The sequence below is a fragment of the Ascidiella aspersa genome, chromosome 2 (genome assembly GCF_963924565.1).
Source record: "Ascidiella aspersa chromosome 2, kaAscAspe10.2, whole genome shotgun sequence".
NCBI classification, from domain to species: domain Eukaryota; kingdom Metazoa; phylum Chordata; class Ascidiacea; order Phlebobranchia; family Ascidiidae; genus Ascidiella; species Ascidiella aspersa.
Genome location: NC_139448.1, coordinates 8,909,519 through 9,042,933, shown reverse-complemented (window position 1 = coordinate 9,042,933; position 133,415 = coordinate 8,909,519). Strand labels below are relative to the sequence as shown.

Below are 133,415 nucleotides of genomic sequence, written 5' to 3'. Positions count from 1 at the left end.
AGTGCAACAAATTATTTGGAAAACGCAAAACAATTAGGTCCGCTGCGCCCTTTAAAAATAACTATGATGTTGGCACTATGTTATGGCCAAACAAGAAATGCTACAAAAGCAGAAATCTTATACTTGGACCTAAAAAACAAACACGCCATGGTTAAGAGTGACTTGGATGCTTTGCAAGCAACAACCTTCGTACATTTGTGCCGCTGTCTTGGTAAACAGGATGAGGAACTTTGTTACGTTAAAATGTGTTTGAAAAAAAGCAAGCAAAGGGCTTTCAATGAAAATACTGACGACGAAGTTGCTGCCAGTTTGTTTTACTGCGCAAATTCAATGTATAATTTAGAGAACTATCGGGAAGCCGAAAGGATAGTAATCGAAATTTTGAATATGCAACACAAATCTACAAATACTAACCCAGAAAGTTTGGCACATTGTCATTACTTGCTGGGATTAATTACGTACGACCTGAACAGGTATAACGAGTCAATAGAGCATAACATGAAAGCAATTCGCAGTCTTCGAGAAAGTAACATAAAAAAGATATCACACGAACTTTTATGGAACAAAATTTATTGCGCAAAAGGAATTTTGCTCGCGTCAAGCAATCAATACAACGCAGCTTTGCATTGCTTCAATCAGGCTTTGTCATGGCTGGAAAAGTCATCCGATAAAACTATTCAAAATAATAAATCTCAACTGCACTTTTTTATGGGGAATGTTCTTCAAAAGCTTAACCGATTTGACGAAGCAAAACAACACTTCGTATTGAGTAGAGATTTTTTTCCCAACCTACCTAGCTCTAAAGCACACGATACTGCGATACGTTTTACTTGTTTTTGCATTGCTTGCTGCAATGTTCGCCTATGCAAGTACAGCGAGGTTATTTCTGATTATCATTTGTTCAAGCCTTACCACAAGGGTGCTACTCGATCGGAATTGAAAATGTTAACGGAAATATGTTTTCGGTCATTCTCGATGCTTGGTTGGATGAGTGGAGAGTATTTCAATTTAAACAAGGAAATGCTAAGCGGTTAATTCGTTGATGCTCTTGATTTTATCGCAATTTAGGCCTATTGGGTTTACTATACTGCACCAATTTCGAGTTGTATTAGTCAAAACATGTTTTACAATGTTTTTGAAAATTCAGAAATGAAAAATCTAAACACCGCGGATAAATCGTCCTGTGGCTTTTAAAACATCATATGCGATTTAGGCAAACGTACCAAAACTATTTCAGTCGTATTTCTTCTGGTATTATGAAAAAAAATTTTAAACAAAAAACGCAGATCTTATAGGCACAAATATCATACAACATTATTGTGTACAGTTGTGAATATACAGTTATATCGTTTTTACAGGTGTGTTTGTATTCTGTGGTGGGAGTGAACTAAACTTAAATAAATTGTATACCATTGCTTTAAACAATATTAAGTTTTACAGGTTGGTTTCACCAGTAAAAACAATTTCAGCGTCGGAAGGAAAAAAAGGTCTAGTGGTTAATAAATGATGGCAGTTGTGACCAAAATGCGACAAGTGAAAGATGCTTTAGATAGTTTGCCAAAACTCGAAATAAAAGTAAACCAACACTTAAAAATGGTGTTTTTTATTGAATCGACTATTTGACGTAGAATAGTTGCAAACGCCACAAAAATGCATGGATTCTTAAATATTCCGACAAGCGCCCTTCTAGCTCCTTGGTCAGTTGGATACAAGTCTTTTTTTCACAACTTAAAAGTCAAATGTCCATCAAAAAATAGTTTAAATTCAAGTAAAGGCGGTTTATTGGCAAACTTTAAACCGCAATTAACTGTTTCTTAGGGATGTCAACAAACATTTGAAAGATAAACATTCAATTATGGAATAAGTTACCAGGTTACCTAAATAAAACTAAACTAAATGCAAGTCAGTGAGGCTCATGAAGCGCCGCGAGAAAAAGTGTTTGGATAGTAAACAAAATATATGGAAAAGTTTAAAGTACACTTGGAAATCAACATCGAGGAAAGGCAATAAAGGGCTCATGTGATGTCCAAGTCTACTAGACAAAGTTATACTACACAAGTACGATAAACTGTCCCAAAACGAATTGAAATAGATTGCAAAGAGGGTTCAAATAAGTTATAAGATTTATGCGTGAAGTGCGTTTTAACCTCCCTTTCGCAACTAATTTAATTGTTCTGTACATTACCATAGACACATTCAACCTATACGCATTGCAACTTTATACTCATGACCTTTTAGCAATGCTCATTGATGCAACTAAGTTAATTCCTTTTTCTCCTGCGACTTAAATTTATATCGAACAAAAGATTAATATTAACCGACAAAAGGGGTATGGTCTCACCTTTATCGAGGTGGTTCAACAGAAGACGAACTTTAAAAGCCTGTATTTCGCTAATTTATGCAACTAAATTAATGTGAGTTTGAGCTTTTGGGCCATCTTAAAAACAACAAAAATTATAATTTTTCAGGTTAAGTGATTACTATACAACCTAAATAAATTTGATTAAAAGCTTAAATCAATAACGAGACCCCGCAGCCCTACTTTTAATGTTTATTGCGTCGATTTACCTTATTTTTTGTGGGATATGCTTTGACATTATTGTGGTATGATTTGTACTGCTTTACTTAACGTTAGTTGCCGTAGAAAGATTTTTTTTAATTTTCTTAAAGCTGGCGATGACAAAAAAGCGAAAAACATTTACCGATCTGGTTTGTTCCGTTCGTAAGAGTTTGAACACATCATGATGTTTTTATGATTACCCTTTAAAAGAATTGTTGTAAACATGTTGCAATTACAGGCGTGCGATATCCTAGACTGAAACGTTATGACGTGGTGCTATGACCAATGAGTTACCTATTAAAACTAAGTGTCAGGCAGGTTAAAGCTAACATTATGTTTTAAATGCTTTGAACAGTAAATACAGCTAGTTTTATGTACGATTTTTTAAATAGAGCTATACAAGCAGGCTTATCTTTATAATTCATTTGGGTTTAGGAAAACTGGTTTCGCTATAAGTTGTCGCTGTTTCTCTCATTAAATAATGGTTCTTTGTCTCGTTTTACCAGCTGATTAAACATTGACAAGTTACCTAAGTTTAGCCTTAAACAACATTCACTAAGATTGATCGGTGATGAAATTATTCAGCCAACGGACAAATGCTTTGACTATTACATTAAATTTATCCAAGCATATGAATAAATATAGCCGTATATGGCCTACCAATAAATTTATAAAATCTCTGAAGACTGTTTTGCAAAGTCGCAGGTTTTGTATGTTTCATTATGAACTTTGCACTGAACGTTGATATACCTGTTGAGAGTAAAACAGTTGACATTGGGCGTAATCATGTAAATTTGGTGAGGTTATCGAAGTAACATTATAACAAATTCGCAATTTTAGCATTGTAGTTAAAAGAATATCACGAAATAAACACATGACTGCTGGTATAATTAACGGCTTATAAACTGCAAAATGTCAAAGAGACTAAACTCCGATGGCATTTCTCAACTTCACCTTTCGAAAACATCAAAGTTGGCGGCTGATTTAAAATCGCTGTGTTACTTGAACGGTAAAGAAAAGGAACCAAAGAAGTCGGCAGAGGTAATGCACAAACTCGGGCAAGCTTATAAAGAGATAGCCGATTCGACAAACGGGCGAGACAAGAAAATAGCTCTCATTCGCAGCGCAGTTTTGTTTAACGCGGCACTTGTGAGAAAGCCCGACAACTTTAGCCAAGTCGAAAAAGGCCTGGATGACCTTTGCTCGCACGTTCTTCGCATCGCTGGTTGCTGTGTCCAACTGGTAGATTTAAAACACATCGTCGCTAGCACAAAGGGGAGAATTAAAGAAACTAGAGGCTGGGTTTCAAAGTCTTTAAAAGAACTGTCCCCTTCAACAAGCAGGCCGGAAAGGATCAGGAAATTGGAACAAATCCAGCGACGCATTGCGGACGAGTACAAATCAATGATGGTAAGCGTCATGAAGTTTTGCGAACGTGCGAAAGGCGGGGCTCCTTGTAAATTCGCTTTGGTTGGAATGGGCTCGCTCGCCAGGAACGAAATCACCCCTTACTCCGATTTTGAGCACATCTATTTGTTGGAAGATGGAATACGGTCCCGCGAAGACTACGAAGACGTGGTGGAGTTCTTCAGATGGCTGGCTGTCCTGTTCCAGGTGATCGTTGTCAACTGTGGCGAAACCATAATACCCAGCGTGTGCTTACCATTTATAAACGATCCGGGAAGCGACGAAGACTGGTTCTACGACGCTTACACGCCGCGCGGTGTGTCCTTTGATGGGATGATGCCACACGCTTCCAAGTTCCCACTCGGTAGATCAGCCACAGAGAAGAAATGCTGGGACACTGAGCTGATCAGACCCGTGTCGGAAATGCTGAGGTATTTGGAAGGCGACGTGGACTTGCAGAACGGCTATCACCTGGCGGACATACTGACAAAGGTCTGTTTGGTTTGCGGAGATAACGATATTTAAAAAAAAATGCAACGAAGAATAAGTAAGGTTTTGATGGAAGAAACAAGCACAGAACGACTAAAGGAACAGATTGCTGACGATATGAAGGAATTTTCGTGCCACAGCATTCTCCCTGGCCTTAATTTCTATAATCGTGTCAATATTAAACGCGTCGTGTTTCGAACCACCACGTTATTTATTGAGGCTCTAGGAAAATGGTACACCGTTAACGCGACGTCATCATTTAAAGTAATAAGGGTATTATTTCACAAGCAGATGTTGGACCACCTAGAAATGAAAGACTTTTTGTTTGCCCTGGCCATTGCATGTGAAGTTCGATTGAGAAATTATTCTAACAGTTCTGGTCAAGTTGACTGGATTGACAAAAAGAGTGATAAAATGTCATTTAAAAACCTCATGCTTGAATCGTTAGGGGAACAGAATGCAGTTGATTATTTCTTTATTACAGAAAATTTGCAATCTTGGGTGCAAGATCTTGTCACAAACAATGCTGAGATTTATGTTTTTTATATTTGCGATATATTGAATGCTTTAGGATTATATGAGAGGACAATTGAAAGTTGCAACAAGTTAAAATACGATTATAGAAAATCTACGATATATAATAAAATATGCACTACTGCTGATGTATACGAAGTTGTTTGCTTGATTAAATTAGGGAAATATTTGGAAGCCATTCAGTTAATAAACCAAATACCGTATGATACGCTTGACCATGAAGGACACGTGAAAATGCTTGTAAATTTAGGAGAATGCTACATGCAGTTGGGCGACGATGAAAGTGCAATAAAGTATTTGGAAAAAGCAAAACAAATAGGTGATTTTCACCCTTCCAACATAAATCACACGTTGGCACAATGTTATGCACGAACAAAAAATGCTGAAAAAGCAAAAAAATTGTACTGCCATCTGAAAAACGAAAGCGTCATGTCGAACATGGATATTATGCAAGCAGTAACATTTGTTCATTTGTGCCGCTGTCTTGGTAAACAAGAAGAGGCACTATGTTACGCAAAAATCGGTTTGATAAAATGCAAGCAAAGGGCTTTCAATAAAAATTCTGACGAAGTTGCTGCTGGTTTGCATTGCTACGCCGCGGTAATGTATGATTCAAAGCACTATCTGGAGGCCGAAATGACATCAATTCAAATTTTGAATATGCCACACGATTCCCCCAATACAGCGAACAATTTGGCACATTGCCATCAAAAGCTGGGAATGATTACTCACAATCTGGAAAGGTATAACGAATCAATAGAGCATAACATGAAAGCAATTTGCATTCTTCGGGAAAGTAACATAAAAACATTATCACAGGAACTTTTGTGGTACAAAATTTATTGCGCAAAGGCCATGTTATTCGTATCAAATGACCAATATAACGCTGCTTTCCATTGTTTCTACCTGGCTATGTCATCGCTGGAAAAGTCATCCCATAAAGATACTGATCAGTGTAAAAATGCCTTGCACTTCGACATGGGATATGTTCTTCAAATACTGAACCGATTTGACGAAGCAAAACAACACTTTTTAACGGCCCGAGATATTTATCTTAACCAAACTCGCTCTTCGAGGGCGTGATATGTGGATATTCTCAGCTTGGTATAACATTGCCTTCTGTGATTATTGCCTATTTAATTACGGCAAGGTTATTTATAATTATCAATCGTCCAAGCCTTACCTCAGGGGTGCTACTGAATCGGAATTGAAAATATTTACGAAAATATGTTTTCACTCATTCGTGATACTAGGTTGGATGAGTAGAGAGTATGTCAATTTAAACAAGGAAATGCTAAGTGGTTAATTCATAGATGTTCTTGATTGTATCGCTATTTATTGGGTTTACTGTTGTATAAAATTTGAATTATATTAGATGTTTCCCTGATGTTTTGCAATTCTGTCTTTGTAATGTGGCCATTGTATGGTTCTTAGCACGTATCCATCTTTTAAAATAAAGTTAATGAATGCCATTTTGCGCTTCGGGCGAACTTTTTATATCATAAAACACCGTTGTGTATAGTTGGAAATTACAGTTATATCGTTTTCGCAGATGGATGAGCATTTGTGGTAGGGATAAACCAAACTGAAATCTATTATCACAATTTTGCCGTCGAAAAGCAAAATAAGGCTCGGGAGTCAATAAATATTGTGTTCGTTTGTCAGCAAATTTCGAAGTAAAAAATGTTTTGGGGAAAGTTTGCGGGAAATCGAAATAAAAGTAAACAAACACTTAAAAAACAAGTTTTTCAATTTAATCGACTATATATTTGACGTAGTATAGTTGCAAACCATTGATCCTGATATGTTTCGACAAACCCCCTATAGCCCTTTATCAGTTTGCACAAAAAATGTTTTAATATAGGAGAGCTTTTAAACAATGAAAACTTTAAAGACCCTTTGAAGGCAAAGCAAATATTTTCAAAGCAAACGCGCGCATAACTTGTTTGCCATGGGTAAACTGTTTGCGAACAAATCAGTCAACAGCGCTAAATACCATAACAATATTACACTTAATATAATATATATTTTAGGCCGAGATATCCTTGGCCTTAGATGACGAAGTTTTTTTTAATGTGCTAGAAACGTATAAGAGGTGGTAAAAGTTTATAGAAGTTTACTTTTAAATTACCATTTTTTAGGTGGCATTTTTTATTTTGGGCGATCGTCGGCCAACGGATTTCAAGCTTGCACGTTTACAGGGGTGGTGAGTATCTAGAACACTGTGTCGTCCAGAGACAGACTGCGACAATGCCCTAAACATGAATCGGATCTTGTTTCTGCAAAGGACAACTTTTTTGAGATTTTATAAAAAAAAATTATCTTGTTAATAAAATTTAGAAACATGAATGATTAACGTTATGCGTGACACGAATTATTTTTACTGCATGAAAGTATTTGGGTGGACAACAGTCTGCAGCAATTATTTAAACCATCACTAACCAAATGCGGTTTATCATAAGTGGAAGAATCATCTGCCACTTCAAAAAAAGATAGGCATCTTCTACGTCATTTAACTTCACCCAACCTTCATATTGAGATATAGAATCAAATCAAACCCATACGGCCAACGTATATATTGCTAACTCTAGACACGTAAACTAACGTGCTGCAAATACATGACTAACAACTACCAGGGAGTGATTTTTTAAGTTCCATATACACGATATACAAACTGTTGCTAGCAGGCATAGTAAAATAATTAAAAAAAAAAACAGCTCCTCTGGTAATTGTAATCCAATTGATTTACATAAAGTATATTTTTAACGCAAGTGATCAAGATTTGTTTTGGTACAGATTAAACATAAAAGGAGGTCGATAAATACAATAGTTTAAATTCAAATAAAGGCGGTATATTGGCAAACTATAAACCGCCATTAACTATTTCTTATAGGGATTCCAGCAAACATTTATAAGAAAAATATTCAAGTATAAAATATGTTCCTTAAAACCACCGCTAAAAGTAAGTCAGTGAGGCTTATGACGCGCCGTGCAGAAAGTGTTTGTAAGGCAAACAAAATATATGGAAAAGTACAAAGTGCACTTTGAAATCAACATCGATGCAAAAACTATATCATCAAACAAAGTGAAATAGATTACGAAGAAGGTTTAAACTTTAAAGGATCTATGAAGGTTATGCGTCAAGGGTGGTTTAATTTAACTTTCTCGCCTTATTTAACTGACCGTATAAAGCAAAATACGTAAGCTGCATGACGCGGTTTTCTTTGAAAAAACAAAAAAAATTGTCTTTTGGAATAGGTTATTACTTTGTCGAACCTAAATAAATTTGATTTGAAATTTTAAACCAATAACGTGGCCTGATGTTAAAAAATGGAATATATTATTATTATATGGACATTGATGTCAAAAGTTGACATACAATTGGTTCAAATAAATCCTTTAGAAAAAATCTTGCCGGTTTCACACACATCCTGATGTTTCTATTATCGCACTTTAAAAGCGTTGTTTTAAACATGTTGTAATTACAACCGTGTGATATTCCAGACAACAAAACGTCATGATGTGGTGTCATGACCAATGAGTTACCTATTAAAACTAAGTGTTAGCAAGGTGAAGCTAACATAAGCTAACATTGTGTTTCAAATGCTTTGAGCAGCAAAGACAGCTAGTTTTATGTACGATATTGTAAATTATTATGCTACACAGGCAGGCTTATCTTTATAATTAATTTGGGTTTAGGAAAAGTGGTTTCGCGATAAGTTTTTCCTGTTTCTCTCATTCAAATAATGGTTCTTTGTCTCGTTTTACCAGCTGATTAAACATTGGCAAGTCAGTACCTAATTTATGCCTTAAACAGCAGTCACTTAGTTTGATCGGTGATGAAATTATTTAGCCAAGAATCAATGCTTTGACTATTACATTAAATTTATCCAAGCATATGAATGTATTTTCAAAGAAATTTACAAAATATCAGACTCTATTGGACAAAGTCGCAGGTTTTGTGTATTTTATTATCTGCTTTTCACCGAATGTTAATATGCCTTTGTGGAGTACAATAGCTGCTAACATAAAGTACTATGATGTAATTTGATGAGTTATGTATATCGAAGTAACATTCACAAATTCCCATTTTAGCATTGTAGTTGAAAAAATAATATTATAAAATAAACACATATAGTGCTGAAATAATTAAAGACAAAGTTCGCAAAATGTCAAAGAAAATAAACTCCGATGATATTTCTCAACTTCACCTTTCGAAAACATCAAAGTTGGCGGCTGAATTAAAATCGCTGTGTTACCTAAATGGTAAAGAAAGGGAACAAAAAAAGTCGGCAGAGGTAATGTACAAACTCGGGCAAGCTTATAAAGAGATAGCCGATTCGATAAACGGGCGAGAAAAGAAAATAGCTCTCATTCGTAGCGCAGTTTTGTTTAACGCGGCACTTGTGAGAAAGCCCGACAACTTTAGCCAAGTCGAAAAAGGCCTGGATGACCTTTGCTCGCACGTTCTTCGTATCGCTGGCTGCTGTGTCCAACTGGTAGATTTAAAACACATCGTCGCTAGCACAAAGGGGAGAATTAAAGAAACTAGAGGATGGGTTTCGGAGTCTTTGCAAGAACTGTCCCCTTCAACAAGCAGACCGGAAAGGATCAGGAAAGTGGAAGAAATCCAGCGACGCATTGCGGACGAGTACAAATTAATGATGGCAAGCGTCATGGCATTTTGCGAACGTGCAAAAGGCGGGGCTCCTTGTAAATTCGCCTTGGTCGGAATGGGCTCGCTCGCCAGGAACGAAATCACCCCGTATTCCGACTTTGAGCACATTTATTTGCTGGAAGATGGAATACAGTCCCGTGCAGACTACGAAGACGTGATGGAATTCTTCAGATGGCTGGCTGTCTTGTTCCAAGTAATAGTTGTCAACTGTGGTGAAACCATAATACCCAGCGTGTGTTTACCATTCATAAACGACCAGGGAAGCGACGAAGACTGGTTCTACGACGCTTACACGCCGCGCGGTGTATCCTTTGATGGGATGATGCCACACGCTTCCAAGTTCCCACTCGGTAGATCAGCCACAGAGAAGAAATGCTGGGACACTGAGCTGATCAGACCCGTGTCGGAAATGCTGAGGTATTTGGAAGGCGACGTGGACTTGCAGAACGGCTATCACCTGGCGGACATACTGACAAAGGTCTGTTTGGTTTGCGGAGATAACGATATTTTTAAAAAAAATGCAACGAAGAATAAGTAAGGTTTTGATGGAAGAAACAAGCACAGAACGACTAAAGGAACAGATTGCTGACGATATGAAGGAATTTTCGTGCCACAGCATTCTCCCTGGCCTTAACTTCTATAATCGCGTCAATATTAAACGAGTCGTGTTTCGAACCACCACGTTATTTATTGAGGCTCTAGGAAAATGGTACACCGTTAACGCGACGTCATCATTTAAAGTAATAAGGGTATTGTTTCACAAGCAGATGTTGGACCACCTAGAAATGAAAGACTTTTTGTTTGCCCTGGCCATTGCATGTGAAGTTCGATTGAGAAATTATTCTAACAGTTCTGGTCAAGTTGACTGGATTGACAAAAAGAGTGATAAAATGTCATTTAAAAACCTCATGCTTGAATCGTTAGGGGAACAGAATGCAGTTGATTATTTCTTTATAACAGAAAATTTGCAATCTTGGGTGCAAGATCTTGTCACAAACAATGCTGAGATTTATGTTTTTTATATTTGCGATATATTGAATGCTTTAGGATTATATGAGAGGACAATTGAAAGTTGCAACAAGTTAAAATACGATTATAGAAAATCTACGATATATAATAAAATATGCACTACTGCTGATGTATACGAAGTTGTTTGCTTGATTAAATTAGGGAAATATTTGGAAGCCATTCAGTTAATAAACCAAATACCGTATGATACGCTTGACCATGAAGGACACGTGAAAATGCTTGTAAATTTAGGAGAATGCTACATGCAGTTGGGCGACGATGAAAGTGCAATAAAGTATTTGGAAAAAGCAAAACAAATAGGTGATTTTCACCCTTCCAACATAAATCACACGTTGGCACAATGTTATGCACGAACAAAAAATCCTGCAAAAGCAAAAAAATTGTACTGCCATCTGAAAAACGAAAGCGTCATGTCGAACATGGATATTATGCAAGCAGTAACATTTGTTCATTTGTGCCGCTGTCTTGGTAAACAAGAAGAGGCACTATGTTACGCAAAAATCGGTTTGATAAAATGCAAGCAAAGGGCTTTCAATAAAAATTCTGACGAAGTTGCTGCTGGTTTGCATTGCTACGCCGCGGTAATGTATGATTCAAAGCACTATCTGGAGGCCGAAATGACATCAATTCAAATTTTGAATATGCCACACGATTCCCCCAATACAGCGAACATTTTAGCACATTGCCATCAAAAGCTGGGAATGATTACTCACAATCTGGAAAGGTATAACGAATCAATAGAGCATAACATGAAAGCAATTTGCATTCTTCGGGAAAGTAACATAAAAACATTATCACAGGAACTTTTGTGGTACAAAATTTATTGCGCAAAGGCCATGTTATTCGTATCAAATGACCAATATAACAGTGCTTTCCATTGTTTCTACCTGGCTATGTCATCGCTGGAAAAGTCATCCCATAAAGATACTGATCAGTGTAAAAATGCCTTGCACTTCGACATGGGATATGTTCTTCAAATACTGAACCGATTTGACGAAGCAAAACAACACTTTTTAACGGCCCGAGATATTTATCTTAACCAAACTCGCTCTTCGAGGGCGTGATATGTGGATATTCTCAGCTTGGTATAACATTGCCTTCTGTGATTATTGCCTATTTAATTACGGCAAGGTTATTTATAATTATCAATCGTCCAAGCCTTACCTCAGGGGTGCTACTGAATCGGAATTGAAAATATTTACGAAAATATGTTTTCACTCATTCGTGATACTAGGTTGGATGAGTAGAGAGTATGTCAATTTAAACAAGGAAATGCTAAGTGGTTAATTCATAGATGTTCTTGATTGTATCGCTATTTATTGGGTTTACTGTTGTATAAAATTTGAATTATATTAGATGTTTCCGTGATGTTTTGCTATTCTGTCTTTGTAATGTGGCCATTGTATGGTTCTTAGCACGTATCCATCTGTTAAAATAAAGTTAATGAATGCCATTTTGCGCTTCGGGCGAACTTTTTATATCATAAAACACCGTTGTGTATAGTTGGAATTTACAGTTATATCGTTTTCGCAGATGGATGAGCATTTGTGGTAGGGATAAACCAAACTGAAATCTATTATCACAATTTTGCCGTCGAAAAGCAAAATAAGGCTCGGGAGTCAATAAATATTGTGTTCGTTTGTCAGCAAATTTCGAAGTAAAAAATGTTTTGGGGAAAGTTTGCGGGAAATCGAAATAAAAGTAAACAAACACTTAAAATAGAAGTTTTTCAATTTAATCGACTATATATTTGACGTAGTATAGTTGCAAACCCTTCAAAAATCAGCATTAATCCTGATATGTTTCGACAAACCCCCTATAGCCCTTTATCAGTTTGCACAAAAAATGTTTTAATATAGCAGAGCTTTTAAACAATGAAAACTTTAAAGACCCTTTGAAGGCAAAGCAAATATTTTCAAAGCAAACGCGCGCATAACTTGTTTGCCATGGATAAACTGTTTGCGAACAAATCAGTCAACAGCGCTAAATACCATAACAATATTACACTTAATATAATATATATTTTATGCCGAGATATCCTTGGCCTTAGATGACGAAGTTTTTTTTAATGTGCTAGAAACGTATAAGAGGTGGTAAAAGTTTATAGAAGTTTACTTTCAAATTACCGTTTTTTAGCTGGCATTTTTATTTTGGGGGATCGTCGGCCAACGGATTTCAAACTTGCACGTTTACAGGGGTGGTGAGTATCTAGAACACTGTGTCGTCCAGAGACAGACTGCGACAATGCCCTAAACATGAATCAGATCTTGTTTCTGCAAAGGACAACTTTTTTGAGATTTTATAAAAAAAAATTATCTTGTTAATAAAATTTAGAAACATGAATGATTAACGTTATGCGTGACACGAATTATTTTTACTGCATGAAAGTATTTGGGTGGACAACCGTCTGCAGCAATTATTTAAACCAGCACTAACCAAATGCGGTCTATCATAAGTGGAAGAATCATCTGCCACTTCAAAAAAAGATAGGCATCTTCTACGTCATTTAACTTCACCCAACCTTCATATTGAGATATAGAATCAAATCAAACGCATACGGCCAACGTATATTGCCAACTCTAGACACGTAAACTAACGTGCTGCAAATACATGACTAACAGCTACCATGGAGTGATTTTTTAAGTTCCATATACACGATATACAAACTGTTGCTAGCAGGCATAGTAAAATAATTAAAAAAAAAACAGCTCCTCTGGTAATTGTAATCCAATTGATTTATATAAAGTATATTTTTAACGCAAGTGATCAAGATTTGTTTTGGTACAGATTAAACATAAAAGGAGGTCGATAAATACAATAGTTTAAATTCAAATAAAGGCGGTATATTGGCAAACTATAAACCGCCATTAAATATTTCTTATAGGGATTCCAGCAAACATTTATAAGAAAAATATTCAAGTATAAAATATGTTACCAGGTTACGTAAATAAAACGTACGCTAAAAGTAAGTCAGTGAGGCTTATGACGCGCCGTGCAGAAAGTGTTTGTAAGGCAAACAAAATATATGGAAAAGTACAAAGTGCACTTTGAAATTAACATCGATGAAAAGCAATATAGGGATTATGTGTGAACGAGCAAAAACTATATCATAAAACAAAGTGAAATAGATTACGAAGAAGGTTTAAACTTTAAAGGATTTATGAAGGTTATGCGTCAAGTGTGGTTTAATTTAACTTTCTCGCCTTATTTAACTGACCGTATAAAGCAAAACTCTACCTCTACATTAGAACTGTAAAATTGCGGCCAAACTAAAATACGTAAGCTGCATGACGCGGTTTTCCTTAAAAAAACAAAAAAACATTGTCTTTTAGAATAGGTTATTACTTTGTGCAACCTAAATAAATTTGATTTGAAATTTTAAACCAATAACGTGGCCTGATGTTAAAAAATGGAATATATTATTATTATATGGACATTGATGTCAAAAGTTGATATACAATTGGTTCAAATAAATCCTTTAGAAAAAATCTTGGCGGTTTCACACACATTCTGATGTTTCTATTATCGCACTTTAAAAGCGTTGTTTTAAACATGTTGTAATTACAACCGTGTGATATTCCAGACAACAAAACGTCATGATGTGGTGTCATGACCAATGAGTTACCTATTAAAACTAAGTGTTAGCAAGGTGAAGCTAACATAAGCTAACATTGTGTTTCAAATGCTTTGAGCAGCAAAGACAGCTAGTTTTATGTACGATATTGTAAATTATTATGCTACACAGGCAGGCTTATCTTTATAATTAATTTGGGTTTAGGAAAAGTGGTTTCGCGATAAGTTTTTCCTGTTTCTCTCATTCAAATAATGGTTCTTTGTCTCGTTTTACCAGCTGATTAAACATTGGCAAGTCAGTACCTAATTTATGCCTTAAACAGCAGTCACTTAGTTTGATCGGTGATGAAATTATTTAGCCAAGAATCAATGCTTTGCCTATTACATTAAATTTATCCAAGCATATGAATGTATTTTCAAAGAAATTTACAAAATATCAGACTCTATTGGACAAAGTCGCAGGTTTTGTGTATTTTATTATCTGCTTTTCACCGAATGTTAATATGCCTGTGTGGAGTACAATAGCTGCTAACATAAAGTACTATGATGTAATTTGATGAGTTATGTATATCGAAGTAACATTCACAAATTCCCATTTTAGCATTGTAGTTGAAAAAATAATATTATAAAATAAACACATATAGTGCTTGTATAAATAAAAATATAGATTGCAAAATGTCAGAGAAACTAAACTCCGACGACATTTTAAAACTTCACCTTTCGAAAACATCCAAGTTGGCGACTGAATTAAAATCGCTGTGTTACCTAAATGGCAAAGAAAGGGAACCAAAGAAGTCGGCAGAGGTAATGCACAAACTCGGGCAAGCTTATAAAGAGATAGCCGATTCGACAAACGGGCGAGACAAGAAAATAGCTCTCATTCGCAGCGCAGTCTTGTTTAACGCGGCACTTGTGAGAAAGCCCGACAACTTTAGCCAAGTCGAAAAAGGCCTGGATGACCTTTGCTCGCACGTTCTTCGCATCGCTGGCTGCTGTGTCCAACTGGTAGATTTAAAACACATCGTCGCTAGCACAAAGGGGAGAATTAAAGAAACTAGAGGCTGGGTTTCAAAGTCTTTGCAAGAACTGTCCCCTTCAACAAGCAGACCGGAAAGGATCAGGAAAGTGGAAGAAATCCAGCTACGCATTGCGGACGAATACAAATCAATGATGGCAAGCGTCATGAAGTTTTGCGAACGTGCGAAAGGCGGGGCTCCTTGTAAATTCGCTTTGGTTGGAATGGGCTCGCTCGCCAGGAACGAAATCACCCCGTACTCCGATTTTGAGCACATCTATTTGCTGGAAGATGGAATACAGTCCCGTAAAGACTACGAAGACGTGATGGAGTTTTTCAGATGGCTGGCTGTCCTGTTTCAGGTGATTGTTGTCAACTGTGGTGAAACCATAATACCCAGCGTGTGCTTACCATTGATAAACGATCCGGGAAGCGACGAAGACTGGTTCTACGACGCTTACACGCCGCGCGGTGTATCCTTTGATGGGATGATGCCACACGCTTCCAAGTTCCCACTCGGTAGATCAGCCACAGAGAAGAAATGCTGGGACACTGAGCTGATCAGACCCGTGTCGGAAATGCTGAGGTATTTGGAAGGCGACGTGGACTTGAAGAACGGCTATCACCTAGCGGACATACTGACAAAGGTCTGTTTGGTTTGCGGAGATAACGATATTTTTAAAAAAATGCAACGAGGGATAAGCGAGGTTTTGATGGAAGACACAAGCACAGAACGACTAAAGGAACAGATTGCTGACGATATGAAGGAATTTTCGTGCCACAACATTCTCCCCGATATTCACTTGCACATTCGCGTCAATATTAAACGCGTCGTGTTTCGAACCACCACGTTATTTATTGCGGCTCTAGGAAGATGGCACGCCGTTAACGCGACGTCGTCATTTGACGTAATAAGGGGATTATTTCACAAGCAGAAGTTGGACCACCTAGTAATGAAAGACTTTTTGTTTGCCCTGGCCATTGCATGTGAAGTTCGATTGAGAAATTATTCTAACAGTTCTGGTCAAGTTGACTGGATTGACAAAAGGAGTGATCAAATGTCATTTAAAAACCTCATGCTTGAATCGTTAGGAGAACAGAATGCAGTTGATTATTTCTTTATAACAGAAAATTTGCAATCTTCGGTGCAATATCTTGTCACAAACAATGCTGAGGAATATGTTTTTTATATTTGCAATATATTGAATGCTTTAGGATTATATGAGAGGACAATTGAAAGTTGCAAAAAGATAAAAGAAGATTATAGAAAATCTACGATTATTAATAAAATATGTACTACTGCTGATTTATACGAAGCTTTTTGCTTAGCTCAGTTGGGAAAATATTCGGAAGCCATTCAGTTAATAAACCAAACACCTTATGATACGCTTGACCACGAGACACACGAAGGCGTTCTCCAAAATTTAGCAGAATGCTACTTTCAGTTGGGCAACTATGAAAATGCAACCAATTATTTGGAAAAGGCAAAACAATTAGGTCCGCTGCGCCCTTCAAAAATAACTCTGATGTTGGCTCAATGTTATGGCCAAACAAGAAATGCTACAAAAGCAGAAATCTTATACTTGGATCTAAAAAACAAACATGCCATGGTTAAGAGTGACTTGGGTGCTTTGCAGGCAATAACGTTTGTACATTTGTGCGGCTGTCTTGGTAAACAGAATGAGGGTTTACATTATGCTAAAATGTGTTTGAAAAAATGCAAGCAAATGGCTTTCGATGAAACTACTGACGACGAAGTTGCTGCCAGTTTGTTTTACTGCGCAAATGTAATGTACAATTTAAATTACTATCGGGAGGCCGAATCGATAGTAATCCAAATTTTGAAAATGAAACAGAATTCCACAAATAACGCGGACATTCTGGCACATTGTCATAACTTGCTGGGATTAATTACGTGCCACCTGAAAAAGTATAACGAGTCAATAGAGCATAACATGAAAACAATTCGTATTCTTCGGGAAAGTAACATAAAAAATCTTTCACAGGAGCTTTTGTGGTACAAAATTTATTATGCAAAGGGCATGTTACTTGCGGTAAGTGACCAAAACAACGCAGCTTTGCATTGTTTCAATCTGGCTTTTTCGTCTCTCGATAAGTCATCCGATAAAACTATGCAAGCGAGTAAATGTGATTTGCACTTTCTCATGGGATATGTTCTTCAAGAGCTTAAACGATTTGACGATGCAAAACACCAGTTTTATCGGCCCGAGATATTTATCTTAACCTACCTAGCTCTCAAGCACACGATAGGTGTATATGTTCATCTTGTTATCGCATTGCTAGTTGCGATTTTCGCCTATGCAAGTACGGCGAGGTTATTTATGGTTATTATCAATTATTAACCAAGCCTTTTTACAACGCCGGTATTCAATCGGAATTAAAAATGTTTAAGCAAATATGTTTTCAGTCATTCGAAAAGCTTGGCTGGATAAGTTGGAAATATTACAATTCAAACAAGGAAATACTTATGAATGAATGACTAATGATTGGCGCTTTTAACTGTTGTGCTATTTATCGGTTTACTAGTTTACAGATTGTAAGGAATGTTAATCAAAAACGTTTTTGCAAATCAAGTAAACAGAAATATACACAATGAGACCAATACTGTATTGCGATATTTATTTAAAACAACTTATGTGATTTAAGCAAACGTATACCTAAAAATTATTCTAAACGATTACATACAAGGATGAAAATTCACTGGAGGACGTTTTTATGATTTCTCGATATTTATTAAAAATATTTAAAAAAAACGTTGAGGAAACTAAAATAAAGGGCAATTTTTGTACGGGTCAATTTTAAAACTTACAATGTTGACGTTGACCACTTTAACTTTTACCCAAAACATTTTAAGTGTCGTCATTACTTCATTACTATTTATATACCGTATATGTTTTGACAATTTGAACAACCGCAATGGGCACCTTTTGTTTTGCCCCACTTGCAAAGGTGAAGTCGGATAATGAGTAAAACGACATAAATTAGAAGTAAAACATACTGAGGTGATCACCACTTAGGCGTAAGTCAAACATCTGTTTAGGTACAAACCATTCAATATACCAATTGTACACATATCCTTGAATTGCGCTGCAAAGCAGGTAGATTTTTTCATCACAAAATGCTCCACACGATTGAAGGTAATATACAAATAGGCTCGAAAAATTATAAGTTGTGCCAAAATTTGTGAAAACAAAAAGTGGTTAAAATAAATGAGAAATGAGAGACATTATAATTGATATGTTGTAATTTATTTAAATGATTTTAAAACAGGATATTGTCTAAAATACAAGGTTTATATTAGAAAAACCGCCCTATTAAAGTTTAGCACTACGCTGCAATTGCAAAGATAAAAAATGTCGCACAAAGCGCAGATAATTAGTTCATTCAGTTCGGGATAGCAAATTATTAACCTTGGCTAGGCCCTCACAACACTATGGATACACTGATGTAAACTGATCAAGGTAAACTGATCAATCATGGCGTTTGAGTTTTTATAGATATATCTACCACAACATCTACCCACCACTAGTGGCAGGCGAGATCCTTCGATTTGGAAGGCAGCACAATTCTGGATTTATTAATAATTTAGTCAAATAGGTGACTCGGACAAAAGTTAAAATCTCCGGTTTTAACATAAGGTGATAAAAACTTTAAAACAGCGTCCCAAAAACAGTGACTGAAATATTCTTTATAGTATATTCTCTGGAAATAACGACTCAAATATACTTGACAACACGGCCCAATTCGTCATGAGTATGTATATATCATAAGAAATTTATTCTTATAGATCAGGGGTGGGCAAATGTATCCATTAGAAGAGCCATTTGCAGAAAATACAAGTGCCAGAGAGCCTTAAAATTATTTCAATACAAAACCGGTAAATACCGCAAGTTCAGCTTAATAACAGAATTATAATATAACAAAACAGAAATAATAAAGATAATAATAATAACGGTAATGACAAAAAAACACGGACAATATTTATCAATATCAGTCTTTTGTTAACTAACTCTTCGGATTCTATGTCTAGTGTTACCGTCAAAACAAAATGCTGGCTTAAATAAAGAAAAGAAAAAGAGACAAACGTTCATAAACGGTATCTTGGTAGCCTTGAATATTTGGGGGAATTTTACGATTCAACTAGAAGAGCCACAAAAAACATGCCGGCGAGCCGCAGTTTGCCCTGTTATAGATAATTAATTCCAATAAAGTAGACCGAGAATCTTAAACTCATTGTGCAAGCCGATTAGGTTAGTTTATTACAATATGGCAAAACGAGGCATCCGATTTGACAAAAAAAAAATTCGTTATGTTGTTAAAGACGTATGAAGTTCTTTATCCAAACTTGTTTTGCTATAACTCTAAGTCTAAACAATTGCTGTCGGTGGAGATTTTACTGTCAATCGAAAATTAGGAGGTTATTTAAATCCGGTATTAAACCTTAAATACGACTTACGCATCGGATCGGTAGGCCGTAATTATTCGGACGAGTTATGATAATATACAGCTTGCAATGATTTTTGTAAGATTTAGCTAATAACTCTGACGTTATGTTCGCTGCGATCGATATTAACCTGATTAACTTGGGTGAGCTGATGTTAACAGAAAACCGGGAAATTTGAATTGGTGAAGATTAACAATGTTATGCACAGAATGCACAAAATGTACGGCATAAACTTGGGGGAAAATTGAAATCAGGATATTTCAATATAAACTGATTATTTTTTACAAAATTTATTCTTGTAGACCAACTATGGAAAAGTAATGAATGATGAAAGCCATTCATTTAGGAATGTAAAATTTATTGCATAGCATTTCAGAACAGAAATTAAAAAAGTTTTAACTTAAACCTGAAATACAAGATTATCAAAAAAGTACCACCACGATAACAAACTTCAGCCTGCTGACAATACTTCAACAGTATTGGTGACCACAAAGAATTTTTTTGGAGCCGCAACTTTTTAATTTTAACTTTGATTCTCTGCCGTGTTACAGCAATAGGCTTAATTCTGAGAGAACGCTTGAGAAATTAGAGAGACAATTTCGGTCTCCTTAAAACACTTTACAACACACTGCGACTTAGTAGTGGTCTTCGAAAGCATCCATATATTTTTAGGCTTTGTAAATGGCCGTAATTGTCTAATTCTAACTAGGGGGAATCAGGTGGCACTATATAACGACATATTGTATTGAATTCTCGACAAGCTTTCGCACAACCGTGCTTCATCAGGTCAAAGTATAAATGAATATTTTTTTAGGAATTCCTTTACAGAAGTGACGAAGCCGCAAAATCGCGCCGCCTTTTTTGCAAGTCGTAAAAATTCGACGGTCGTGCGCGCGCGTCATCACCAGGGCCGTGCCGCGCAAACGTCACAATCGAGTGACGCAGACAAAAAAACGCGCGGCAACGCGTCGAAGCCGGAACGCCGATCATTTGGCAAGTCTAGGCGTCCGGTTAGCAACATCAAAAAATCAAGAAAAGGTTACTTTGAAAATCGCGTTTTTTCGCAACCTATGCATTTTAGAACATGACAAGAGAATTGCAGAAGGTTTTTTTTTTTTTTATGTTGAGAAGCAGGCTTTTGCAATTGCGAGGTAACTAAAATAAAAGAAACGTGAGCCGCTAAACGGGCGTTGGCGGTTGGCGCCCCGGGCAAAAACTGCAGCCCTTCGACAAAACGCCAGGAAATCACGGTAACTCAATTAAGCCGCACTTTCGCTTAAATATCAAATTAAATGAGTAAAAGCGTTTTGTTTTCGCTCGCGCCAAACGGCATGTAGGGTCGCAAAATAATGCGTATTTGGGCATGGCCAGAAAACGTTGTTGACATGCGTTCTAGCTTAGATGCAATAATACTTTTGTAGACCGCAAAAGCACATGTTTGGCAATTGGAGAACTTTAAAAGGCGGTCATTACCATTCACTGGAGCGATTGAGATTGAATTTGGATTATTCAATTTCAACGGTGTTCGTTATACAGATACAGGAAATACTAGAGATTTAACAAGCGGTGTACAGATCGATGGAGTGTATTTAAGTAAAAAAGTGAGATAATGGTCTTGTTTGAAAGCGTTGCAAATAATGCTATAAAATTACAGACCTGTTTAGGTTTAATTTTCAAACACTGAAGAAGGTGCCATTTACTAATACAATGCCGGCCCCTATTTATGCTTTATGTATTAAAAAAAATGATTAAGGTAGCTTTTAGTTTTACAGCTTGGTAGCCTATGAAGACGAAAAAACTTTAAATATTACAGCTTGTTTAAAATACATCAGAATCCTTTTTTTAATATTTTACCTATCGTGATCAATCAGACGAACCTTAACGCGTGTTTTTTAGGAGTTTATTGAGTATGTAAAAACGCGGCAAAATAAACTACTAGTGTGGCTTTAATTTAGCAAGAGTTCGTTTAGAAATTGCTAATACATAACTTGAATGCGAATTGAGTCACAGCAAGTGCAGACTGAGTCAGTAAATCGCCAAATAAAAACAAACAACACTTCGCCACGTGCTCTTTCTCCCTTATTATGCAGATTCCTTGAACTCATACTATAATCTCTGTCGTGTAGCTGCCGGTGTGTTATATTGGGGTATCTATATTGTGACTTGGGCACCCCATAGTAAAAATAAAGCGGATTCAGATTATATGTGTTTCCGATGTGATTGGCAATTTTCTATCAAAAAATATTCCTTCGACTGTTATTTCACGGCATTTTGCTTTAAATAAACAAAATTTGTGCAGCACTGGGCCGTTGAGCTCAACAATGTGTAAACGATCAACGTTGTCTTTTACTTTCACGTCAAATGATAGAGTGATGTTTTGGTGAAAAACAAAAGATGCTCCTTTTCGGTGTTAAGTTTTTAGGGTATAAAATGCTTATCCCTTATGGTATGTAATTGTATGAATACTGTCGTTATTTTTTGTTCTGTTGGCGCTATACGTCATACTCTTTAATTGGAACTTGACAATTATTCGAAAAGAAAAGGCCATTTCACAACATGTTGTCTATTTTAGATTTAACCGTAATACACCGCAATATGAAGCGAACTACGCTTTCCGCTGGCATTGCAGCGCTTTTGTTGAGTGCCGTTTTGAGTGAAGTTCGTGCCGTGAGCGACCAGGGGTGCGGAAGCACGAAAACCTGCGTGCGTTTTCCCGTCGGATGCTCGCCTACCCAGGCCACCTGCCACTTCTTCTCCTACAGTTGGGTGCGTATAACGTCTCTCTGAACTTGATTCGCTTTGTTTCGCTCGGGTCTTCTACTTTCAAAAACTTTCGCGATACATTATTAATGGTGCCACTATTTCTACTGCCTATACGCAATTTTTGGTGCCATCTGAGTGTGGGTAAAATTAGACTAAAGCTAAGAACCTATAGTTGTTTTTCTAGCCTGGCCTGGCTTGTACAATCCTGGTTGAGCCAACCGCATGATTTCGGTAATAACCGTTCCGAAGGTACCCGGTAAAAATCCTGCATGTGCGTATTGAGTGCTGTACTGCCTTTTGAAAGCCAAAAATCGCACAGGAGTACAACCTATAACTAATCGAAACAAAAACACTTGAAAACCGTTTGAAAAAAATCAAACTGCTCCAAAATGTAACAAATCACGCCCGAAATAAACAAAATACCGACTTTAATTGTATTTCAGAACAGTCTGAAGCGTATAAGCTTTTATTCGGATTTATTGTCATCAATTCATTTCAAGGGCGAGGCGATTTCTAACAAACATCTAATAATAAGAAAGTTGGACAATGGTGGGACTGCGGCATATTTCATGATGATGTTTTTTATAGAAGATGCTAAACCTCCCCCAAAATAAAATGGCTTTCTTTTGAACCATTGCTTCAAAAGAACATTACTACACTGCTGAAGTATTGGCACTCATAAACTTTATACAGAAAACAAATCACAATAATAACGTAAAATAAATAAAATGGGTTTTTTTTCGCGGAATTGACAACCGAAAGAATTACCAACTTGTATCTGCTTCATGGCAAATGGGTTGCAGTTTGATGAATGTAAGCGCTCATACAAATGCCCGAACTTTAATTATTTCAATATTGCATTTGCGGGCTTTGCGCAAAGCCAGTCGCGACGCCGGGCAAACTAATGGTTTGGCTTGCCGCTTAACGGGCGTGGCGAGCAGAAAATGACAACATTCGAGCGGTGATCGAAGTGGAAACGCCGCAAAGCAAATCGGGGCGGTAATTATCACGTCTGGACCAAAACGTGTAGCGATATCCTGCGTTGCGTTGGCGACAGCGCCAGTAGAACCGGTAGTTCGAAGGCCTGGCGCCAATTTAAGACGCGACTTCTGCTAGTCATGGTGAGTGTTTCCGTTTCGCTATTTGGGAGGTGCCACGTCCCTGGATCAAGAAAATAATTCGCAATGCTACTACCATAACGCTAAGGGACGTAACGCAGAACGCTACAAAGTTCTACTGTCATAAAGCTAAAGTCGTCCAAGATTTCCAGTGTCTTCGGCCATTCTTAACAAGGCTATGAATTTCAGTGCAGTTTTATGTTCAAGCCATACAAATTTAACGTAGACCAGGGTGGTCCACTGGTCCAAGTTGATCAGTCTCTGGGGGCGTAACATCCTTTTTCGCGGATTGATCGCAATGGGATTCTCTCTTGATGGAATGTCCGACACTTTTTTATCCGACATCAAATAGCGGAAAAATATCGCGATGCGATCTGATACCAATGGCGTGATAACTATGCTCAAGCAACGTAATTAGAGATCGACCGATATAACTTTTTTGGACCGATAACGATAACCGATTTTTTACAATTTTGTCAACCGATACCGACTTTTTATATACCTAAGAATTTTTCCAAACTTGAATTAATTAAAAATAAAATCCAAAAAACGTTTTGCTTATATACCTATAATAATTATTAAACTACTATTTTGTATATTGCCTTGACATGATGCTAAAACTTAATTTTTTTATTCAAAAAATGGGTAAGTTATTTGTTGTACAGGAAAAATTATATCATATTTTCGTACTAAAATATCGGCAAAAGTATCGGCCTACATTTACCGATACCGATATATCGGTAGAAGCCAAATATCGGCCGATATTATCGGCACACCGATATATCGGTCTATCTCTAAACGTAATAGTTGAAATTAAAACGTTCAAGGATAATTTTTCTCAGGTTATTAGGTCAAAATGTTCTGTAGTTTTAATAAATGTAATTACTATCAGCTGTTAACCCACTATTTTTTTTTTGTTGCTGCATTGGGTGACAAATCAAGCCTAAACACCTATATTAATTTAGTATCGGATCGGCACCGATACCACTCTAGCATTGGACGAGTACCCATCTACCACTTGACATCGAAGATCGGCTGCGATCCGATATTATCGGACATACCTATCTTCGTGATTTTTTTTATACTAGTTTAGTCATTTTAAAAATTTTCAGATTTTCCGAAATAGGTGCACAGAATGGTAGGCTACTTCGATAACAAAAAAATCGTCTTTGTTGAAGTAAATAATGCTTGGAATACTTTGACCTATAGGTAATCGCTTTGTGTGGGTTTGTACTAAATTCGATTTGTTCTGGACCTGACGAACACACTGAGGTAACTTAGTGTCGTAGCGAGTGGTTTACAAAGGACTTTTTGCCTTACATGTCGCAAATTACGCTTTGTGTCAAATTCGATTCAATTTAATCAATGATGGAAACGGCAAAGTCAACGAGTTTATTTCTCGTCACACGACTTTTAACTCAAAAATATTTTTATTGTCGACGTCACTTTACTTCTTCCACAATCGGATGTCCTCTGGCCTTCTATAGACATAATTTGCATTCAGTCTGGCGGCATCGTAAAAGCATTTGCGCATAACGAGTAAAACGTGAAATTGCGAGTTTTTTTGTCACTCGCGGGAAAGTTTTTGTTCTGCGCACGATAGTAAATATTACAGTGACTGCGTAATACGCAGTGGGCCAGTGGTGGAATGACTCATTTTGACGAATAACACCAATTGGTAAAACTTCCAAAATCGCCCGAAAAACAATATCTCATTGTGAAGTGAAATGGTATAAGTGCCCAAATATCGTCACAAATTAAATTTTTTAAGCATAACAAACAATTATAACATATTTAAAATGCTCGCCAAGCTTACGAACCTAAACAAACTTTCTTTAAATCTTTAACCTTTAGCAATGTGCCTATATTAAATATTGATGTTTCCTTCATTTGCCACCTGAGAACGCACTCAATATACCGGCCAGATAAGTGCTTCTCTTTAAACTAAAGCAAGTGTTTAAACATTTATGTGGGCCGCTCGTTTGGGGTTAAATCTTCATTATTTTAGTTAGATTTGTTTCGTCAATTAGACAATTTAGTCCGTTTTTTGTTCACTACAATAGTATTTTCCACGTTAGTCGATTTCAGTGGTATTGCTTTAATAAAAGGGTTCTCAATTGACTCCGGAAACAAGGCCGAAATTAGAATGAAATCATCGTCGAAATTAAACAACTAAAATGAAATCATCGTCGGAAAACAGTTCAAATTAAAACCAAAATAGGACTAATACTTGATAGTCGGAGTAATATCTAAATCAGAAGAATACCTAAACTGACAGATTTAGATCTGAACAACCTTTTATCTATACCCTAACTTCAGGTTGCCATTTTTTAACAGGCAAAATTCCGGACACATTTATTATATTTAGGATAAACAAAGTTTGTAGCGGTACCAACATCGTACTATGGAACTAAGTTTTGCTTTAATTTATTTTAACCAAGCAACTCTTTTCTTTTTTTCTAATAAACTGTATTGGTCAAGGTTAAAATTCTCTCACGGACATCAAGGGTAGCCACTAAAAAATTCTATGTTGTCCAGAAAATCCAAACGTATGGCAAGCCTATCCTAACTCTACCCCTGATTTCATCACTTAAACACGACAATAATTCCAATCCTAACCCAAATTCTTGCAGCTGTAAATTAAGAATCTGTTGTACTTGTACATTGAAAATCAATAAAGAGATATTGGAATGGTTCGAAATGATATACCTACCTCTATATGGGTTTTGATATTCTTACTGCGTAAACAACCAATATGCTAAAAAAAAATAAAGTTTCTATCCTTTTAGAATTTGCTATCTTAAGATTTGCAAAAATGTTATGTTTGCGACCCAGTGAGCAACTTTTATATTCAATTTAAAGAAGCGGAACTATAAGCGGATCAGCAATCAAGTTCTGGGATCATATCGTTCAAATAAAACTTTAAACAGACAAACCAAAAAAATCTTTAAAAAAAAAAAAATCTATACGCAGGATGAAAGCAGCTCCTCTTTCACGATGGAGCTAAGTGGTGGAACCGGTTCAGGGTCCACCTACATGGCGGTTGGGTTCGCCCCAAACCCCACAATGGAGAAGACCGACATGTATTACTGCACCGGGACGTCCCTCAAAACTGGGGTGATTCAGGGACTCAGACAAATGCCCATCACCGATTCAGTTCTAGCGGTATGTATTATTTTGAGCGTGTATAGGCTTGGCATTGGTATCCACTATGACATTATTAGTAACTATAGTTAATTTTATATATAAGTAACTAGTTACTAGTAGTAAGTAACTAGTTACTGTGAGTAACTAGTAAATGTTCCAAACACTTGTAAAATGCTGTGAGTGTTTGTATAAAATGCTGTTTATGTTTACGCGGGTATACGCGGGTCGCACACTTCATTAATAAGTCTTTAAGTATAGGTCATAATCTTGGAAATGAGAAACTAAGTCAGCTTATTAAAGGCCTACATGACGTGGAAAATCAGATCCCGATCAAGGCTATGCTGGTATTTTCAGTATTAACAAAACAAGCATTTATTAAAATCGTAAACCCATAACAACTCGTCTGTATCAAATGTTGCAGCTGTCCGAATTTGCCAAATTTAGGACACATACAATCATACAATGCCTACAGTTAGTGCACTGCCACTTTAAAATGAAACATTAGACGTTTCTTACGGAAAAGTATTATACTGTTTCATTTGCTAATTGATTAAACCATAATATGCTACCTAAAATTCCAACCTTCTTTGGTTTATTTTAAACGGAGTTGTTTGGAATTGCGTAACAAAACGCCACAAGATCCACTGTAATCTAACTGGAATTTCCACAATCTCGACAACGCCCACAAGTCCGGAAGCAAATCATGACAAACATCAACATTACACAGCGTTTAAGTTATTGTCCTAAAATTAACGCCATAACAGTATCATGCACTTTCATCAGCCAAAAGACGAAACAGCAACACAGCTAGTTTTGGATGAAACTTTCTACGCTTTTAAATGTACCGGCATGTCTAATGTCACGTCTTGAACCTGCGTAGGTCTTTTTGTTCCTGTAGTTAATCCTACACTCAAGTTAATCAGTAGAACGCACAACGTTACTTTGTTAGTTTAAAGTACAAACTGCATGCCTTTAAATATTATAAAAAAACTGATGGAGACATACAGCTTTTATACCTTTTTAGTAAAATCGTCTCTTGATAGTATATTATTAGCCCAAATTTGACATATTTAGGGGAATAAGAGTAGTTATGGCCATTTAAATCTTACTTTCCGATTGACATTTTAATTAAATCAAAATCATGCGCAGCCTTATCAATATTGCTTATATATAGGTCATTATTTCCTACTTTTGGAAACGGGTATATTTAAAAATCCAGGGGCAACGAACTGGCTTCTCAGTTGTAGTTTAGAAACGCAGCATTTTCGAAATTATAAAATCGCTTTTGAAAATCGATGTTAACAAGACTTTCCAACATTTAAGAAAGAAAATTATAGTTGTTATCAAAAAAACAATCTTGCAAGTTTATTTTCGATTCTAATTGACACAGTATCGCCTATTCGGGCCGCTGTGTTTTTTGCCAAAACATTAGGTAACACTGTCTGAATAAAGGTATCCGTTTCCCAGTTCAAAGACAGTTTTTTCGTAACTCAGGCCTCGGTATCAGAGCAACAAGCAAGCACCAACAGCGGAGTTGCCGAGTGCACCTTCACCAGACAAGCCAACTTCAGTCGAGTTGTGAGCGCGGCTGGCGAAAGAATCAACTTCGACCTTTCAACAGAGAGCTTCCACGTTCTCCTGGCGTCCGGAAGTGTCTCAGGTATGTAAGGGTGTTAGGACTACATCACCTGTGCGCAACTGCGCAGCATTACCAGACCAATCGCGCGGAATAATTTAAAATCCGCCGATTTGGCATCCTATCAAGATTCACCAGTTAACCAAGGGACAACTTGATGTCTTCGAGAAGGATTACCGAAATCAGTAGTGCACGCAATGTCAGAATAGAAAAACAACGAGTCTGTTGTGAGGTTCGAACTCACGCGCTCCGGCGAAACCGGGACGTCGCTTAACTTACTGGGCTTGATCTTAAGGAAAGCACAAAAAGGACAAGCTAGCCTACTAATGTGTGGTTGATGTTCTGGTAATTTTCCACTCATTTACAAAAATTTGATTTTTCTTAAGACGATGATAATTCAGCCCTTGGGGTAAACTTCAAATATTAACAAAAACAGGTTTTAGGAGCAGAAATAATTTATTCAAAATAGAAAATGTATTTTAAGAAAATCTTATCGGACGAATCAGGAAACTGATGATGCGTTTGTTGGTAGGGCGAAAAATTATTTTTATAAGTGAGAAACTCCTACACCATTTCCGAGACTTTTTCGGTGGTCTGCGGTAAATTCTATGAACAAGTACTATCATTTCATTATCTGCGCTATCTCGGTGCATCATGCTACAAACACTCAACACTGGCTTACTGTTGCCGCTATATTGGAACAACTTGTTTTGTAAGTGAGCAACGAAATCCTTGTGTGACGTCACAAAGGTAATCGCGCGCCGCCTGCAAGATTCCTGTTTCGTGCGATGTGGTAAACCGATATTAAAATGGCCCAAAATAAGAGGGCAATATCTAGGGAGAAATAGCAGTGGAAAGACATGCCACTGACGTAACGCTAGATGTTTCGATTTAATGAAAATAGTCGTGAGAGTTGTAGTCGAATCAACAGGTTGCTATCCTTTGAGAAAAGCGTCATGTTCCACCGTAATTTTGGTGACATCATAAATCAATATAAAACCGACGTATTTGCCAAATAAGAGTAGTCTAAAAAGTTAAAAAATAAATCCCCTTACGGGGGGACTTTTGGGCGACAAATTGAAGTTTACTTTTGGTGGATGAGTAATGGAAAAATAACGCAGGAGACTGACGTGTATCGTCCGACAAAAACAAGCAATCTTGTTTGTTAGAGATTCTTAACAACATGCTATCTTCCAAGAAGCTGACTTGAAGTGGCTTGACTTAAGTCTTTTCAAACAAATTACTGTTTTGGACTTAATTAAATTAATTTTGGTCAATTTGTTTCTAGTAAAATAGTTTGGTCGCTAAATGTTACGGTAGTTTGTTAATTAAAATATCGCTCAGGATCGGACGATGGCCAATCTTAGTAATGTGACATTTTAGTTTGATGTAAATGACCTGACTTGATATAACAATGGATTAGAATGGGACTCGACTTGCTTTTTCGCAATAAATTAACTTGGGCTTAAGTTATTTTGCAAGCGACTTGACTGGGAGTCGTTTCAAAATACATTGTTTGCAACATTTCGAAAACCTCATACGCTTGTTGGTGTTTTAACTTGTCGCTACTCCTTTACTATTCGTATAGCGGTGGGCCGATCAATATTTTTTGGTTTTCTTCAGGTGGACAAATGCAGTACCACGGCGGGAGCAGATGGGCAAGTTCGGCGGCCTATCAGTTCACATCGCCTCCAGCCAACGCTACGTAAGTGCACAACAACATAAACAACGGCAGTAGCGTGTAATTACCGGCACCTCCAACCTATAATGCGCCGTGTCCACGCCCGATTTAAAATTTGTACTTGACCCAGTTTATTTTAAAGCCACCGCGCGAATGAAATGTTAAAATTCGCCTTCGGTTTTGTTTGAAATTCAATTTAAATTCAATTTTTTATTAGATTTTTAAACTTTGCCAGGCTGCTGTGTTTCAAATAGAAGCAGCATAATAATGCGTTAGTGTTCGGCCAACTTAAACAACGAAAGAGTCAACTTGCAAAACAATACAAACACAACCAGAGGGCAAATCAAAACTAGTGAGAAACAAGTGAACATTAATATTAGTATTTAGCCACTCGAGCCACAGAAAATATATGTCGTCAAACCACAGTTAGCCCACATCTGAAATACGCTAAAAATAGGCGATTGCGACATGTTCAGAGAAAAATATCGTGCACTGCAAAGTGGCAGTATATCACTTTGTACACCGTCCCAAAATAAGGACATTATACCTAGAAGCAGTTATATGCACCAGGACATAATAGGCTTTATACTATATTTACTGTACTCCATCACAAGGGTCACAACTGTAAGGAGTGGCGGTCGAGGGCCGGACAACTGTAAGAAATAAAGCTCGGGTAGGATGTAAAATTCATGTTGAACTTAATTGACTTGATTAAACAAATGAAGCACAAAAAATATTCAACAAAATACATAGTAATCTTTAAACAATTATGGTCCAGCCTAAATTTTTATTAATACTAGTTTTAGCATACAAAAAACATTTCCTGAATATACTGTTGCTGCCAGGCATTGTATAAATTACAAAATTGTCCTTACGGCTAAAGGCAAATTTTGCCAGAAAGTACGATTATAATTGGAACAAACATTTATTTTAATAAACGTTTGAGAAAACATGCTGCGGTCCGGAGAAATTATTCCCTGGTTTAGAAATGGCAGCCAAAGGTTTTAACATTATTTAAAAACTGTCGCTACAACTAGTGTCGTTATCAAATGGAATCAAATGAACGCAAAAGATTGGCACCTTTCATAATGCTGAAGCTACGTTTTTTAATGCAAGTGTTTACATCTTGCAGGAGCGGAATATTAAGCGGGTGTAACGTGACGAAGAAGTGCTACACAAGTCAAGCGGGATGCACGCCCGGAACTGCTGACTGCGTTTTCGTGTCTTGGAAATACGTTAGTACAATTAATGTTTTATGCTTGTCCGAATTGTTTAGTCCTATGGTAGCAAGACATAATCAGGGGTCTTTTCACGGCCTTTTCAATCATTGATGATTCGAGCTTTTTTCCACTCTGTTTCCGTGTCATTTGACATGTGGGTGAGGGACAAAAAACAACATTGTTGATTTGGTCGCGCCCATGCGATACTGCCTGACTAGGATTGTCTTTAAAGCGTTAGTTGTTTTCTTCTTTATGAATTAAAATAGCCTACGTTTTTTATTTATTTTTTTTTGCACAGCCTAATCACATTAACGAAAATATGATACTTGAAAGGATAAATAATAAGAAAAAATGTGCGCAAACAATGGAGTTTTACCAGAATTAAATTTCGAAAAATTAGCATCCACAATTGCATCCGCTGCATATTATTTTACTAACGACTTATTTTTTTCAAAATTTTCTGTGTTTGTATAATGCGGAGTACTGCATTTCACAATTCATAATTACCTTTTTTGTGCAAACAAACGACCGTATTTACAGTGTTTAATGACAGCGTTTTATTTTACTAAAACGATAAAAAAGTTAAAATATAAAAAATGCGACTAGATTTTTTTGTTCACTGTAGCGCGTACACGGTTTCCAGGTTATTTCCCTCACAAGTGCCACACCTAACTTTCTGCTTCCGTTCCGCACTCAATTTCCCGGGCTGGCCAATATTGGTCGGTCGACAGTTTGTTTTTCTAACCTTTCGGCGCATTTGTTTCGACAGAAAGCCGCCTCGCGAACCTTTGACATCGAGATGAGCGCTGTGACGTCAGGCTACGTGGCCCTGGCCTTTGCGACCCTTCCCAGCATGGCCAACGCCGACCTGTACTACTGCACGAGCGGCGGGCTGAAAACGGGCGTAATTGGCCAATTGTACAGTCAGCCGGAGGTGGAAGCCACTTTAACGGTCAGTGCTTCCCTGTGTCGGAATTTCGAGCTGCCAGGAAGTCGTGGGTAAAGCTCCCGGGCGTATGAAAATTTGATAGCTCGCTCGTTTGCGGCGACCAGGGCGCGATTATGCGCCTTTCGCGCGCCGCTCTCGTAAATCTCGTGGTGTGTTTGCATCGCGTCGCGGTCTTATCTTTGCGAGTGTTTCTGCGGTCTGGAAGTAAAGTGTTGGTGGGAACCGAATCTCGCGACTTTGAATAAAACATTAGTCCCGACGAGCCAGCGGTCGGGGCAAAGTCGCACGGCTTGGATCTCTATTTGTTTGTTTGTATTACATAGGTTAATCGTCTAGTTGCGCTTAATGCATACTATACAAGAGCTGCCACATTGGACGGTGGCTTCTACAGTAAAACGCTAGCTCCTAACTAGCGTTTCAAAACATTTTTTCAAATAAAATAAATATTTTTTTTCAAAGGTTATAAAATAAATAAAGTTGAACGGGTGCAAACTTGTGTAGTTGTTGTAAAATCTTAAGTGATTTATATGCGCTATAAATTGCCGTAACTTTTACAGCGGGCATACTGTATATTAAATTGGCCCGTTGTGATAAAACGCAACAGTAAATAAAATTGTTCTTTAAAATTAAAGATGAAAAACTTTTACGAGTACACGTATCCGTGTTTTATTGTTAAATTGGCAATTGTTTTACGACAACATGTAATTCAAAGTCATTTTTGTTGTAGGTTACAAATTCGTTATAACCGTAGCAGAATTAAAAAAAATAGGAATTTAAATCCCATCTGTAAGAGGGTATCCGATTTGCCATTGCTTCTTGAAAAGCAGCTGTCCATCTTTTTATGCTTAAATTTTAAGAAAACAAAGGAGGAATGTAAACGCGGATTCATGACACTCTGCCCTGGAACTAACTTTGCGTTTGTTTTGTGACGTCAGAACGGAGTCCAAAGCCGCAAAGTGACGTCAGCGGGAGGCCTGGTCACGTGCTCATTCACGCGACCCGCCACCGTCACAAGAGAACCGAACGGTATTTCGACAACTTTCGATTTGGTGACCAACAACTTCCACATTTTAACTTCAACGGGAGATGTTTTAGGTACGAATTGCTTGAAAGGCTTGTATTACCAAGTTACAAAAATGCTTTATTCTAATTACATTAAAAAAATTATTGTTTTATGAAAACAATGTCGTTAAGGGTGCATGTTGCATTATTTTATTAAATTATTTCTTTTTTATTGTTTCATGAAAAAAAAAATCGTTAAAATTCTATTGCCTTCTTTTAGTTTAATTAAAAATTTCATTGTTTTATAAAAAATGTCGTTTAAAAGGTGTTAAGATGCTTTGCACAAATATATATTTTGTAAACGTCACCGCGAAAAACGTCCTCAAAATTATGGTATACATGCCTCCCTTTATGGCATTGCTTAGCCCACTATATTTAGCTATTGTTTTCTATACAAATTTGTTAGTTCGCTGGTAATTTTAGACAACTTGCCGGCTGTTGTATTTCACCCTAGAGCGAAAAAGTGGGTGAAACATCACTCAAAAAAATATGTTGACACAGAATATTGCAATGCAAGTTTGGCGTATTTCTGTGAGTGCCTTTTTGAAGGGCATCAAAAAAATCATGATACTATAAATGTTAATATTTTGTACTCATTACTTTCTTTTTGATTACTAGACTTCTTTAATGGCTTAATTGAATTCGTTTTACCACAAATTTGTGATTCCGTTTTCATTTCAGGAGGAACTATTCTGTACCACGGCCTCAAACGTTGGGCTTCCACGCAGTCGTTAAACTACACCGAAGGATTCGGGGACTCAACAACGTAAGTGTGTATTAAGGCAATCGCAATACACAGGAAATATCTAAATATATCAATATACGTATACCACAAAAAACGAAAGTTGAACCAACGTCGTTTTAGCAACACACTAAACCAGTGGCTCTCACAAGGGGTGCCGCGGTGCCTTGGTGCGCCATTCCCAATGCTCAAGAGCAGTGATTCCCAAACTTTTTTGACTCGCGGCACACTAAAAAAATCTTAATTTTTCGCGGCACACTTTTACCAGAACAACAATAGAATAATTTCACTATCGCCCTTAAGACACGACAACCTATATGTAAATGTCTTAAAATTATTAATTTGCAATGAATAGCGTATTGAGGTCTAAAATGCTCGCGTGTATGCCTATTGGTAATACAAATAACTTATTTTACAAACTAACAAAAAGTTTCGCGGCACACTGGACAATTTCTCGAAGCGCACTAGTGTGCCGCGGCACACAGTTTGGGAATCACTGCTCAAGAGTGTCGATAGGTATTTGAGAATTTTTAGAAATCCGATCTTGTTAACTTCCTAATGCAACTATTTGTGCATGATAAGAGACCATTATAGCAAATGACTTTTACCTTGTCATGTGCTATAAGGGTCTCTAATCATGCACAAATAGTTGTATGTTTAAGTTGATTGTGTTGTTCCAGTTCCATTTATAATGACATTTAATTAAAATACTCAACGAAAATTCCAGTCGGTGTGCCAAAAATCTATTGAATATTTTGAGGGGTGCCGTAAGCCATACAAGGTTGAGAATCAGTGCAATAAACCTTGCGTGAAAACAAAGGGCGAAGGAGTTTTCAACTTTCGGGCGTGCCTTGATAATGAATACGGTGTATGTAAATGCGATGGTCACTTGGTTAACTCGCGGAAGTTTTATCACACGTTGGGATATTTTCGTTTCAATACCGTGTATTCTTCTTCTTTGGATATTTAAGCCAACTCCGGCCGAATTATTTATACCGGGTGTCCTTACATTGCCTCGTGTGTCATTGGGGTCATGCGACCGTTTCTTGTGTCCATAAAAGCTTTATACCCTTAGAAGTGTTTATCAAACTGCCCGCACAGGAGACGCGGTATATTTTTCATTTCATATCTTTGGTTTAAATGGGCGTGTAGACAAGCATAATAGACCTGAATTTCATTGAACATCCGATAATTATATTATGGTATTCATATAATGCCTTGATTGAGACCTACCGCAATAAAATTTGCCGAACAAATTGTTTAAAGCAACCTTGCGCCGCAATTTGTTTTTCGTTTTTGTAACTGTACAACAAGCTCAAAAATATTGGACAACAACCGGCTTCTTTAAATCAAGCGTCCTGGTAAAAAAGGCACCTTAAACAAACGACGGGATACCTTTGCTTTGCAATATCACGAAGCCGTGCGCTGGCTCGGCGTATGGATTATGCATAGGGGCGCTGAAAAAATCATGAAATGCCAGCGGTGCGCGTAAACACGCTATCGGATGCAAAACACCGCGCGCGACCACCAAGGACTTGCCAAGTTAATCGGACGGCTTCAATAATGCAAACGGAAAAATACTCGGCGTGTCAGCACGGGCGCGGGAAAAAAACTGCTCGGCAAGGTGCGGTTTTTTTTACAAATAGCCTATATCACTCATTTATTCAGGTAAGTTGTCATTTAATCATGGCGTATCTCATCAATGTGGTACAGCTAGAAATCATGTGATTTTCGTCAAATGGTCCAGTGCAAGTCAAGTTATTACAAAAATATTTTCTCATGTCAAAAATGACCCCTTTTGGTGGAAATAGTTACAATTTAAAAATACTGCTCTAGGGAGAAGGGCTCCGTGTCATTTACCCTTTAAGTCAGGGGTTCCCAACCTTTTTTACACTGTGGCCCTCTTTAAAAATTTTGAGAAACCAATGACCCCCCATTTTTTCAACCTTTTGAAAAAATGAAGAAACGTCATTTTAATTAAAAATGGCCCCCAAGTTGGGAACCCCTGCTTCAAGTAAAGCCGCATTACTTTAAATTACTATAGGTTTAAATTCGGACACTTTGTTGTCCCATTTTGCTGTTACGAATCCGCTGTGCGAATAAAAGGTCGTCTGTGTACAATGTAGAAACACGTTCGGTGGCGCGGCACGCCGGCGCCTGGGAATGTAAGGTACCCGGGAGCCTCGTGATGCATTAATTATAAGGTAAGCCGCAATAGCGATTCGACAAATGACCCTTTAAGACCGCGTCAACTGCGTCCGATTGGCCGAGTACCGTTTCAATCACTTTTGCCGAGTTTTGTGAAAAAAGTTCTGTTTAAATGCTTTCAGGACGGACGGAACGCCGACAGCCGACGCATTCGCCTTTAAACTGCAAAACACGCCAAACTGCACGCCGGGCACGGCCAATTGCATCACCCTGTCGTGGAATTACGTAAGTGGGAAGTAAAGACGACCGCTGCAAAGATTAAAAAGAGAATAGTTTCGTGCTGTACTTTAATGAAGGAACATTTTGTAGACTCGCTGTTTTTTTGTTAAATAATAATTTATGAGTTATCCCCTATAAAGTAATCAAAACTAAATAGTCACATAATTAAATCGTTCAACGGCAACTTGTATCTGTAGAAATGCAAAAACAAAATAGTGCAAATATCTTCAGCTTTATTGAAATTATTAATATATTTAGTTTCATTAACATTCTGGCATGTTTTGGGTTCCACACGAAAATAACTTTACCACATTTACAACATAAACCGAAATATATACCCAAAAAATATATACAGCCAAAGAATCAATATAACTTTTCATGTATTACTATAATTATATTTGCAAATGTTGTACTTTAATGCTCCAAAAAACATATTTATTGTGAACGGGGTGCGGACATTAATGCGATGCATACCTCACACCACGCCAAGAAATAAACATTTTCAAAACGCAGAAAGCTGCATTTCACTTGATATCAAGGCTCAGCCTTTCGTCAAAAAAACGCCCTAAACGGCCAAATCGCTGCATTACAGGACGCCTCGAGCGAAAGCTTTCAAATGCAATTGAGTGGCAAGCCTTCGTCAGTTCCAGCCTATGTGGCCGTGGCATTCGCCTCAACCAACCTAATGCAGGACGCCGACCTCTATTATTGCAGCGGCGATGCGTTCGGCTCCGGGGCACTGAGGGAACAATACACCGACCCGGTGTTCGGCGCCTCGCTTACGGTAGGTTAATTGGCGCTGGTTTGTGCTATAGCCATGTCAGAATCTTCGCATTTTATTCGCCATAATGCTAGTTTTGGCAGAAGTACGGCGTCAGCCCCGATTCCAATTTTTTACATTATGACGGTCAAGTATGCAAATTTGGCTATTGTTATAATATTTTCCGGGTTTTTAGTTGCTATTTTTAACGTCGGGAGCTTATCTTTTTTCCTATTCGAAAATCTTCTGTTGTCCGACAAATTCATTGTTCTGTGTGCCAAACTCCTCGTTTGGTTGGCAAACTAAGGTTGTCGACTAATCAAACTCTCCTCGTGGTATCAGACGGGTTTACATGACCCCACTTGGCTTCGGATTTGACTCTGATCGCTAATTTTGGATATCCTTATTTGCGCTCGCACGTCGCAGGCGAATCTTTTTAAGGGCATTTGTATTTTTGTAAACAACTCTTGTTGCAAGGGCAGGACAGTTGCTCAAGATTAATGTGTTTTTGCGGCCAGCTTGTACCAGTACGGTGCGGGTTTACTGTGATTTGTGTGTCATTCCATCGATTCACATAACCGTTGCTATAACTTGTCGTAAAATTTAAGGTTTTCTATGTTTTTGAATCAACTTTTTTCATGCCTGAATGGGCATGCTAATATTCTTTAAAATATAGAAATTATTAGGCTATGCCGGTTTGGAACACCTTTACTGCAAATTAAATTGCTCCAATTGTAACAAATCGCTATTGGTCTTCCCTTAAAGTTTACGGTCTAAATGAGGCCTCAGCATCGCTGTTATATGCAATCTATGAAAAAATAGCCACCACAATGTGTGAAATCATTTTAAAGCGGTAAAACAATCTAACCAATGGGCTTGCTAAACGTTTGACTGAAGTCCGCGAATCCTATATTCAATCAAAAATTTTCCGAGACCTTTCACGTTTGGCAGTGCAAGGAAAAAACATTCTTCGTGTTTACTTCGACACGTTTGTTGTGTCTGCTTGATCAAGCTTTAGGCATTGTGCCACTTAGGAGGTCGCGACCTAAATTGAAGCCTTAGCTTAAAACCGTCTAAACCGAACGTAGTTCTAAAGACACTTGTCTAACATGCACCAACGTCCAATAAACCAAAATGTTAATGATTTCTCGAATTAACCAACCCGGCATAAATACACGAAGCGGGCCAACTGCTTACCGAGATTCGTATGACTGCAACCTGATTGTCGTTAAATCAATAATAAATAAAAAAGATTCTCCGCTAACCCATTCGAATCCAACTATATAGCAGGGTGTGACTGCCGACAAGCGATCTGCAACAAACGGAGTTTACACTTGTGACTTTACGCGGGCGGCCAGCTTAGTGAAGACGGTGGGTAGAGGAGAGAACAAGACCTTCGACCTTGCCACCAACAGCTACTACGTGCTCTTCGCCACTGGACAGTATTTCAGTAAGTCGAAATCGGAGCAACCCTGCCTGTTTTCTACACACTGCTAAACGTACCCCGGAAGCCCACGGAAAGGCTTACCGAAATCAGTTAGCAAGGCAAGGATAGAAAAAATAACTAGCTTATACAGTGAGGTTCGAACTCACGACCTCCGGCCATACCGGGACCGCCGCTTTGCCAACTGAGAAACAACCACAGCACCGTTGCCTACTATATGCTACATCCTGTTCGTAAATACAACATCAACTGACGGGGATTAACAGCTCGTATTCAGCAATATGAACGTTTCAGATATCCGTTAAGTGTATTGCAATTTAAATCGCTGGCGGTTAATATTTTAGGGTAACGAATACTACCAATATCACAGTTTGCATAAAAACGAACCTAATAACGCGTCTTAGCATTAAAATTCATATACGCACATTTGTGTTTAAAGCATGGGTTCTGGAACTTTTTCAACGCTGACCGCTACAAATATTTTGGGTTCGCGTGGACCATGGTGGGCATGAAATTATAGTTTGACGTCAATAAAAAAAAAATTGACGTAATAAAACTAGTAAACTTACGAAACTTGGTGTTTTGGTCCAAAAAATGTAAAATTGATTTTTTGCTTTTAAATTAACATTTTTTCTTTTGCTCATTCAATTTTTAACAAACCCCAGTTTAACAACCCCTTGTGAGTGATTGGTTGCTTAATCAAAAGGTCAACACTACTAAAAACTTCAATACAGGAGTAATGACAAGGCCCCGACTACTTTTGTAATGTAAAGAAAACAAAGCCGCAACCCTTTTGCTACGTAACCCCTAAACTGTTTTCCTTTTCAAAAGACTTAAATGACGATTGAATTTTTTTTTCAGGCGACAATCTGATCTACCACTTCGAAACCAGGTGGGTCTCATCGCAAGCAATCAACTTCGTAACCGGATCTGCAGCTGGGTAAGTACGATAAACTGCCTCCTACAAACAATATTAAAGTGTGGGAACACAACGAACTTACTTGGGTTAAGACCAACTAAGAAATAGGATTGTCCGATATATCGGATCGGAGCCCGTACCCGATATCGGTACTCGTCTTTTACTCGGGTGTTATCGGTCATGCGATACCAATTTGTTACCGAAATTTCAGCAAGATTTGCGATTGAACTCAGCTATACTAGCTTAAAAGGTAAATATTTCAAAATATAGTATTTTAACAACTGAATGTAACTAAACTTTGTCACGCTAAAGCAAATTTGGGCCTTACAATATGGCAAAAAAATAAGTTAGAACGTTTCGATAGTATCTATACTAAGTATGCGGTATTAACGCATGTTGCATATACGCAACAGTCTTTAAATGTTTTTATCTGCTCTATTTTGGCGTGTATAAGAGCGCCGGTAGTTAATTTTGTTGTCGCAGAATTACGACAATAAATCGCAACTGACGATGTTTCAATCAGATTTTAATTTTTTGGTGTAAATTCAGGGGTATTACGACGACAACGAGCCCAGCGATCCTACCACCAACGGTTGGTGGTATTACCTCTGAATGTGGACTTACTGCTGAATGCGCTAGAAGCTCTCCAAGCTGTAAACCAGAAAGCGACTCATCTTGTATCGTTCTCTCCTGGACATACGTGAGTAACGTGTAACAAAAAGGACACGACCATCCCGAATATCTTCCCAATATAAATAAGCTAACCATGGAATAAAATATATAAAAACTCGTTATGTTCAAGTTCTAAGAAACAAAGATACTTGTGATATGTTTGTACGATTTAAATAACTTCTTAAAAGAAATATGTGAGTAACTATAACTACAGCCGTGCGACTACCCAAAAAAGTTTCTTACATAGATAAGGTGCAGATTCTGATATAGGTAAGCTAAATGATCATTATACGCAAATGTACACTATTCTCCACATGAAGAAATCAGCTAATTTATACAAAATATATCATGGATCGGGGTAACGCCATATCATGAAAAGCAGAGAAACATGATTAAAAAACAACGAGGTTATAAATTGGATGTTAATTAATATGAGACACGTTTTCGTATTGCTTGCGCAATTTGCTCAAATTTTGGAGAAATCATTTAGAAACAATCCTAAAAATAAATCTAACCACATAAAACTACTGCAGTAGATGACCCAACCAAACGGCGACCCATTATTTGGTCGCATCCCACGGTTGAGAAAACCTGCTTTAACGAATCCCATACTATAGGCTCTTTCACATGACACCTTTGGTTTATCTCCGACCTCCGTCCACCTCTTCGTTTACGCTTTTAATTCTATATCATTTTGCAGCTTGCCGCAAGCGGTAGCTTCGATATGACGGTGAGCGGCAAGGCATCGTCATCCCAGTATATCGCAGTTGGTTTTGCTTCTAGCAACCTAATGCAGGACGTTGACGTGTACATCTGTACCGAGAGCTCCCTTTTATCAGGAGCCATTGGAAGCCGGTATAGCAACCCGGTCGTAGCTACCTTATCGTCGGTAAGTTTGTGACTATTATTTTAGATGAATTCTTTTTATTCTTTTCAGATAACTTTTTTGACTTGGTCGCTCTTTAGATCAAGCTTGCAACCACCCGTGTAATTCTCGAAATAATATGTTTTTTTGCTTATTTTTGTTTTTTTGCCTGTTCCAACACCATATTACTGTTGCGCCAAGCCTATCATCATCAGTTCTCTCAAATAACTGTAAAAAACATAGAAGGTTACAACAAATGCTTTTCCGGACAGTGTAGTTTCAGGAAAAATAATGCAAATCTGTTGTTTTTTGTCTTTCTTGGACATTGCAAACTAGTATCGTCCAGGAAAGTGCGCAGTTCATGAAAACGATTCATTCGTGTTGCGATTGTTATTCGCCCTCAAAGTTCATCTGATATCAAGACCCCTCGGCCAACAAAATAAATCATTTCGATAGCTTAAAAGATAGCATCGTAAATGGCGCTCACCTTTAATCCTCGGGCGATATAAAAGGCCACTTTAAAAGCGCAAAGACAGTCACAAAAAAATCAGCTGATCTTCGCCACTTTTCCCACGTAACAGTCCCTGGCCTAAAAGTCGCATGAAAACAATTTCAAACAGCTAACAAAAAACAATTTTCAAACAGTACATTTAAGTGGTGTTTTACCCCTTCGGTGTGATAACGTCAGTTGTGCTTGACAAAAAGTCGGGGTTGGATTTAGTGTTGTTAACAAGTCATTTTGAAATTACTTAAGACCCAGTCAAGTCATTCGTAAATTAACTTGAGTCCAAGTCAAGTCTTTTCGAATAAATAACAAGTCCCAATCCAAGTCATCAGTTGTCCAAGTCAAGTCATAATTAGAGCAAATCAACTTCAAGTCAAGTCAAGTCATTTGCAAACAGTGACATATAGGTGCACTTAAGTCAGGTCATTGACTTAAGTCATTACAACACTGGTATCTAAAAGGAATCGCAAGCCAAGTCGTGTACAACCAATATTCTGCGCATTGTTAAGTCCGCTAACCAATAGTCAAAGCGACATCAAACGTTTGTTAAAACTCATTATGCAAAAATATTACATTTTTAAAAAATAGTCCAAAAATGCGATAAAATCTCTCCTTCTTGTAAGAATACAAACAGATTCGTGTAAGTCTCAATAAGTCTTACAAACTTAGAAGAAGGCCTCATATTTAAGGAGTCCAACACTTCTGATCGAGTACAACCGAATATTGGCCAAGTGCGCTGGCGGGTAACGATAAGAGATCAATACTAAAAATGTGGATCCAAATGCTTGCCCCAGGCTGGAATCACGAGCGACTCAGCAAGCTTGGAAGACGGGATGTTGACTTGCTCGTTTACGAGGCCAGCCAACGTAACGAGGGCCGTGAGTTCAGGATCAAAGGACTTCGATTTGACCACGACAAGTTTCAATGTACTTTTCGCCAAAGGGTCGACTTTCGGTAAGTGACCAGCACGCGATTCATTGCGCTTTACAATTATGCATTTGTAATGAGTAGGGCGACTATATTTTGACTTGTTAAAAAAATATAAAATTTTGTCCGAACTTACACGTTGGGACAAAATTTGTCAAAATTATGTCAAGTCAAAATCGCGCAAAAATATACATAAATCGTTTACAAAATCAAAATAACTAACTTCAACTTTTTAAAATTGTCGTTCAGTTGAAGTTTTATTCAAAAAAATTAGTTTTGAGTTATATTCAACGACATTTTAACTGCATTATATATTTTTGTCTAAAAATATCAGCGTCTTGTTTTTCTTTGGCATTTTTATAGTGGATTGTCTCTTTGAAATATCATCTAACCATTTATGTTGGTTTTGCATAAACCTGAAAAAATAACTGATTTGTGTTCGACGGGTAGTCAGTAAAACATTATAAGCGTGATTGACGACGCCAGACACTAATGCAGCACTTCAAACAACAATATGTTGTTTAAAACAATGTATTTCTAATAGGCCAAAATTTTGTCAAAAAATTATATTTTCAGCAAAATTTCAATTTTTTAGGTCAAAATTTCTCCATTTTAGGTCAAAAAATAATCGCCCTAGTAATGAGCAATTCGTTTCTAGGTGGGGCGATATACTACCACGACACACGATCGGCCACCGCGTCACAGGTCAACTTTCTCTCTGGGTTCTCAACCCCTGCGACTCCACTGTAAGTCGATATTTCACGTTTATTAACCATTGGTGGTGGACTGATAATATGCTTTGCAAAGGCTGTAGTATATCGTCAAAAAACGTCGAAATAATTGTGTGGAGTGGTTGTTTATGAACGTTGCCAGAAATAATGTGCGTGACAAAGAGACTAGTAGCAGTAAATGCCAACTTTCTGACCATTGGCGTACAGTAAATACACCAGCAAAATTGGCACCTCATGCCACTCTAGGTTTTACCTTAATGTACTACAAACTGTATACGAAAAAAATACTGACCACTGTTTATACATGCACGTTCCTTTATATCGTAAATCGTTCAAAGTTGGTTTTGTGAACAACCATACATTCGTAATGGTCAATGTTTACAGTCATTTTTAAACTGCGTACACCAATATGCCTTGAGTTTTCGTAGTTTTGAGAAATGAAATAGACATGCAGACAAGCATAAAAAAAGAAGCCGCTAGCTAAACAAGAACCTATGGTTAAAAGGTTGGTCAAGTTTAGATATCTATAAAACCGCTTGTATAAGCCTATTTAAAAAAACAGACGACTTTCAAAGAAGATTTAGACAACTTGCAAGTATTTTCAACAGTACATCGACAAGCTTGGCGGGCCCTAGTCCGGCCGCCACTCTCCCAGTTTGCGGAGGAGCGACAAGATGTGTGACCAACACTGCCGACTGCACGCCTGGCACAGCAACCTGTCTTCAGCTGGCGTGGACATACGTAAGAGTTAATATTATTGGCCTGTGCAAGAAATGGAACCCGCATGCAATATATATAGGACGGTGGTTTAAACTGTGGGTAATTACGAATTAAACTTTGAAAGGTAAGTTTATCGTTTTTTTTTAATGATAAGATGATACGTTTTCACTGCTTGTATGAGCATTTAGAAAAACAAGCATATCAAATTGCAGAAATTGAACTGGTATTTTATTATTAATATAGTCGGTCGTCTGATTTTGGTGGTCAAAATGAGGCCACTTGATTACCAGTAACAATTTGTTACTTTTCGGTAAAAAAGTAATGAACTGTAAGTTGTTACCATAATAATAGTTCTTTAAAGGTTCGGGTAAAAAATATTCAAGGCCACGGACTGATTAAGTTTTCCATCTTGAGCTATTTGAGCACAGGATAAGATTCAGACTTCGCGTGAGGTTCGGGTGTGGCAAACAGGCGTAAGATGTGATGTCATGCGACCCAACTTGCTAAATATGCGGCCAAAATCTCGCCGTTACCCGAAAACACACAGCTTGGCTATAAGCGGCCACAAGTTTCCGGTAAAATTAACCAAGCGTCCGAACCAAAATACCACCATCAGGCAAAGGTCAACTAGCAGACAGGCGTAATTAACAGTTGCACGATTTGTTGTGTAACACATCGTGTTTGTGACGCAGGACCGGGCAGCGGGGAGTTTCGACATGGTGCTGACGGGTGCCGATGCCGGTGGCAATAGCTACGCGGCAGTGGCGTTTGCCAGCAGTGGCTCAATGCAGGACGCAGACCTATACTACTGCACCACTTCGGGATTAGGAACGGGCTCTCTGACTGAGCAATATACACCGCCTGTCGTGGACGCCATTAGGCCGGTAATTATGTATTTTATTTGGAGCATAATGGTTGGAGGTTGTAGTAAGACCTAGTAAGAACATCAAAGCCCATGCAGAAGTAGTTTTAATTTTGTACTTTCTTTAATAAGTCTTTATTCATTTTCAACACCTGTTTTTCTTTTGAATCGCACTTGAGCTGTTTTACGACTCCTGACGTCAATGGATTGAGTGGACTTTCTATAAATTAAAGCTTTGTTTTTGAAACGTCCGATATTTGGCATTTTATTTATATACCGATGGTGTATGTTTTTATATAATAAGTCGTTTGGTATGTTTCTCGATAGAATCGCTAGAGCCGATTTGGTATTTCAGAGAATTGTATTCTTTTTTTTAAGGACACAGAAAAATATATAGTAGCAAATATGCCACATAACGTGTTTAGTATACTGTTTTAAACAATTCTACAAAAATCAACGTAAAAGTTACATTTTATTGCCGAAACATCAATCAGCACTTTGCTGACAGTCCGTATAGCAATTTGTTGACGTTACATATTATCCCGAGAACTAACGGCAAAGCTAAAACTTGAAAAAAAAAATTGTTACGCAACGACAAAATGCACAGTTGGCACTCCTCACGCTGTTTTATCGACTTCCAGTTGCAGGTCACGTATTCGGCGATCGACGGCGTGATGCAATGCCGGTTCACAAGAGGGTCTATTGTTTCGAGGACGGTCGGCGGCAACGTGACAAAGAACTTCGATCTTGTCAACGAAAACTACTTCATTCTGATGGCGAGCAGCTACTACTTCAGTACGGGCTTATCAAATAAACGACACGCCTTTTTGTAACTTTGTTTGCGTGTCTATACGTCTTATCGGTATAGGCGTTGTTAAACTATATTCAAGCCTCCATTGCTGACAAATTCTATTACTTAAGTACGAACATTCAAAATCACAGATTTTTGTAAAAAAATGCGGCGAAAATCAGAATCGTAGTCACCCTTAAAAGCCAGCATTTTCTATTTTTTAGTCTTACCGAACTTCAGTGGAAAAACGTCTTGACTTTGTGTAAACTATCTATTAGTTACGGCTTGATACACCTTAAAACCATACCCGACTGCTTTTCCACTATAGTCACTGGTATCCGAAACAGATAAAATACTTTTGGTAGAAAACATGCAGCCCTATTTTTTAACCGTTAGTTGTAGTATTTTGATAAACGGCAAAGTCTGTGGAGCCTGCATATAGTACAAAGAACGTCGTAGAAGCAAAATATATTTTTTAGGTGAAATTATCTACCACGAGTCGAATCGTTGGGTTGTGCCAAAAACGAACTTTACAAGTGCTGAATCTCCGGCAACTACAAGGTAGGTTTCACGACAGGGTATTCAGTTGTGCTTCCTGTTGTTTTCTTGCAAATCTCATTCAATTTACCCAATGGATACAAATTTAAAAGTAATGTTGGGGCTAATTTTGACAGTAAAATAAATATGGCCGTTCAACAGCAAAAGAGTGTTATCAGCTTTGCGATGTTAACATTTTTTAATACAATTGCAATTTACTATTACTTTTCGGGTAGGCATTTAAGTCGAATACAAAACATCGTAAATATCATGGTCAACAACATAACAAATAGTTCAAAATTATTTATTTACAATAGCACTTTCTAAACACCTAAACTTTGTAATAGGTAAATCAATTAAAATATACAAAGGCTTTTACTGATCGGTACCCTGACAACGCTTTTAATTGAATTGCAGTCAACCTTCGACAACCACAGTTTCGACGGTCTCTAGCAGCACTGCGCCGCCCAGTACTCCAGAAACCAGCAGTAGCACTACTACACAAGCACCAACATCTACTCCATCGACAGCGGGACCAACGCCAAGCCAACCAGCTCCTTCAGTTTTGGTTGCAGTAACTCAACCAGCAAGCACGACTCACCAGTCGTTGCCTGTGACCAGCAGTCCAGCGGCCCCAGTCGCCAGCTTTTTTGGGTGCGGATCCACCAAGAACTGCTCCTATTATGTCACCAACTGCAAGTCGTCGTCGGTGGACAGCTGCGACTACGTAGCCTGGTCTTACGTAAGCTCAACTTGTTGATGTTTATTGTGCCATACGCACAAGCCCCACCCTAACCAGCATGTTTAGGTTTATAATAATTAATGCTGTCCGGTGAAGGGTATATATTGAAATAAAAAAACACTGAGAATAATGAACGTTAAAGTGCTCGGCTAAATCACGCGTAAAATCAATTGAAAGATGTAATAATTCATTGCCAAACCTGGGTTTTAACCATTGTTTCGCAAACTTCCAGTTTTACAGGTTCTGTTGAATTAAGCAAAACTTTGATACAAGCTTACAACCACATTTTTTTATGGATTGTGAGACACTGTGTCTTGAAGAAAATGAGTTAATTTAAAGTAAAGTCAGTCAAAACAATATCAAGTTGTATAGGAAACGCAGAGCATATGGTATTTCAAACACTTTTTAAATGGTCTTCTTTCAATAATATTGGATTTATAGTGAAAGCTTTTTTTCCTGGGAGAACTTTTGTGAATTATGGTTGTCACTAAGTTTTAGGACACATATCCTAAAGTTGCTTTGCTGTGATGACTAGGGCGATTATTTTTTTGAATTGTCAAAAAAATTCAAAATTTTGTCAAAATTTACACGTTAGGTCAAAATTTTTCAAAAATTTGTAAAGTCAAAATCGAATAAAAATGCACATAAATCGTTTACAAAATTAAAAAAATATATAGTCAGCTTTTTGAAATTCGTCGTTCAGTTGTTTTGAAATTTATCGTTCAATTTTATCAAAAAAATTTAGTTTTGATTTGTGTTCAAAGTCATTTTAACCGTATTATATCTTTATTAGAGCAATATACGGTATAAAAAACGCGTGATTAATGTCGCCTAGCTCACTTAAAATCAATGTATTTCTAACAGGTCAAAATTTTGTAAAAATAAATTATATTTAGGTTAAAATTTGTCAAAATTTTAATTTTTTAGGTCAAAATTTCCTATTTTTAGGTCAAAAAATAATCGCCTTAGTGATGACACATAAACCACGTTAAGGTAAACATCTGCTGTTTTTGCTGTGTCATTTTTAGGTTTGCCATCACAGAGAAGTAACTTTAGGATATCTCTCCTAAAAGTTTGTGACAAAGGTGAAGGTGCGCAATTGGCTTTTACTAATCGGATAAGAGCAAAAAGCATCTCACATCCTTATATACCATGTCGTGATTCGAATCCACAGAACGCTGCCACAAACTCGTTCGAGTTCGAGATGAGCGGCGAAGGACCGCAAGGATCTTACGTAGCAATGGCGCTCACAGCTACAGGAAAGATGGAGCGGGCCGAGATGTATTACTGCACAAGCAGCGAACTCAAATCCGGGGTCATACGTGCCTTGCAATCCCAACCAGTAGTCGACTCAACTTTGGCGGTAAGGTTACTACGTAGAGATTACGATGCTTAGTATTTCTATTTTTACACTGTTGCACGAGGTTTAAGGCATAAATAGGGCCGTTCTTTTCAATGGTATAATGACGCAAATGAGATGGACAATAGGCAAGCTTGATTAAATTGAAATGTATGGTAAATTATTGTTTCCCAGGTAATAAAGCAACAAGTTCTATTTCAGGTTAATAACCTTATAGAAACCTTCGATCGGGAGTTTACCATTTTACCTAAAAAAGCTGCGCTTGATCACAAACCACGGTTGAAATACACAAATTAATTTAGGATTGGTACCTATACCATCCTAATATCGGACAGCTTTCGATACTTCGTTAAACTACCACATTATACTCAACATCGGCTCAGATCCTATAATATCGTGCACCCCATATAATCAATGGCCGTCCAATGCTGAATAAACCGAAAGTATAACCTTGCACAAGCACTAGTACACAGTAAAATGACTTAAATACATCTGCTTTTATCACTTCTCTGCATTCTTCGATCGCAATGTTCTGGGTTTATAGTAATGGCACCACACATACCCTTGTTATAAACATGTAGCTATGAATATTTCAAGTAAATTCACTTTGAGGTACAAAAGTCGGTTGTTAGACCGCCATGATCTGTCAAAACAAACAAAACAGCGCCTGCTCGTTTTACCAGAGGTGGTAGCGGCCATCAGCTAACAAAAAACTTCTTTATTTAAGGCTGGTATAACGAACGTGCGGGTGCAATACGTCGACGGGTTGATCCAGTGCACATTTACGCGGGCCGCAAGTGTTCGGAGGCAGTTAACGGCCAGGACAAAACGACAAGCCGCGGATGGTCCGACTGCATTTGACCTTAAAACTACCAACTACTACACGCTGATGGCCAAAGGAGGATCCTCAGGTAAAGAATACGGAACTCTATAAGTAAACCTTTGGATCTTTTTAAATAAGGCTCTCATAATTATCATACACAGGTCTTGTTCTATTAGAAAACTCTTTCAATGTTATATTTGTCTGGCCCATCGACAAATGTCTCGTAATACGACGGCAATCAGCAATGCACTCATATTTCAACTTCGCAACCAATTAACTTGAAGAGCTTTCGTTGTCTGTACACCTAACTTTGTTGAAATTTTACAACAAAGTACGGTTAGGGATCTAAATACTTCACAACACTTATTAACTAAAATGTTCATCAATAAGCCAACTATACTTTTGGTGCTAACAAAGCGGGTATCTGGAACTATAGTGCTATGTGCCTAGGTGTTTGCAGACTTGGACAACTAGATAATTCTAGTTTTCTAATTCATTGAATTAGAGCAAAATGCGGCTAGTTCTAATTCTAATCTAATTTTTGAATTCCGTGAATGCTCTAATTCTAATTTAATTTAGATTTTACCAAAAATGCTACTTTGTCCAACGGCATTTTTAGTCTCTCAGTTCAAACACAGAATTTCAATTACGATTTTCTGGTTGGAACGACTTGTATATAATTTTTATAGGCTAAAAAGCATAAAAAGGCATACAAATTAGCACACACGTATTTACCATTCACGCTCTTATAAGAATAAATTGTGATTAAATTAAATTGGTTGTAAAAACTAAATGTGATTCTAGTTCAAATTCTAGTTGAAATTTGATTTTTTAGGAATTCGGTAATTCTAATTCTAATCTAATTTGAGAAAACTCAAAACGATCTAATTCTAATTCTAATCTAATTTGGAAAAACTAAAATGCTCTAATTTTAATTCTAATCTAATTTTAAAAAGCTAAAATAAATCTAGTTGTCCAAGTCTGTGTGTTTGCAGTAGAATCCCTAAATAACCAAAACTCATGATTACTCTAAAATATTTGAAACGTTAAATCACATATCTGTAATAGATTATTAGTTTATTTTTGACGTTTATTCTCGTTTGGCGGCTGGTGCAGTCCGAAATAGTGAGTACGTTCACCACATTCACTACTGTGGGTAGAGCTTTAGCCTGATTGATTTATCTGTCAAGCGGTCGCTTTTATCAATCATCATACCGTTTTCACCAAAGGTGGAAATATCCAGTACCATTTCGCCAACCGTAATGCATCGAACTCTCCCCTCAGCTTCATGCCACCATCTGTTCCCACCACAAATACGACAGGGGACAACGCAGACAGCAGGTATATAATATACAACTCACAAGTTTCGTTTCAAGTAAACCAATATGCAGAAGTGCGTTCATAGCCCCCACTTTTTTATGCACGTCGACATGCCGTGGGTTTTACGCTTGATACACGTCAGTTTTCTCAGCTATTCTGTGGATCGCCAGGTTTCTGTTTTCAACCAGCATACTCTTCTACTTTTTTATTGCTTGGCTATAATTTACATGTTGTTTTCAACATATTGGCCAGTACCCCTTGTTTAACTGTCGCTTTGTGCATATTTTGGCTACTATTTCGACCTTTGTGATAACAAAAAGTTCGGTATTTTCACCTTTCTTGATTGCAATTCCAAATCAGGTCAGAACTATCGACGTGAACTTGAACATTGGCATAGGGCAGGGGTTCTTGAACTTTTGTTACCACCGACCCCTAAAATTTTTTTGGAGCTCGCGCGGACCACGCTAGGCCAAAAAAATTAAAAAATGACGTCATAAATTTACGTCACAATACAAATAGAATTAAATCTGCTGATTTCGGTCCAAAAATGTGAAAGTGAAATGGAGTCTTATTACAGTCAGTGTAAAACCGTTCTTTTTTTAATTAAATTGTTCTCTTTGATAAATTGATTTACTTCTAAAATATACACTAATATTTCAATTAGGCGTTGATGGACTCCCTAAAACTAGTTCACGGACCCCAAAGGGGTGCATGGACCCCAGTTTAAGAACCCCTGGCACAGAGAAAGCTGCTTAGTTGACACGTATTCAACTTAGTTGGCGATTCAGGCCACCGAGGAAAAAGTAAAACAAAAGGTCTATCGCATTGCTTTAGTTGCACAGTATGCCAAAAAACACGCGCTTTCACATGATGCTAATCCAACTTTAATAATTAAATAGGGTCAAGGTTCACAGTAGCGGTAAGTCGTAATTAAAATTGAACCGTCAGCTTTAATTAAAACAGAGCGGACTCGACTGTAAACAATGTGGTATTTTAAACCGCCTCGGCTGTTGCTTTGGCAGCCGTTAAATATAGTCGTTAAGTTGTTGTTTTATTGGATGTCTGCCTTCTCCTTTCAATACACATTGTAATTATTTGATTCATGTCTGTTAATATTAACTCGATGTTATATGTGGATCTCCAAGCAGACGTGGAACAAGTATATACACGAGAGCCCCATCTAAATAGCTTCTTTGCAACAAAGGGATTACTTCATACAAAAAAAAAACAGTTATGAAGCCCTGGTCTAGATGTAATTGCATTTTACTCAGGCTCCTAATATGTCTTACGATTTAACAACCTGTTTCACATTTAACTAACGTCATGTCTGATTTTATTAAGTGTTATCAACGCTATATCCACAACGCCAGCAAGCAGTTTGGCGCCAACCAGCACCCCTTCGTTGAACGGCAGTGGTTCGGGGTGCGGAGAAACAAAGAGTTGTTTCCAATTTCCTCCTGGCTGTCTGCAGGGAACGGCCGATTGTATTTTCGTCACCTGGCAGTTTGTAAGTCCCATGTTTTATTGACTATTGTTAGTTTCGATTGTCAATAATGCACTTGATCATATGGCATCCTTTTGGGAATGCGTAAGACAGACTTATTTTGACAACTTTGGCAATAACAAGAAATGCTACCTTTAACCATTGGAAAAACAGAATTGCATTTTTTTCGGTTTCAATTGACATTTAAATGCTGGACATAACGCCAACGTAATCTGTCTTTTTACAAAGAGTAAAATGCAGAAGACAGGTTTGGCTACATTTTGACAATTTTGGCAATAACAATAAATGTTACGTTTAGGCATTTAAAAAAATGTTAATGTTGCATTTTCCACGTTTTCGATTGATGCTTAAATGCTGGTTTTAATACTATTAACTATTATGTTTTAATTTTAACTAATTTCAAGTCGTAACTTATTATTTGAAAAATAATTCATTGATTTTTACAATAACAACGCCGCAAACGATATTAAACATTTAGGAACCGTCGAACTCTCTAACCGTTCGTTAAATGTTGTTTTAAAAAGATGATAAATAAATCCCTATCTCCAACAGGACCCGGAAAGCAAAACGGTTCAGTTTGATATCTCTGGTGCCTCAAGCGGCCAGTACTCGGCATTTGCGCTGTCGCCAGAGGGTGTCATGGAGAACTCTGATCTCTATTATTGCACCGGTAGCAGTCTGAAGTCCGGAGAGTTGCGCGGTCGGCACCAACCGCCAGTTACCAATCCAGAGGTAATAAAAACTATATATCAGCATTTTTTTGTAAGAACATTTTCCAATTATCGCGTGCACCATTGCCAAGCATAAAGCATATAAAGTATTCAGCCTATAAAAATTAATACCAGGTCAGCCTGTGAATAGCAATAGCCAACATAAAATTAAAACCGTTCTATTAACGTATAGTGGCGTATCAGGACAACAACATTTTTTGTGATCTATTTTCGAACAACTTTTGATTCGTTGTTTCTCTCGTCCGATATTTTTAGTATAATTAGCTGCTAACCGAGCATATACTTATTTACAAGCCAACGATAACAGCTCTTCGACTTTATCAGGTAAGTTATGCGTCAAATATGTGGTAAAACCTAAAGTCCAAAAGCACGTGTGTATAGCTTGATCACCCCTATAAAATATGGACAAAATATATCGCTAACTTATACAGTTTATTACTGAATACGTTGTACCACTGCTTTTTAAACTGTGGGTATAATTTGATGTCCTAGGGTTTATTGTCCAATGTTTGACTTCTCACTAGCAAATGGGGTACAAACTTTCTCATGATTATGGAAATTCGAACGCACTGATCAATTTATGTTGTTAACTGATTGTATAGGTCACAAGTATTCTAACCCTAAACTAACCTTTTTCTCTCCAGCCATTGCCCGTTTCCAACGCAGTGGCGGAAGTGAAGGACGGCGTGCTTCAGTGCTCCTTTTCTCGGCCAATCAGCGTCACGAAGCAGGTCAAGGGCGGGAAGTTTGACTTTGACGTCGCCAAGCAAGAGTTCTACATGCTGGTGGCTGGCGGATCTCTAGTACAAGGTATTATCGGTTTAACGCAATACAGATACAAAAATATCATGTTTAAAACGAATTCTGTACGATGGCGTCTTAAAAGGTTTTGTTATAGTAACGTTCAGCAAAAGTCGAAATAGATACAGAGTTGTGGTTTTAGGATGTCGTCTGCAAAAAAATGGAACAATGCAAAGATAAAAAACTTACATACACGTATTTGAGATGTTTATCTGGGGCTGTAATGCTTTATCACATGGTGCTGGCAAGCATCAGCATTACTTTGAAATGTAGAATTTGCTTACTCTTTCCTTAAATAACTTATTAAAACAAATACTTATTTAGCAAGATTTGCTACGTTTTTACGCCTTTGCAGGAATCGCAGCGCAAACCAGTGTCCAAAATAACAGAATCGTAGTAAAAGCTATTTACCGCAAAACTCCAGTTGTAGTGATCGAAAAATTGCTAAATTAAATGTTTTACCCCGTTGAAACGTAAACCATAGGTTATTACCCAAACATGCCTGAAAAAAACAGAATTGTATATGAGAACGTTTTCTAGCTGTTTTTCTCTAATCCGCGGCCATATTTGCAGGAGAAACCCCGGTGAATCACGGCGGAAGAAAGGCGGTCTCTGGCCTGAAAATCAACTTCACGGCGGTCAGCAACGTCAAGAGCGCCCCGACTCCAAGCTACAAACAAGTGCTCGTGAAGTTCCATGCGTGAGTATTCGTCGTAATGTCTTGAGTTAAAATTTGACATAAGTACACTTAAATCACTGTTTTAAAATGGCGTGACTTGACTTAAGTCTTTGGGACACTTTTTTCACATAAACTATTAATTTGCTATGTGTTGCATTTTTGTTAATTTTTAGTTGAGTTATAGCTCATTATCGGACGAGTTTGCCGTTTTCAATAGTTCAGCGTTTTAGTTTATTTGGAGTTGACTTGCTCTAATTATCACTTGACTGAGACGCGTTATTTATTTAAAAAGACTTGACTTGTACTTAAGGTATCATGACTTGACTGGAATTCGTCGTTTTTAAATGACTTGCTTACAACACTGGTATTTGAAACCAATGCATTTCAGGTTGACAGGCGGTTCAAACGTTAAACTCGCGAATAGTTGACTTTTGTTCAAATACAAAAAATAAGTTTTTGTCGGAAGATTTTGAAACTTGCTTTTCTGGTTATATACGTCAAGGGTTCTAAATTTTGGCTACTTGTTAGATTGCGCCGTTGGTAAGAATTGTCCCATCTCCTGCTGAAAAATGTTTACCCGGTGTTATTTAAAACTAAATAAATTTTAACAGCCAGAACAGACCACATATACCTATTACAACTTTCCGATATTCCGCCTTTAGTTATAGCCACGACATAATCAAAGTTAATTCCCTGTCAACTTTAATTGAAGGGACTATTGTTTAATTATCCTAGACCACACATTTATTTATACTAAATGCGATTTAGTTGGAATCAGTTAACCAGGAATATCACCGTTTGGTCGTTTACCGCACCCATCGTCTTTTTACAGTTAAAAAATCAAAAGATGAACTAACCAGCCCTTTGTTTCAGGGCGCTTATGATTATGGCATGGTTGACGTGCGCAAGCATCGGCGTGCTGATTGCTCGTCACTTTAAGCCGCTCTGGCACGACACCACGTGCTTCGGGGGAAAAGTCTGGTTTCAGGTAATACAGCCCCTACTAGCAGGCTTGGACAACTTAAGACCATTCTAGTTATCTTATTAAATAAACTAGGGCAAATATGAATTATTACCATTCAAATTCTTATGAGAATAAATTGCGTTTTTAACTTGATTGATTGTGAATAATTAAATTGAATTCTACTTAAATTCTTGTTTATATTCTGGTTTTCAGGAATTCGGTAATTCTTGTCTAATTTGGAAAAACTAAAATGCTCTAATTTCAATTTTAATCTAATTTTAAGCGAAAATAAATCTAGTCAGCCCAAAATGTTCAATCAATCGACAAAAGTTTAATCAATCGAAAACAAGCCTTGGGTGCACTTTTAGGTATATTTAAGTCAAAGCATGAACTACGTTACTCCAATTCTGGTATACCAACATGCAGTATGGCAGAATGCTGGCGACTTGGCGACAATGTCGGCCGAAGAATCAGCCAGAAAACCGAAGGAATTGGTGCAAAAAAATTTTAATTTGTTTTGAAAATTTTTTTCAACATCCAATTTACAAAATACCTTGTGAATACATCTATTTAAAACTGAAAACTGCAATCTATGTAGCAGTTTTAAAGCAAGAAAAGCAGACATGTATGTACACCCCCAGGCCCCAGGTTGTATCTTCACATGTCCCTTATGTATTTCTTAATGACTTGATGTCACAAAAAATTTTGCGCCTTCGGCCATTGTCTAAATAACTTATTAATATCCCTGTTTAGCGCAAAAACATGGTAGTGTTCATACATTCCTTAGGCGAACACGTCATTTAAATTTAAGGGCGCGACCAAAAACGGAAGAATTTTTCTAAAAATGCTTGTCACCAGAAGGCTGGCAAGATTCTGCCAGCCTGCCAACATGTATCCATTGGCATATCGCAAGGAGGAAAAAACGAGGGAATTATCATATCAGAAAAAGCCTTAATTATTGAATAGTTGAACGATTTTTAGCAACCGGTTCATGATAAATGAGTTTCAAAGGTCCTTTTAACACCTTGTCTTAATTGGTCAACAGGTGCATCGCAGTTTTATGATGATTGCTGTACTGGCGACCATCGTTGCCTTCATACTGATCTTCGTCAGCGTTGGAGGTTACAGCAGCGTAAGTAGCCTACATGGTTATCTAAACTAAAGTAAACTAATGTGTATATAGATATTTATTCATCGAAGTATGTGACAGTTTGTCGTTCGTATAATCGCCATAAATATTAACAAGTCGTCCTTAAACAGAAGTTCTGTTCCAAATGTTACGGCTGAGAAATATGCGAACCTCATCATGCAGTGTATTACATTCCTATTAGGTGATTCTAGAAGCAATAAATATTGTACCAATATAACAGTTCTACGCGCATACTGCCTTATGTTTTAAGGAAAAATGTAACCCTTTAGGAATGTTGGATTTGGTGAAAATAACTAAAAATGTTCTTAGTAGTACACCACACAATTTTATGAAACTTCCCGATAATCAATTAAAGAAAATAGGTTCATTATTTCTGCAATCTTCTAGTAAAACATTAAGTTTTTTGTTATTATCACGTTCAGGGGCCATATCACAAAAAGACACATATGTATGAAGAGTTTAGTTGACTTTTAGCAGCTTTGTAATTCCCAACCAATCTCCCCGCACCTACATTCACTCGCTTTTTGTTCTGTACAGAGCGCGGGAGCTCATCCGATCATTGGTATTGTGGTAACGGCGCTGGCGATCATTAACCCGGTCATGGCAATCTTCAGGCCCCACCCCGATGCCCCCAAACGCCCCGTGTTCAACTGGGGCCACTGGTTTGTTGGTCTGTGCGCCCACACTCTGTCGGTGGTGGCCATTTTCCTTGGTAATTAAGCTTTTATGTATTTTGTTCAGAACGCTGTCACTTTTATTGGTTTTGATTACTAATTAATTTTTAAAGTTTCAAAAAAAAAGACAAGGTCACAGTAAGAACATTAAAGCCGATAAAGAAGTAGGCTACTTCTGTATGGAATTTTATATTCTTACTACGTCTTGCTACAACTTTAAACCGTTAGGCTCCAAACGACATTCGCTTCCTCTTTATAATGAAATGCTTGACTTTGTAAAGTCATTTCTGTTGACCAATAAATGTCATCAAGCATTCAATTTATTGTAAACTTTACGTTGTTTATTTAGGAATCGATCTTCCAAGATTGGACTTGGACAGGTGGCTTACATGGCTTATGATTGCATTCGTGGTATTCCACATTGCCACTGAGGTTATAATGGAAATTTTGTCGGCAAAGTACGGTCATATTGCCGGTAGGTTTTCATTTCAGTTAATGTTCATTTCGCTTAGTGCTATATTTAAAAGGGTACCATAGTTGGTCAATTTTCCAGTCAAAATCCTTGATCAAATTAGCTTGCCATATTGCATTGTAGAGGTGAAGAGTGAAGACCTATATATGCTATCGACAGTTGTATTAAAAAACTAATATGCAAAAACATCGAGTTTGAATCGCATGAAAATCCAAGACAAATAATCGGTGCTAAACACTTGTCCTAACCCTTTGTAAAGAGGGATATTAAAAATATATAGGCGAAATTTATAAAAAAGTGTATCTTGTTTAACTTAACAATGTTTTAGTTATTAAGGAAATTTCATCGCGACAAAACAGTAATGTTTTTCATTGTACCTCGCTTTAAATTAGTTTACCTTATGATGTAACATTACAATGTTGCTGCTTCAAAAATAAGCACAACGAGGTTTGGCTGTTACAATAGTTGATAACCTACAAAAACGCGTTTAAATACTTTTTACAGCCTACAAGAAAAATAACAAAACCAACGCATTGAAGTTGGAGGACAGAAATGGCGACAATGATGACACACCGCCCAAGCAAACGGCTCCTAAGGTAATTAATTTATGAACTCGGTTCTGTGAACTATTGTGGCTATACCTCAGATGCGACGAACTGTATAAGATCATGCTTACGAGTATAACTGTTTTTGCAAACTTTAGATTGCTGGTTGTAAAGCGATAGCCAATCTAAACGTACCGGTATGTGAATTAAAATTCACTGCAGATTGTTAAATTTGTAAAGGAAAAATATTGTAAAAACGTAGAATCCATATACACACTCGACACTTAATTTCAAATCAGTGACAAAACACGCTATACGAATAAACGGAGTACTCGGCCACCTACTAGGTGATTCCGAATATCAGACAAGTAATAGAGCAATACCGAGCGCTACATATATCTGTGTGATTCCATGATATGGACAAGTAACTATGTAAGATTCTAATCACCCAACACACAACTGTAAGATTCCGTATTTTACGAGTAACTGTGCGATTACTGAGTTACTAATAGGTAACTGTGTGACTCCGAGTGCCTATAATGGCTTCTTGCGCCACATAAAGCGGCGACTATGCGTGCTTTTTTTCTCGACCTTCATACAACTCCATACGCTAATAACACATATCCTTTCAGGGAGCCGGAATCAAGTTTGCCGTGCTGGGAATCTACTCGCTGGTAAACTTCGCATTCTTCCTCATTTTTATCGTGGTCATAGCACGGCATGCGTGAAGAGTAGGAGTGACAGTAAATACGATTCCGAAAAAAGGAGCCAAGGCCGTATATATAACTGGATACTTCTCGGGAAAAGTGGTACAAAACGGCCTTTGTTGAAGCATCTGTCATTGTCGCCCAAGAAAACGACAAAACCAAGCACCGAACAACGGAATGGTTTTCACCTTATCTCGCATATGTTATCAGTGAATAATATATCTGCATGTATGTAGATAATAATGTAAATATAGAGGAACAATCGTCATTTCATTTACTCTGCATTTAAGATTTATAGACTGATTGCCAACGACTCATCTAAAACCGAGTACAACGTACTTTTCAAATAAAATATATAAATAAAAATAATGCTGGTATTTATTACTGAAATGCATGTTGTATTACCAAGGTAATTAAGCGCAGACAGGATTGTGATATACTAAGTATCCTTTTTAATGTTGCAGGTTAAATCTTCCTTTTAGCTTTTCATTTCTTATAGTTACGACGTTAATATGTTACTTTCCTAAAACTATAAAAAAGTTTCGGTCGGACAGACAAGTCACATAATATCAGGCGACTGTTTAAGGTTTATTTACCTGTTAGCAGTAGTGCATTTTACTCTAAAAAATTCAACAGGTATCGTGCTACAATATACACAAGAGGTTAATTACACGCTGCTTCAGAAGTTTAGAAACATAATAAAAACGAATAACTCTTCGTTTGTTGTATAACTGAAGGAAACTATAGGCGGTAGGAATTTTTAATGCTCTGTATATCATTCCGAAATCGCTAACCTATGAATGTACGATACTTTTTTATTTCGATACCGATAAAAAATTACGCGATCTGATATTAAATTACCCTATTACTTTCCCAAACAAATAAAATATAATATGTTAAAACAAAGGCAATAGTTTTCAAGTAAATTTTCCCAGTTAAAAAAATCTGCATAGTATATCTTATTATGACGCAAGTGTGCACAAAAATAAGTATCTGATCGCATAAGCAGGGCAGCGAAATCTGTTCAAAAATACCGAGAGTGTGCCTATGCGGTTAAAATATTGAACACGAGTCCGACTTCCGAGTAACTAGTGGGATTTAGGCGAGTCACAACTCAGACTACGCAGCCCAGGCCAAAGGTACCACCCTAGTACGAGAGAGCGTCAATTAATCGACCTGTTCGAACTGATCCTGGTGCCTTTTATACGATTAAAAATCAGACTCCAACAATAAAACCGAAATCAGAATAACGTCATAGTCGAACTAACGGACAGTAAATATAAGAGCTAAACAAGCTTACACATAACACATATCAACATAGCCTAAGTAAAATATGGTCAAACAGTTCGGTGCCAAAACAGCTCCAGAAAGACTGCGTATTTTGTTTTTCTATGCCCTATGTCAGGGGTCGGCAACCTTTTTTGAACTGCGGACCGGTTTAAAACTAAAGTTTTGTCGCGGACCGACCTTAAAAAACAAATGTTTAGGAAAGGGAATTTAATGCAAACTTTATGCTTGTTTAGCCGCAAAGAGGTTCTCCCATCTAGGAATTATTGAACTTACTGAAACCCGCGGGCGGTATCCAGCCAGCCAAACAATTTATTTTAACCCAGCCCGCGGCATAGAATAATGTCTAATCCCATTTTTGACACATCCTTACACGACACTTTTAATAGTTAGCCTACGCAATATAAAAACGAAAAAATAAAGGCAATATGAAAAAGTACGAACCACAAACCGACACCTGAAAATATTGGATAGACATCCGTACAAGGCTTGCCCAAATTGCTTTTTTGACAACAAAAATAATTTTTTAACGTGGTTGATTTCACAAAATCCATAAGGCTATTTTTTTGTCATTTGTATAGATTCTAAAACTATAGAGTCTAAGCTAGATAATATACATACGTTTTTTCAAAACCTTCACTGCCTATAATGGGACATTTCATTAACATTGTTTGCATGAAATTTTATTGCACTTTAAGGTGAGCACACTTAATATTAAAACCCAAGATATTTTGGCCCATTTTTCGATATATTGTAGGTACTAGAAGTTAGATTTTGTAATAAAATATGCATTATGAATGTTGTGAACGTGCTATGTAACTCATATGGCCACAATACACTAGTTGCTTTGAACCTCACGAGAGTTTGATACTATTTGTGATTTTTTTTATCATACCAATCAACCATGGAGTAGTAGGTTATATTAAAACGAAGGTAAATGTGTTTTAAATATAAAAATACATTTAAATATTTTTGACTTTTTACCAGGTTTTTACGTAAAGTTCGTGATTAAACAAAATTTTTAATCTGACAACCCTACTACGGACCGGTACAGGTCCGCGGACTGGCGTTTGCCGACCACTGCCCTATGTCCTCTGTGATTATTGTGGCTTTATATTTTTCTATTGTGTGTTCCCGAAAAACTAGTTGCAATCATTGTCCGCAAGCTCTGTCGTGTGACGCAAACCCATTGGGGTGTGCCACAGTGTTTCAAAGGTGACGTTCTTATAAATCAGTAGAATGTACACATGACACGCATTTTGACCGTAGACGCAATAATCAAGGAATTACTTTATGAACTTTTACATATACTTTTGAAAACCTAGCTTTGTTGATCCGCTTAACGTGGTAACTTTGTAAATGCCATATTTCTAAATAAAACCCCAATGCCCCTAGAAAAAACAACGCATGTGTTTCCAGCGTTAACGGAAAACATCCCTGCTTCTAACCGAAAGCGTCAAAGTTGAAGTATTTCGACTTTGACGCAACCGAAAGCGCTTTTTAAAAACGTTTTAGGTTGACGCTAGACGCGTCTAGTGTGAACCAGCCATAAGAAGTAACCCTGATAAGCAGGGCTGGGGAGCCGGAGCCGGAGCTGGAGCCCGGAGCCCGGAGCTAAGCATTTTCTCTGGAGCCAGAGCCGGAGCCGGAGCCATTGTTATTATTTTTGCGGAGCTGGAGCCGGAGCCGGAGCCATTTTTATTATTTTTGTGGAGCTGGAGCCCGAGCCGGAGCCATTTTTATTATTTTCTGTGGAGCCGGAGCCCTTTTTATTATTTTTTGTGGACTGGGACCATTTTTCAATTTGTGGTGCTAAAGCTAAGAAAATATATTTTGTTCCATCTCCAACGTTAGTTAGCCAAAAGCAATTTTTAAAACTTTTTTAAAAAGCCATTGAATAAGTGACTGGTGGCACTGGAGCTGGAGCCGGAGTCATTGGGTGTGTGTTTGATGGCTCCGGAGCTGGAGCCGGAGCCAAAGGATATGAGTTTTACTACTCCGGAGCTGGAGCCGGAGCCAAAGGATTTAGTTTTACGACTCCGGAGCTGGAGCCAGAGCCATTTAATAATTGCCTGATGGCTCCGGAGCTGGAGCCGGAGCTAATGCTATTTTACGGTGGCTCCCCAGCCCTGCTGATAAGTACCATGGCTTTAACATAGGAGGACTGTAAATCGACAGAACTAGACATTAGAACAGGGGTTCCCAACCTGTGGTACGCGTACCACTAGTGGTACGCGAAGGTTTTTCAGGTGGTACGCGAGTAGCTTCCTTTTTTTTGAAAACCTCGATTCACAACGTTATATTTTGCTTATCTGGTTTTCTTTACAAAAAATATTGGTTCGTAACTATTCCTGTTATTTCGTTCATTACGATCTTCAAGGTACATGTCAAGTCCAATTGTCAATAAGGAGCACTGTTGTTTTGAAAAGCTGTACAACGCTGTGGAACAGTGGGCGTAAATTATGTCAAATGATTGCTCTTTAATTGATAGATATCATCTACCGTTTAATAGCTTAAGCCGAAAATACCGTTTAACAATGCTATAGTTGTAAGCCAAATATAGATAAAAATGCGATTTCATCAAAGTAGTTGTTCTGCAAGAGTGGTAGTGGCAGTACAAAGCGTCCAAGTGGTACGAGATCGCAAAAAGGTTGGGAACCCCTGCATTAGAGGATGTCAAACGTAAAATCCCATAACGCGTTCAAATAGGGTTAGGGTGCTGGTTAGCGTTTGGGTGCAGGTGGGTCAAGTAATATTATTTAATAATATTGCTTAACCCACCCAAACCCAAATAATGTGCGTTGTGGTAGGATTTTAGACCAGCAGTCCAGCACCCAAAGTTTTTTTATTTAAACACTTTCGAGACTATTTTTACCTAATTAAGTCAAATAGGCGTATTTTTAATACCGCATAAACATAGTATGTGACAAATGGTGTCTGCCGAAAAATATACATTAATCAACGTTCCCTCACCCGATGAATAACTTGAAATATTCCCGCTGCTTTTGTTACGGTTTCTTCACAAACTTGTTCTGTGTAATCTCATCTTACTTCCAATGAAATGTAAACTGTAAACGCCGCGTTGCAACCACTCGATTAAATCAAATACGCCCGAAGCCCAAACAAAATGGCCTTACACCGTCTTGTTATTTTGCCGCTAACGGGAAGTGCAAATCTTTCGTAGATTTCAGTCCAGCATTGTCATGGTATCACGTGACTTTTTTTCTGGAACTATTGCACAATTTCGTCATAAACGACTGTTTTCTTTACGGTACTTAATAAACGCAAGGCGAAAGAAATTGGAAGACGAAATATCGACGTTTGTGTTTTAAGTTCTTGTTTGCTAATATTATTGAAACATTGTCTGCTGTTTGAATTTGAAATTTTTTACGAATTGCTATGTATACGGTCCGTATATATACATGTGCTAAACCAAAATTTATGCATGAATGTGAAAAATTGTAAAAACACGATGGGGTTAAGGTGTAGTTCCAGTTTAAAAAAGTTGTAAGCAACAAAAGTAAATCCGTATTACAAGCGAAGGTTCTTATTACTTTTCAACTAATGTTTTTCAAAAATAAGTTTTTTTTTAGTTTTTACTGTGTTAAATTGTAGCCAGTAGGCCTATCTTGTCTTTCGTTTGAAGGTTTCCTAAATCGGCCCTGGTCCAGAATCCTACCACAATTTAATAACTGTTTGAACGCTGTATATTGTAGACTAGTGCCCGGAAATTCCTTAAGAACGCTGTACGTTTTTAATATGAGTTCTTTACTATTTTCTTAGGCCTGTAGGCTAGTCACTATCTGTCTGTTGTCCCGTCGTCGCTGCATATCGCCGTATAGCTGTTAAACAGCTGATTATTTATACCACAAATATAAACATTAAAATGCAGGTGGTAATTAAGACCCTCCAACAGGACAAGTTTGAAGTGGAAGTGGATGCAACCGAAACGGTAAGTTTAAGAAACGTATAAATCATGTTCAAAACCATCCAAACAATAGTCACCCTGGAATTCTGGACTAAATAGTTGACCTGTGGAAGTGGATTTTGTGTTCATTCATCACAGTATTAAACTTAGTTCTAGTTTTTCTTCTAAAAAAACAGTTGATTCATCTACCTCTTTTTACATCAATTTATCCTGGTACCAGTATTTGTTTAACCATCAACTTTGTTACCTAAAAGTTTAGTGAATATCGAAAAAAACATCCCTTCCTGACATTGTCTTTCATGTGACATTTTCTTTTCATATGACAGTGTCGACATTGTCTTTTCATAAAACAGCTCCTCTGAACATTTATGCTACAAGCATTTGGTGTCATTCAATAGTTTTTAACCTAATGTGAAATAAATTATATGTATATATATATATCATATAAACATATTTGTGTGTGTGTGTTATATTTATTTTAAGATCAGTAATATTGGTATACGATAGAATATTCCAATAAAAATGCGAAATTGTATTTCAGGTATTAAATTTAAAGGAGAAAATTGAAACTAAGAAAGGAAAAGCAACATTTCCAGTTGGTGGACAAAAGCTTATTTATGCAGGTAAGAAATGCAACTTGAGTTAGCAACTGTTAAATACTTAGCTTTGCCGGTTTTAAAGTTAGAACTTCATTTTTAGCCACACAATTTCAAGCTGCTAAAGCAGCTCCCATGCAATATTCAAATTTTCTAATCTGGACCCTTGACTGCCATCAATATTAATGCTGTTCCCACTAGCGAACCCGGAAAGTAATATCTAACGCATTTATTTGCCACTGAATCAGGCTTGGCAAATGTGAAAAATTTTCTTTACTGTATCCACTAAGATATATTTAAATGTGTTTTAGGTATTTCTTAATAAAATTCTTATCCTTTCTTGGTTGCATAAACAAATTCTATGTAGACAGTTACGATAAGGTAAACCAACTTAAATCAATAGGTATTCTCTTGTTTAAAGGGAAAATTCTTGATGATGCAAAATGCTTGTCAGAATACAGCATCGAAGAAGGCAAATTTATTGTTGCAATGGTTGCAAAGGTATGAAACATCAAGAGGAATTTTAACAGTTTGCATTTTTACATTTTAGCAAGCACAAATTGTTGCACTTGTACTGGTAGTGTCAGGAGTAGGCCTACATTAATTTTAGACAAATGCTCACATCTACTTGTGTTGCACTTTTTTTTTAACTTTGACTTGCAAATGTTAACTTATGAAAACCCATCTGGGTTGAGATTATTTCAAAGAATGTTACAGTCAGACAACCCAAAATGTTGTGTTTATCATTGTAAACAGAAAAGGCCTTAGTTTTTTTAATCATTGAAATGTGTTGCAGATTGCAAATTTAAGTAAGTCCTGCTGTACACTGTTTTATTTTTTCAGCAAACCAAAACCCCCGCAGCTGAAACGCCGGCCCCCAGTGAACCGAGTCCTGCAGTTCCTGCTGCGACAACCCCAGCTACCACAGCGGAACCAATGCAACAAGAAGCGCCAGCGTATGTTCAAATATCTTTCATACTTTTTTTAATTGCACCCAAACCAGGATAATAAGGTCTTCAATCTTCGTGTCAAGTAACTGTAAAATATTTTGAGATTATTACCCTCCTACAAGGCTACAAGTTATTTTAAAGTTCTTTGCACGATAATGCACTTGTTTTAAGTGCATATCTTTGACACCATTTGTGTCGTATTAGAATGTAAATCTAAATCATGTGGAATATAGTGTACTGATCAGCAAAAGTTTGTTCACCAAGCATGTGTATACCATCAATAAGTCACATATGCCAGGTGTACAAAGTAACAACCCTAATAACCAATTGGAAGAGGAATTTTAATGTATTATTATTTATTTATATCCAGTCCAGCTACCACTACAACAACTGAAGCTACACCAGCTGTGCAAGCGTCCCCTGCAATCCCAACCCTTGCTGCATCTGAATCAGCCTTGGGTGAGTCACCGATTATTATTAATTCATGAAATTCCCTCCAACATTATTACCATCAAAGTTAACTTTTTGGCAAGTCGGTTTCACTATGACCTAATTTCAGCATGGCAAAAAGCAGTGCAGATTGTATGTTTGTAGTAGATTATTCATTCTCATAGTAAATATTTTACCTTATTTCTATACAAAGTTATTTGCTCTTATTAATGTTTTTTTAGTAAAATAAGTTTCACAACTAATTCGACCTTTGCCACAAAGTGTTAAATGTGTGATTTGGTATAAAACACAGTACACTTAAATCATGCATGCTAAAGCAACAAATTAGAGAACACAACTTGGAAAAATATATCTATAAAAAGCATGCTTCACCCATTTTCCCAATGAAACCCTTTTTTTGAGCCAACCCCTGTCGAAATACTGCAAACCTTGCTATCTTGCATGTGAAAATATATTGCAATATAAGCTGACGACTGGGAAAGATTCCAACGGCAGCTAACTGACGCCATGGAAGGAATCGGTGATGGCCAGGTTGAATTTCCTGATTTTCCTATGCCAGAGTTGCCCAGCTTTGAAGGCACCTTGCCCTGGTTAGCTGGCAGCAGTGGTGCCGATCCGGCTGGGCGATTTCCAGCCATGCTGAATTCCAATGAGCTTGAGGCGCTGCGGCAAAAGATTAATAATGCAGGTGGTCTCGATGAGTTTTTAAAAACCTCGCTGTTGCGCCTCGATGCGGACCCAAGAGAGTCCGCTGCCGCTCACGCAATAAGTGAGACCGCAAAGCAAATGAACGCAAGTGTAGATGCCGTAATCGATATGATTAAGGACTCCCAAAATTTTCCCAACATTGACGGTCCCCTTGCATTGAATGATGGCAGTGGTATAGAAGCTGCAACAGTTGAAAGTGCTCCCGATGAGGCTACAGCGACAGATGGTAAAATGTAGTCGACACTTGCCTATTTAGAAGTGGATGTGATAGTGGTAAAAGGAACTGAATATAGAGTGAGAGGATTGTTTTTTGTAGAAGCTGGTAGTGCATGACTTATTTAAAGTTGGTAAGTAGCAGGTGATGAGGAATGAGGTGACTTTTCCTTGGAGATTTAATGAAACTGTAGAGAAAGGAGAATAATTTTTTGCCACTACATCTCCACATTATTTTTACTTTGTTTTTAACCCTACAAGGCAGCTTTTTTTAAATGTTGTTTTTGTTTTTCGAAGATGACAAACAAGTTTCCACACCTAGTAAAAGACAATGATTTTAGGTGTTTATTAAGACTCTATTCATTTACTGTCAATGCTTTCACCAGAGGACAACTCATTGAACTATTTATTTACCTTTTTTTATTTCCACATCCACCTGTTTTTTATATATAGTGAAAGTCTGATATTTAACTGTTTTTTTATTTATCAATGCTCCCAAGAGAGTGAAATTTTGTTATTCATATCTAATCCGGTTGATTTTTTTACGTAATCTAACCGTTCATAAACTGTGGTCCTTAAAGGGATCATCAGTCGCTTTCTTTCAATTCAAGCTATCCATCTCTGGAAAAAGTTTGGGTAACACTTGTTCAGATTCCTCCAAGCCAGGGGTGGATGTACCATGTACCAGTTGGAAACCAAGAACCACATTCCTTATAACTTACTGTGTTCCGGCAATAACCACAAAGAGTCACACAATAGACTTACACATGTACATACATGAATATCTTCCCCAGCATTCCCTCTCTCATACACCCAACTTTGCTAACCTAATATTATTGTCAGAATTCATCAGGAACAAAAACGCGACGCGGTAAGCGTTACGACATCAGCCCTAAATCCATTATTTTTTATTATCTGCAGTGACGGGCACCGACTACGAGCAGTTGGTGACCAACATTATGGCCATGGGATATGAACGCAATAGAGTCCAGGACGCCCTAAGTGCCAGCTTCAACAACCCTGACCGAGCAGTGGAATACTTAATGACTGGAATTCCAGAGGGTCTGGTGGCACCCCCGCCTGCATCTGGCAATGTCCCTGCTCCTGTAGCTACAGAAGGTTGTTGAACAGGCTATCTTTTGATTTGAATTAGAGTAAATTGTAGTTTTTTGGGGGGTAAATCATATAATAAAGTCAATGATTCATTCTACATTATTTTACTGTATCCCAGGCAATTTTGTGTTGCAATCTTTTGATTTGAATTAAAGTAAAATGTACATTTTTTGGTAACTCATAATATAGTTATGAATTCTTTCTATATTATTTTACTGTATCCCAGGCAAATTTGTGTTGTTATCTTTCGATTTGAATTGAATTGAAGTTTAGTTTTTGGGGTTAAATCATACAATATTGTTATGGATTCTTTCTACATTATTTTACTGTATCCCAGGCAATTTTGTGTAATGTTTTCGTGATCATACCAATCAATTTTCTTCAAAGTTCCAATCATGAATTAAAACATGAAATTTTCGAGTAGACACCAATGCATATGGTTAAAGAACAAAATTATTTTGTTGAAAAGCATTTTTTTTAACCCGCGGTACCCACATATGACATTGGTGGCCCTTCCCTTCTACGATTTAATGCGTTTAAACGTGACTTTCTTGTTGTAGGCCAAGCTGCCCCAGCTGCTGCACAGATTCAGCCACCAAGTGAGGGAGATTCCCCAGGTGAGATTCAACTGTGTAGAAGTTATACTAAGTTTAAGAGTGATGCTAATACACGTTCTTTAAGAAAGTGTTGAAAATCGCCTTGTTCTGATGATAATGTGTTCATGTCATTTATTTCAGCCAATGTGTTCGAAACAATCCGCAACAACCAGGCACTGACCGCTATGGCCAGGGCAGTGCGAGCGGACCCTACCCAACTTGTGGCCTACATGCAACAAATCGGACAGCAGAACCCGCAGCTGCTTGATGTAAGTTTTCCGCAAAATTAGAACTAATATTCCTATCAGTGGTGCGCTTGTGTGTACCATTATATACATTACTTATCACTCTGGCGTCCTTTTACACATAGCCTGCTTACAAATTTTTATAGTTTTAATAATTGACTCCTCCCATGCTCCCAATAAGGGATGTCCGACAATGTCGGTTGGGATTTTACCAAGGTTATTGAGTTTTTTAACGCTAAGGCAAATTTAGGCTTAACAACTTGAATCAAACAACGTTTGCATGTTTTAATTTAATATTGCTTTTTCCACCACAGTATTAACTTTATTTGCTATAGGATTGCACGGCCGTACTTTGTTTACCAAAATATCGGATTACCTTAGATATCCCAATTCGAGTCAAAACACTCGGACTTGAAGGAGCCCCTGTTTGCACAGAAAATATTATAGTAAAAAAATATTAATGTGTCAAAAAACAAAGCAAAAACTTTTTTTGGAGTAACTTTTCGGTCAGTAAGAAAGCTTCACACGCTGGTTTGACTCTCGCTCAAAGTTTCTTCAAACAAATCTTTATGTTGAGCACTCAGTTAATACATATATTGTCAGTCATTTTATCAGATGTAAATATAAAAACAATGCTTCTCCAATAACGCATCGTCGAAATCCTAAAGTGTCCGTTCTTCTTCAGTACATCCGCAGCCACCAGCGCGAATTCATCACCTTCATAAACTCGCTCCCGGACAGCCAGCCGGGCGAAGGGGGAAACCCCCCACCTGGAACCGCCTACATACGCGTCACAGAACAGGAACAGCAGGACATTGAACGGGTGAGCGGTTTACTCTACGTTGCCCGAAAGATTGTGGAAAGTGAATTTCTAGTTTACCTTGATTTAGATAGGGATTTCTCAAACATTCTTTTGTCAATTTTAAACCCGGTTTATCCCAAAAAAAATTGTTTATTATTCTTATCGTATTATATACACATTCTAAATTTATGTAGTTACCTATAACATCCGAATAAAAGCAACTGAAACGTACATTATACACACTGCGTATTCTGTGATCAAGCCCTTCTGAAGTCGTACTGGCCTCCGGTATAGGCGCCCATTATATAGTACACAAAATATTTTCCGAAAGGCTTGCAAAAGTCGGTTAGCCTGATCAGGATTGTACTAAAAAAAAAGGCCAGGCTAGAAAACGACTATCCTGCAGTGAGATTCAAACTCACGACCTCCGGTAATGCCGGAACCACCGCTCTATTCTATACCATCTGAGCTACAGGCTCAGAAAGGAATACGTCAAAAACAGCCATAGCACCATTGTCTGTTGCATTTTGTTTGTTCTGTAAAAACAGGGGACAGGCTATGGTCCCATGGTTGTTTCTCGACCTGATCCTTTCTGATCCTGTGTAGCTCAGTTGGTTGAGCGACGATCCCGGTATGATCGGAGGTCGTGAGTTTGAACCTCACCACAGGCTAGTTGTGTTTTTAGCCTGACCTTTGCTTGCACTACAATCCTGATCAGGATGACAGATTTTGGTTAGGTGTACATCCAACACACAATAAACCTTGAGTATTAATTTACAAACGTCATGTGATTTCTCGACCTCGATGGATTAGGTTAATCTGAACTTAAAAAAACAAAACTGGCAGTCTAGTTTACCCAGCGCGAATACTCTTACAAGACTTTTCGAACCCACTGTAAAACTATTCTATACTCGACAGCTAAAGGAGATTGGCTTCAGCGAGGCTGAAAGCGTCCAGGCTTACATGGCCTGCGACAAGAACGTCGACCAAGCCGCCGAGTTTCTCATCACCAACCAGTTCAACGACGACTAGACCGCCCAACTGCCTGTCCCGGTCCCGACGTACTACCGTACAATACAACAACAATAACAGCAAGCTTACGACCCCGGATTGACGCGAACTTGCGCGAAAAAGCGCGAACTTGCGCTAAAGCCTCTTTTTCCTTTTCGCGGCATTTGTAAAACTACTCTTCTCTTGCTTTTTGCTGTGTGTGCGCGTGTGTTGAAATTGACCGACCTGTTCCCCCGCAGACAATCGTTTGCCGTGTGTGCACGAGAAAAAAAGACGCATTTTTCGATTGTGCGCAAAAATTTATATTAAAGACTATCCAAAAAATTTGTTTTCGTAGACCACCGAAAAATGTCCGCAAAGCTATTTTAAGAGCCTTCGAGAGAAAAGGCAATGTAGATTTGGTGAGTTTGAACGGTGGCGCCTATACGTAAACCTGCTGATCTGATCGTACATGACGCTTATAAATTGCTTTCCTGTTTATTGGAGCGCTTGCAAATTGACAGTTGCCGTTATTCGGTACACCGTTGTCTCCAATTCACAGCATACCCATAATAAAACGTAATGTTCCTCGCCTTACCGGCAATTCGGTTAATTTATTTGTGTTATTGTCCCAGTTTTAACTCGTCATTGCGGCCTAAAAGCAAACCCAATATCGCTTACGACCAGTGCTTGTGTAATATATACATTTATGCTACCAAAGGCCAACCATACTTGGTCGTGGTTTCTTTTCGTGTTAAAAATTCAAACTTTCAGGTGCTTATCGGTCCAGCTGCGCTCCTGATCGGCCGCGCTCTCGTGTAATTGTAAATATCGCCATTATACACATTGGGATTTTTGGTCGACTCGCGATGTCTTCGTTCCGCATTTGTTGTAGAGGCAGAAAGGAAGGTGATTTCACTTGAATACTTTTCCTTAAAAGTTTGCCATGATTCGTTTAGTTTGAGGGTTGCCAGGAGTTAGCGTGCAAAAGTGTTGTTTACGACCTTCGTATATCACCACATTAGCACAGTAATAGTACACTGCTTACCGACTTTAAGTCCTACGAAATTAGGCGTCCTAGTAAGAACTGTCTTTGAATCAAGGCGGTCCTAAAAACAGGGTGAGGTTGGAACTCACGACCTCAATTAGACCAGATTATTTGCTCTACCGAACATTTAATTACAATTGTAACATTAAAATAAAATTTTCGGCCCATATAATAACGACGCCAAAATCCGTAAATCATTTTCTGTGATTTCAAGTCCAAAAAAATATTTTTTGGCGAAGCATATTTGTTCTGAAATGCGTTAAACCGCCTACTCTGTTTTTACATTATGCTATACCTAAAATGGCACATGAACACGAAACAAACTTTTCCAAGAACCAAAGTACCTGTAGTCATTCCAGTGAGCAAATGAAAAACCTTCAATACTCCGACAGTGTAACAAAAAATACTACACAGATAAAAATAGAAATATAGCAGCAGTCACATTTTTTCAATTTAGTCAACCGACGATTCGCCATTAGTCAAACGTCGGTTATTTGTTTCAAAAGCTCGGCCACTTGTTTGGCTTTAGCCTCCAAGATATCCCGTTCAGTGGCTAGGACCCGCTTTTCTGTTTCCAAGCTATCCTGTACAAATGCAAATCAGAATATTATTTCGTTCAGTCATTCTTTTTAGGCATGTCTGATTTCGCATTTTCTTCCTAAACGCAGTGTATGAGGACATTACTATACGGTAGTCAAATAAGCAATATTAAAGAAATAGAACGTTCAAAGTCCTATGATAACAGTTTCTAGGTATTGGGGCTAAAATATGCTTTCGATTCAAGAGTTCGGGTATCTTACCAAGAGGCGTTTTTTATGTAGTTGTTTCATTCCAAAAAACTAAATTTAACGTAGAAAAACTGCATAGATAGCAAATCACGGCATAATTTCTTTGACAGTTAGTTATCGGCTTGGCACCGTCTTACTATCGGACGAAGGCCTTTACTATCAGTTGGCGTCGTATACCGGTTCCGACCTAAAACTATTGGACATCCTAAAGTAAAAGTGATTCATTCGAATTAAGGAACTGACGATGTCAGCATAGGCGAAATATATATTGCTTTAAAAAAAATGTCTGATCCTGATTTTACTCTGGTTTTTAAACTTTGAGTTTTATTGTTTATATACGCGTCAGCGGAACAATGATCGACAAGCAGAAGCCTGCTGCTAATGGTTTTGGATCCCATAAAGATACGCCCTTCTATAGTAAAAGTGTTTACAAACCCATGCGAGCCGCTGTTTTTGTCTCTCGCGGTCGTTTTCCCGCAACCTCTCGTTCCACCAAGACTCATTCTGCTTTCGATGCAACTCTATCAGGGAGCGGACCTCGTCTCTCTCTTTATCCAAGAGCCTGAAAAAGTAACGGGAAAAATTTTGAGTTTTTATCAAGTTAACAGTGAAGTCGAATCGGACGATTGGGTAATTCAGTTTTGGAACTTGGCCAATTAAAAAAAATGGCGATAATTCTATTTTTTATTGTTTTATAGTTTATGTGTTTTTTCTAATTTGCTACGCGGTATTTCAAAACTGCCTTTGACGCAAAGATATGCAAATATTCTGCGACTATTACGCACTAAACGCGTGATTATAGTATATCATTTTTACTTAACGTATATACGCATTTGACCTTAGTTGGCAATTCCGACGATTTACCTCTAGTCTAAGTAAAAGCTCGCAATTCGAGTATAGACTAAACACCATTTGTTTGTATATTCTAAATAGGTATGTCCGATACTTGATATTTTTTCATATCCTGATACCCAAAGTTTGGGACAGAAAGTATGGCGACCCGGTTCGATAGCAAATGGCGTCATTACTCTGCTCAAACAAGCAATATAGGCAAATTTGAAATGTTCAAATTCCCCTTTTCAAGGCTACGAGGCCAAAATTTGTTTTAACGTGAGGATGTTTAATTACCTTCAATTGTATACCTACTATTTTTAATAAATTTATCTTTCAAAAATTATTGCTGAAATCTCTATGTTAATTTGGTATCGGTACCGGTTTCAACTCTAGGATCCGATAATATCAGACGCCCCTAATCCGAATCATAGAGGAACGTTATTTCATTGGTCACCTCGTCAGTTCGGAGCGCTCGTTTTCGAAAGCTTGTCGGGCGGCGGCGAATTCTGCCTGGTAAGCTCGCAGTAAACTCAGCTGAAGGTCGGACGACTCGACGTCCTGGAGGTGCAAGCCTTTAGAAGCGCTGCTGAGAGGGAGGTGTCTCTGTAGAAAAATCACTTACGATTGGATGTTGAAAAAGAAATTAAACGTTCAAAATGTTACCTGCTTCTATATGAGCTTTTATATTGCTACTATGTTGGTATTGAATTGTCTTTTTGCCTAAAAATGTGTATTTTTACATACAGACAAGTGAAAAAGCAAAACACCGATGTACCTAAGAAGTGTGCAGATAGAGAGAACGATTATTTTTGCCAGCAAGTCAACTCCAAGTCAAATAACCGATTTAAGAATAAAACGATAAACTACTGTATTAATCTAGTGAGCTATTTATCTTAAATTAGAGTGAAATGCTGAATAAAAGCACTTAATTTCAACCCTATTCATTTGGCTCAATGAATTAAGTCCAAGTCAAGTCATTTGTCCAAAGTAGGAACCCTTATGTCAAGTCTTTTTCCGAAACGAATTAAGTCAAGTAATTTAAAATCAGCCACTTAAGTGCACTCAAGTGCACTTAAGTCAAATCATTGACTTAAGTCATAACAACACTGATTTTTACCTCAGTAAAGTTAATCAAATCCATCATTTTCGCATCGGTTTTTCTCACATCGGCTTTGATATTGTAGGACACGATCGGTTTCGTGGTCGGTGACCAACACGACGGCGAATAGCTCTGGGTTTCAAAAGGAAAAATAAACACTACTGGTCAGGTTTACCCAATAATATCGGATCCGACCCGAAACGTGATACATAAAGTGATAGCATCGGTTCTCACCGAAAGCCGAAGTGGCATCGGTGCCGACCCGATACTGAATTAAGTTGAGTATTTTAGCAATGTTTTGCGATCAAACTTTTCCACTTTAAAAGGCCTTTTGGAAATACCATATTAACAATAAATATAACTCAGTTTCCTTTTACTAAATCAATTGTTACAGCTGTTTATGCGTTTTAATTTGATTAAAAACTTACTGAACTATATTAATTGCCATTTGGCATCCGATCGAATCGGGCCGGCCGTACTTTTTGCTTAAAATATTGGTCAATGGTATTGGAATACAATACGGAGTATTGGAAATCCTACTTCTTAAAAAAATGTACGTTACAATAACCTTTTAGAACTCAGTGAAACAAAACAAAAACAATGGAAATATCAGTTGAAATAATTCTTAAACTGGCCAACACCGCAGAGAAATACGTTCCAGTTTTTCGGAATATAATAAACAGGTTCGGAAATCCTACTTCTTACAGAAAATATATGTTGAAATAACATTTAAAACTCGATGGAAAACAAAAAATGGACATATCAGCTAAAAGAACACTTAAACTGGCTAACACATCAAAGAAATACGTTCAAGTTTTTCGGAAACACGTTACAACAACCTTTTAAAACTCATTAAAAACAAAACAGAATGGACACATCAGCTGAAAGAACATTTAAACTGGCTAACACATTAGAGTATTTCGGAATAAAATTCAAAGTATCGAAAATCCTACCTGAGTGCAAAACTCGCCCAGCAGATGTTCCAAGACCGGTTTCCTTTCGGATGGGTTGATCAGCTTGAGCACCCTGGCGGTGCCGAGGCCCTCCGTTCCCTCCGGTCCCAAACCCCCGAGCACGTAGAGGGTGCTGTGCACTACGAAGGCGGCGTGTCCGTGTAAACCGCACGGTGGCGCACCTGTACCCGCCGCCACTGGCCTCTTCCATTTTCGACTGCCTGTTACAAACGAAGCATTACACTCGTTTGGAAAAACTGACTCCGACTAATGTGTTTTCTGTCGAAATGCTCCTGAAACTCGCATATATTTTATAATTGTTGTCCTATTGAAAGCTATTGGGAAGAAATTACATCTTGAATACTTCGAAACTTTTAATTTTTTTACAAAACGACCCTGTAACTCTCCTGTTTGGAACTGGTGTCGACATAGATTTGTTGAATTGGTACTGTTATGTGTGCGCATCGTTATATACAGTATAGGTGCTGTATTTTTTATTCTCGTTCGTCTTTTTATTTTGTTGTTTCAGCGTAAATAATAATGTAAGTTTGATATTAGTTACGATTCAATAGCTTTTTATTACAGGCAGTTTATCCGTTGCAGTCGAATCAACGCTGTGATTAATGCCCAGGATATCGATTTGTCAGAAAATAACAGGAATTCACTAAAAAACAACGATTTTTGTCAAAGTAATGATGCGGCAGATATCGCTATATTTATTATACGCATTTTATGCAAGTGGATTTTCTACAAAGTAGAATATATTTTTTTTAATGCGCAAAATTATATTAGAACCCTAGTATCCTAAAAAACAAATATTGGGCAACCACAGTACATTGTAGTAAAATATGAAACTTCAATAAAAACAAGATAACCCACTCAAGCTGTACTTGTAGGTTCCCGTCATGCAAACCGAAGCCTTCTCGCTGGAATCGTTGTAGCCACCAACCAGGTAGATGTCCTTATCACGGTGAGCCACAAACTTGTGTCCGGATCTCGCGAACGGAAGTAAGCCACGGACTGTCGGTTTGGTCCACGTACAAGTGGCTGTATAAAACATTTGAATACAACCTGTGCAAGGGTGTGAAAGCAGAAATTTTTCTTACCGGAACTATATAATTTTTTTAACCGGAAGAATAAAATATATTAGAGATGACGTCACAAAGTTCCGCCATAACGGGAAAAAAACAAACAAAGTTAATTTAAATCAAAGCGTGACGTCATGAAACAAATATTGGCAAGAAACTTGCACGTGTAACTGCGATTGAGTTAAATATGGCAACAAAGCGGTCACGCGAACAAATATCCGAATATTTGGGTTAAATTGACAAATTGTCTACTTTTTTAAAATGTACACAAACACGTTTTTCTAAAACAAGTAAGCTTGAAAACCTGAATTTCAAGTGCGATGTTATGCAGAAATATGCAACTGAAATATTAGTTTAAATACGTTGAATCCGCCTTACTTTCATCTCTAAATCTGCCATAACCAGCTTACACAGTAGGTAAAAATTAGTTTTAGAAACAAAAAAAGGTTGTTAAACCTATATGGAAATAGATGGTAAAGCGTTTTAATGGGGCTTGTATCAGAACTGATAATGCCGACCTGAGCGTTACTTTATAGTAATTTTTTTCACATAAAGTTGTTTTATGACTTAACAATACATTTGTTGTTGTTTTTGGATTCTGGAAAAACGGATAACGTTTCGAACGTATCCATTTATAACTATGTAGTTTACCCGAAACGCTTAACTAAAACGCGAACATCAGTAAAAGGGATTTAATATACGCTTATCAACATTCTACTACAGCCTCAAACAATATATTTTCTAAAGAATTTGGCTATAATACTTTATTCAGGTTAAAACCATAAATACTAAAACCATAAATGTATTGGTAAAAATAATGTACAGAACCTTAAAGGGGCGAACCAACCCACAATAGAAGTAAATACATTAAAATTTGAATTAGTAATGGTGATGAACACGACCGTTTATTTCCTATTTCTGCGTAAAAAAGTCTTCGCAAAACACGATTTTGGTGTCTTTGCTGCGTATAATTTGGGTTCCACAAGCTGTATAGAAAGCCGTAAATGTTAGGCTTTTTTCAGTGCAAAATCACGCTTACGTATGTCAAAGCAGCGCAGGTCGTCGTAGAAAAGGCTCTCCCCGCCGCAGCCGCCGTACACGAACAACTGGTCACCAACCACCGCACACCCGTGGTCGCAGCGCGGTTCGGGGACTTCCCCCTTCGGCTGTAAGCGATCCCAGATGTGGAAATCTTGGCGGAACGAGATGAAGCACAATTATTCTTGTGGTGTAGGTATATCACCGCCAGGCGCCGATCCAGGATATTTGTTTATGGCTTTTGATTTTTTTTTGTTTATGGCGTTTGATTCGACACGACGTCACAAAGTTATGTCATAATGTGACGTAGCAAAAAAAAATTAGATGTTGTCGATTCGCGTAAAAACGCCTTAATTTGGTTAGATTGCCAAAACTTTTATTTATGAGGGTAAGATAAGACGCAGGACGTCTAAAACTGTGCTGAGACTACTTAAACCATAATTCAGATTCGGAATGTTTTGTATTTACGTTTCTAATAGGCAGAAAAACAGTTTGGGGCAGGACATGGCCACGTGTTTTCACCGTGTGTTACGTATATTACATTAAAAAATATTCAAGTTTATCTTTAAATCCTCGATTATCGTCTCCAATTTTGCACAAAAACAACTGTTTAGAAATTCCACTTGGTTTCCGAGTAATGTAACACTAAAAATTTCAATTAGTTGGCCTATAACTTAGACGGGGTTGGTTCAAACCAGGCCTGGTAGTGGCAACATCTTGTATAATATTATGTGGCCTATCAAACATGGTTAAATTTATTTATTCTCTTTTAGGGTTATGTTAAACGAAACAGCTAACGGATAGATGACTAATAAACAGCAAATGTGTTTAAATCGTTCGGTTTTGAATAAAGTTCTGTATATTGTGTTAAGTGTAAAGCAAACCATTTAGCTTTTAAAGTGTGGCCGGCGAACGTTACGCATAATGATACGGTCCAAGATGCTGGCGTTCTTGGACCATTCTGACCTAAATATTTAGTATTCTAGCACCCTACTGAGGCTAGCAACCGCATAATTGCATCCGTTTTTTACAATTGCGAACTAAACATCGAACATTGGTTGTTTGGTGTATTAAGCACATTTGCAACATTTGGATAAGTAAAACGAGGTTCTGACTAAGAACAGCCAGACGTTACCTAGATTGAAGGAAAACATCTCGTTCGTTGCAACACCGTCTCGTATTCCTCCAAAAACGAAGAGCCTTCTTTTGTGTGAAGAAGCTGTGAAGCCTACCGCGGAAGGTTCATGGCCACTTGTCGTTGTTTCCTCCCAAACGAGGGTTTCTGCAACGATAGGTAAGGAAATGACAGGAATGGATTAACCATTTAGCAATATAAGCAGCAAGTGTTTAGGGCATCTAGGGAAAGGGGCCACCATGAAACAATTATTGACCGATTTACATTGTATTTCTTCTACCCTAATCATGTTTAATATAACAGATTTAAGGCAAATTAAGCGCAAATTCGTATATTTACAAATATTTTTTGAGGATATTATTTCATAATTCTTAAACAGTTTTGTTTCTTCTTTGCATTTAATCATTTTTACTATTATTCAATTTATATATATTGGGTCTTGCACATATATTGGGTGTGCCTCAATCTTGTAAGTTCTTAGGGCACCTAATATAGGGTCAATGGGCCTCGTCTTGCTTCATTATCATTACCATTAAAACGCTTCGGATTAGCCTATTTTTTTTACCTTATTTTAGTGTGGGCTTGACGAATTCATTCTGAGTTGGGTAAATATGCGTAGGCTGTTTACGTGCTTTTAGATAGTAAAGTTGTTTGAACATAGTATCCAGGACCATTTTAATTTTAATTTACTATGTTCATGCTTATATTTATTCTCTTTGAGTTGGTATTCACTGATATTTTATACGAAAAAGACGAGGATCTGACAGAAAAATTAAAAAAACAAACGACCTCATGCGCAGAAACAGGAAAAGGGGGAATTTAATTAAAAAACACACAATTTACAACTTTGGCGCAAATACATAGGCCTATAAATGTAAAGTAAATACGCACCTAGAGAAACTCGAAACACGCCCGACAAGCAGAATTCGCTGATGAGCCGATTTTTTCCGCCCAAAACGTAGAGGTGTTTGTCTGCGAAGCTACAGAGCACACGTTAATCGAACAATTCGTTGTAAGTCAAAATCAGGTTTTGGAGTTTGTATAACTCGGTTGGAGTTTAAATTAGATTTCGAAGGTCGTTGGCAAATATTTAAGGTTCGTTGTAAACCGTTTACACCTGGTGCCCTGCACAATACATATGCAGCGTCAGTAAAATTCATTGACAAAATTGCTGCCAACGCAGCAAACATTATCAAGGTCAAACAGAGTAGGCCTACATTTGCTTGAAAACCTGCAAAGTGCTGATTTTCGCCAGGAAAAGCCTTGGACATAATTTTGCTGGCCTCTAGCAAAGCAAACCCGCCTCATAAAACCCCTTCGCGAACACTTCTTTGGCTTCTTAATAGTGTGGCTTAACTTAATCAACGTGTTCGTCGAATTAGTAGCCTATACATATTTTTGCATTAGGTTACACATTAAGCACATGCAATCCTTGAAGTTTGTAGTTTGTAATTACTTGATTACAAACAAAGTTTGCAATTTGTAATTACTTGATTATGATTACAAGACTCTCGATGAACCACGAAAGTAATAGCTAAGTTGTAGGCTATAGGCCTACTGGGGTGTCGTGAAACAGTTAATCCCAATAAATACGAACATGGCACTTACCAAAGTGCATGACTGTCCCGGGGCGTTGGTAGTGTCCCGCTGCTTTCGAGTTTTTCCCAAATCAAGCAGCAGTCGTTTACTGAACGAAAGAAAGTTTGTTTAATTTGTCGCCGTGCCCTGTAGGCATAAAACGCTCAAATCTCACATGACAATTTGTAGAGGTCGTTGTAGAATTCCGCAGACTTCTAAAAGCATTTAAGATTAACAAGCGAAACTAATTTGATTTCTCCAACAACATGCCCTTACCTCCCCGATCGGGCTGCAGCCTCCAAACAAGTAAACACACCCGGAGGTTTGCTGAACGCAGAATCCAACCCTGCGGGTATAAACAAGGAATAGCGGCTTGGAAAATAAAACAAAACCCTGGCTTACCTCGGCACTGGAGCTTTTCCAGAGGTTGTGACTTTTTTCCAAACGCAGCTAACCACCGCCATTTCTGAACTCGACTAATTGCAAGCTTCCAAAAACTCATCTCGCCTTAGCTTGGGGACTTTAAGAGCTGTCAAGTGGCCTTTTGAACTACTCGGCTTTTGCTTCTTAAGATTCCACTGAGCTACAGTGCGCATCTCGCATGGCATACAAGGCCAGTTATACACAATGTAAAACTCCACTAACAAAGCTATAACAATTCTGCTTTAAGTGCTGATTTAGTAATATTGCGGAATGGACTTGTGCTGTTACCTGTCGCTGTGTGTGTCCGTATTATTTGTGGTTGTTTTTGCAGGTGTACACTGTTTGTATTTTTTCTAGGTGCGTCGTGTTTGCAAATAACACGGGATACATGGGATTTCAAGATGTTGAGGGCATACGCCTGATAGGCACGCTGTAAGGGATGTAGCCCCGCTTTATCAACTCGCATGCCCTGTCGCCATACACTGAATAATTTTATTACAGGAGTTGACCACATATATTGCAAAAGAATTTAGCTTTTCACACGAAGGCACTTTAAACCAGTTAATGGGTAGTAGCAACTAACTACTGTACAACGGAAGTCATTAGTCGAGTCAAAACAATACTTGTATTTTACCGACCAATCAAGTTGATAAATAAGACAACGCGATATATATATATTTATATATAAACGGAACGTGGTATATTCATTTAGCGGTAAAATGGTACACAGTATTGTACTTTTAGATTTTTTGGATCTCAACAACTAGCACATCGAAATTATGTACCTTATCACACTGAAATGAACATCCTGCGCTGAAAATCTTTAACAGCGATGCATTTGGTTCAATTCCCTTTTCAAAATCCAATCCGAGTGAATTGTCAAATATAGTTTTTAATGTTCACCAACCGAGAAAAATTGATAAATGTAAAAAGAATCGTACATAATGGAAAATTTAAAGTACTTTTGGAACAAAAATGCACATAGGTTTGGTTTCGACCAGCTTTAAAATCGATATGTTCATTTTGAAAGGGATTTAAATAAACCGTGGTGTTTAAGTGGGGCTTTTTACGATTGGAAGTCCTTAATGGTTTGAAGTATCCAAGATAAGAACGATTGCTATACAGACAACAACGACACTATTGCACACACGAAAAAATAACAAAACAAAAACTCTGTGTTTGCCTCTGCGAAGTTTTCGCGAAGCAAGTCCGCTTTGGGCGGATTTGAAAATCTTCACGTAATGGGTATTTGGACTGAAATTGAGCCTGGTTGAAAAGAACAAATATTGACTAAAAACGGTGAACGACTTTCAATGAGAAGTCGCTCGGTTATTGTTCGTGCGATCTGACAAACGGGTGGAATGGACATTGGCGGCTTCGGCGTTACACGTTCACGCTAACCATGTGCGCTTTCGATGAAATGATGATCGCCACGATAATGCCGAACAGACCGATGGCGCTGCCGAAAATTTCCACAATCAAAACCTAAAAAAAGGAAAGGTTTCGTCGTTCAGTTTTAGTCAACTTAAAATAAGCTAACCTAAGTTGTAACTTTCTCACGAGAGAGAATAAAAAAAAACACACTTTTAATAATCTGATTATTTGCCAAAAAAAAAACAACAACAGACAATACATGTTTATTTTAACATAACGAATATGATCCATCAAAATTGAGATTGATTTCGCTAAATTTAGTTTCTTGGGCTTAAAATTTATTGTTAATAGTTTGTTTTACGAAATAGTCCTAAACAGTAAGTACCTTTACAAACAGAGTCTGGTTGGCGGCATCAGCCAAAGCTGCACCGCTGCCTACAATTCCAACACAGAGACCACAAGCCAAGTTGGAGAATCCGGTTACAAGTCCAGCTCCGAAGATAGAGAAACCTGCATGACACATTGTTGAACACAGTGCAACATTTCCCCCTAACAAGTCAGGTCATTTAAAAAAGAAGTTGTGCACAAGTCAAGTCATTGGCTGAAATTTTTTTATGAAGTTAAAGATGGAAACTTTATGCGCATTTCAACGCAAGGCAACCATTTTTAAAACAACAAAATTTTGATCTTGCAATAGGGGAATAGATCTCACCTACCCGAAATATACAGCATTTTGCACAGCAGTGATGATTTCATTATACCATGATATCATAATCCTGTAGCACAACCAATACATAAATTTAGAAATGCAATGTTTCTTTAAAACAGTCCTTACCAGCAAAGTAATTCTTGGCCATGGAAGCTTCATCAAGAGTTGCCTGATTAAAGTTGGCAAGGGAGTTTGACATTACTATGGCCAGAATGATTCCATAAATAGCTACAGCTTCACAGAAAATAATACTGACCTGATGAAGCAAAGCTTGTTAATAACAAACAGCTTTCGCATTAAAAAACGTTCATTAAAAACATACCAAGTTCTTGGAGTAAATTCTTGGTGTGATAACACCAGCTCCCATGATGGATGATCCGGTTGTAAAAATACCCCTATTGAAAAGAGTGAATAATAGAACACACCAACACTAATAAAACGAAATATAAGTACAATTGTTTAATATAAAAAAGGGTTAATTATTGAAAAAAGTGAATAATAGAACACACCAACACTAATAAAACTAAATATAAGTACACTTGTTTAATATAAAAAAGGGTTAACTGCTCTTTTAAAACAAGAAAATGGTTCCACTTACAAGATTTAGAGTGCTGAAGCCTATGTATGAGGTATGACAATGTGACAGATGCATCCAATGCAAACATCATAAATTGAGATTTTGAATGTCAAAACCTGATTTAGTATTCAACTAGTTTTGTCAGCTAACCTAGCATACCGGACGGCACGTGGTCTACATATTTTCTCCCTACCTTAATTGTTTTTCTCTCAGGCTTTAACCTGGAATTGGCTTGTTTAATTCCTATTCGGATACGTTTAGTTGTGCAATAAATGGTTCTCTGGCGTTTCATATAACGCATATCAATAAACAATAACTTATTTTTTGCTGAAGGGCACTTGCAAGTCTGGTGAGTTGTTGCCAAATCAGCACTCTCCCAAATGAAATTCTCATTGGAAAGTGGTTGAGTGCAAAATCCTGGCCTGTACACATTACAAAGACTGCTTACCATGCTGCGCCTACTACAGAAAAACCCATAGCCAGGCCAATTCCAACACAAGCGAATGCAAACGGTGATATCGATGTTAGAAGCCAGCCAACATCAAGCCTGAATGCTTGGCCAGTTAGTAGAAGATAGAGAACTGCACAAAATAAATGTTTTTGTAGAACTTGACAACACAATTGTTTTAAAGTATTTGTTGAGCATCTTACTGATAAGGTATAAAAAAGCAACCAAAAAGTTTTTATAGTAATTTTAGTTCTCATACCCTCAATATTTTGTCAAGTTTATATTCGGCAACACCCTAGCTTTAAAAACTAAATGCATAGCAATATATGTATATATATCAATTAATTAATTAAGGTGATATATATCAAAAACAAAATACTTACTTAAAGCAACTGACACGAAGAGGAAAATGGAGTACACAGCACCATAAACTGCATTCTTGTACATTGACATTTTAATCTTTTTATCAAGACAGCTTAGTCAATACAAGTTACAAATACAGCAAACCTACACAATAAAAAACATTAAAGATTTTGGTAAGTTAAAGTTTGCACATTCACTATATGACATTTGATAATACATTTAACGTTTTGCAATGAAGCCAAATGCACTTAATACAGTGAAATATATATTGCAATATTATAGCAACAACTGGCAGGACTAGACATGAGAACATCTATTTGGGAGAATTCAAAGCTTTGCTAAAAAGAAAATATTTACTTTTATTTCGACTGGTGTTGGTTTAAAAAACTAATTAGGACTGTTTTAAAGGTAAACACATTAATTGAGGCAGCAATTACTTAAAGCAGTAAAACGGAAATGAATTTGTTATAAAAGATTGTTTGAGCAATATACATAATATTTTGAAATAGCAAACATTTCAAATTAAATATTATTACAAAGTAGTTAATTCACAAAGGTAGTAAATAGTAATAGTTACTAACAGTACCCTTCGTAATTTAAATATGATAAAAGTTAGGCAAGGTAGCCTAATTAAATGAATTTAAAGAATGTTACACTAATTTACCAAGCAAAATTATAAAGAAAAAAGAAATATACATGAAATATATTTATATATGTAAGGCACACTGGATTTCATCACAATGCACAATTGATAATATCCAAAATTATTGGTGTAAAGGTGTAAATTAGAATAAATTAAAGAACTTTTACAAGGAAAGCAAGTAACAGAACTAAAATTAAAATTGTCTAAAAATGCAGTTACAGAAATACGGCCAAGTCGGCAGTTAAAAGTAGCACACATATGTTTCAATGTATGAGGCAGGGTAAATATACAAAAAAATCGTCTTTCAAAAACATGTGGAATTACGGTACCCAACATATCAAAAAAACAACAGCAAATTACGAGTAAAAGGTCAATACACTGGTTTGATTGCCGCGAAGCAGCACAATAGGCGGCAGGTCTCTAGTGAGTTCATCAAGCCATGCCATGTAAAGCGGAGCAGAGCAGGTTCCCTTGCGTGCCATTGGCAGCGTCATCATAATGAGAGCTGCGTCTTTAGAGTGCTCTTGGAGCAGTTCCTGAAGGCGAATTTGACGGTTGGTCTTGTCCTTGAGCTTTCCCAACTCATCGTCGGTAATCTTCCAATCAGCTCCTGGCTGTTTTTCGTCTGGCTGCATATCGGCTTTACTTCCTTCATCGAACAGACGCAGGTTGTGAATTTTTTCGTCGAAAGTCTGCTGTGACGCTTTGCTCGGCTTCTTGTTAATGTCCGGCATGACGATAACATCTTCAAAGCTGATTCTAAATTTGGTCAGAAGCTGGGCCATGGTCCTCTTGTCCTGATCTATCCTTTCCTTTTTGCCTCCGGTGAACACACGCAATCTGCAACCTGCCCATTGTTTTCTTGTGGAGAGCAGATAAGGCAACAGAATTGTAAGCCCACCGTCGTCAAAGAGCCACCAGACATCAATGGTTTTGCCTTTTTGCTGGGTGGTTTGAAACTGCGACGAAGACTTCAATTTGGCAGCATTTACATCTCCACCGTCTTGCCCTGCGGTGGCCAGATGAACCAGTTTGTTACTGCTCCCCAAATGAGAGCCCTTTCTTTGGTAGATGTCCTCACTTGGATTGACCTGGTCTCCCGCTTCTGACATGAAAGATTCATCGCGCTTCATGCTACTGGATGACACCTTGTTGTCAATTACTTTTGCTTCTGTGTCTTGATCTGTTAGATATTGCGAAACATCAAGACCTTCTTTCATCCTCAGAATGCAAACTCCATACTTTAGGTCGAAAGCATTGTGAATAATATTTACATAGTTGGTCATGCTGGCCCCAGTTTCAATATCATCCATCCAGTCAGACTTGAAACCCATGATGATTGTGTTTGTTTTTAGTTTACCGAGTCCAGAAAGTTGCATAAGAGTTAATGCACCAGATGAGAAAGAATCAGAGACAATGGAAGAATAGAAGGCTTTGAGATGTTGCTTTTTCAGCCAGGTCTGATGTTGATCGTTTTCATTCAAGTTTGATCGATGAGCATTTCTCCGTTTTTGCACATTCACATTACCGCAGACCATGAGGGAGATGTTTTTAGTGAACTGGGATGCCAAATGAACTAATGCAGGACGATGGTTGGGCGGACCACATAACACCAAAAGTTGGGGACGAAAGTTTTTAACGTGATCATCTACAGAGGTAAGTTTCAAGGTGTGATTCAGTGCTTGGGTATAGATGTAGGCCTGGGTGGACGAACCCCAGTTTACATCCGGCTTCTTGTAGTCAACATACTTATACAGTGCAACAATAATGACAATCGTCAGCAAAGCAGCCCACCATTGCACAACGAACATGATAGCGCAACAAACAAAAGCACCAATGAGTGACAACCACATGTTGTAATATTTAAAGGCCGGTCGCCAACCTGGTGACTTTGCTAAAGAAGCAGAAAAACATGAGTAGTTGATTAAGGTGTAAGAGGCCAGAAAAAAGTTTGATATGATGGGTGCAATTGCATTCAGGTCTCCTATGAGAATAAAACCTAATGCAATTACAAAGGCCAGCAGGTATCCCCTGCGAGGTTCATCGCTACCTGGTGCACCTTTTCCGAAGAAGCCAATTAAAGGAAAAATGCGATCCCGGCAAACCGCTTGGAAAATCTTCGGGGCACTGACAAGACTAGCAAGTGCAGAAGACAAAGTGGCAGCGACAATACCAGCAACAATAATTGGCCCAAACAAACTGATTTTTTGCATAGCTTGATAGTCGTTTAAAAGACCATAGGAAAAACATTTGTCCTGGGCATCTGCGGAGTCTACACAGTTGGCCGGCACAATCGTGTTATAAGAGCAGCCCAGTTGGCATGCAGCAGTGGTACAGACTTCAGCGGTTGCATTTACACAATCTGCAACCAAACCTGTTGCAGATCTTACTTCGACAAAACCTAGAATAACAGAAACAGCAGCGTATGTTACACTGGTAATGAGGATGGCTAATAAGGTGCCTTTAGGGATAGCTGACTGGGCGTCTTTCAAGTCCCCTGAGATATTGCATCCGGCCAGAATACCAGTAGTGGCAGGGAAGAAAATGGAAAAGAGCGAAAAAAAAGTTTGCCCATTACGGAAACTAGGTGGAAAATTTTCAGCAGCTATTTCGGTTCGATAATTAAAAAATCCAGTGGCCTTCTTGGCATTATTAGCTGGAATAAACGTTCCAATTAGGAAGTTTAAAATAGAAACAAGCAAAATGAACAGCAACACCAACTGCATCTTGGATTCCCATGCCATTCCTAGTTGAGTAATGCCAAGCAACACCAAAACAGTGATGGCGCCAATAATTCGCACATCGTTCATTTTGTCTGCAGTCATGTTGGCGTTGTTTTCAAACAAGAGGTCCACTATTGTCTCTGCAAATCCAACAACGTACATTGCCACAGCAATTGCATTGGCCAATGAAAATATAAGACCAATAGCACCACCAAACTCTGGACCAAGGCTTCTTGAAATAAGGTAGTAGGCTCCACCACCTCTCACCTGGCCGTTTGTACAAATAGCAGACATGGACAGGGTTGTAATGACTGTGACTACAGATGAAAGGGCAATAATTAACAAGCTGAAGCCAATACCACCTTGTCCAACCACCCAGGACAATCTTAAAAAGAGCATGACACCCCAGATGTTAAGCATACATCTCACAAGAACTCCCTTTATCCAGCCAAACTTGATTGGCGCTGGAAATGTGGATGGGTTCTTGTCACTGCTCGGTTCTTCAGAAGGAATAACTTGAGGCCTGGACTCAACATCATTGTGGGCATCGTGCAACTGTCCTAAACTTGGTCTTTCTGCTTTCACCATGGAGGTTGTGTTTCGGTAATATGCAACCATGGGTATGGCTTCCTGTGTGTTGTGTCCGAATGTTCTTTGATAGTAGGTTTTGGAATGGGTGTCGTGCGAATCGCTCTGTAAAGTTTCGTGAGTTGGTGAAGCCGGGCCGGACTGGTTTTCCGGCAAGTTGACAAATTCAACATGAAAACGAGATTCGACTTTTTCACCATCGTGGCTATGCTCCTTGGAAATGGCCGGTTTAAGGGTAGGCTCAGTTTGGTTTGATTCACGCGATGGACTGCTGTCTGCATTTATAACTATAAATTCCGCATTGGTAGGCTGGTTGTTTGGTACAAGGCCCGATGTTTCGTCCGTTAAACTGGCACATGATCCTTTCCGAGATGAATTGTCCGAAACAAGGGGGACCTCATTGTCACCTGCAACCCGCTCCACTTCAAACCGTGAAGACGACATTACGATCTGTCACTACCCTGGTGAAACATGAAGAAAAATTCTGTTATATGGGCCAAACGTACAATACTGTTTAAAGTAAATATTTAGAGATGTAAAGAAATCATGATGGTAAGCTGACAGTGAGAATATTACAATTTTACCCATTACATAATTATTGGACAATATATTTGAGTCTATATAATAAAAATAATGAAAAAAATAATAATATCGATTTGCAAGTGTTGTTTTTAAATTTATAATACTGATTTTATATTTGTGAAAAGTATACTAGTGACAAAGTAAATCGGCTGGCTGTACAAACTTCTAGAGTATATTTACACTGTTGTCCTAATATTTCTACCCCTTAAGTAGATCATACTAATAAAATATAAATTTTTCCATTGTTTTATAATTCTTGGCATAAACATAAAACAAAATATTACTATTTTTTTCAATTATTGTGAAACAAAAATTATATTTAATTAAGATAAGTTTTTAAGACTCAATTTTAATTTTTACGGGCCAAGTTTCGTCCCATTTAGACACTTCAATCATTTATTTAGTCCATTTTTGCCAAGTAACCCATTTTTATGTTCGTGCTTATTCTATTTCTAACCAAGCTCTATCTCAGTCTTTCAGACCTTTACAAATGCAATAAGTCACGACAAAGGCTATTATAGCTAACTGCTCTTGACTCACAACCTTGTGTTCTTATATAGACTGGAACCTCCACAACCGCAATATTTGTTGAACATATAAATGTTATAAAAGCAATCCTCTAACACAATAAACTTTACAAAAGACACGAAAATTGGCTTTTTCTATGAACTTTTCCGTCAAGCTTTCTAAAACAACACACCAGTCGTTGTGCGCGTAACTGTCACCTCTCATCACATGATAAATTTGCCAGCAGATGTCGCTAGTAGTTTTTCATGAAAAAACAAATAGTTTTAAAAGTTTTAAACAACCGGTAAACAAGAACTAACTTTTAAAAAACATAAAGTTTAAGAAAAATACGTCAAGATTAAACAAAGACATTGCTCAGTAGAATTTGCTCAGTAAAAATGTTTTCTCGATGGCTATGAAAATTATTAATCTAGTTGTATTGATCTATATTATTAAAATATATATACGGAATTTGTTATTAAAACGTTGAAATTCATCTAAAATATAGCTACATTTGTATAATAACGGCCGTGAAATGTAATTCTTTTCATAATTGATAGAGTCCCAATTGGTAGTAGATTTCTATGAAAAAAACGACCCGGGTGGTTCGGATCAGTTGAATCTTTCCTTTAGGAGTGCGATCCAAAAGACGTGGTTGGAAACCTTGAGGTAATTTTAATTTTGCTTTTTGTTGTTGATCTAGTTTCTTCAATTGACATTACCAAATATACCAAAAATTCGTTTTCCAATTTTTGAATTACACACCCAAGCTTTGTACACCATTAATTTGCATCACATTTGCATTTTGAGATAATTTTGTTTTTACAACCTGTCTACCAATTAATACTGAACAAATGAATACCAGGGGTTTGGCGATTTGTTTCTATTACACTGTAAAGTTAGAATTACATAAAAAGTTAACTATATTGTCGGCATAAGATCGATGATGACCTGCTTTTATAAATTCTTATTAGAGTAGTTTAGTTAAAGGTATAATTAAAAAATTAATAATATTTTATGGCCTGATTTTCGGTGCAGGTAAACCTATTCTACTAGTTTATCAGATTGATCTATTGTTGAAGGCCCCAAGCAAATAAAACTAACATTTGCAGTAAAGTTAAAAAAAACAAATAAAATTTTGTCAAATTTTTTTTTAAATTGTTTCCTATGTAATGTTTTTCAGTTTTTAAAACTCGCTTCATTATTTTCAGATCAGCAGCATGCCAAAACAAATTCGTGAAATCAAAGATTTCTTGCTGACTGCAAGGCGAACAGACGCAAAATCTGTCAAGATCAAGAAAAACAAGGATAACACCAAGTTCAAGGTATGCAAATTTATTTATAACTGAAAGTTATAGGTAATGGAATGTTATTTTACTACCTCCGGTTGTTTTACATTTTGATGCTGTTTTTGAAATAGATCACAATCGAAAAACGTTTTCAAAAATATTGCACTGAAATTTTTTAACCATTTTTTTGTGAAAATGTAATAAAAACTATCAAGAAATTAAAAAAAATGCCGTTATACCAAACAAATCGCACTCGCTTCACTCGCTAGGTGTGCCTGAACTAAAATGGTTAACAAACACTCAACTGGATTAACTATTTAAGTTATCGGGTTTCTTCAAAGTACTTTTATTGTACTTTTTATTAGTAATATGGACTATGGATAACGACATTTGAACTCGAATTTTTAACCAAGCAAATGCTTTTTTTCATGCTTGGTGTTTTTAAAGTGCAAAAAATCAGAGGCCCGCCATTACAGTCGCCATTACAAATTACAGTTGTTTTAAAATTGTAATATAACAAAATCTCAGTTAACATATGTTGTGTGGCCCGCAGAGACCTTTCTGACTTTTGGTTTGGCCCGCGACCAGAAAAAGGTTGCGGACCCCTGGTTTACAAATTGTTTTTTAATACTTTTATTTAAGCTTTATTTTAAGCACAACCTATCAATCATTGGTCACCTGTAGTTGTCCTAAATTTTCCCCAATTTGTCATGGCGAATGAGCTGAATGTATTTATTTAAAGACTTTTCTGTTTGCAGTGTGCTAAAATGACCCTAACACTGCTCATAGTAATAGAGAAATAATGGTATTTGGGTTAATCTGGCAAAAGTAGCACTCACAAAACAGTAAATCTGTACTACATTTAAAGTTGATGTTCTTATGAGTGTACCCTTTCTAAATAGTGGCCGACCCGGTTATTGCAAAACAGCATAACAGTAACAATCGCTCTAAAATTTCAATCAGTACTCACAAAACTTAAGCCAATAATTTTCAAAACTGTGTGCCTTGGTAGATTGTCAACTCAAGTTATAAAATCATTGTTTTTATAAAGTGTGCCGACAAATTTTTTTTTTTTTTTACTATGCCGCAAGTTAAAAAAATTAAGAACCACCGCCTTTAGCTGTAAAATATTGCGTTATTGAGCGACTGCTTTGCCTCAAAATGTGTTTTCACAGAAACCATTTCACTAATATTGCCGTGTTGTTACAGATACTTTTATTTTCCTAAACCTGTTGATTTTGTTGCAGGTGCGATGCAGCCGTTACCTTTACACCCTGGTAATCCAAGATAAGGATAAGGCAGAAAAGTTGCGCCAGTCGCTCCCGCCCGGTCTCAGCGTGAAAGAACTCAGGTGAACGTCGCTTCGAGTTCGAAGACAATAAAACACAAAATGCGCTGAAATCTCGTTGTGCTTTGTTTTAGGAAAACCGCGCGAGTTTAAAAAGCAGGAGCCGGGGCCTGATTTAGGACTTTTACGAAGTCGGTTTATTTTGCTTTTTTAGTCCCGAAACGATTAAGTTCGCAAGCTATTAATCGTAAAATTGGAATGGTATAGGCTGGATTATTTTATACATACTTATTGTAGGTTTTCGCAGCGTTTCTCAACCCATGGTTTGCGACCGAAAATTGTGTCGCAGTTTAATTTGGTTGGGTCGCCGACTGCAGCAGTTCACATGGTTTGTCCAATGCTTGAGAAAATTGCGAAAGCAATACGAAAACCTAGCTGATATTTATCAAATTCAAACTTGCTAATGTTTATGACTTGTGTTTTCTTTGCTTAGAGAACATCCAGTGATGAGAATTAGGTCGTTAATGTTAATGTTTTTGCTGTGCGTAGCATAATACTTGGTCGCCACGATAAAATATTGAGGAAAACTGGTTTAGTGAATAATTTGACACCTCCCCTATAAGTGGATTGCTGTATGTCACCACATGCTAGCTACCTGGACCGGTGTAAACGCAGAGCATTCAAGTTGGACACGACTAAGGCTACCTTATTTTCAGTACTCAAAAAGAGGACATATTTTGCCTGTAAAACGAATGTCAAATTGTTTCGTTTGAGAAAAACGTGCCATATCCACAAGTAATGCATTTAGCTTGGAAATTAATAAGTCCTTTTCTGAAACAAGGATACTTCTGGCGTAGCTCATAAAGTAAACAGAGTTTTCCTCTTCGGCATTAAGTTCATGGTTGTTTAAGTTTAAAGAATAATAAAGAAAAATGAAAGCATCTGCTGAGAACCACCTGTATATGGCATAGACCAGTGGTTCTTAACCTTTTCTCAGCCGCGCCCCTTTGGTAATTTTCAAAAAGTTTGTTGTCGGTCGCGCGAAACGCGAAAAAAATTTAGTTTAATTGGGTGAATTGGCGCTAAACTGTAAACTCAGGAGGCTTTTCGTATTTGGGCACACAACAAATTGCTCGTGCTCGACACAAGCTGATTTTGACAAACGTGTTATGAGGGCATTTCCTCCCCAATTGTAAAGCTGTGATGTCGAGCGCAAATAAAAATGTCAAGCGCTAAAATTGAACATTGCGTTATCATGTTTCAAAAGATGTAACGACAATACAACGGCAATATTGCAAAATCATTATAGATTCGCGTAAAAAAGTTTGAGTCCCTCTGTTGCTAGCCTGTTATCATATATAAATATGGATAAAAAATACAGTTCGAACGGTGGATGACTTTTATCGTTTATCTATAAGTTAGCAAAATGTAATTAAATAGGGCCGTTATACGTTCGATGATATGAAAACATGCAATGGCACTCAAAGAGACTTTGTGCTAAAAAAGTTAAGAAAAGTAGAAAACACAAGACTCGCACGGAGCGCGAAATTTTTTTCCAGTTTTAATGTTAAAAATACCAAATACAGAGTTTGTACAGCGCTGTAGAAGTGGTGTACAACCTAAACCAAACCATTAGAATCAGGGAGTCGAACCGTTTGACTTTTCCGGTTCAGGTTCGGTTCGGGTTCAAGGATTTTTTCGGAATCCGGTTCAGTTCCGGTTTCGGTTCGGAGGAATTTAAAAGTTCCGGTTCAGCTCCGGTTCAACCATCGTTATTTTAAAACCGGTTCATAAAGTTCCGGTTCAGATACGATATAATTTGCGTTAAATTTCAAAATGTGGGTCGATAAATGTAGAGAATAATCTTTGGATTGTAAGTAATTTAATCTAAGTTCCGTGACTTATTAAAAAAAACAGCAACTCAATATTGAAATATCTAAAATATAAAAATGAAAGATTTTTTTATTCAATATTCATATTTTTTTCATAAAATTTCGAACATCGCGTAACTTGACCATGTAAAATAGAAGTTGTGACGTCATGCTGGAGGGAACCGCTTTTATTTACAGGTTCGGGTTCGGTTAAGGTTCATGTTCTTTCAAATTATTCGGTTCAGTTTCGGTTCGGTTCCTTAAAATCTTATAAAAACCGGTTCAGGTTCGGTTACAGTTCGAAAAAATTGACCCAAAACCGGTTCATAAAGTTCCGGTTCGGTTCCGGTTCGACTCCCTGATTAGAATCATTGCAAAAAAATTAAAAAATATTAACTTAGAGCTCACGCCACCCCTAATAATTTATTGGCGCCCTCCCGGTTAAGAACCGCTGTTATAGACTAACTATAGACAAGCTTCTGTAAAAAATTAGAACATACCATACAGTAACACTGATAGTAGGCTAAGCCTACATACTCATACCTTTGCTTTTTTTAATGGGCCATTTTAGATGTGAGGTTCTGTTACCATTTTTCTGGCGCAATGTTTGGAATAACAATAAAGAAGATAGGGCTAGTAAGGCAATTTGTTGGAAAACCTGCTTAAAACCAGCAATTCAGCATGTTTCATGGCTACACTATTTTTTGGAAATAAATACAACTTCTCGTCTAAAAGTCTTGTTAAAAGTAAAAGCAACTAACTCGAAATGCGATAAAAGAGGATATTTGGACATTTTTGAGCGTCCTCGGAGGACCATTCAGTTTTCTTGAGAAAAAAGCGGAGTCGGTTTGTTTTGCTGGAGTCAGACTCTGGACTCGAGTAAGACCACGTAAAACAACCCGAGTCCGACGTGCGCAGTGCCAAATTTTATAACTAATATGGCCGCCAACTGGGAATTGTAAGGGTGGAATATAGCATATGGTGGAATAGTTTGCAACCATATATTGCAAGTGAATGAATTACACCGCACCCTTATAAGTGGACTGCCTAATATCCACGTTATTTGGGTTAAGTAAATTGGCGGAATATAGGCTGTGGAGTTAGGACCGGACTCGGGTTATTTTAACCAACCCGCAGCCCTGGTTTTGATCGTGCGAGACTGCCCCGCGCTCCCGTTGCTTATATTATTTTTCGGTTGACCGCTATTTTAAAAAGTATAGCTATGCAACATAATCGTCCGTAAGAAACCAGCTAAAACAATACAATAGACTAAGCAAGACAACGGAGCAAGCCTTTAATGTGCTGCACTTACAAGGAGTGTAAGTCTATATATTGGGTTATAGGTTCTCTGAAAATTTTTATAGGAAATTTAGACATCTTAAAACAAATAGTAATTTAAATATTTTTTGTATATTAAGCTTAGGGCAAAATACCACAATTAGGGCATCTTTCCTAGTATAGGCAGCCAATTTCACATAAAAAATTGCTAAATTTTATAGATTATTGTTTTAAAGTAATGTAGCATTAAAGCTTTCTGTAAACTTTCCTCCTGCGGATACAAACAGTCAAACACGAATTTGTTTTGCTAAATGCCTAACACAAAACTTCGACTCACTCAGTTATGCGCAAAGAAGTATAAGGATACAACGCTGCAAGTTGTGTCTTGCAAGATGGCTTGAATTTAAATGGTGAACTGGAGTGCTATTAACTACTCGGGGCGTTACTGTGTTCAATAGACTTCCCAAAAAGGAGCTTACCAAAAAAGAATGTTAACTTTGCGCGAAGCGCGAATAAAAATTGGTGAAAAACACAATATTTAAATTAAACCAAAAAAAATAAAAATAATTATAATGGCTGACCAGCGGTTAAGAACCATTATTACCATACGAACTAACACTAACGGAAACCAAAATCAGAGTTGCAGAGTCGGTTAAAAACAACTCGATTTCGACTTCAAATGTGCGATTTCGTTTCCCGAGTTAGACCCCGAATCTATACTCCCGAGTCAGGCAACCAATTTACAGCTTTTATTTCACCTATTTAAGTAACTAAATCAAGGTAAATATTCAACAATCCACTTTTTATTTTCGGCCTTTTTAAATTCGAAATTGGGTAATGCGTATGCGCACGCCTGACTCCGGACTCAGGTAATCTTATGTGGTTTTACTCGAGTCCCGGGACCCGCTTCCGACTCCAGGAAAACAAACCGACTCCGTCGAGTTTGTGATTTGGATGAAACATTACATTAAATAAAACAAAACACGCAAAGTAAAACAAAAATGAAAAATAAAATGTAATAGAAAACGCGCAGACCTATTCCGAGTAGCATTATATTACGAGCTTCTTGTTAGTTTATTTTTGGTCTTATTTTATATTAGGATTTTATTCCCATTTAATGTTATTTTAATGTTAGTCTAGTTGGTAGAGATGTCTACCGCGCAGCGTTTGCGACCACTTGCGCGGTTTAGCCAAGTAACCGCACAGCGGCGCTTAAATAAATCTAAAATCTTTGCCGTGCATTGCCCCAAACCGCGTGTGGCATGTCAAAGTTTTCTTTTTAATTAATTCAAATGAAATAGCAAGCAGTTTACACAAGGATATGCTTAATCCTTAAAAAATAACTGTTGTCTGCAATTTTATGTTTGAATAAGCTTTCTAGGTGTTTGTAGTGTTTTTTTTATAAGTGTTGGAATATATTGCTTATAGCGCTCAAATTTTGCGGGCACCGCAGCTTGTGAACAACCTATTAAAGTGCTGTGCGGGCAGCGAACACAAATGCTATATTCTCACCATCTCTACTATTGCATTGCGCACAAATATTGGTAAACCCAAGAAGCTATTCTCATTTAATATCGGCTGCCAAGTATTCAGACAATAAAGCTAAAAATAGTACCGGTACTGCATTTTTTCTTATTTTTTGCTGACTAATAAAATCTCAAGCATCGCACCTTTTTAAGCCGATTTCAACTCCATACCTTAAGAGTTTAGCATGATTGATGGGTATACAGTTTTATGACCTTAATAACTTGAAAATATGTTGCCCACCCACACTTTTATTTCAAAATGTACATCACTCCATTTTTGCAACACTAGTTTGTATCACAATACTTTTTGCAATATAAAAAGTATTTGTTTAAAACTTAACGACCCGTTTCTATTATTTATAAATAGTTTGTTTGAAAAAAAAACCTGTTGGTTTTATTGGAAAGTAAAAGCAGGAAGATATAGTTGATCCTGCAGATTACGATGGTTGGGCATGTTTTTGTTTTGTTACTGCTTAATATAAAACTGAAACATATAGGCCTATATTAAAAATGGATTTAAGAGGGTTTCAATTAATTTTTTTTCCTTGGGATTTTTTTGTCAAACATAAATAAACATTGGTCCTAAGTACGGAAACACTTTAGCTTAGCGAGTTTGCGCTGGACTAAATTTGTCCATCATTACAACATTATCAGGTGACCGTCTTACGCCCCGAGCGCTACGGTTGAAGTAGAAAAAAATAGTACTCTTAAGATGCGTTACAGTCTAGCTACCTCATTAAATTCCAGCCATAACATAATATAGGCTCAGACCTATAGCAAATTCTTAGAAGTAGCAAATTAAAATATATTTTGTTGGTCAATGCGCAACATCAAAACTGCGAGTTTTTGGCGCAGAAATAGACAAATATATTTTCACTTAACAGACATTTGCGTTACAATATGAAATTGATAATAAAAATGGAAACTTTATGTAATACGAGATACAACTGCAGTGTTGACAACTAGAAATGCTGAACAATTGTCACTTAAGTTATATAATCCAGTTTACATTCCGCATCTGGCATCACTAAAAATACAAATTCCCTGGAGGATTAAAGCACCCCAACTGGGAATTGTAGCAGCAACTGTTATGTTTATCTTTTGTCACAATTGGTTAATGAGATCGGATCTGATCCAATAGCCGATACGAATTTGTGGTATCGGTTACCGATGTTGTAATGACTTAAGCCCCAGTCAAGTAATAACTAGAGCAAAACAACTTCTATTCAAGTCCTAGTCATAAAAATAAAACGTTAACGGATAAACTCGGCCCATTATGAGCAATAACTCAAGAAATGAATATCATAAACGCCACGTAAAGCAATCAAACTGTTTTATGTGCAAATATTAGGATAAATAACCCATATTAAAAAATGCCTAATGAAAAAACCCTAGTAATTTGTCCGAGAGACTTTAGTCCAGTCAAATTATTTTGGCCAAAAGACTAAAGTCAAGTCAACCCCCTTAAGTCAAGACATTGACTAATGTCAATACAACATTGTCAATAACTTGACTTAATTCATTTTTTCAAACGATTTGATTCAATTCTTTCGGGGAAAAGAACCTAATTAACTGGAGTCATTTATAGAATACTGGCTTGACTTACTTAATTGATTTAGCTAACTTAGTTAAATGATATTAAGTTTTTTTAATTGCGTACATTTTGCCAATTAGGATTTGTAATAAATTTCAACTTGCCATCTGTTTCGGTTTTGTTGTTTGTTATGCGAAATATCGGTAAAAATGTAACGTGGTCAGCCATTTTATAGGTTTAACATTTATTTTTTATGCTAATGTCGTGTCTTTGGTTGACTTGCTTTGACAATGACTTGGACTACTTGACTGGGACTTTGTTCATATTGCAAATAACTTACCTGGAGCTTTTTTAAATGAATTGTTTAAAACACTCTCAGGGTTTTCTATCTTAAAACGAGGTTTTTTTTGAAGACAATTAATTTACAATCCAAGTTAACCCCGCTTTCCAAACGCAAAGTTGAACTCAAAAATACATGTACTTTTAAGTTTTAATTCTATCAACTTTGGCTTTTGGACCAGGGGAAATTTAGCTCAGTTTTGCATCTGACAAACATTTCTGTTAATGAACTATTAGAAAAATACAGCGGGCCGGAAGAGTTATACCGTCCGGACGGCAGTTCAGTGACCCCTGTATTAGTCATTTGGCGCCAGATCGGATGGCGGTCCTTTTTACGCAAAGTTACAGGTATCTGAATAAACAGGAAATATCGGACATCACAACAGCCACAAGTGTAAAACAAACACAGCTAGGTTCTGCTTCATGTTTTTATTAGACGCATTGGAACAAACGCAGTCGTTTTCATGTCTGCTCTGCCAAATCATGCGCTGAAGGACCACAGGCAGAGCACGAAATGTTCCGCGCCACAAACATTAGCGGGCGTGTACACCTTTAAGTGACGTAGCCATCCTTTTTGGTTAGTTTGTGAAAAAAGGGGTACCGACAATATACAACAGTGCTGTGGCGCCGGGTACAGGTGCCTCGATAATAGCAAACAGACCCGGCACTAGTGGCTACTTTTATAATTCAAAACTATTTTTTTTTCACGTTTTCGTCAGCTTAAGCGATTATTTTAAAGGCAGTCGGTCCCGTTTTTCCGCCTTAAATTGCACAAAAGAATGGGGAAAAGGTGACCTGACCATGGCGTAAGCGTAAAGTATTACATGACCAAAGTATTTAGAAAGTTGCAGGAGTGGTAAAGCACTGTTGTAATTGAAAGGCCCCCAAAATGCGAGAAAAAATATAGACACAAAAACACAATCAATCTGTTGTCATCGCGGAATTTTGTTTTTGAAGCGTTTTGGGTGGATACTGGTTTCTAGCATGCGGGGCCAACTACACTCGAAGAGCGGCGCAACGGCCTGAAAAACAACGTACGGAAAGAACTGCGACTGAATACACGGTTACAATGGAACTGTAACGGGGATCGGGCCGGTTCGCGAAGACGGTTAAGGCACAAAATCGTCACAAGTGGTGCTTTACGGTAATTATAGCGCAATCAGCAGTTCTACCGACTGTTCCGCATTTTCCTTAAAAATAAGGATGGAAGATTGTAGCGCAGCAACGCGAAAAGCAATATCTCCGACGATCACAATTTTTTGAATCGAAGCAAACGCAGTCGGGAACCACAATGAAATATAGTTTAAACAGTTGGAAAACCGCGACAAAATGTAATTAGGGCCGAGCGCATAAAACATCCGGACGATTTCGCGAATTTCAGAGCAACAGTATTACAAACGAACTGAGGGTTTTTTTTACCTCCGGTTCATACCTTTTCGTAGAGCGAACAATCACAATTTAGAGTAGTTGTGCGGGTTTCTGGCGTGTGCAAAATAAACGGGGATAAATTAGGTCACCACCAATAAGTGGGCGTTGCTGCACAAATCGATTGGAGTTGGAGTAAGGGATGCGAAAGGAAAACACGAATTTCGATTTTACAGAAACAACAAAGACGGGCTTTTGCGTTGAAAACAGACGAGAATCGCTGGAGGCGCATAGATCGTTTCGATTTCCACAACACAAATCAATTATAACGTTGGAAATCTGTCGAATGTTAGTTTAACAGTAGAGGTTTTCAACGCGCGTCTGCGAAAGGTTACACGGAACAGATAAAAAACGCATACATCGAGTTCAAAATATAAAGTTTTAAAGTCAAAACACACACTGACGCCAACAGAACTACAAGACGCGCCTGTCTTTAGTTTGCTCGCGTCGGCGAATTTTAACAGAATCGATAACGAAATCGAGAAAAAGAAGAAAAGCTCTTTTATCGAGTTAAAGATCGATCAGATTCCCGCAGAAGCGAGTGCTTCACCTGTCGCCGTTTAAATATACAAGCAGGTTGGGCGTTTCGAGTTTTTAATCGAAAAAGCGCCTTTATGTGTGCGTGTGTGTGTGTGCGATTAGCCATGGTATGGCATCATTTCGAACAGAGCTGTGAAGGTTTTCGCGCAAAACAGGTTCAGAAAAAAAGGTAGAAAGCGCTGCTACTGCCATCCAAAATATTCGATGGCGCGCGAGAAAAAGTTCGAGTTTTCTTCAAAAGCAGTAGACTTTGCGTTTTGCGCGGCGGAGCTTGGTTTCTCTTTCGTTTGTAATGAACAGGGGTGAAAGGATGAAACAAGGCGTCAAAATAAGAAAAAAAATAAACAAAGCGAGGACTTAGGTGCTGTCACATGGATGATGTCCGTTTGGTTCGTTTCGTTTCGAGTGTGTCGCATTTAATTAACTGTAGTTGACAAATGTTTGGGTTTTCTTTTAAAAAGAGACATATCAAGCCAACGATTACAGCGTCTCGACAGAGCTTTAAGTTTTCTGAATGTATAAATGATAAGAATTAGAACGACCGCTTTGACAATAATGCACAGCATCTATGCGACTCGCACCGTGTGTGTATAAAAGAAAATTTACAGAAATCTATAAATATTGGCCAATTTCGCTCCACACGTATAAAATTATAGTTGTATAATGTACACGTAGGTTTGTTTTTACATTACGGATGCCGGTGTTGCAAAACTACATATATAAATAAATATATATATATACATGTATAGATTTAATATGTATAGTTTAATGTATGCACGGATAGAAATATATTCGTGAATAAATAGCAATCCTCGCGAGGCGCGTACCTTAGCTGTTGCGTTCAAGTGGTTGGCGTTTCAAGGCAAGACGTTAAACCGTGGGCGAAAAAACAACAAACAAAAAACATTTATAGAGAGAGAAAGAGAGACAACCACCGACATCACAATGCTGCCTTCGCAAAACAAATGTAAAAAAAAAAAAAAGAAAGATAAACACGAAAGTATAGCGGGGGTTTCTTTCGTTTTCCCGAACTGTATTGCAGGCGGGCGCGCGAATAGCTTTTGAGGAAAAGGAGTATAAATTACCACGATAGTCGCGGATGATTCGTCGTCGTCTTTTTCTGGGGAAGAGACAAGTTGAAGAACAATGAGGATAATGGTGGAGGCGGGAAGAAGTCCGAATTCCTTTATGGAAGAGTCCTTCTGGAGATAAAACCTCTTCATGAGGTCATCATTGGTTCCTAAACACCTCTATGGTAGGAGGAGGATCATAGGAAATTGTACCATTAGGATGACCTCATTAGGAGTATAGGAGGATCTCACAACTCGGGCGACATCCTTTTAAGGGATAACCGCATCTTCGTGGAAATCCCTTCGACGGAACGGACTCTTCCAGTGGATGCAGGAGAGGATCAAACCATCTGCACGACCTCCTCCGCCTTGCCTCCGCATCGGAGCCTGTACTTTCCCGTCCTCCAGTTGATGGTCGGGTCGTAGGCGGCCATTAGTATGACGTAGGGAGTGAGTGTCTCGCGGACAAACCAGGCCACAAGAAAGTCGCACTTGCTCATCAAAAGGTGCCCGTTCTGTGAACATAAAGGTTTAGGTTAGGGCAGGGGTTCTTAAACTGCAGTCCATGGACCCCTTTGGGGGTCCGTGAAGATGTTTTAGGGGGTCCATGAAGGTCTAATTGAAATATTAGTGTTTATTTAAAGAAGTAATCAATTTAATTAAAAATGAAACGGCTTTCCACTGAATGTATTTAGACTCCATTTCACTTTCACAATTTTTTACCAAAATCAGCAAATTTATGAAGTCTATTTGTACTGTGAAGTCAATTTATGACTTCATTTTTTAATTTTTGTTGCTTACAGTGGTCCACGCGAGATAAAAGAAAATTTCAGGAGTCCGCGGTAAAAAAGGTTTAAGAACCCCTGGGTTAGGGTGTTGTTCAGTATATTTTGACTATTTTAAAGCGCTTTGGTCGGTCTTACACCTCGTATTATATGGTAATAGGCCACTTTTTAAATAGTTGTTTTAACTCGGCTGATGGGAATCGTACTTGCTTATCATAAGATGACCGTTCTGTGAACATAAAGGTTTAGGGTTTTGTTCGTTTTTTTGTCCATTTTTAAGCGCCTTGGACGATGTTGGACATTTCTAATATTATCTGGTAATAGGCCACTTTTTTGAATAATTGTTTTAACTTGGAATGGGAGTCGCACTTGATCATCAAACTGTGCCCGTTCTGTGATCACAAACAAGAAGGTTTAGAGTTTTGTTGGCAATTTTCTGTCCGTTTTTTTAAGGACTTTGACGGTTTTGACATTTGGCACAATTTTCCGTTAAATTGCCCTCGAAACGAAATTTACCCATCACCGATCTATATTAGTTTGAACACTACAAATAAAAATAATAAAAACACATTGCTTCAACCTTTTGTTATATCAATGCGTGCATTTTCCAATCGTAGGCTTGTGTCCCTCTTTCACTAAAGTTTTACAAATGGCGCCCCAGTTTTACTAAGCATTTATTTCAATAAGGTGTGACAGAAGAACAATGGACACAAAGGCCAAACGAAAGTAGTACCTTGAAGCACAATGGTCAAAGGTTTTAGTTAGGTTTAGTAGGAATATCAAAGCCCATATAAAAGTAGTTAACGTTTTGAACGCGTCAATTGTCTTGTTATTCATTTTCAACATGGTGAGAAGACGATGATAAGTCAAACCTAAGAGACAATTTTAACGAAAAAGATCTTTATGGCCCTGCGCTAGTTAAAGACATGCATATCAGCCAAAAATGCTAGGCAACAAACTTGACTGAGAAACAGTCATCAAACAAAACAGGACAGTCATCGGACTAAACCGAAATGCAGGTGTCAGTTAAGTTCCGATGCTACCAAGCATCCGTCGCAAAAGCGCTGCGCATAACGATGACCTGATGTCACGGACGAACCACCGACAGCAATGTTGTGTGTTTACATTTAGTTATCGAGCCGCGGTTGTTAAGCGAAGACGAGTTGGGCTATGAATTATAGGCCCGGTCGCGCGTATGTAGATAAACAGCATTGCCAAACTTTGACCTCTAAAGATGACAAGTGATTTAGCGAGAAAATCATGCCGCGGATTCTTTATTTTGACACGAATAAAATTTGGCTTTGATATTCTTACCATACGTCTTACTACAACTTCAAACAATTATGCTCCCCCCAAAAAATAAAAATAAAAAGTTGAAAGAACAAAAAAACATTTCCCACCTCGAGTTGACGGAAAAGGATGTAGTCAAGCACGAACCAGACTAGCACGTGGTAGAGGAAAACCACCAACATGTTCCAGGAGAAGAAGTGGAGACAGGACCAGGAGAAGACCAGTCCGGAAAGGAAGCACTCGGAGAAGGGTTCCAGGATCACGGCGATAGGAACCATGTACATCCGCAACTTGGTCCACCTGGAGGAAGAAAGATGTGAAGGTTGGGGTTCGGTGGAACTGGCTTTCCAAGATTTTGGGCAGTTTTTTTGGAGACTTTTTTTAGGTTTAAAAAATGGTGGCAAAATTAAATTTGTAACAGCCGTTTTTTTGGTAATATGGTTTTAAAGTACTCTACAACAGGTTTTAACGCTACATATAGTAAAAGCAATTTCGCGTCTTCGACACAATTTTATAAAGAGGCTGTGATGTTGCGTATTATAGCAATGGTTTCAATGAGTCCTGTTGAAAATAAGTTGAGAAAATTTAAGATTTACAAAATCCGGTATCGTTATCGAAATAAAATGTATCGGAGAAAAATTTGTTTTTGGTATAAAACAAGGACCAAAGAAACTTTTACTTCTTAGTTAATCCTGCATTCATATCGACAGGGAGTTACAGGGTTACTTTTGTTGTTTTTCAATATTTGGCCTGCACTTAATGCGCAGCGGCTGGTTTGTCAGTATTTTTTTTATGTTCCTTTCAGCTCAAATGCTCGCTGTTGAGTATTCGTTCATATCAGGTGTGCATCAATTTCAAAATGGACAAGATATCCGATAATGAAGGGCGGGGGTGGCATGCTTTCCATCGCAATAAAGAAAACCTGACGTTTCATGGGCGCTGTGAATAAGTTTCGCCTGAGTTTGTCCGCAACCAAAACGATAAATATAGTACAGTGTGAATAGTGTCCAAGTAACAGGGCTGCGAATCAAGATAAAGGCACAACGGGATTGGTTTACGTCTAACAATCACACGAAAGAATAAAGACACAACATTGCATCGGTGCAACTTAATCCTCTTCGAAGTTGACATAGTAAGCAAGCCGATAGATACAGAGGCAAGACAACTAACCGAAGATATATTAAGTAATAAAACTTTATTAAATGTGTGTTTCTTGGACAAGAAGCCCCACAGGACACATTCATTAATTACTGTAGTTATGGTGGCCGCCGCTTATTTACTGTAGTTATGTGATCCCTGTTATGCGACAAAAATCACCAAATTACCGCTTTTGAAAACCCATTAGTGACTTAAAAAATACTGTCGGGGCATGGGGGAATATATGTATGCGCATTTCCTGATATTGCAACGCGCAAGCGGCGGCCACGTATTAAGGTTTGATGCAATAAAGCGTATGAAACGTGACGTGCCTACTTGGAGCTGTCAATCAGCGTATTACTGCTAACAGGCGGCGAATGGGCTATAACAGCAGTGTACTGATTTCCTCAACTGTACGCGCGTGAGAGCAAACGGGAAATTACTTGCACGATGTTCGTCGAAGGAAAGGGCCCAGCTAACCAGATCAAAGGCCGCCTTGAGTTGCAGTGATTTAACACAGCGGCTATCTATCGTACAATGATGGGTTTTTAAGAGGTAGGGCTGTCTTCCCTAATTGAAACAACTCACAACGCTATGATCAATTTCGTGTTAGAGATGGGTCCCACTATAAAAGATAACATGTAATTTGTCTTGAGCAATTATATACAGCGTCAGGTGAAGAACATCGGTTTTTAACCTTTTATACAGGGTGACTGGTTAGATTGTCCCCAAACAATTGTACACCTCGGTCTAATTTAACAGACAAGTTACGGAAAGTCTCAGAAGAGGTCTCTGAAATCCTAAAGAAAAGCACAAATTTATATTTTAATGATGTGGCACTACAAAGACTGGCCTGTTAGGCCCCAGGGGACGGCCACCGCTGAGAAACGCCGTCTTTCACCACGATACTAAAAGTGCTGTCACTACTATGAATACAAAAAAACAGATAGGAAGGGTCGCCTTTGCAAGACATATTTTGTTCTACACAATACAGTGAATCAACTTTTGGTTTTGGCTGGGCGTGCCTAGTAAGGTTGTATGGGACCAGCTGGATTAACCCAGCAGTGCTAGGACATTCTTTGGACGCAAACAGAATCATTTCCTCTTTGTTACGTTCTCCTGGAAGAGGGAGGAGGGACAATATGGCTAAATCCAGCTCCAATTTTTTTTTTCGCTAGTAGTTTTTCGCAACCTTCGATCGTTGATTTTGTGTAAATTAAGTAAAAAATATAGGACATATTATATGTAGGATGGGTCACATAAAGATGTTCGTTGATTCCTCCTACCCAGGGAATGCTTCCTGATAACACGGTTATTTATTAACAAAATGTTTCTAAACTTTTTTCGTGGCGACCCAAATATTAGGAATATCAGCTAAAGCTTTGGTGACAAAATTTCTAAGAACCAATCTCCATTAACGGCACACAATTTTTGGGTCGCGACAGGAGTAGAGAAACACTGTTTTAACTGAATGTTTGTCAGATGAAAATATTACCTACAGTTTAATAAAACTTTAACTAAACGAAATTTTATAAAGCTCACTATAATATGTGTTGAATGTTTGTTTTGTATGCTTCCTTATTTCGTAATTATTAAGTTAACAACGTTTTAAATACGGCTCGCAACCTTATTTCTTGCAGAAACGCAAAGTTAGTCGACTTTAAAAAATATCAAAGCCCATACAGAAGTATAGGTATAATTGTGAACGTTTCGAATAACTCTTTATTTATTTTCAACATAAGTCGATTTGTGTTTGAAACCAAATGATATTATGTAATTATGAAAAGTTGAGTGTAGAAGAGTGTTCAAAGCGTGAACAGAACAATGCAACAAAGACTTATAAAACCTTACATAGTTCCAATGTGGTATTTGATTATGTCCTCGTATAACTGCATTGTCAAGCCAACTGCCCGTCGTCAGTAAAATATAAATGAACCGGATGACCTGGCGATAAACTACAAGCGGTTCCTTTTACGCTAGTGGCGTGAGAGTGTTGCCACTAAAGCGTGTGAAATTTAGCAGTCAAGGAAGTCCTTTCGAACGCGGAAACGCGACATAAACTCAGCGTTACGCGCATCAACTATTACATCACAATCAGGTTTTAGCTCCCACTGTCGCTTCACCGCAAGAACGGAAACAGGAAAAAATGAAACAGGCCCAGCACGACAGGGGCTTACATGGCTTGAGCAAATAAGGCAGTACCAACTTAGCAACTGGCTCATTTCGATATATCATACAGCAAACTTCGGTGTTTGTCGCAAACATTGACTTACATAAGTCACCCCCAAAAGGTTGGTTGGTGAGTTTATTCAAAATCGTACTTTACTTACACCATTGGCATGATATTTTACATGAGCGATTTTTAAGCATCCGATCAAGGAGCTTTCGAAGTGATTAGTTTTTTTTCCTTAACTAGCCTTTTGTGGAAACAGTCCTTTCAAAAAGGCTGTCTCATCATAGTCTTTCAGTAACAGTTATGAAAACATTTTTTTTAATTGTTAATTTTGTGCCGACTTGACTTTTTTTAATAACAATTTTAGCTTGGGTGGTTTTCTTAATCGACCCTAAGGCTGGAACAAGAAAAAGGCACAAAGTAAGGGTAAAAAAAGGGTGGTTTAAAGCAGATTTTTTTTATAAATGCCTAAATTTGGGTCGGCTTGCTTTCTTAAAAAAATTATTTGTAACTTCGGACGGTTTTCTTAATCGACACAAAGGTCGGAACAAGAAAAAGGTCACAAAACTTAAGGGTCAAAAAAGGTGGTCTGGTCTATTTTAACGACCGAGCGATTCAGGCCGTGTTCGATTCGCGTCAATTGTTTGCCTAGGCTGCGTAATATTGGCCAGGGTACGACGCCCGCACATCGCCAGTTAAAATTTAACCGACATACAGTGTTTGCCGATGGTTGTGCGACTCCCTAAAAGGATTTCTGCCCAAGTGAACCAATTAAATCGAGGCTCAGCCTTCCTAATGCTATGGATTTATGAAACGCGGTTGATAATTAAGGCACGCACACTTTTCTGGTGTAACTTAATGGAAAATGAAGGTTACACTATGTTGGAAAAAATCACTTTAAAACTGTACGAGGCCGAATCCGGTCAGCTCTATTATTTATTTACGAGCTCGGTCGTTATGGCCGCAAAATACACGAACGGCGTGCGAACAGAAAGAAGAAATCGTTCTTTCCAGCAGCAGTAGCCAGTAGCGCGAAAAACTTGGGCTGATTGAACGTCAGTAGTGATCACGCGCCCATCACGTGTGCGGTCGACCCGGCGCGTGATTCAAACGCAATCGCTCGTTAGTTCTCAAAAGGCTTACGTCATTTCTTTTGAGTGCTTGAGTGCGGCCGACTGGCGTAGGCTGTTGTACGCACACGCGCTTCATTCGCTTCAACATAGAGAGCGGCGGCTTGAATTTCGAGCTACCTGCGTCTATGTGGAGCAAAGGGCGTCCGCGTCATTATATAGCGGACTGTTTTCTTTGCGAGTTGCCACGGCAGCGCATAGGTCCTGAGTCATTCTGCGCTAGCTAAAGGGCCACAATAGATGACCAACGCGAACGCGAAAGGAGCCGGCTTTTGTTTGGTTCGTTCGCTCGCTCGCGTTTGCTTTGCTCTACTACAGTCAAGAAAGGGTTGAGACAAGCGAAATATGGGAGAAACAGGCCGCTTTCGCCTTGAGTCAATACCACGTCACATCGTCACAGGCCTTTTCTGAGGTATCGCTGTGCAAATGCTACAGACCACGAACGCTGGATTTAAATTAAACTGTGTTGGTCAATAAAGCCTTTTTAAATCGCCATACGTCGAATTTAAAACGTTACGATATCGGTATTTATTTTTTTTTCAAATATATGACAAAAGCCTTCCGGGAATATAATTTTTGACAAATCTCAACTGAAAACCTTTGCCCAAGCAACGTAAATACAAGTCGGTCAAGTATTTTACTGGCTTGAAAAAAAAGACATAGAATTGTAGCGTTTAAATTCTCAGCCACGTCATCACAATGCGACGGATGGATGAATAAGAAATTCCAAACTACTCTTGTGGCCAGGAAAGAGGTGTGTCGGTGTACTGCAACCGCCAGTTTAGACTAAGGAAATCGTACGGATTCGTGGAATTAACTTTAGCGCATCCTATAAGCGGGATAGCGTCGAACTTTTTCTAAGAGCACAAGCAACCAATTCGAACAATATCTTCCATACAGGAAGCAATGAGTAGACCAGGAGTGGGCAAACTGCGGCTCGCCGGCATGTTTTTTGTGGCTCTTCTAGTCGAATCGTAAAAATCCCCCAAAAATTGTATAAGTTACCAGAGTACCGTTTATGAACGTTTCTCTCTTTTTGTGTTCTTTATTTAGGCCAGCATTTCGTTTATGACGAAACACTTGACATAGAATCCGACGAGTTAGTTAACGAAAGACTGATATCGATAAATATTGTGCGTGCTATTGTCTTATTACCGTTATTATTATTGTGTTAATTATTGCCGTTGTGTTACATTACAATTTTGTTATTATGGCTGAACATGCATTGTTTACCGTTTTTGTATTGAAATAATTTTGAGGCTTTTGGTGCTTGTATTTTCTGCAATTAGCTCTTCCATTGAATACATTTGCCCACCCCTGGAATAGACCGTTAAGTTTGTCCTTACTCACCGACAGCGAGAATTTATATTGACTGCCAAAGTTAACGAGGGTTCGATAATCGTCGCACTACGATAGTGGGTGACAAAGTTCACTTCGGAACTACTGCGTAGCGCAAGTTCGCAGCGTGATTGTAGAACAGCCTACGGGGACAGATTGAAGTTAAGAGGCAGGCCACCCTTGTGCATTGATCCCATAGTTGTAGTCTACGTGTAGCCGCTTTTCGCTCGACTGGGCGCTTCACGGTCGGGTAGAAACCAAAAATGCACCCAAAACAAAGTTTTAACGGCGGAAGTCAACGAAGAAGTTAGTAATTGGCCAGGAATGCAGGCTACGGGGCGGCTTTTTCAATACGCCGTGTCATGCCTCGCATTTTTTGTCGCTTCCCTACTTTGCAGTACCGAAGGAATTAGGTTGCTATATATAAATAACTATATAAAATAGTCCACTTGCGCTAAGAACCACCTACCCCCACATATATGTTAACACTGTCTTGTGATTCATCCTCAAAGAGGCACGTGCAATGCGTCACGTTGGCTTTTAGTTGGCGTAATACAGTTTAAGCCTAAGGGGTATAAACCGCTGCGAAATTGAAACGCAAATATAAGATTTAGCATACGATCTTGGGATGGTTGCCTTTTCTGTGGATACGTCATCAAGAAGGCGTTTCGTGGTATTATTTTACAAAACAATTACTGGAAGGATAATGAAAACTCAATTTCCGAAAAAAAATTGATGCTAGGATAGCAAAAAATGACTTTCGCTTCGTCAACTCATGGTAGTTGTACTACACACTCGAAAATCTTCATCTTGAATACAGACAATTTTGTTGAGTAGGTCGGAAAAGCGTGTGTCACGTATCTTAACGGAGGTTTATTCGAAACTCTGGGCGACTAAATGTTTAAGTCACGCGGGTGCACGTTACACAACAAAACAGATTTCCTTAACGGAAAAGTCGGTGGGTGTTGTGTCACAAAACAGCCGATGTGACTTATACTGATTTAAGCACTGCTGGTCCACAGTGGATGGGATATGGATTTCTTTGACATCCTGTTGTTTGTCGTTTTCTAACTGGCCTTTGTGTGACGCCCACACTGGCATAACAAAATAATTTGTTTGGTCAATTCTAAAAAGGAAACTTAACGTATCCAGTCGTTTTCCGATTTGGTACAAAAATTGCTTTTTATACATTTGTATGACAGCTGTGAAAACTGGGCTCGTAACACGATAACACAGACTTCAAAGAAAAAACCGGCTAGACCAGCTTAAAAAAACAGAAGAACACCAGGAACTGTTATCATGGACATCAGTTTGTGCGAATTGGAAAAAACTTGTCGTTCGCGGCACAGAGTTAGAATTCTGGGCGGTTTTACGTAAGTAGACGAAACAGCCTCGGGCGACGAAAATAGTTGTAGGTAAAAAAACGGGAACTACTGATAAAAATCTTGTACAGCGGACGCTAACTCCTCACAAATTGTTACCGAAAGGCAAGGAAAACAACAGTTTGGTGGAAATATTTTTAGATTTATAGAAAAATGTGTTCTAATTTGAATTACACACTAAGCATAAATTAAACCTTTGTGCATTCCCTCAAAACTAGTTAACGAACCCCAAAGGTGTCCATGGCACCCAGTTTAAGATCCCCTGCCTTAATACTACTGTAGTGGAAAATCTTTAGAAAATTTAGAAAATCTTTAGAAATAAGCACAACAAGCGCAGTTTTATAAACCGATGCACATTAATATTGACAGCGGCCAGGCTATTTATTTACGAACCAAGAAACCCCTCAAATAAACAAATTATAACAACACTTTGTTTTTTTTTAAGATCTTGACTCGTTTGAGAGCATGGCTAGCCTATTTTTTTTAACGAACGTACATTAGAAATAACAGCGCACATCATTTACGAACCCAGACATACATTAAAGATAAAAAAAATTCTTTGGTTTTTTAAGATCAGGACTCGTTTGGGAGCATGATTAGCATAGTATAGTTTTTAATCGAGTGTAGGTTGGGCATATGCTCGCAGTCGCCTAATCCTCAGAAAGCATCCGCATGGAACCTTGGACATTTGCCACAAACGCCGAAACAAACGGACTGGAACGCACGGCATCGCTTATCCCTCATGCTTAAGTAGTTCTTTTAGGCGTCTAGTTGCGCAGTGTTGGCACACATTTAAAAAAATATAATTTTTGGACATTTTAGGACTTTTCAAAGAAAATTTAAAAATTAAAAAAAAAAAAAAAATTTTAAGAAAATTTAAAAAAAATTTTAAGGTTTTGGCCAAAAAATGGATCGCTCGACTTTTTTTTTAACAAATTCGAAAACAAAACGGTATGAATGCCATGGTCAGCACAATTAAAAATTGTAATTGTTTTTTTCAAGGCACTTGAAAAAACACAACCTATGCCGGGCACAAAATAATTTCAAACACTATTCAAAATTTTTAGAAAAAACATAGGGTGTTTAATATGTAATTGGACTCAAAGAAATTTAAAGATTCAAAGATTTTGTAACAATCCTCTTGCGATTTGTGAAATATTAGTCGTTTTGCTTCACTTTCAAGTTGGGAATTGGTAAAAAATATATAAAAACTCTATCAAACAAAATTAAAACCGAATTTGAAGCGACGTTGATTGTTTGTGGAGTCCTACAATTGACTTGAAATTAGCTGGTTTAAGTCAACTCACAATTGTTCAAGTGTGGCAGCCATAAGATGGCAAGGCTGTCAAAAGTCATGGGGGTATGGAAAAAAAGTGAAAACATAGACAGTAACAAAATTAAGTGAATAACTACGTGACCATTTAACAAGTGCCTAATAGTAAAAATCAGTCACAGAGATGGCTTTTAGTTTTACGACCTGTAAATCACTTTAAAAACGGCGAAGTGAAAACTTTGGTTTTTCTCCAAAAATATGTGACTAAGAAATTGCTTTCATCAACAGAAAAAAGTGTCTGCGTCAAAGGAATAAAAAATAGGGTTGCACTGTACCAACTACCAAGGTCTTTTTTTGTATAAACCAAGACCAACACACATACAAGTTGAATGATACACTCAATGTACATTTTTACACAACGGCATAACTTTTGCCAAACATTTCTAGTCACGCGAACACGCGTTGGTCGAAGCCACGAAATTACACACGATAGAGCGCAGAAGAAATAACAAAACGCGGCAAGGTGCGACGAGCCATGCACATGAAATTTTAATTTCGAAGCAGGGCGTTGGAAGGACAGAAGTAATTTCCAACCGCGTGAAATCCGGCGCATATTAAAACGCGGCTTTTTCCTGGGATTTTCACCTCATGCTATACCGGGCCAGTTTTCGTGGCCACTTTAAAAGCGCCTGGATCCCATTTTTAGACCGTATTGCACCGGCTTCGGAAACGGCACCTCTTCAGTAAACAAAAAAAGGCGGAAGGAAATATAAGGAGGCGGATGCTTCCAGAACTGCTGCAGGAAAATCTGTGTGTTTTTACCAATGCGCAAATCTTGCTTGAGCTGTTGTTTTTGTTTCTATACCCAAGCCTAAATAGGTTAGTGAAATAAGGCGAAGCAATTGCACCCCTCTCAATAAACCTTGTTTTACGTTAGTGACTTAATGAACTTTCTAAATTTTCGTTAATTTTAGAACCGAGAATCACCAAGAAATTATTCTAAGTCAAATTATACGTAAAAAGTTTGGAAACCACTCAGCTAGAACACTGGGAAAGCGTGTTGTATTAGGGGTGTTGGAGTTTAACAGCAGGTTGTAGGAACGTCCCAGTTGCAGTTTAAACGATCACGCAACGTTCTAATCGGTTTAATGGCGCGCGTGACGACGTTAAGACTGCGCATTGCGATAATGCATCCCCAGCTTAGGGAAGAGGTTTTTGCCTGCAACGGGTTTCAACCAGTTGTAATTAGCAACATCCCTTTGACAAACCGCAACAGCGACAAATGTTGTGTTGGTGGCGCAATTACCCTTCGGCGTCTCTCAACCTGCTGCGACATTTACAGTTCTGCTGGAAAGTGTCAAGGAAGTGCTGTACGGCATGTCTGCGAACTGCTCACTGTGCAACAGCGCGCGGCTACCCATTCTAAATATACATATACAGCGGTCGGTGGGATTTTGACTCGCACAAGTGGAAATTCCTTTTAAATGCGACTGGTTTCATGCTTGCTTCGGTATAAATATGCAGCAGAAACACTTTTCCCGTTTAGAGATGAAGTCACGGGGAAAAAACAACGCGTTTATAATTCATACGTTTACACTCGGATCAATTAGCATGAGGCCACTTTTGTTTTTTTACGTTAGATCAGAGTTAGATATGAGTGTATTATGCAGTATGAAAACAGTGAAGGGCCGTAAAACGATGCGTGTATAATTCATACGCTTCAGCATCGATGGAGCCCTGAAAAACGGATTCGCTATTAAGACCATTAACTTTCTTCGCTCGTAACACCACAAGACAAGTCGTTAATGGGTTTGGGTTGTTTTATGACTGGCAGTCATCCCGGGCCACAGAACAGACACGAAGATAGCAAGCACTCCAAACTTCCATATTTTGCGTAATTGCGTAATATGTGTTAAAACATGGGAGGCACCTGTTTAGGTCACAGAGAAACAGGCAAGACGCAATGTAACAGCCCCTGCCCTGGGCCTTGTGAATTCAGCAATGTGTATTGTTGCGCAGTTGCCTACCAACTATGACTGGCTTACGAAGCCTTTCGCAATAACCTGACAAAACATTGAATGGGCAAAGATAACATGTATGCGTCTTTTCAATCAATCCCTCGTTATTTTCTTTTGCGCGCCGCGTAAAATGGCAAGAATACGAGTTACCAATAATTAAGCGCCCGTTTCTGACGAAGTGTGTTTGTAAACATGCTAACTGGCCTGAATGACGAATGGTTGTCTATCAATGCAACCATTCGTCACCAAAGTATGACAACTTTGGCCGTATTTGAGCAACGACAAAGTGACGCAAATCCTCTTGTCCGAAAAGGCGTGTTTTTAACTACTGGTTAAACCTAAAGAGTATGTCGCTTTGTAACAGTCGTTGAACAAAGGGTTTTAAGGCTACCACAGTCAGGCAACCAACACACTATCGTTCAACGACGGGAAAATACTTGTGAACACACGGAGAGTTGTATTAAGACGTAGTAAGAATATCAAGGCGCATACAGGATGTTGAAAATGAATAAAGATCTAATCGAAACGTTCAAAATTATACCTACTTCTTTTTGGGCTTTTGATATTCTTACTACAATGAAGAGCAATTTCGCATGTTAACTGATTTGCTGACTTGCCTAATACTAACCATACAAACACGCCAAAAAATAGTTGTCTACATGTCATAAATACCAATCAATGGACATCTAGCAAATCAATTGACAGATGCAAATGACAATGCCTCGGTACAGTGATTTGTGTGGGTTGGTAGACCAGACAAAACACAATCAATGGCACTCTGCTGTAAAGCTTTTAAATTAATAATAAGCCTCACTGTCAAGCCAATTAAATTCTTTCCAGGATAGCCAGATTTCCTACAGTGACACAAAAAACCTTAGTTAAACCTATGCCAAAAATGCCCTTTTTAAGTTCCAGCTGCATAAGGGATTTTTCATTGTTGAATCTTACCACAGTACAATAGTATATTACCAATAATGTATCTAAACCGTTAGGATAATCTTACCTGACCATACGGTATACAAAGTTGCCAATTCCGTAGTTGCCAGAGTTTTGTAGCGCTGGGTATGATGCTAATGTTAGCTTGTAACCACTATAAACAAGGATATAAAACAGGAGTTGTAGAACCTAACAGATGTACCATTTAATAGTAACACAACATTGGAATAGTAGTGTGTGCATTTAGAAAATGTAACTTTGACAGGAGAGTGTTAAAGCAATAATAAATGTATTCAAGCTAACACACTTTGGCAAGTAAGAAATCTCCTAAAGACAATAAAATGGAAAATAAAGAATCTTGCTTCCGTATCAGTTGATCTTAAGACTGTTTGCAAAAACAGGTATAAAACATAAAATAATTTCTTAAAATATTACAGAAATATTTATTACGCCTTATAAAATAGGCCTCGTTAGTTTCTTAATTCGAATGAATCATGTATTCAAGCTACAGAAAACAATTTCTAGATTGTTTTGAAAACAAATTGACATACTTGTCTGACAAAAATTTGGCCATGAAATAATCCTCAGCAATGTATTGCGAAAGCTTCGACAGACCGCCTGTGCATTTGTCAAAATAGTCTTTTCGCAACAATGTTGACATCCCAGTCATGCATATCACGCCCGTTAGGTTTGCACTGATGTAGACCCGTGTATGTTGCGTACCGAAATAGATCTGTAATGGAAGCAATTAATAGTTCCACACAAAAAGGTAATTGCACATTACTACATAAAAAAAAAACTGGCTAAATCAGTGAACAGTAACGCCCATATTTCCATTGCAGTCGATCTGTTTATAGTGTTATAGAAATATATAAAAAGCTTAAATTTAAATAAATGCCTTAGAATTTGGTCGCTATAAGTTGTGGTTAATAATTATCAATCTGCTACAAGCTAAACTATACAAACAAATTATGTTGTATCAATATATGACAGACAAGTTACATAAATAAATTACATACCAAGATTTGAACAGCAACAACCCAAAATAACTAACTATTATTTGTTATTGTAATAAACAAGATATACAAAATATAATCTGATTATTAGTTCAATCAATAAATACCTTTTCAACAGTGCTTGAAAATCCCTTTCTGTTTGACGTGTATGGAACAGCGTGTACCAAAGCAACTTTGTCAGTCATTTTTGATACCATGTCTCGCAGAGTTAAGGGCAGAACTCTTATGCCAGAGTCGCATATCCAAAAGTAGTTATACTTCATGGTTTCGTATGCGGGAGCAAGGTTGTTAATTTTCGGATTGGCACCAACTTTTTTACCACCTAAATAAAAGCTTGTGTTTGGTTAAGCTATCAAAATCATCATACCTTATTGTTTATATAGTACTATATTTAATGTTAACTGAATACAAAATTAATAACATCAAATTGGGAGTCCTTTTTGTTATGTTAATTAAAGACATGGTTTGAATTTAAACTAAAATATTTTCCATGCTGGACTCAAATTTATTGCCTTTTTGTGTGTATTTATTCTAATTACAAATGTTTGATTTTTAAACATAATAGAAGCTAACCTAAAACTATTCTGGCATCGATGTTTGGATGTTTGCTTATCAATCTTCGACAAACCTCTACTGCAGGATCATCATCATCTTGTATACAAAACAATATTTCAAACTGCCAAAAAAAATTTGATAGTTTATAAGTCAGGTTGCCAATAATCAGGTATGTATTCCAGCAATGACAAAACAATTAAGGTACAACTAAATATTCTGTCATGTAACTAAAAACTCATACCTGCGGATAATCCAATTCGAAAAAGGTTTCCAAATTGTCTTCTAAATTTGGGTCAACTCCTTTTAAAGGCTTCAACAACGAAACACCCTCAATCTCTGCTTTCATGAGATCTGGCGGCTTTTTATTCATATAAAGTTTTCTAAAAAAATGAAACAGTTTCAAAAAAATGAAACGTTACAGCTAAATACTTTAGTTATACCATTTCTTATCATTAGGCTAAATACAGAAAGATATGAATAGATAATCATGTGACCAAAAATAAGAATAAAAATTGCAAACTTACGAATAAATAATTGACAAAAAGTGCATTGTAAGAAGTGCCATTTCCAATCCTATTCCAAAGGCAGCTAAGCCTTCTGTGAGGTAAACGAAGGAAATGTACCACCAAGACATGGCGGTATTTTAAGGTAATTAAATAGCCCTAAATAACGAAACTCCCTGCAATGTTAAAGATTAGTTAAGAAGAAATACAAATTCATTTTAAAATTGAAAACATTGTGGAAACACATTAAAGTAAAAAGGGTGCTGGTCTAGAATCCTACCACCACAAACGATATTTCGGTTAGGGTGCAAGTTAGCGTTGTGTTCCGGCAGGTTAAGAAATATTATTAAATAATAATAATTGACCCACCCTCAACCAAACACTAACCTACACCGTAACACAAATATTGTGCATTGCTTTAATAATTGTTTCAATGCTGTGGTAGGATTCTAGGCTTGCGCCAAAAAAGAGTAATGCTGTAGTGAAATTTATGTTCATATAAAACTTAGGGCGCTCTTTCACTATTGTATGTGAAAAGTTATGCAAAAAAAAAAAAAATAATACCGCATACCACAACGCATATTGTTTGGGTTAGCGTTTGGGTGAGGGTGGGTCCGGTAATATTATGTTTATTAATAATAATAACTTGACCCCCCCTCAACCAAACGCTAACCCGCACCCTAACTAAACAATATGTGTTGTGGTATACGGCATTTGAAGATTTTTTTTTTTTATCAATTTTTACGTACAATAGTGAAAGAGCGCCAAACTTAGTGTAGTTTGGTGCCATGGTATTCAACAGAATTCAATTGGTTTGCTATGTCATACAGAAGCTAAATATTATCAGACTTTTTTTTACATTCTTTGCACCTCTTAGTGCATTAAGTTTCATACCAAGTGTAACAATTTCACACTAACTACAGCTACTTCACTCCAGAAACTAATTACGAAGAGTAACTAAGTTAAAGTTCCTAATTGATTGTTCTGATGCAGTTATAAACAAGCCGTTATTAAACAGCTTTTAATGGCATAATTACCATCCACAACAAAAGGGACGTCATATACAGACTCGTGATAATACAATACACAATAGACTTTTAGCACCAATCAATGTTTCGTTTTAACCTAACAATAGCTCCCTACAACTGTTACATTTCCGGGCGCTGGTCTAGAATCCTACCACAACGTTGAAATAATTATTAAGCAATGCATATTATGTGGGTTAGGGTGTCGGTTAGTGTTTGGGTGTGGGTAGGTTAAGTAATATTGTTTAACACTGTTACTGGACTCACCCAAACCCAAACGCTAACCGGCACCCTAACCCAAATAATGTTCGTTGTGGTAGGATTCTAGACGAGCGCCGAGACCGTTTAGGTCTGCATTACTACGACGTTATCCTGCACTGAATGATATTGTTGCGCTAAAAGCAGCCTTAAGCAGCACCGCCCGACTTATAATCAGGCAGCAGCAGCCGGCAGCCAATGTCGTAATCGCATTTTTGTACGGGAGAAGAGCTCATCAAGAACTATCTACTCTGTGGCGTCATAAAGTGGTAACCGACATCGATTTTCCGACTAATAAAAGTCAGATACCTCGTATAAAAAAACTACACCTCAAATGTCATTACAATGGTTAAATAAGGAATATCGATAAAGTTTAAACTTACAAGCGTATTTTTTTCTGGGTTGTTGAAACAAAATTTGCTTTAGCGCTGGAAATTTAGCTAGATTTTTTAAATAATTTTTATTTAAATATTGATTAAAAAAAGAACACGCTGAGTTCTGATCGCAATTGTAGCGGATTCTTTGGAACTCTGTGACCCCGTCAACTCTGTCTATTCTATGAACAGCCTGCCGGCTGAATCGCTCATGCTGTCACTCTAATTTCCCGTCGCGTATTGTAATTTCGTTGGTCGTATGGCCGTTTCCTAAGTCGTGTTATGTGTCGCGTTTTCTAACGAATTAGTAATTACTCACATCTGTCCGATGTAGGCTATATAAGAAATGTTGTAAATCGTTAATTTAGCAGTCTTGCATACTGTTTATTGTGGAGTCCAGATCGCGTACGTTACGGAGGTAATTATTGTACGTATATCGCAAGTACCTGTAAGTACTGTCGTTTGTTTGTTCATATGCAATAAATCTCTTTCATTGTGGCTGCGCCCCACACAATCATTACTCAAATGCACTTTTACATTTAGTTTCGAATTGATACCGATGCCCCCTAATATCAGACGAGTCCCGACACTAGTAGGCTACTTAGCATCAGGCATCGTTTTTGATTAATATCAGAAATTTCTAGTTTTGACTTTGAGTTTTATGCCGATATGATAATTCAAATGGTTGTCTTAACTTTTATCGTTCACCATACTTTTGAAATCTAATCAACCACACAACAATGTTAGCCCTGCCTATATGCAAATCAAACTGGCCCTGCGTGTTGATAATGATTTGTCATCGTGCGATGATGAAACCATGAATTATGGCGTGATAATCGTTGTATGACTGGCATATGTTGTTATTTACTAACATTTAACGCAAAAAGTCATAAAGGACATGTGGCTATTGTTCTGTTTGTCATACACGTCGTAAATATTTGTAAATCGGGCCGACTGACTGTGTCCTACCAGGGATAAGCAACGATAAACCAAAGTTACGGGAAAGAGGGCAGCCAATGGCAAACCAAAGTTGTACTTTAAACTGCACAATTACCTGTATAGCAGATAAATAAATAAATATATTTTAACCTACTCCACAATAGTGCATTTTGTAGGAATATTTTCTTACGAGTTTTTTTATGTCTACTCCGTTCTCTATTTGGGTAATCCACCATATACAAACTTCATTATTTTACTGTTCCACGTTTCAAATTATGCAAAGTGTGGAAACTTGAGCAAGAAAGTACAACAACAAATCATTTAACTATCCATTTTTGCGCAAACTAAAATTATAATCTGAACAGTTGAATACTATTACAGGAGTGTTGTCATTTTGATAATAAATAGTAACGCAATAAAATAATAGCATTTACGGCGCCAAGTTTTAGTTTGCCTTTTACTTCGAAACTTTTCTAAAAATATATCCGTAACTTACAAAACATTAGTATTAAATGAGTTATATTTCGTGGCTATTAATCAACAGGAATGTGGAATGTAGGTTTGAGAGTTCTTCTGACAAGACATTCTTTTGTTTGTTTAAAACCAAATTTTCTTAAGCATTCACTAAAGATTGTCTCATTTTCATGTAGGTATTTTTTTTTATTTTCCTGCCCACTAAAATAACATCCATTACAATTTTTTTTTTGAGTATTTATCATTCGTTTTAAAATTATAATTAGGTGTTGTTCAATAAAAAAATATCGTGCCAGATTTCAAACTATTTTAAATAAAATATAAATTTAATGAAGTATAATAATAATTTTATTTTCGGATAAAGCATCCAATCAAAGGCACCAATTTGACATGGCAGAAATACTTCAAGGACAGAGATGGGATTTTAGTAAGGAATCAATCCTTTTGAACACTGATAAGCTCATTGAAGAAGCTCGTTCTGTGTATGACAAGGTAGCCGAAGTAGAGCTTACTGATGCTACTTTTTCAAACACAATCAAGCTGATAGCAAACATGGATGCTTCTTATGCAATTACAAGGTATATTAGACCAATTCCTTTGTAATTAAAGTATATTTACTCTGTGTATGTAACAAGGAAAAGAATCCGTTTAGAAAATCCTTTTAATTTTAAAATATTTTTACAGAACAAAGTTAGCTTCTGATTTAAATTCTATGTTTAGTCACTACTTTCCTTATAATTCCATTGCACTTCTTAATACATATATATGCAGAAACAATCTGGACTTCTATCAGCATGTCCACCCTGATCAAAGCCTTAGAGATGCAAGCACCACTTCAGACAAGAAGCTATCCCAGTTTGAAGTTGATATGAGCATGAGACAGGATGTCTTTGACAGGTAAATACATCTCAACTCTAAAAAAGCTAAACTATACTTACTGTGGAGTGGTAAAGGATTTAAATAAATTAGGTGCCATTTGTTGCTTGTTTGTTTTTACAAACTTTTTTCTCCAAGGTTGGTCGCTGTCAGTAAGCTGGACAACGCGGAGTGCTCGGCTGAAGGAAAGAGGTTAGTCGAGCGAATGGTCAAGCTGGGCAAGAGAAATGGCCTCCACTTAGCCAAAACTGTACAAGATAAAATAAAGGTTAGTTTAGCCTATGCTTCTAATGTATAACCCAATAGTGCCCACCTGCAGTCCTGCAGCGCCGTTTCTCATGCTCAAGAGTTGAAAGACGTATGTATTCTTAATTATGTTGAAATTCCGATTTAGTTTTAACTTTTTAGTACATTTTTGTATAGGATTAGAGTGCAACTAATTTAGAATGTTTTTCTGCACTGTTCATGTGCTGTTCAATTTCATTTCATGAGACACCATAAAAACGCAAAAATGCTGTAAAAAACATAGACTATTTATATACCTGGTAGTGTGCCGTTTACCAAAAAGGTTGGGCATCACAGGGATAACTTATTACTAAAGTATATTTAATAAAGTGAAGCTGATTTAGATGTTGTTACATGGTGCTATCGTTGCATAGCTTTAATCTGACCCTGTCTGTTTAAAACTAAAACAGGCAATCAAATCTAGACAAACCGAACTTGGAATTGACTTCCAAAAGAACTTGAATGAAGAAAAGGAAGTTTTATTGTTTGAAGCTGAAGAATTAAAAGGCCTTCCTGAAGGTTTATTTTTTTAATATAGATAGATAATAAAATCTTATGAAAAAATCCAATAAACTTCTCTAAGTTACCATTTTTACTCTGTTTAATAATAATAACCCTAAACAAAGTAACCTATACTATATATATAAAACGTTTAAATATGCTTACGCTACAAAACCGTTTTGTTACAGATTTTATCAAGGCACTTGATAAGAAAGATAATAAGCTTGTTCTAACACTCAAGTACCCTCATTATTTCCCACTGATGAAAAAGTGCTCCGTGTCAAACACAAGGAAGAGAATGGAAACTGCTTTCAACAACCGATGCAAAGAGGTACTATACTTGTTAAATCTTAAACGTAGAAAGTTGAATTTAAGCAGAATATTTAACTGAGTTAAATGTAACAGGAAAACTCTGCAATTTTGTCGGAGTTGGTGAAATTGCGTTCCAAGAAAGCAAGACTTCTTGGATTTGAAAGTCATGCTGCTTTTATTCATGATATGAGAATGGCAAAGCATCCCAATAATGTCAGGGAGTTCTTGCATAAACTTGCAGGTTATTACAATTTTCTATATCCAATGTATTCTATTATAATTTCATGACTATTGCAAAGATCTTAACTTGTTAATTGTTGTGTGAAGGAAAACTTAAGCCGCTTGGCTTAGCAGACCGAGCTCAAATGTTTCTCATGAAAAAGGCAGACTGTGAAAAATCTGGAGAGGAATTTGATGGCCAAATCAACATGTGGGATTTAAGGTGGATTCAGTCTTAACTCTTAGTTCCTAATATTCATAATGCCACTTTTACACTTTGCTTTAACACTTTTTTTTTCAGATATTACATGACAAAGATTGAAGAGTTAAAATATTCAGTCGACCAAAACAAGTTGAAAGAGTATTTTCCAATCGACGTGGTCACGAAAGGGCTGTTGGACATTTACCAAGAGCTCCTGGGTTTAAAGTAAATATTCAATGTAAAACCTCTATAGTGGTTAATAATGATTGGATTTATGTACCTACTTTCTTCTTCTCCTGGAGCAAATGTACTGTTATTTTTTTAGTCCTGTGTGTAAATATGGTTGAGCTTTTTTGTTAGGGCAAGGGAATCAGGTGGCACTATAAAAAGACAAATTGTATTAAATTCTTGAAAAGATTTCGTACAACCGTGCTTCATCAGGTCGAAGTACAAAATATTTTTTATGTTACCTGATAAAGCACGATTGTGCGAAAGCTTATCGGTAATTCAATACAATTTGTCTTTATACAGTGCCACCTGATTACCATATTTGGAATTAGACAAACACGGCCCTTAACATAAACTTTTTTATAGTTAAAATTTCACGAACTTTTTGTAAATTCTTACATCACAAAAAGCTTCTTAATTAAGACCCAACATCTTTGTCACAACGTTGGAATGGTTATATCTGCCATTTTAAATTTATTGACCCGAATTTAATCGTTTTATCGATCTCGCACTATGCCCAGATTCGCAAAAATCCCGGATCCGCACGTTTGGCACGATGACGTCACTCTCTACTCGGTAGCGGACTCGACGAGCGGCAAGACGATCGGCTACTTCTTCCTTGACCTTCATCCAAGGGAGGGCAAGTACGGACATGCAGCCTGCTTTGGACTTGTGCCTGGATGTCTGAAAGCGGACGGCAGTCGCCAGTTGGGTAAGTGTTTGGATTTTTCCGTAGAATGAAGATGGTTTTCTTGGCTGAAAATATTCAGGTAGGCAGGCTGGCAGAATATTGCCACTCTGTCATTTTTTTCTGCGTTTTTTTGGTCGTGTTCTTAAGGTAAATGTCGTGTCGCCTTACGAATGTATAAACTCTTTTCATTTACAAAAAATAATGAACACTTTGCGTCAAGAGATCCCGAAAGTTACACGATTGACGTTTTAACTAGCGGCGTACATCACACGCACAATGTTTTACCCCTTTACCCACGCGATGCAAATATCAACTTCGGCGCATTTCTAACGCTTTGACAGACGTAATCGAAATATTTGCTTGCCCGCTGCTTGGTGCACAGTTTGCCGACGCAGCAACGCTGGGCAATTAAAAAAGTCCATAAAGAATGCTAATGACCGTTTAATAGATGCTATAACGGGCGTTGTTGTGTGCTGGTTTTACGGGGCGCAAATATTGGCTGTGCTTGTGGCTTTCCAACATGCATGTTTTACCCCAGATGGTCTGCTAAGCGCGCCATACGTTTAAAGTCCAGTATGGGTTTGGATTAGTGAGCTAAAAAAGATCGGGCCAAATCGATAAGGCTGCTTTAAAAAAACGAATGTCCCTTTATTGTGTTTTTTTAAAGGCAAATTGTTTTTAAAGAAGTCAAATATATCTTGAAGAAAAAATAGCATTTTAATTTTTTATGTAAAGCGACAGAGGGTTTGTGACAATCTTTGCAACACCTGCGCATTTTAAGAGAAGTCATACTTGCCTGCGTATAGCAAACTGGGTATAGTTGGGTGACAAGCACAGGTATAAAAAAAACAACTTCTAAAAGTATATTTTTATTATACAAATTCTGATCTGACAGTTTTGTTATGCGCGGAACAGTATTGACTTAGGCACTTTAAAAATGACACTTGGTTTTAAATGCAAAGGCCAAGTAAACTAAATTTCATGCCCTAGGGATGATTAGGCATTGGACATTTTGTTCCTATACTTGTCCCTAACTTTTTGACAAAAAAATATCACGATCGAATACAAAATGACGCCATAACTATACCCAAGCAAGCAAAAATAGATAAAATTGCAACATTTAATTTTTTTGTTTAGGTTATTATGCCAATTTGCTTCAATGTTAAGAATTTGATAGTTATTTTTTATATAATTCTATAGTAAGTTTTTGACCTTTTTATTTTGAATAATTACGTTTTAAGATAAAAAATTTTGCGTTGGATCGCAATCATGGCTGAAACTCCTTTAAAATATACAATATTATCGGATATGGCTGAACTACGCATGTAATAATCCGCGTGGTAGCGAATTGTGCAACAAAAGTTCGCCCAAAGTCGCCAGGAAAGAAATCGAATCCACCAAGTGAAACCCCAACGATATATGTTTCTTCCAGCGGTTGCTGCTATGGTGGCCAACTTCAGCAAGCCCACAGCGGACGCCCCGTCGCTACTCACCCATGACGAGGTAGAAACCTTCTTCCACGAGTTCGGTCACGTCATGCACCAGATCTGCGCCGAGGTAAAGATAGAATGAAGATTGAGGATTTTTTTTGAAAAGCTTACTTTAATTATAATATTTCAATACAATTTGTCTTCAAATGGTGCCACGTGATTACCCTATTTATCACCTAAGTATATTTCTGCACAGACTGAGTTTGAGACGTTCAGCGGGACGAACGTGGAGCGTGACTTCGTAGAAGCTCCTTCGCAGATGCTGGAGAACTGGTGCTGGGAACCCGAGCCTCTGCGAAGAATGTCAAAGCACTACAAGGTAAAGTTCATACTATTCTGCTGCGTATTGAGAGATTGATGTTAATTTAATTGTTTGTTAACAGGGATTAAAATGTAATGTTATCCCGCGATCTATAGCTTAGAAAACTTACATGTTTTCCGCGTTTGTGCCCAAGGACCCCTATAAACTTAACCTTGATTTTGAAAATTTTAATCATTATTTTTGAAACTCATAAGCGATCCTTGAACTCTTAACGACTCTAACTTGGCAGCGCACAGACGCGGAACACTTGTAAATTTTTAAGCTATAGATTGCAGTATAACACTAGACTTTATCACTGTTAACAATTCACATTAAGCTCAAAATACACAGCAGAATTGTCTCGCAACGCTATAGTATCACATTAGTTGTGGTCGACATTTGTTTGGCAAGGGTCAAGTAGATTTCACATATCGCACATTCAGTGCAACATTCAAGCTCAAAGTATGTAACAAATACATTTTTAATTAAAAACTTTTTTAAATACTTTCTGTTCTGAAACTTTTTACAGGCTAAGTACCAAACAGCAAATATGAACCGCTTGAACGTAACAGATGCACGTCAAGAGAAAACTTGGTTAAATTATTATATATATTTTTACGCATCCTGCAGTTAGAAAACATTTTTTAAATGCAAACGTCCATCTCATTTGCAGTTTGCAGCTGGGCATAGCTTGTTTAGTGACACTACAGCAGTATTTTTCGACCCAAAATTGGATCGCCATTGGATTTGGCGGGTTCGCCGACTGTAGCTTTTAAATGATTAGATTTATTGAGATTATTTTAAGAAAGATTTCTCCAAAATTTGGGAAAATGCACAAGGAAGACACGGTCCATATCAATTCAATTTAAGTTTTTTTTATGCTATGTCTTCTGTTTTGTACGCTTGCAAAAAAGTTTCTACGAAGGTGATTGCGGTCGCCATAGCTTTGCTGTTCCACCTAACGTTTAGCATTTGGATCGCCGCGAAAAGAGGTCAAAAAACACTGCACTAAAGCATCAAGGCCAGCGGTTCTCAACCAGTGGGCCATAATAACATTTGAGGTGGGCCACAGACCAATTTAAAAAGTTAGATTTAGTTTCATTTGTGTCATTATATTTATTTTACAGGAATAATGGCTTGGGGAGGAATTAAAAATGAATGTAAATTTATTGTTCAGTCGCAAGTATCCCACAAATGCACGGTTGAATAAATAATCTGTTTTGAAATATGTTCTGCTGTGTTTTGTTCTAAACCTATTTTAAAGTTTTTCTTTTATAAAAATTCTATTGGGCCACAGAATTTTTTTTGCAACGTAAATGGGCCACGAAAGAAAAAAGGTTGAGAACCACTGATCAAGGCTGTAGCGACGTTCAAATGGCAAAAGCGAGCCAATAAACTGATTTAACGCTTGGTGTAGGACGGCAGCGACCTTCCAAACGCGATGATCGAAACCCTGGTGAAATCGCGCAACGCCAACACCGGGGTCTTCTACCTGCGTCAGATCACACTCAGCACTTTGGACCTTCGCATCCATACCAGGGACAACGTTGAAGTCGGACAGGTGAGACCCTTTTTCATGGATGTGTAAAGTACAGTTCGAACAAGGGAATGTGCTATATTTATAGGTAGCACTAGCAGGGTTAATACTGAACCAAACGTGCACAGATTTGATATTTTGGATTTTTAGACGCAACCTAACAATTCCAGAGGGTCCCAACTAAAATTCGATAAAATTGTTTTTGAACAAATCTATGTATATAAACGTTAAGCTGTAAAAAAATTCCAAGTTAAAACTAAAAAAAATTGAAACTTCTGCAATCTACACCATTGACAACATTCAAGTTTGCCGTGAACCATTTTTTTTTATAGATATGCAGAATAAAGGGACAGTGATATATGGTGTACCATGAGCTGCGATAAAATTTTCAAACAAGGATCGTTGTTGTTGTTTATTTAGGGTTTTTGCCCTGTCCGCGTTTCTCGCTTTGCAAACGTGTACAATACAGAAGTCACCGACAAGGGCTACATCGAGCGTTGTATCTTATAAATTATTTTTTGGTGAAAATTGATATAAAATATTGGGAACTGTTTGTGAACACTATAGTAGGCCTTTACTTTTGTTAGTAGATGTACGATACAACTACCATGTATTCTGTATTCTCTACAGTTAAAGAAGTGTCATGCGAGGGTTTTGCTAACCATGTTATTATTTTTTAAACGTTGAGAAACTAGATTACCTAAACGTTGAGAAACTAGATTAAGTTGCATTCCCCAGTTAACTTATAATAGATATCATTTTGGTCAAAATCCGTGGATTAATTACGATAATATACATTACACTATGTTCTGATTCGAAATTACTATAGACACTTCTGCAGGTCCGCAAAAAACTTCGCCTATTTTACTACGACTTCAGAGTTATACTCGGAGTTCGGTGACCAGTCATCTTAAAGATGCTGGTCTGTTTCTGTACAGGTCTACTCGGACGCTTGCAAAAGCATTCTATGCATTCCGGCTACCGAAGGCACCTGTATGCCGGCAACATTCGGTCACTTGGCTGGCGGATACGACGCGCAGTATTATGGCTATCTGTGGAGCGAAGTCTTCTGCTTTGACATGTTCTATTCCAGGCAAGTCGGGGGAGAGTATGTCAATTTTAGAGATCGGTGGCCTTTTTTTTACAAATCCTAAGGCGACGTTTTGTCCTGTGTCCTATAATATCATATACCGCAAAGCAGGGCTGCGGAGTCTTTTGTTAAAAATAACCCGAGTCCGACCCGGGCCAAATGTGCGATTTCGTCGAGTCCCGAATCCGGCCCGGACTCTACAGCCTGTATTCCGCCAACTAACGTAACTAAAGTAACGTGTATATTCAGCAATCCACTTTTAAGGTGTCGTATAATTCATTCACTCGCAATACATGGTGGGAAAATATTCAACTTAAAATTTGGTACTGAATATGCGCTTGGTGTCGATCATAAAAATAATGTTGCCATTTTCTATTTAAATATTTGCTTTTTACATTTCTTAATATAAATTAGACGAAGGATATTTTTAATGCGATCAACCTTCATTGCGGCAGCATGTATTGACCGTCAATCCCAAGACTAAACTACCGCAAATTGCTTTAATTAAAAACCGCATTGGTCTCCAGCAATACTGACATGTAAACCGACCGAACAAATCAAACCAAATATTTTCCTTAAAGATTTAAGGCGGAGGGTATTATGAGCGGCAAGGTTGGTCGCGACTACCGGGAAAAGATCCTCAAGCCGGGCGGCTCGGTCGACGCGGCCGACATGCTGGCCAACTTCCTCGGGCGCCAGCCCACCGAAGACGCCTTCCTGCGCGCCAAGGGACTTGATGACGTCACCAGCGCCAAATAGCCGCCCGCTGCCCTTTGCCGCGTGTTTGAATGCGTCGCGTCGCCTTGGCTGCTATTGCCATTGCTGCTGCTGTGCTAATGCTCGGTTGTTGCCCTTTTCGTTTTTTCGGAGAAATTCGCCGCCGATTTGTGGATAGTATAACAGAGACAATCCGAAAACTTTTTGGAAATGATCGATGTTAAGGGGTCCGTTTTGTAAACAGAAAATCAGGATCAGGTTATGTTTTGCAATATGATATTATTGACCGAAGTGCAAAATGACGCAGGACAGCGAAAAGTGTTTTAGAGGCCGAGGAAGTGCATAAGTGTCGTCTAACTTGAAGCAGCTGAAGGTTATAGAATGCGACTTTAATAAGCTAATTATGATATATCTCTTCACCACAGGTATAGAACGACATGCGAGACCGCTGGCGAACAGCCCAAGTCGTGCAATTTAGGCAAGTTAGTTACTTGGCTTTGATCAAACAAAGGTGCTATTAGGCTACGAATCTATTTCATTTAATACAGGGTTTAAAATCTGTAGTATAGTTGAGCTGAGGTTTAGTGTACGAAATTGATTCGTAGTTTGGTGTATACTCAACTTGATAAAGCGTGCTACATGCAATTCAACTTGTATTTCGCCACCAGCCAGATTTGTGAACAGGTCAGTTAAGACAGCTCAGAAGGCCAATCTTTTCGTTTGTCGATCAAAAACACAAGGCAGTTGACAGGTTTCGCGTTACGTATCTCATCATATTTAGTTTCCCCGCGGTCAAAACGACCATGGCAGAACTTGACGTGCAGATCATATCAGGTGGTTAGTTTATCGATTGGGCGCGCATTTCAAGGAAAATTGACAGCGCCAAAGGCGTATAGATGAAAGCATCTGATGTTTATGGTCCAGTCGAATGCCTGCTCGTAAGTTTTCTTGCAGCATCAATTGAACGCTGCAAGTCAATATGTTTTCTATTTATGCGTCAGCTATTTACAAGTAATGAAACTCGGTATCAGCTCAGCCTGTACTACAATGTTAAACTGTTGACAAAAGTAGAGGCCTACTATAGGCTTTGCCGATAACAGTTTAAAAAGTAAAACGTTAATCTTTGTAAAAATGTAAATCGTTTGCCTTTCCTAAATCTTTAATTTTTTGGAGTCGGAAGATTTGTGGTGTTTCGGATAGTTAGAAGGCATTGGTGGGGTAGATTTTGAGAAACAGCTTTTGTGCACTTTGTTACTATAGAATGTTTATGTGTTTGTGTCTAGTTTAGGTAACCGCTCTGTTTTATAAAAGCATAAAAGAGAAGTAAATTAGGCAGCCAATTTACAGAAATATTTTTTTAAATATATTTCGCTTAATATGTAGGTAGGCCTACAAGGTTTAAGGCATGTTGTCTAAAATATATTCAAACCAGACATTCTTGTTTTGGTGTAAATTTAGACTAGTGATATCTTAAGTAAGTTTTTTTGTGATACGCCAGGTTCATTGTAACGTTATTTCTAAATGTCCAACAAACAATAGAACTGCGATTTATATTGTACCATTATACATGAAACTTCGTACCATTATCCATGAAACCAGCCAAAAAAAAACAAGACTCGGGGTAACGAAGGGACATTTAAGAACGATTAGAAATCAGTGTAAAAAACAAAACCGGAAATACCGACTTGACGAAGCTAAAATCACGAAATTAATAAAAAAAAGCTGTTAAAAACATGCAAAAGGTTAGGTAAAGACATCAAGTTGAAAGTTCGATTGGCGCTTTGTAGAAAAAAGACAACCGTTTTCGCGTGTAGACATCTTGCGAATTTGACAGAAAACCCACCTGTTGAAATACAATATGTAAAAAGATTTATTTAGATGTTAGAACTGTGTAATTAAACCATTTTGTGTGTGTTTATGATGCCAGAGAGGACGTACAAAGGCAACTCGATGAATGTGAGCATTACCACAAAATAATAAACTTTTTAAACTACAACTAAACAATATCGGCTGCTTTCTGTTATAGGCTTTTTAATTTACTATCAAAAATGCTTAACTTTAACTGTCCACTCTTTATACGAGAATTTTTATACAAAAAACGAAACAAAATGTCGAGCACAACCTTTCGCTGAAGGATGGGATCCAAACGTCGCTCATTTTTGTTGAAAGTTTCTCATCCAAGCTTGCAATCTCCTTTTGAAATCTTTCGATTCCCACTCTGTTATGGAAAGCACCAACCTATGTAGGATTATAATAACAGAAGAAAAATCAGGTACACTATGTACGGATCTGTAATATATATCTTGATAATGAATCTTGAAGCCACAATTTTGGAGTAAATCGACATTATCTTGATAAAGAGGCTTTGATAGGCACTTGCATCATCATCAATTCATTAACTTTACTCGACAGTTTAAGAGCATATTTCATTTTTTTTAACAAGTGTCAACTTGAAGAAAAAAACATGCTTCACTAGAACATATCTATTAACATTTTATGTAGACCAGGGGTTCTTAAACTGGGGTCTATGGACCCCTTGGGGTACGTAAACTAGTTTTACGGGGTCCATAAAGCCCTAATTGAAATATTAGTGTAGATTTAAAAAGTTATTATTTTTTCCAAAAAAAAAATGTTGAAGAACAAAACAAAACGTATTTGAACTCTATTAAGCTTTCACATTTTTTGACTCGGAATCAGCAGATTTTTCAAGTCTATTTGTATTGTCACATCAATTTATGACGTCATCTCTAAAATTTCTTGACAACTTATACTGGTCCACGCGACGCAAAAATATTTTTTCAGGACTCTGCGGTAAAAAAAGTTTAAGAACCCCTGATGTATAGACCTATATAAAAATGGAAAGACAAAATGACCTTGGGTTACATTGCAAGCATTTCTGTACAAAGCTTGTTTTTCGTGTTCAAGGGCCGTAAAATGTTATACGAGGGTTAGTATTCAAAGGTTTTGTGTTACACGCAAGCAGTAAGAAATCTTTGTGGATTTCATCGCTCGGTATTTCATCCCAATTTAAATTTTGCCATTAGTTCTTAAAAAGTCCATATCCACAATCAAAATGCCCGAAAAATGTAAAATGCAAGCGTAATCCAAGCAATTCTGTATGCATACGTTCAACAAATGTAAAGTGTTAACTTACATGAGTAAGGATTACGCCGTCTTCTTCCACCACGCGCAAACACTTGCTGTACACTTGGCGGAAGAATTCCCACCCGTTGTCGTCCGTCTCGGAGAAGTGTTTCTGAATATTTGCACGTTAAAAAATGGATATTTTGCTATAGGCAGGCTTAGCGATGTAAGTTTGTTTGATGCTTTATTTAATATTTTATGATAACTGCACTACACGCAGTATGCCAAACTGAAGAGTAGGCCTGCCCTATATCATACCACGAAGGAGTTTTTTATGTTAGGTTTAACTTTTAGAGCACGATTATCTTTGTAGCTGTAGAATAACCTATTCAGACAGCTTTTTTGCGTTTTTTTAATGTTTGTAACTTATATCACGCTAGCTATTGTTATCGTTATACTGTTTGAAGTGTTCTTCACTTTTCTTAGATATTCGCGAACAGCCCATTGTGTCATATATCTGCATTACTCTTATTGTTTCAAGATAGCGGGACATGCTAAGTTTGGCAAATATTTATTGATAGATTTTGCTAATCTTCATTTGACTAAACTGAACCAAACAAATTGCCCCTATAAAGTTAGCAGCGATATAAAAGTTTAGTACATGTTCCGACATTCCATTTTCCGCAACGTCTTCGATTTTGTTTTCTATCGGAATATCGGTGAGGTCACTGATGACGTAGTCGAACTTGACACTGTCGCGTACGCACTTGTTCAGATATTCCAAACAGTCGCCGACAATTATCTGAAATGGTTACCGAGATTAAATGAGGTTTTGTAATACATCTATCGGATGTTGGCTGAGTGTGCTTAGGTTTGCGACAAGCTCAACAATTGTTAAAACACTGCGTGCGTAGCTTTTTATGTTACTCAATCTTTGTTGTTACCAGAGTTGAGTTTTTCAATGGCGAAAAAGATGAACATTTAACGTTGGTAGGCCTACATGGCGGTATTTACGTAGAACGTGAGCGACATTCATTGCTGACCTACGCTGTTTGGCGAAATTGCCGCCCATGTTTGGGGTTGCATGTTGTGCGCCAAGCACACACACATTTACACGAACGCACGACGCTCATAAACACACACGTATAGTACTATAGAAATAGCTGCCGGTCGTTCCACTGATTAACCAAACACGGGAACAACACGGGGCCGGTAGCGTCGTTATTAACGCTCACGTAAAACGCCGATGCTACCATTGATCACAACATGCATACGGCTTTATTCATCAGCACAGGACGATGCCGCGCTAGTTATTAATAAACACGCCACACTTCCTGCCATGTTAAAGTGTTGCCTGTCAGTTGCGCGTGGCCAAAAGTATATAGACTGTATCCCATAGTTTAATATCGAATGGTTATAGACGGGTGAAAAGGACCCTAAAGACAATTTTTATCAATCCAATTTTGGATAAGGTTTTATCATAATTTCTTATCAAACTTTTTTATATCAACAATACGCAGTTAAGTTGGTACGATTACAATCAAATATATATGACAAAGTTAAAATTCTCGTCATCAAAAAGAACAGGTAATTCAACAGCAACGCGGCCACACCTATATTAAAGGTGAAATGCACTTTTTTACGAATATTTATACGAGGGGCATTTTGACAACGGGATAAGCCAGGGGTGTCCAACTCAAACATGCTGGCGTGCCAACTTTGATCTTATAACTTCTTTTCGTGCCAAAGTTTAGCAACTATTTTTTTTTCTAATATTAAAAACGCTTTTGCACAAAAAATAAAAAACAGAATAGTGTTATAATATCAGAAGTAATTGTTTGTTGTCGTAATCGCTGGGGTTGTTTTGTATTATGAAAAGCAATGCCAATTGGCTGAATAACAAATTTAGCTTTTTATTATAATTGGCTGAATTTTGGGGAGGACTTGCATGCCGTTTTTTATTAGGTCGCGTGCCTCATGTTGGACACCCCTGGGATAAGCAGTTTTCGGTATAGAAGCGATTGCAAAAAGGGACGCATAA

General features: G+C 37.7%; 9 protein-coding genes across 9 annotated transcripts in view; 4 read left to right on the top strand and 5 right to left on the bottom strand.

Moving 5' to 3' along the window:
* The first annotated feature begins 22,338 nt into the window (after nucleotides 1-22,338).
* On the top strand, nucleotides 22,339-58,975 carry LOC146163459 (uncharacterized). Its single transcript, XM_083381259.1, has 34 exons — nucleotides 22,339-22,516; nucleotides 26,605-26,796; nucleotides 28,273-28,438; nucleotides 30,038-30,119; nucleotides 31,228-31,330; nucleotides 32,085-32,267; nucleotides 33,200-33,359; nucleotides 34,008-34,092; nucleotides 36,399-36,501; nucleotides 37,088-37,279; nucleotides 38,543-38,705; nucleotides 39,561-39,639; nucleotides 40,168-40,318; nucleotides 40,991-41,179; nucleotides 42,455-42,614; nucleotides 43,246-43,333; nucleotides 43,927-44,059; nucleotides 44,731-44,922; nucleotides 45,542-45,695; nucleotides 46,170-46,251; nucleotides 46,645-46,969; nucleotides 48,144-48,332; nucleotides 49,057-49,240; nucleotides 50,382-50,493; nucleotides 51,814-51,979; nucleotides 52,529-52,708; nucleotides 53,352-53,517; nucleotides 54,082-54,208; nucleotides 55,061-55,175; nucleotides 56,197-56,283; nucleotides 56,839-57,013; nucleotides 57,325-57,450; nucleotides 57,952-58,043; nucleotides 58,625-58,975. The coding sequence occupies exons 1-34, from the start codon at nucleotides 22,346-22,348 to the stop codon at nucleotides 58,718-58,720; spliced, it is 4,968 nt and encodes a 1,655-aa protein (XP_083237385.1). The 5' UTR covers nucleotides 22,339-22,345; the 3' UTR covers nucleotides 58,721-58,975.
* A 4,702-nt stretch (nucleotides 58,976-63,677) lies between these two features.
* On the top strand, nucleotides 63,678-71,440 carry LOC146163458 (lysine-specific demethylase RAD23A-like). Its single transcript, XM_083382036.1, has 10 exons — nucleotides 63,678-63,938; nucleotides 64,456-64,537; nucleotides 64,932-65,011; nucleotides 65,354-65,466; nucleotides 65,831-65,919; nucleotides 67,753-67,950; nucleotides 68,505-68,561; nucleotides 68,682-68,809; nucleotides 69,471-69,608; nucleotides 70,506-71,440. The coding sequence occupies exons 1-10, from the start codon at nucleotides 63,873-63,875 to the stop codon at nucleotides 70,617-70,619; spliced, it is 1,065 nt and encodes a 354-aa protein (XP_083238162.1). The 5' UTR covers nucleotides 63,678-63,872; the 3' UTR covers nucleotides 70,620-71,440.
* Nucleotides 71,441-72,104: 664 nt separating this feature from the next.
* Nucleotides 72,105-80,602, bottom strand: LOC146163457 (kelch domain-containing protein 3-like). Its single transcript, XM_083380509.1, has 13 exons — nucleotides 80,541-80,602; nucleotides 80,415-80,484; nucleotides 80,314-80,353; nucleotides 80,169-80,247; nucleotides 79,452-79,540; nucleotides 78,561-78,707; nucleotides 77,427-77,579; nucleotides 76,179-76,346; nucleotides 75,300-75,520; nucleotides 74,365-74,478; nucleotides 73,702-73,850; nucleotides 72,849-72,975; nucleotides 72,105-72,209 (listed from the first exon to the last, which is right to left on the bottom strand). The coding sequence occupies exons 1-13, from the start codon at nucleotides 80,600-80,602 to the stop codon at nucleotides 72,105-72,107; spliced, it is 1,524 nt and encodes a 507-aa protein (XP_083236635.1).
* A 965-nt stretch (nucleotides 80,603-81,567) lies between these two features.
* Nucleotides 81,568-84,190, bottom strand: LOC146163456 (uncharacterized). The gene is made up of 6 exons (XM_083383243.1): nucleotides 84,053-84,190; nucleotides 83,670-83,802; nucleotides 82,967-83,039; nucleotides 82,771-82,900; nucleotides 82,321-82,445; nucleotides 81,568-82,046 (listed from the first exon to the last, which is right to left on the bottom strand). Exons 1-6 carry the CDS (start codon nucleotides 84,120-84,122, stop codon nucleotides 81,945-81,947), a joined length of 633 nt encoding a protein of 210 aa, XP_083239369.1. The 5' UTR covers nucleotides 84,123-84,190; the 3' UTR covers nucleotides 81,568-81,944.
* LOC146163455 (solute carrier family 12 member 2-like) lies at nucleotides 84,177-88,464 on the bottom strand. Its single transcript, XM_083383242.1, has one exon. It carries the CDS (start codon nucleotides 88,428-88,430, stop codon nucleotides 85,032-85,034), a length of 3,399 nt encoding a protein of 1,132 aa, XP_083239368.1. The 5' UTR covers nucleotides 88,431-88,464; the 3' UTR covers nucleotides 84,177-85,031.
* A 1,210-nt stretch (nucleotides 88,465-89,674) lies between these two features.
* LOC146163454 (large ribosomal subunit protein eL38) lies at nucleotides 89,675-91,765 on the top strand. Its single transcript, XM_083382074.1, has 3 exons — nucleotides 89,675-89,744; nucleotides 90,287-90,400; nucleotides 91,612-91,765. Exons 2-3 carry the CDS (start codon nucleotides 90,296-90,298, stop codon nucleotides 91,717-91,719), a joined length of 213 nt encoding a protein of 70 aa, XP_083238200.1. The 5' UTR covers nucleotides 89,675-89,744; nucleotides 90,287-90,295; the 3' UTR covers nucleotides 91,720-91,765.
* An 8,899-nt stretch (nucleotides 91,766-100,664) lies between these two features.
* LOC146163453 (ceramide glucosyltransferase-like) lies at nucleotides 100,665-116,942 on the bottom strand. Its single transcript, XM_083383110.1, has 8 exons — nucleotides 116,793-116,942; nucleotides 116,510-116,648; nucleotides 116,287-116,389; nucleotides 115,821-116,035; nucleotides 115,249-115,430; nucleotides 114,765-114,851; nucleotides 103,421-103,610; nucleotides 100,665-101,750 (listed from the first exon to the last, which is right to left on the bottom strand). Exons 1-8 carry the CDS (start codon nucleotides 116,900-116,902, stop codon nucleotides 101,577-101,579), a joined length of 1,200 nt encoding a protein of 399 aa, XP_083239236.1. The 5' UTR covers nucleotides 116,903-116,942; the 3' UTR covers nucleotides 100,665-101,576.
* Nucleotides 116,943-119,916: 2,974 nt separating this feature from the next.
* On the top strand, nucleotides 119,917-128,510 carry LOC146163452 (thimet oligopeptidase-like). Its single transcript, XM_083383262.1, has 15 exons — nucleotides 119,917-120,013; nucleotides 120,206-120,419; nucleotides 120,613-120,738; nucleotides 120,856-120,985; nucleotides 121,413-121,521; nucleotides 121,692-121,834; nucleotides 121,909-122,056; nucleotides 122,143-122,257; nucleotides 122,336-122,461; nucleotides 122,986-123,176; nucleotides 124,588-124,712; nucleotides 124,842-124,964; nucleotides 126,364-126,507; nucleotides 127,422-127,576; nucleotides 128,155-128,510. Exons 2-15 carry the CDS (start codon nucleotides 120,232-120,234, stop codon nucleotides 128,330-128,332), a joined length of 2,001 nt encoding a protein of 666 aa, XP_083239388.1. The 5' UTR covers nucleotides 119,917-120,013; nucleotides 120,206-120,231; the 3' UTR covers nucleotides 128,333-128,510.
* A 1,523-nt stretch (nucleotides 128,511-130,033) lies between these two features.
* The window catches only part of LOC146163451 (spermine synthase-like), an 11,908-nt gene continuing 8,526 nt past the window's right edge, over nucleotides 130,034-133,415 (bottom strand). Inside the window, exons 8-11 of the mRNA XM_083380508.1 lie at nucleotides 132,036-132,176; nucleotides 131,445-131,546; nucleotides 130,413-130,528; nucleotides 130,034-130,133 (exon numbers count right to left, since the gene is read on the bottom strand). Coding sequence (XP_083236634.1) covers nucleotides 130,034-130,133; nucleotides 130,413-130,528; nucleotides 131,445-131,546; nucleotides 132,036-132,176 — 459 coding nt within the window. The remainder of the gene's footprint in view (nucleotides 130,134-130,412; nucleotides 130,529-131,444; nucleotides 131,547-132,035; nucleotides 132,177-133,415) is intronic.

Coding starts and splice junctions, on each gene's coding strand:
- LOC146163459 (XM_083381259.1), top strand. CDS start 22,346: ATGAAGCGAACTACGCTTTCCGCTGGCATTGCAGCGCTTTTGTTGAGT. Junction 51,980..52,528: donor TTTTCGTCACCTGGCAGTTT/GTAAGTCCCATG, acceptor TATCTCCAACAG/GACCCGGAAAGCAAAACGGT. Junction 57,014..57,324: donor GGTGGTGGCCATTTTCCTTG/GTAATTAAGCTT, acceptor TTGTTTATTTAG/GAATCGATCTTCCAAGATTG.
- LOC146163458 (XM_083382036.1), top strand. CDS start 63,873: ATGCAGGTGGTAATTAAGACCCTCCAACAGGACAAGTTTGAAGTGGAA. Junction 65,920..67,752: donor TGCATCTGAATCAGCCTTGG/GTGAGTCACCGA, acceptor TATTATCTGCAG/TGACGGGCACCGACTACGAG. Junction 68,562..68,681: donor AAGTGAGGGAGATTCCCCAG/GTGAGATTCAAC, acceptor CATTTATTTCAG/CCAATGTGTTCGAAACAATC.
- LOC146163457 (XM_083380509.1), bottom strand. CDS start 80,602: ATGGCGGTGGTTAGCTGCGTTTGGAAAAAAGTCACAACCTCTGGAAAA. Junction 77,580..78,560: donor GATGTTTTCCTTCAATCTAG/GTAACGTCTGGC, acceptor CGTTCCGCCAAG/ATTTCCACATCTGGGATCGC. Junction 72,976..73,701: donor GAGCGCTCCGAACTGACGAG/GTGACCAATGAA, acceptor TTACTTTTTCAG/GCTCTTGGATAAAGAGAGAG.
- LOC146163456 (XM_083383243.1), bottom strand. CDS start 84,122: ATGTCAATGTACAAGAATGCAGTTTATGGTGCTGTGTACTCCATTTTC. Junction 83,803..84,052: donor CTTCGTGTCAGTTGCTTTAA/GTAAGTATTTTG, acceptor TATTTTGTGCAG/TTCTCTATCTTCTACTAACT. Junction 82,047..82,320: donor ACCAGACTCTGTTTGTAAAG/GTACTTACTGTT, acceptor TCCTTTTTTTAG/GTTTTGATTGTGGAAATTTT.
- LOC146163455 (XM_083383242.1), bottom strand. CDS start 88,430: ATGTCGTCTTCACGGTTTGAAGTGGAGCGGGTTGCAGGTGACAATGAG.
- LOC146163454 (XM_083382074.1), top strand. CDS start 90,296: ATGCCAAAACAAATTCGTGAAATCAAAGATTTCTTGCTGACTGCAAGG. Junction 90,401..91,611: donor AGGATAACACCAAGTTCAAG/GTATGCAAATTT, acceptor ATTTTGTTGCAG/GTGCGATGCAGCCGTTACCT.
- LOC146163453 (XM_083383110.1), bottom strand. CDS start 116,902: ATGTCTTGGTGGTACATTTCCTTCGTTTACCTCACAGAAGGCTTAGCT. Junction 116,036..116,286: donor CGATGCCAGAATAGTTTTAG/GTTAGCTTCTAT, acceptor GCTTTTATTTAG/GTGGTAAAAAAGTTGGTGCC. Junction 114,852..115,248: donor GCCAAATTTTTGTCAGACAA/GTATGTCAATTT, acceptor CCTTGTTTATAG/TGGTTACAAGCTAACATTAG.
- LOC146163452 (XM_083383262.1), top strand. CDS start 120,232: ATGGCAGAAATACTTCAAGGACAGAGATGGGATTTTAGTAAGGAATCA. Junction 120,986..121,412: donor CTGTACAAGATAAAATAAAG/GTTAGTTTAGCC, acceptor AAACTAAAACAG/GCAATCAAATCTAGACAAAC. Junction 126,508..127,421: donor ACAACGTTGAAGTCGGACAG/GTGAGACCCTTT, acceptor GTTTCTGTACAG/GTCTACTCGGACGCTTGCAA.